Source organism: Pezoporus flaviventris, unplaced genomic scaffold (genome assembly GCF_033815535.1).
Source record: "Pezoporus flaviventris isolate CSIRO_AGI_PZ_B2104156 unplaced genomic scaffold, CSIRO_AGI_Pfla_v1 ptg000136l, whole genome shotgun sequence".
NCBI lineage: Eukaryota > Metazoa > Chordata > Aves > Psittaciformes > Psittacidae > Pezoporus > Pezoporus flaviventris.
This window is the reverse complement of record NW_026892684.1, coordinates 136356-280534: the sequence shown is the minus strand read 5'-3', so window position 1 is coordinate 280534 and position 144179 is coordinate 136356. Positions and strand designations below refer to the sequence as shown.

General features: G+C 42.9%; 1 protein-coding gene and 1 pseudogene across 7 annotated transcripts; one reads left to right on the top strand and one right to left on the bottom strand.

The window, feature by feature from the left end:
• Nucleotides 1-21110: 21110 nt before the first annotated feature.
• LOC133282710 (probable ATP-dependent RNA helicase DDX28) lies at nucleotides 21111-22350 on the top strand (annotated as a pseudogene).
• Nucleotides 22351-69782: 47432 nt separating this feature from the next.
• LOC133282712 (phagosome assembly factor 1-like) lies at nucleotides 69783-130812 on the bottom strand. Of its 7 annotated transcripts, none has more exons than XR_009747700.1 (18): nucleotides 130639-130729; nucleotides 130249-130386; nucleotides 123320-123402; nucleotides 114587-114670; nucleotides 94211-94254; nucleotides 93838-93917; nucleotides 89434-89528; nucleotides 86645-86742; nucleotides 84675-84787; nucleotides 82541-82674; nucleotides 81803-81886; nucleotides 81048-81130; nucleotides 80226-80269; nucleotides 76748-76791; nucleotides 75387-75445; nucleotides 73858-73930; nucleotides 73004-73461; nucleotides 69783-70726 (listed from the first exon to the last, which is right to left on the bottom strand). XR_009747700.1 is itself a non-coding variant. In XM_061478900.1 (17 exons), exons 2-17 carry the CDS (start codon nucleotides 130310-130312, stop codon nucleotides 73372-73374), a joined length of 1272 nt encoding a protein of 423 aa, XP_061334884.1. In that variant the 5' UTR covers nucleotides 130313-130386; nucleotides 130740-130812; the 3' UTR covers nucleotides 71432-73371. The 7 variants fall into 7 exon arrangements, 5 of the variants coding, with proteins under 5 accessions (XP_061334884.1, XP_061334887.1, XP_061334883.1 ...); XR_009747699.1 differs by lacking the exon at nucleotides 69783-70726 and adding an exon at nucleotides 71432-71688; XM_061478900.1 differs by lacking the exons at nucleotides 69783-70726; nucleotides 130639-130729 and adding an exon at nucleotides 130740-130812 and having other exon boundaries at nucleotides 71432-73461.
• Nucleotides 130813-144179: the final 13367 nt, after the last annotated feature.

Below are 144179 nucleotides of genomic sequence, written 5' to 3'. Positions count from 1 at the left end.
ACTGAGAACACAGTTTCATTTGGGAGCTAAGTGAACACCACAAAAGTATATTTCTTTAAGCCTCCTCATAAAAAACACTGAGGTTAATGCTCCTTTGAGTAAGGATGACTGGACTAGACTCTCTCTGGAGCTCATCAATTATTAAATGACCTAAGCAACTGATGTTTGACAATACACGAGGCACACCCTCCTCACCAAAGGCTTTGTGTCTCGCAATGTTTTTCATCAGCTTTGTCACCAGAAACTCTGAATAAAAGCTTCAAACACCAGCCTCCTGCGCTGTACTACTGACAGAAACTTAAGACTTACAAGCCATCTCATCAACATAGCTTCCTGATTACTCTGTTGTTTTGTTTTGGGTTTTTTTGTTTGACTTTAAACATTGTTTCCCAATATCACAGGCTGAACAACATCTCTCCAGCTTAGCTTTCAGTTTTTCCCTGTCCTTTTCCAAAGCCAAAATTAAGGGATCTGGTGGAGCTATATTAATTTTGCATTCTGTCTGTCACTCTGGGTGGTTAAGCAAAGTGAAAAACGTATCTGCATACATTACTTCATCCCATTTTCCTTATCACCTTAAGAACAACATCAATTGTAACAATGTTCAGAGTTCCATTTTTAGGCCGTTTTCCCTGATCCTCCAAAGTATACAAAAGCCACCACTGGTTACAATATTTTATCAACGTTTTCTTATTTACTGAGCCCCCAGGAAACCCTCCCAGTTCTTTCCAATGTGCCAAAATGCACCCTAAAGGACTCTTCTTCAAGATCTCTCCACTCTGCTGATTTTCCATTATCAATCTCACATTCACACACACACACACGGGATCCCACAGACACACTCCACACTGTTACAACACTTGAGACAGAGACTAAAATTCAATCAAACAAAAATTAATAACACAGTTATAACATCCTGTTACCAAGACCAAAATCACAAGACCAAAATCATTACTGTAACAAACCACAAAATAAGTCGAATACCAATATGATCCAAAGCCATTTCCACAAGACACCCCTGAGTCTTGTAGGAACCAAACCACAAAATGCCCCTTGCTTCTTGTGTGTGTATACCAAACAGATGCTCGCAGCCAGGTATACGCCTTTACCTATGAGATTTCCTATCTCAATTTAGGGATGGCTTCATAACCTTGCATACGCTTACCAAACCAATTTAGTCTTTATGTAAGATTCCCCTTGTGAAACATGAAATCAGACTCTACAACTCAGAGAGAGTTATAAAGCAGGTATTTTTATTATGGCGTCGGGTGCAAGGGGGATCACTCCTCCTAACTTGCACGCCAAGGGGTTAAGCAAGCAGATATTTATTACACACAAACATGCATATTCATTAGGTTCCTGAGAGTTCAGCAGGGATATTACAATTAGTTTAGGTACTCATTATCATAAGTCTCCTCCCTTTTGGTGCTTGCGCACTGCCCCTGGTTGTGGGCAGAGGTCTTCAAGATGAAGTAAGTAGTCTTCCTCATGTGGGCAGGGGTCTTCAAGATGAAGTAAGCAGTCTTCCTCAGGGTGCACTTTTTACCTTTGGCACAGTTGGATGCCTCAGTAATCACAAATTAGCTAAAACCAACCGTACCTGCAAGTTTCTGATAGCTGGCAAAGATGTAGAACAGTGTGACCTTTGTACAAAATTTATTGCCTCCCAAGCTAGCAGATGTTTGGGAGTCACTGTCTACAAACTAACCAATAATTAGAAAGATGGTAAGAAATACTTCACTCATTAGAAGGATGTAAGGAAACTATTCACTCTTGTTAGTAAGACTACTAAATTCTGTTATCACACCACAGACTTAAAACAAAAACATTGTTCTCCATCTTAGACCTAAGTTAAAAGTATTTTAACCCTATGTTTTCCAGGCACTTACTTTCCTTATATCATCTGCACCTTACAGACTATATAAGAGAATACCTTACAGACTATATAAGATGGTCCTTGTCTGCTCCTGCAGTGATCCAAAAGAGTCAAAGGTCCCTCCGGGAAAAATTCCCAAGGGCCCTAGGGAGCCATGTCCTCAGTGCGTCCTTCAGCCGAGCAGAGTAGGTCCCGTCTGGGGTGTCAAATTGATTTGGAGAAATCTCCAGGAACTCGCCAACAAAGTTTAAGTTGACAAGCAGGTATTCTTTATTGCGGTGCCAGGAGACACAGGGAATAGCTCCTCCTAGCGTGTCTCCCCAAATTGCTAAACAAGCCGTCCTCATATAGTCACTAAGCATACATATTCATTATGTACATACATGCATATTCATGAGGTTACTTATGTATTACAACATTCTTCTAGAATTTTCCCTCATGAGTAAAAAAATGTGGTGGCGGTCTTTGGGGGCTGTTTACTTCTTCCAACAATCTTCATCACTTCTGTCAGTTTTTGAAGCATGCGCAGTAGATAATGCTTAGACCAGCTTAACTGGTTCGGTAACACTGCAGACATAATCATCTTGTCCTTCTACTTATCAGTTAGCTTAGCTGTAGTTCATCCTGGACATCTGCTAGTTTCAGATATCCTTACCTACATGTTCTGTTTTTCTATCCTGTTTTATTACACTTACTTTTGTACTAAGGTCATAAGGACCTAAAACTACGTCAACTGCAACATTTTATCTTATACAAGGATTCTTATTATGTTCTCTAACTGCACTCTGACTATATATTTTTTCGTCTGCGAAACATGTACCTCAGTTATTTTCCATTGCTACTGTGTCCTGGGTTCAGCAGTAGCAGTCATGTTTCTCCTTCGTGGTAGCTGATGCAGTGCTTTGACTTCCAGCCTGGGAACAGTGTTGGTGAAACCGATGTTTTCGGTTGTTGCTAAGTGATGCTTACCCTGACCAAGGACTTTGTGAGGCTCATGCTCTGCCAGGGAGGAGGGGAAGCCGTGAGGAAGCAGAGACGGGGCGCCTGGCCCAGGCTAGCCAAAGAGGTATTCCATACCACAGCACGTCAGGCCCGGGGTGGGGGGTAACTGAGAGTTACCCGGAAGGACACGGGCTTCCGGGTGGGACTCGTTTCTTGGCCGGTGGTATTGTATTCTTCCCTTGTTATTTTCTCTTATCATTGCTGTTGTTGGTGGTAGCGGTGGTGATTTGTGTTGTACATTGGTTGCTGCACTCTTTCGATCCTCCTCCCCGTTCCTCTGGGAGCGGGGAAGGGGAGGGCACGGGGAGGGGGGTGGTGCTTTGATTGCTGTCAGCCTGGCACCACTCACTGGGGGCGAGTGAACAAGTTGCCTGACTGGGTTTAAACCACGACATACTGTTACAAAGCCATCAAACTTAATGTTATTTGGAATTGATACGACCTATTTACAAGGGTTTTTATTTCATTTTGCGCCCCCTTCTCTCAGACTTTACCTGAACCAGGAATAACCAAGACTGTCTTCCCTAGCAAATTCTTCATGTGCACCACAGGAACTTTATCCCCACCTACAGTATGTAAAAGTTCTGACTGGGCTGGGCCAGCCCTGTTGGCAGATCCTCTGGTGTTGACCAACCAGATGGCCTTCAGTAAATGTGTATCTCAGTGTTTTAAAGTCCTACCACCCATTGCTCTCAGTGTAGTTTTTAACAGCCCATTGTACCGTTTGATTTTCCCAGAGGCTGGTGCATGGTAGGGGATGCGATATACCCACTCAATGCCATGCTTTTTGGCATAAGTGTCTATAAAGTTGTTCCAGAAATGAGTCCCATTGTCTGATTCAATTCTCGCTCAGGTGCCGTGTCACGACAAAATTTTCTCAAGGCCCAGGACAGTGTTCCGGGCAGTGGTGTGGAGCACAGCGTATGTTTCCAGCCATCTGGTGGTTGCTTAAACCACGGTAAGCACATGGCACTTCCTTTGGTGGGAGTTTGATACAGTCAACCTGCCAGGTCTCCCCATATTTGTACTTCAGCCATCGTCCTCCATACCAAAGGGCTTTAACTGCTTGGCTTGCTTAATTACAGTGCATGTTTCACAGTCATGTATAACCTGGGCAATAGTGTCCATTGTTAAGACCACCCCTCGATCACAGGCCCATCTATATGTTGCATCTCTGCCCTGATGTGCATTCTCCAGAACACCACAACATCTAAGAAAGCTTGTGTTTCTTTCTTATTAGTTGGTGGAGACATTCCTGTTATCTTATTGATTACACCTATGGGGACCTGGCGATGTCCATCTTGCCATTTTATTCCCAAAAATTGAATCGAGCAGGTCCCTGTGGAGACAGTGCTCTCACGGGAGAATGGATAATTGGTACATAAACTCTGAATAATCCTGAAAGATACAGATAGGCCATGAGAGGCCCAAGGAAGCTTAAGCAAGCAAGATAAGAAGCAGCTAGAATTCACTGAGGTAATGAGAACTGTGGACTGTTGGCAAGCTTTGGAGGTCAAGTTCCCACACCTGTGCTTAACCAATTATATGCTAGTTGCAAAGGGTCTTCAAGACATGTATCCAATCATCATATGCCAAATCACTGTAAGTGCATGTAAGAAATAGTATTTAAGGGGTTAAGGCTTTGTAATAAATGGCTTTTGTCTGATCATATTGATCTCTGACTGAGTCCATATATTTTCTGTGGCAAATGATGCCCGAACAGGGCCCCCCCATATTTTTTATATTGAAGCTGAAAGAATTAAAGCGCGTGGCACCGAAGAAAGTGGAAAAGGTGGAGCCGCAGGGATGTCGGCGGGGTTCGATCCGGCAGGACCAGGATCGGGAGGTAGTCACCTCGGAACGGAGCCTAGTGAGCCCGGAAGACACTGCACAGTGCAAATAAGGTAACAGCCAACGGGGTCTGGAAGAGGGTTAGGATGTGGAATCAATTAAGTAAAGAAAAAATGGTCATCCTTAAGCTCCTCCAGCATATCCTCTCAGTGAGAAGGATAGAATATGACGATAATCTGTTAAAAAGATTGTTGCTCTGGAGTAAAGAAAAAGAGCTGATCCAGGAGGTTAATGAAGCTTTTGATCTTGGGATTTGGAAAAAAATTGGGGCACGCCTGTGGGATCAAGTTACTTGTGGGTTTAAAGAGGCAAAGTCTCTTGCTGCCCCCTGGTTACTACTAAAAGGGACTCTAGCCGCAATGAAGGCTGAGAAACAGGCGGCAAAATCCGTTTTTACAGCTCTCTCTGACTCGCCTTCACAACAGCAGGGCTTGGCACATACATTAGATTCAGCACCCGGTGCTACAGTACGAAAGCTTGAGGACCCTGCGCCTTTCCCCTATCCTGTGTCAACAATGCCTTTATCAGCGGTAGCTCCAGCTGATACTCGGGAGCCAGTAGCGGCTACTGAGCAACCGAAACAAACTGATGTTAACCCTTTTCATGCTGCTACTGCCCCTAAACTTATTCTCCAAGAATTTTTGCTGGGGGGGGGAGTCTCCTAAGGAGGAGAGTGTAACTCTGAATAAATACCCACCTATGCCACATACACCACCGCTTGCATCGCTCCCACTGGAGCTGTAAAATGAGTGGAACTGGGGGCAATGGACAAAATCCTTAGATAAGGAATTGCAGGACTTGCGGGACCGTCTGGACAAGTTGGGGGAGGAGAGGGAGCAAGCCCCAGAAAAACCGCAAAAAACAGATAAGATCAGTCCGTGTGATGTGCCGTTACCACTGACTCCTACATCTAATAAAGCTAATCCAAGTGCCATGAGATGGCAAGGCTGCATTCAGGATGCAATTATAGACAGTACTATTTTACCGACAGATGTTCCCGCTGCATTCCCTGTCATTATAAATTCTCAGGGACAGCCTGTCTGGACTCCTATGGACTGGAAAGCTATGAAAGAAATTAAGAGAGCAATTACTCAGTATGGGTTGTCTTCCTCATATACACAGCAAATGTTATCTGCTTTCTTTTCTAGTAATGTTCTAACTCCAAATGATTGTCTCAGAGTGGCTGCAATTTTATTAACTCCTTCACAGCTCCTACATTTTAAAAGTGGGTTTGAGGAGCTTGCTGCAAGGGCTGCAGATGAGAATTCAGAGTGTAATCCTCATCACCCTTTGCACGGTGTTTCATCTGAAATGTTATTGGGAAAGGCACAATTTCACCCTGATGGAGTACAAGCTCGTATGAAAATTGAAGTTTACAGCAAGCACAGCAATTGGCTTTAGCTGCTCTGAAAGCTGTGCCGGAAGCGGGAAAGCCTAATCCTTCATATACATCAGTAAAGCAGGGACCTACTGAGCCATATATGCAATTTATTGACAGATTGACAGAGGCTATCGAAAAGAATATTGATCTGGCATCTAATGCTAAAGAATCGATGCTTATGTCTCTGGCTATGGAAAATGCTAACCCAGCTTGTAAGCGTATTTTGCAGGTTTTGCCAAAATCTGCTGGTCTTCAAGAAATGATGGATGCATGTTCTAAAGTGGGCACAGCAGAGGAAAAGGCTGGATACATGGCTACTGCCTTTGCCGCTGCTGTTAAACCCCTTCTACAACAAAGTCAGGGTGATTGTGGGGGTACTAAAGGTACGAGATGTTATAATTCTGGATGGATGGGACATTTTAAAAAGCAGTGTACTGTAAAGAAAATTAGTTCAGCAACCCACCCCCCTCACTGTGGTGTTACTGATTTTGCAGACAAATGTTACCCTCTTTTGGGAAACTGAAATATGTCCATGTTACTATTGACACTATTCTCCTACAGAACAAGCTATTATTGAACGAACACATCAAACTTTGAAACAACTGTTGGAAAAACAAAAAACAGGGGAAGAAGGACTTACACCGGTAGCAAGGATACAGAAAGCTGTATATGTTATGAATTTTTTGTGATTGACAGGAGACTTTAATGATCCCCCGCCATAATACATGGTCAAGCATTAGGTTCAGGTTATATGACTAAAACTCCGGGTATTCTGGTCCAGTATAAGGATTTGGAAACATCCTGCTGAAGTAAAACTAACTGGTCAAGGTTATATGTGTATAATTACAGATTCCGGTCTGCGGTGGGTGAAACCCTGGAAAGAGCCCACACCACCCCAGGACAACTCCCTTTTCAGTGATTGAATTAATTGACATTTCAGCTTAGGACTTCTGTTTTATGGCTGTTTTCAGTCCTTCTTAAAGTGAAGGGAGCAATCGTTTTTACGTTAAAGTAAAAATTAAAATAAAACAAAAACAAAAAAAAAACCACCATCCACCACCCCCCACCCACCCCCGCCGAACCTACAGCGAGACAAACACGGGGTACAGGCGTATTGTGTGCGTTTTCAGTGGTGGGAAGGTCTTTCATATGTTCTTATCAGGGGTTTTGGGCATACTGTGACTCATTTAATACAGTCTCTCTGTGATACTCATGAACTAGAAGTTGGTAAAAATAAGTATGTCCAGGTTTCTATCAACCTTTGGAGACCTTTGTAGATATTGCTGGCCACTTCTTCCAGCACAGGCTGGCCACCTGTGTTGGAATGAGTGTGCATTTTGGTCAGTATAAAAGCCCAAGCCTCATGCGCTGTGGGGGAGGCAGAGCCTCTGCGGGGACGCCCGCTAAGGTTGAGCCTGCCACCTCGCACTGCAATGATGCTTCTCGGAGCTGTTTTTCTGTTAGTCTCCACAGGGTCCTTGTGCCACGTTCTGTACATGGGACTGTGTAGTGGGAGTAATAATTGTCTTTTTCTTTTTCAAATATTGTACTTGTGTGGAGTGTGCTTGTGGGATCCCACACGTGTGTGTGTGTTGAGGGCAATGGGTGTTTTGTGTATTGTTGCGTTCATGTAAAAGTTTTTCAGGGGTAGCTGTTTAACATTTCGGGCATGAAAGAGTTAATGCACAAGTGCGGCTGCCGGCAGGTATTTATAGTTGCTGCTGAAGCAGGCAGGCAGCTGTAGCTGCTGCTGAGCAGGCCGGCTTTTGCAGGGATCAAAAAAAAACAAAAAAAAAAACAAACAAAAAAAAAACCTCAAAAACCAAAAAACAAAAGGGGAAAAGAGCAATGATGCTGCAAATATGCAGTTTAACCTGTCTACTTCTCAAGAACTGGTAACCTGGAGGAGGGGCTATATTTGTGTCCTCCTGCCTACAGGTCCATGGCGACTGCCTGCAAAGTTTGTCAAGCCTTGCCATGAGCTGGACAGATGAATGGAAAAACCTGATGCCTCAGATACAGGAACTGACCGTGAATACCCAAAGCAGAATGAGATAGAGGAAGAGAAAAACTAATGATTGCAAAACATCACTTGGGGGCAACTGAAAAGTAACATCCTGAATATGTGTGCTTGTAAAGTAGATATTATTAGAGGCTGTGATTTTGTGTATAAAACCACCTGTATTTACTAGCTAGTTGCTAATAAGAAACTACACCTTGTATTATATAGATTTGTCACTTGTAAAAGAGATTTTAGAGTATGGAAATTTGCAGTAGCTGCTAGAAAATGCTAAGGCAAAAGCTAGAAAGATTTTAAGACAATGGTAGTGTTATAAAGCAGGTGATGGAACAAATTAAGAGGGTGGGAGAATTCCACTGGTAAGAAATTTCTTTGGCTAGTCCCTTGCTACCACCAGCATCTTCAACATGCTGCTGCACCCTGTAATAGTTACTCTGCTAATGTAAATCTGTGTGTGCCTTGCTGCAGTAGCGACTTGTCACTGGATGAAGCAGGTGAAACTCTGCATTGACAACAAGGTGCAAGGACTGAGGCTGACAAAATGCCTGCTACCACAGTCAAGGGCAAGACTGGGTTGGCCTCTGTGTTTGCCACCAAGAAGAACCTTTAGCCCTGCTGTTGGCTGCAACCCAGCAGGCATGGAGTGGTGGGGACACATGCCATGCCAGACCTTGATGTGAAGGATGGCCTCCCCTGTTGTCAGAGATTCATACAGGAGAAAAAAGGGGCAGGCCCAGCAGCCTGTAGTTGGCATATGTTGGAGATACGAACTAGCCCAAATCCCCTGCTCAAGTAGGGTCACCCAAAACGTATATAAAACAAAAAGGGGGAGATGTGGAGGCAGTGTTCTCATAAGAGAATGGATAATTGGTACATAAACTCTGAATAATCCTGAAAGATACAGCAAGGCCGTGAGAGGCCCAAGGAAGCTTAAGCAAGCAAGATAAGAAGCAGCTAGAATTCACTGAGGTAATGAGAACTGTGGACTGTTGGCAAGCTTTCGAGGTCAAGTTCCCACACCTGTGCTTAACCAATTATATGTTAGTTGCAAAGGGTCTTCAAGACATGTATCCGAGGATGCATGGAGCCTCTGGACCAATCACAATGGGGTGCTTTTGCCATTCCCTCCCAGTCAGGCTGATTTCAGCCTCCAGCAAAGTCAACTCTTGGGATCCTCCTGTCACTCCAGAAATACAGATGAGTTCCACCCCTTGACAGCTTGATGGCATCAGGGTGCACTGTGCACTGGTATCTACTAGAGCCTTATACTTCTGTGGGATTGATGTGCCAGGCCATCTGATCCACACAGTCCAGTAAATCCAATTGTTCCCTACCTCCACCTGGCTGGAGGCAGGCCCCCTCTAATAGTCATCACAACGTTGGATACTTAAGTTGTGTTAAAAGGGATTATTCTTCATTATCACAGCAGCTTGAGTAAAATCAGCTCTTCCACTCCATCTGGGAAAGTGCTCACCAGAGACTGAAGCCATAGCTCTCATGGGACGATCAGTCTTGGCCCTTGCTCCCCTCTTCGATTCACGCACCTGTTCCTCCAAAGCTGAAGTAGGTTTTCCATCCCACTTTGTCATGTCTTCTCTGTGATCCTGCAGGTAAAACCATAGGGTGGCCTGTGGCATATACCTCCTGTATCTCCTCTCTCGAACAATAGGACGCCTTTTGTTAATAGCTGAGACGTGTGTTGGTACACATGAGCATCTGGATAAATCAGATAGATCGTCCCTCAACTGTTTGAGATCCTGGAACAGTTTTTCCACAGCTGAGATGATGGAAGGGGTGAGATTGTCTTCGAACTCTCGGAGTTTATGAACCATTTCATCTACTGTTAGTGGTACTATGTCATTCCAGGTCACTGTTGCCAATGAATGGGCATATGATGACGGTGCATTCCGTGTAAGTTTTCGCCACATGGGTCGTGTACATTCGACTTCATCTGGGTCTATGGTTATATTCCCCGTTATTCGGCTTGATGTGATAGATCATCTCTACGATGGCTGATTCCCTCAGAGACTGGATGCCTTTGTCTATAGTAGTCCACTTGGCCAAATGACTTGTAAAGCAAAAGGATAAATCAGAAAATGAAATTTTACCATGCAAAGTTAAAAAAAATGTAGTTATCCATGCTTTTCTGTCACCAACCAACTGCAGTATAATTGCCTAAACCGATTATTTTATACTGCCTTGTCAACTTTTAAGAAAACCTACAGAGCATAGCTTTTTGTGATAAAATCTAGCAATATGGGGGGGGCGGGGGGCGGGGAAGACAATGTAGGAGACCTTAGTTTTGAGGTGAGATGAGAAAAACTATTACAGCGTTTTGGCCACAGGAATAACTTTCACACTACAGGTTTTGTTACAGACTACAACTTAAGTAAGTTTGAGGGATCTATTCTTTTAAGGTAATGTTTCTCTGGAATTGTGGCAAGAAGTGTGTGTGAAGGATAATCTGCTTTAGCTATACAATTTACTACATTAAACAACTTCTCATACCCTGTGACTTCTGCAGTAAGCAAAGCAATACCTTTGTGTGTGGTTTGTTGTGGTTTTGGGTTGTGAGGTGTTTTGTTTTATTTAAATTGATTTAAATTGACAATTTCTATGTTACTGTCTTCCACTAATTTCTTATAGTCTTGTCCCATCACATCTGTGGTTACTGAAATCCAGTAACTGCTCAGTAACAAGGTTCTTTGCTACTACTAAGTGTAAGAGATAATGGAAAGTACCATGGCTGTCTGAAGCCTGACTTGTTTTTAGTGTCTGAGACATCTAGATTCTGTAACTCTGCTTGTGATTTCGCTATACATGATCTACAGTTAGCCTCCCAGAGAATAAAAAAAAAATTATTTATTCTCATTTAATCCCATGTAAAGCAGAAAGGTCATAATTCATAAACTGTGAAAATGTTAACTATTCTGTGTCAAAGAAGAAAAACATCTTATTACTCCCAATTTTATATCAAACAGCAGTAACTATTCTACTGAATTTTGAGAGTTCCTCTGAATCATCCAGTGATAACTATTTCACATGGAGTTGATCCAACTAATTAAATATCACTTGTAATTCTATAAGCGAGAGACAAAGGTGAGCTGTGGCCAAGATTAAAAACAGCATATTGTCTGTATCAGAACAAATCTTTCCCTTCTACCCCAAAGAGGGGAGTGAGTTAACTAACGAGAAAACAGCTGTGGAATATTGGCGAACACTGTAAATGATTGATTCTGACAGTTTCAGTCTGTTTTATTGGTACAGATCTAATATTCACAATGAACGCCAGTATTTAAGCCATGCTTACATTATGTTTCACTCTTTACTATCTTTTCTTTGAATCTCAACTGAGTCATGTGAGTTGTACTGGTTCCTACATTTGAGAAGAGCTAATAATCATGCTGAAGGGGAAAACAGGAATACTGATGCACTGCAACAACAAGGATAATGAAGACTAAGTACCTTTAGTTAAAGAGCAGTCCTACCAATAATATCTGCAACAAACTAGAGTTTCAACTTCAGCCAGCTTTAAAAAAAGTGGTTAAACAAGCAGGACAGCAGTGCTATGAGGGGTATATATATATATGGATGCTAAATGTTATGTTATAAAAACCTAGCCTATCTATTTTAATTGATTTTTATTATAATTAATATCGAGAGACAATAAGCAAGCAGCGCTGGGTGCGCCGGGGAGTCTCCGCTCAAGATGCACATGGGGAACTTCTGGGGATAGTCTCTTATACATTTTGGTTTCCCGGGCTTCTTGGGTTTCAGCCAATCCTATTGTTTTCTTTTTCCAGGCTTCTTCAGCCAATCCCGTTGTCTTCTTTTCCAGGGGTTCTTCAGCCAATCCTGTTGTTGGGGTCTTGTCTCCGGGTGAAGAAATATTATGTCTATCACAAGTCTGACCACCATCTTAGCCCCCATAAATTCCACTCCTTATGTGTTTATTTGTTCAACGCACAGATTTCACAACATTCTGTAACAGGACATATCTCTAAGTTACCTACCCCCCCCTTTTCTAAGAACATTCATGCTATTTAAACAATGAACAAAACATTTCTTTGCACAACACTGCGGTTGACCCAGGGGAATCATTCCCTTGTTTCTTCTTCCTCCTCACTGTGGTATTGATAGGGACACTTATCAAACCCTTTGCACAAAGCACAATGATCACAAGGGATTCCATCTCCACACAAAGTGCAACGATCACTAGGACCCCTGAGTTGCTGACACGAATCACACTGATGTAACTCACAGGTTAGCACAGCAGAACCTACCAGGTGAGACAGTAGGTTAGTCTAAAGTGTTAGGACCCAAATCACAAAAAAAAAATCAAACCCCAACAATAACCAAAACACTTTGGAATGTGAAGAAATAATAGTGTTTTGTTTTAAATGAACTGAAATTATTTAACAGTTGTAAAATATGGGTTTGTCATAACTTGAGGACTACTCAAAGGGAAATACCTTAAGCCAGAGATCCTACTTTCCTCATTTTTCTAATGAAAAATCTGTGTAAGAGTTCTACAATAAACCAAATCTATTGGTACTTTTCTGTACAATTGTTATCAGATAGACACCCTTGTCTACTTATCCTTTGATGTGCGGATTGACTCCACAACTCGTTAAAAGTTGTAAAGTAGGTATGCTTTTTATTCAGCGCTGAGACGCACGGGGATAATTCCTCAAAGTCATGCGTACCTCAGTGTTGTTTCCCTGTACATTTATTCTCTAAAGTTATATATATTCATAAGGTTGCACAATACTCCTATACATATTCATGTCCTATCCCCGCTTCGTATTATAATGAGCCAGAAGGTCCTCTGCGCCTGCGCAGTGCCCCCTCTGGTCATGGGCAGGGGTCTCAAGATGAAGTAAATGAGTCTTCCTCCTCTGGGTAGGGGTCTTCAAGATGAAGTAAATGAGTCTTCCTCTTCTTGCACTTTTCACCTTTTTAGTCTTTATGTGTGGCCTTAGAGTTTGGTCAGCGTCCCAGCCGTAAATCCTCTACTTCTCCCCTTTATCAGTAGGGTTTGATCAGTGTCCCAGCCGTAAATCCTCTGCTTCTCCCCTTTATCAGTAGATTCAGGCGTCTGCTTATTAACAGGACCGGAGGTCTCTGTTCTGCTTAGCAGGCATTTACAACAAATAGTCCTTTTGTTTAAACAAATTCCTCTAACCCCCTTGTACAACCCCCCTGTACAACCCCCTTGTACAACCCCCCTGTACAATGGTCAACCCTCTGTATCAATCCCCTCTTTTTCTTTTAAAGTTAGTAAATTCTTTTACTATATTATTCATGACAGAGCTATCCATGTTCCTTCTATCGATTTTATACAAGGTACAATCATAAAAGGCCTTGTTTCAGTATGTCCCTGAACCATCCAGTAACTCCTAGGTTATTTAACCACTCATCCAATCTGCCTCCAACAATTCTAAGCTCTTGCATATTTTCCTGCAATTTTCGCAGCTTAGCATGAATTGATTCAGAATGATCAGATAAGTTCATGCAGCACATGTCTTTGAAATCCTCACAACCATGTCCATGGGCCAATAATAAAAAGTCAGTTGCTGCTTGGTTTTGTAAAGATGCATGTCTTAAGTTATATTTAATTGCTTAGCCGCCCAACATGCCAAATGATGTATATCTGCCAATGCTTTCCCCGCATCTACATTTGGTACAAATAATGCCACCAAAAATCTTGCTGTGTGATTCCAGATTAAAGTGGAATCGCAATTCGGGCCTAATTGCCCAATGGATCGTTTGTTTCTGTGGAAGCTGTCCTTCATGTCCTGGACTAAACGCCTTTTGGAGGCTGCAAACAGGGACAATTTACCTAGATAACATGATCCTCCAAAGGGTTTGGTAGGAATCCCTGGCCATGCACAGTCTCCACATGTCAAGAAATATCCTGGGGGTAGAGCTTTAGGTATTGTACCGTACCATGTCTTCCCACTAGTTACCTTGGTCTTAGGGACTTTGCTTGACCATGTATTAAGTTACACAGCTCTGATTAGTCTTGTCAGATCCCAAGAGTTGGAGTAATTTAAGTTTCTTCCATTTGCACTGATGCAACTGTCCAGTCGGTTCCATGAGCTCTCTGGACCATTTTGATCACTGTGCTAGGATTTAGAATCGAGTCATTCCTAACCCATCCCCGAAAATCAAAGGGGTTCAAGTATGGTATACCAATTAGGCACGTTTGAAAGGGATTTTCCACCTGTGACCAAGGTCAGACAAAAATCAGTAATCCCAGTCTTGTTTGCCCATGTGAGCCAGACATTCGTATTTGAACCCAGTATTGAAGTTTCTTTTTCTATGGCTTGGACCATGGTACAGGTATAGGGGATCAATATCAATAATCGCTCCGTTTTAACTATTCTACTTAACTATATATGTTGATTACAATTGCAACATCGTATTGACACACATGAATCACTCTATTTTTTTTTTAAATTGTTTTCCCAGATTGACCAGAAATTTTAGGAGATAAACTTCTCCCACTTCCAGAAGACTTTCTCCTTTAAACTGGGACCGATATGGTCTTCCACATAAAATTTTTACATAGAATAGCCTCTGGTACTCCAAAACCTACAAGGGAATGCTTCTGGCCACCCTAAAAAAGTATTCGTTAACACCCTTCAATTTGTTCATATGTATAAAGACTTGCTATCTCAATGAGTTTTATTATGTTCCTCCTGAACTACCATCCAGAGTTGGTTATAGGGGATTATAATTCACCCATCAGGTATCTGAACCCAATCTTCTTTGTTTTCCTCTCCTCCTCTGAGATCTTCAATACATTTTCTATCCTCCTTTGATTTTCTAGGTTTAGATTTCTCAATTGTTAGTTTGCCATCAGGGATTAAGGGAATGAGTTTAGATTGTTAAAATCAGCCAAATTTCATCTTGTTGATATCCTTGACAACACATAATAGCTACTTCCTCAGGTAGCTGAACAGCTCTCAGTAGTCATAGCATGTTTATTCTGTTTCTCCTGTGTGTTCAAAGGTCCTCGTTCTTTCCAGATGGCACCATGTGCATGGACCACACCAAATGCATATTTAGAATCAGTCTTTCAAATCTGGTCTTTCTGTTCCAGGAATGCTGATACAACACAGGACACTAGTACAGTAATTTTTGTCCCAAGGTAAATAAGCGGGCCTCTTCAACATTCATGACAACTGCTGTCACAGCTCATAAGCATCCGGGCCATCCTTTGCTCACTTCATTCAGCTGTTTTGAAAAATACACCACTGTTCTCTTACAGGGTCCTAGTTTCTGAGTAAGGACCACCAAAGCTATTCCCTGTTCTTCATAGGAATATAGCCAAAAGGGTTTAGTCACATCCAGAAGTCAGAGCTGCAGCTCTCATTAGCTCTGCTTTTAAATTTCTAAAGCCCTCCTCTGCTGAATCAGTCCATTCCAAAGAGAGAGGGGTTTCTTTTAACAGTTCACATAGGGGTCTTACCAGAACACCATAATCATGCATCCAAAGTCTGCATCATCCAGTTATTCCCAGGAACGTCTGGAACTCCTTGATGGTTGTCAGTCGTGGAGTTTGACAAATGGCTTCTTTTTTAGCAGTTCCAAGTTTTCTCTGTCATCCTAGGTAGGAAACTCAGGTTTGGATTAGTTGGGCCTTTTGTCTGGTTACCCAATAACCATTCAGTCCCAGAAAATTCAATAACTCCACCATTCACTGGACACATTTTTCCTTTGTTTCTGTGGCAATAGGTCATCCACATATTGTAACAGAGTCCCTGTCTGAGTGGGTGGTTTCATGATCCTAATTCCAGTGTTAACTGATTTGAGATAATGCTGTCCACGTTAATTGGGTTTTCCTTACTGTGTCAGGATGTTCCCATTCGGAAGCAAATAAATTCTGAATGGTAAACAAAAGAAAGAGTCCTTTAAATCCAAGACGGCAAACCATTTCTGATTCGATTTAGTCAATACAGATTAGTTATTACTGAATATCCTCTACAAATTTGTTGATTTCTGAGATCTTGAACCAATCTGCAACTTTTCTTTACTGGCAAGATAGGAGTATTATATTCCAATTCACATTCATGATTTTTTTTTTTTTAATTCCCTTTCCTGCAATTTTAGGGGCTATTGTTTTATTCTAATTGGGCAGGCCCCCCTTTTTATTTCTACTTTAACAGGCAAAGCATTTTTCGCTTTACCTGGAACTTCAGATGTCCATAGTCCCAGATATACCTGGATTAAGGATTTCTTCTATTTCAGGGAGGTCCTCCTGTTTGCTTTTTCTGTTGAATTAAAGATAAAAATAAATTAATTGCAGTTTTGAGTTTAACTCTTTAATTCCGTTTTGCCTTCTTTAAATGTTGCTTTTTTCCAATTTGTGCCTCTTTTTGCCTTTTTTTTTTTCTTCTTTTCCTTGATGGCCAGTAGCTCCCACATCTGTAACAAATTCTTTTCCCTCTGAATTAACGCCGAATAAGTTGCTCCTGTATCCACTAAAATTCCACTTTATTTCCTCTGGTCTCTAGTTTTAATTTAATCAGTGGATCTACTAGGGCAGATTCCCCAGGTCCTTTGTCAGTCTAGTTTCAATTCAGCCACCGGAGTCACTCCATGGCATTCTTCCCCCCAGGGCAAAAACTGTCCACAGCACACACACACCGATCCGGTCCCATAGGAGAAAAACCCACTTTCCCCACCTTTGCCCGACATTCCTCCTCCACCAGTTTCAAAACATTCAACAACCCCTCAGTCCCGTCTATCAACATGTCTGTTCCCACTTGTTTGCCTGCCCCAGCACCCATCCCGTGCTCAAACACAGGAGCTGCTCGAGCTCCCCTCCTTTCCCCTTTGGTTTTCCCTTTTTTTTTGTGTTTTTTTTTTTTTTTTCTTCTCACAGCTGCTCACCCTGCTCTGCAGGGGTTACAGATGCCTGCCTCTGCAACAGCACTTCTGGTTTTGTTGCTTGTTGCCAGTGACAAAATCTCCTCCTCCTTATCAATATCTGATAGGACAGGTATAGAGGATGCTCCTCTCAGAGGTATCTGTGATATATATAATTTTTCTATTATTTATTTTCCTGATTCAACTTTTAAACATCATTCTCCCAATATCACAGGCTGAACAACATCTCTTCAGCTTAGCTTTCTGGTTTTCTCTGTCCTTTTCCAAAGCCAAACTTAGTTTTTTCACTTTAAGAAACCACCCGGAGTGGCAGACAGGATGCGAAATTAGCTCTGCCAGATCCCTATCTGTATATAGTACTTCATCCCATTTTCCTGGCCACCTCAAAACCAACATTAATTGTAGCAATGTATTATAATTTAAAGTTCCATTTTTAGGCCATTTCTCCTGATCACAGAATTGTAGAATTAACCGGGTTGGAAAAGACCTTTAAGATCATAAAGTCCAACAATTACCCCAGGACTGCCAAAACCACCACTAAGCCATGCCATTAAAGGCCTCATCTCAATGTTTGTTTTTTTTTTGAACGCTTCCAGGGACACATATTCCACCACTTCCCTGGGCCACCTGTTCCAATGCTTGATCACATTTTGGTGAAGAAATTTTTCCTAATACCCAGACTAAGCCTCCCCATACCCAGCTTGAGACATGAGATTAAAATGTGATTTTTTTTTTTTAATCTCTCTCCTATAATTCAACCATTTTCATTGCTTTATATAATTAAATTCACTAAGATTTACCAAACAGACAATGGGAGCTGTAGCCCCATTTTCTGATCTGATAAATTTAAAATAAATAAATTATACATGTACACACTGCCAGAGGATCCTCTGCCTTAGGCATCAACCATCCTTAAAGAACTGCTATCAAACCCTAACACACGACAGACAGAAGGAGGAATCCAAGTCAGGGAAAATTCCATATCAAATTGGAAAAATGCTTAGCAGTCTCCAGAGCAATCCAAGTCTGGAAAGGCAAATCAAACACATATAGATGATGACCATGGGAAAGAGTCATTTCATTGACACACTGTTCTCTTTCCATATCATTCCTGAATGTCTTATGGGTTTTTTACAGATAAGCATATAATAAATAGGGGGCTAATACTTGTCCTCTGGTACTCAACTTCAGAGACTTCACACCAAAATCCCAATTAATACTTTCCCAATCTCATAAACAATCACAAGCTTGGCAATGAATTTTTCAAAAGTAAGCTTTTTACACTCACAATATTTTTACAGATAGGAACATCACAGTCTTCATAAAATTATATACCTGCACACAAGACCTGATATTCCATACGTATGCATCAAGTACTCAATTTTATCCAGAGAAGTTTCCTATCAAATTTTACAAGTTAAAAATAACAGGGGTGTACATCATGCAAAATTAAAGGAATGGAGAATTTTACTATATTTTATCAACGTTTTCTTGTTTACCGAACCCCCCGAAGACCCTCCCAGTTCTTTCCAATGTGCCAAAATGTAACCCAATGGGCTTTTCTTCAGAATTCCCTTATTTCGACCGGCTCCCATTTCAAACAATCTTTTACAAATCTATAGCTTCTCTTTCCTAGTGCTCTGCAAATGCACTTAAAAATATGAGAGCACCTACACACAAGTTTTATGATATTCTCAGGGGTTCAGTAAAATAATATCTCTGGGTTCTGCAGATCAGTTCCCCTGTTGTTAGATCATAGTTTCGGTTCCAGCAAAATTTACACTAGTATCCACAGCAGGTTCCACTGTTCAGAAGTTACTATGCACCCATATGTGAGGCTACAAGCCTCTGGTACTGAGTGTAAAGTCCAGATCTCAAGAATAGGACTACAGATATTAGAGGTTATACTTTTCTTATACAGCCACTGGGGCGCAGAGAGGGAACTCTTCTTAAACCCCCATTAGCCACAGTTTACTTTTGTCTACTCCTCCCCCACCGCTTAAACACTAATCTTTAACACTAACGACAGACATATGCACACACAAAGCACTTAGGCACAACACAAAACAAAGACGCTTCGTCCGTCTCCGGCCGCTCTCCTCGCGGAGAACACAGAACCGCGGATCAGGACTCCACACTCGCTTCGTAGCTGTGCTACGTCTCAGTCACACAGAAACACAAACACACATGGGATCCCACACACTCACACTATGGTTCCGCCTTACCCTTCTCCTGCTTCCTATGGTAGCAGGTCTGTAATTTGAGATGCAGCGGAGACCTGGTGGGTTCGCCTACCGGTTCATCTGCTTCCACTACGGTCATTAGCAGATCCTTCCTGGCTCCCAAAACTTGGGATGCAGCGAAAACCCGAACTCACCCGATCCACCCTCAGGTTCGCTAGCGGCCGCTCTACCGGTCGGCGAGTCCCCTGCTTGCAAGCCCTACCTGCCTAGGGGAACTACGCTGTGCGCCAGACGTCTCTGCGCGCCTTACCAACAGCCCCGGGCCACGCGTACACCTTACAGGCCCCCTAAGTTTCAAGCATACCGTTTCTCCGCAGCCGGCACAGGTTGTTGTCTGTCCTCGCAGTGAGCGGACGACGAGCGGAGCTCCTCCAGGCAAGCGGCCTGGGGCGCCTAGGATGCCCGCCCCTCAGCCGATCCTGCAGCCGAACAGAGACCTCCTGCCTGGCTCGCCAAATTGATGCGCGGATTGACTCCACAACTCGTTAAAAGTTGTAAAGTAGGTATACTTTTTATTCAGCGCTGAGACGCATGGGGATAATTCCTCAAAGTCATGCGTACCTCAGTGTTGTTTCCCTGTACATTTATTCTCTAAAGTTATATATATTCACAAGGTTGCACAATATCCCTATACATATTCATGTCCTATCCCCGCTTCGTATTATAATGAGCCAGAAGGTCCTCTGCGCCTGCGCAGTGCCCCCTCTGGTCATGGGCAGGGGTCTCAAGATGAAGTAAATGAGTTTTCCTCCTCTGGGTAGGGGTCTTCAAGATGAAGTAAATGAGTCTTCCTCTTCTTGTACTTTTCACCTTTTTAGTCTTTATGTGTGGCCTTAGAGTTTGGTCAGCGTCCCAGCCGTAAATCCTCTACTTCTCCCCTTTATCAGTAGAGTTTGATCAGTGTCCCAGCCGTAAATCCTGTTTCTCCCCTTTATCAGTAGATTCAGGCGTCTGCTTATTAACAGGACCGGAGGTCTCTGTTCTGCTTAGCAGGCATTTACAACAGATAGTCCTTTTGTTTAAACAAATTCCTCTAACCCCCTTGTACAACCCCCCTGTACAATGGTCAACCCTCTGTATCACCTTCATACCTCACAGTACATATCAGCACCATAGTCCATAGCAAGAAGACACATTAGCAATATTCCCACTCGCACCATTAGAGCCAAGCTCTTCTTTCCTCTAAAAGACAGAAATGCGTTCACCATCATTCCCTTTGCAATACCTGAGAGAGAAAATAGCCTAGGAGAGCTTGTAAGCATCCAGAACTTTCCTTTGATGGGGTGGGGGCTCCCCTAGCAGCGGACGAGAAAGCGAGCAAGCAGACAGGCAGACAAGCCGTTCCTCCGCTGCGTGGAGCCAGGAGAGAGTCCAACAGGCCCTGAGGTGTCGGAACAGCTCAGACGACTCCATCCCGGAAGGCCAGGACATCTCTACCGAAACCCCTCACAACCGTGCTTATTCCCACGAGGATCAGCTCTTACCCGTCAGATGAAAAGGCAAACGTGACGGGGCTGCTGCCACCGCCACCTGAAATGCGGCTGCGCATACACGCGCCCCCTTCCCGTGGCACTCACTGTCCTCGCGTAAGCGTTCCCACGTCTCCGAGGGGCGGGAGGAAGTGGGAGGAGAGTTGACTCGCGGTATCATCGGGCAACGCCGCTACCACATCGCTGAAACAGTAGTTGTCCACTTGGGGTGGGGGGTGTGCGTGTCTTTTGGATCTTGTGGTTGCAGGGGGATGCGCAGCACTATCAGCAGAAGCAAAGGAGACGGCGACGGTACCGTACCCCGGGTAGCTACTGCTATGGAGCTGAGCTGAAGCAGTTCCTCTAGCAAATGGTGGGGCGCTGGGAACAGCTGCAGCTGGTGTCGGTAGGATAGAAGCACAGGAAGTCTACTTCCAGCTGGAGACCTTGCAGGAGGTGGCTCCCGCCCTGTAGGCGTCGCTGCCTGACGCGGGGCAGGGCCTGTCCTTCAGGGATATAGGGTTACAGCCAGTGCTACTGGCCGGCTTATGGGTCTTTCTATCAACCACCCCACGGTGGTGTAGCACTTCACCATCCCCGCGCTGTGCCGCCGAGACTGGCAGCGGGCTGGTGGTGCTGCTGTCGTGGAAGCTGGCGGTATAGGTAGGTGCAGTGGCGGCGGTGCTGCGCCGGCCGGTGGGGTTGCATGTGCGCGGGCTGCCGGGGTAGCTGCGGGCCACGCCGCCGGACCCCGCCATGCTACTGGCTACCCCTTGGGCGCTCTGGTGGCGCTGGATGGTGCTGGACGAGACGGACGCCCTGATGGATGACTTTCGCAGGGCTGCTGGAAGAGATTCTGGCACACGTGCCCCTGGCTGCCTACTCACCCGGGCCAGCTGGCCCCAGGAAGGAGAGGACCCAGGTGGTGGTGATGGTGGTGGTCAGAGCAACCTTGCCCGTGGGATTGAGCCTGACACTAGGGAAGTTCATCAATGTGGGCCAGTTTGTTTCTCTCGCCACTCAGAACCTGCACCATGTGCCACCCCACACCTAGCAGAAGTTTGTTCATATCAAAGGCTGCAGGACAAGCTGCCTGAACTGCTGCAGCTCCTCAAGGAGCACCAAGCATCAGGTGGTGTTACCTTCTGCAAAAGTGCCAGCACTGTCAACTGGCTGGCCTATATCCTATATATATATATATGCACCTGAGTTTGCAGTGACAGCTGTCAGCAGCTGCTCAAACCAGCATCTTTGCCTCCTTCCAGAAGGGTGACATGTCTGTCCTTGTCTGCACTGACGTTGCCTCTCGGGCTGGACACCATCAGTATGCAGCTAGTGGTCAACTATGACTTCCCAGGCACCCTACAGGACTAACTGCTCTGCATGGGGCAAGTTGGATGGGTTGGAAGCAAGACACCTGGAGCTGTGGGTAGTTTTGTCACCCATTGGTCAGATGTGGACCTGGTGTGGAAAACAGACTGCAGCCTGGAAAAGGACAAGTCTCCCAGGCATGGACTCCTCTGTTAGTAAGTCTCCACCTAACAAGGGTTGATTCAGGTTGCAGAGCAGTAATACATGGCCTAAGTGGAAAATCATTAAGGCAGAGTAAATGAGCTGTGTGTAAGCTATACTGGAAGAATAGAGGATTGAGTTCATAGAATCATAGAATAGTTAGGGTTGGAAAGGACCTTAAGATCATCTAGTTCCAACCCCCCTGCCATGGGCAGGGACACCTCACACTAAACCACATCACCCAAGGCCTCATCCAACCTGGTCTTGAACACTGACAGGGATGGAGCATTCACGACCTCCCTGGGCAACCCATTCCAGTACCTCACCACCCTAACAGGAAAGAATTTCCTCCTTATATCCAATCTAAACTTCCCCTGTTTAAGTTTTAACCCGTTACCCCTTGTCCTGTCACTACAGTCCCTAAATGAAGAGTCCCTCCCCAGCATCCCTGTAGGCCCCCCTCAGATACCAGAAGGCTGCTATGAGGTCTCCATGCAGCCTTCTCTTCTCCAGGCTGAACAGCCCCAACTTTCTCAGCCTGTCTTCATACAGGAGTTGCAGAACTTTTTGCACTGTTCTGGAAACTGCAAGTCATTTCCAGAGGCATTGCAGCTCACAGCTTTCCAAAAAGAAGCTAGTGAGTAAACAGTACATTTGGAGAAGTCTGAAGAATGATCTCATCAGTTGATTTCATTTATTTTTGTTTAGACTTCCAACTTAAATCCAAATCAGAATGAAAGCATGCTTGTATGATGTGCAGCTTTTGCATTTCATTGCTTCCCACCTCCAGCAGCTAAACATTCATTATTAAAGCTTGTCGTGGTTTAAACCCAGTCAGGTAACTCGTTCACTCACTCCCCCCCTTCTTTCCCTCCCCCTGCTCCCGGAGGGACGGAGAGGAGAATCGAAAAGAATGCAACTCCCACGGGTTGAGATAAGAACAGTTTAGTAACTAAGGTATAACACAAATCACTACTGCTACCACCAATGATAATAATGATAAAGGAAATCACAAGGGAAGAGAATACAAGACCTCAGCACCAGCAGACCGATAACTTGCCCCCCCTCAGCCTGACCAAGCACCGACCAATACCTCCTCCAACCCTGCAGTCTCCCAGCCCTTCCGGCTAACTCCCAGTTACATCCTGGGCATGACATGCTGTGGTATGGAATACCTCTTTGGTCAGTTTGGGTCAGGTGTCCTGTCTCTGCTTCCTCCCAGCTTCCCCTCCCCCCTGGCAGAGCATGAGGCTCACAAAGTCCTTGGCCAAACCAAAACATCGCTATCAGCTCTGTTCCCGAGCTGAAAGTCAAAACACTGCACTGCACCAGCTACCAAGGAGGAGAAAAATGACTGCTACTGCTGAACCCAGGACAAAGCTTTAAAATTAATACTGTGGCAGGAAAGAAAGAAAATATTTTCCTAACTTTGATACAACTTTAACCAATTACAGATACAATTTGTCCTTTAGTCTTTCTACATGTATCTGATTTTCTTGTCATGTACCAGTTCATTTGGAGAATTCTAGACCAGATACCTCTAAAGTTTGGCAGGAATGAGAAGGCACAATAAAGCTTGAGGCTTTTTCAAGATCTTAATGTCATTTTAATGTCCCAACCCCCCCCAAGTCTGTCTCTGAAAGGGGTTCCACCTGCTGTTTTCTGCTAGCTGGCTAGCGAGGATCTTCAGCTTTTGTATTTATGCATGTATTGAGCTGGAGTGGTCACTTAAATTCAGGCAACATAACTCGTCAAAGTCTTCACACCCATGCTTATGTACTAAAAGCAAAAAAATCAATCACTGTCCTGTTTTGTTTTGCAGGATCAACGTGGGGAGCACTTTGGCTTTGGTTCTTCGCAAATTGGTAGCAAGTCTCTAGATGATATGGAGGAAAAGCAAAGCAAAGCAGTGATGTCCAGGCTCAAAAACAAGGTTTCACCAATGCGTTGGTTAGATATACTGGGAGTCTTGGGAACCTGGAGATAGATGCTGTTACTTCCAAAGACACAGTCCTTGGCTTTCTTTATCCCCTTCACTGCTTAAGGAATCTTAAATCACACAAGAGCAGCTTCTTAACATTAGCCTTTCAGAATAGAAGATTCAAATATGATATTTATTATATTATTAGTACTTATAATAGTTACTTATGCTAATGATGAAACCTGGTTTAGATGATCCTGCTTGAGCAGGGGATTTGGGCTAGATCAACTCTCGTGCCAACCACAGGCGGCTTGGCTTGCCCTGCCCTTCCCTTCTGGATGGCCCTCTTATAACAGAGGAGGCCATCCCTCACATCAAGGTCTGGCATGGCATGCGTCCCCACCGCTCCACGCCTGCTGGGTTGCAGCCCACAGTGGAGCTAAAGGTTCTTTCTGGTGGCAAACACAGAGGCCAACCCACTCTTGCCCTTGACTGTGGTAGCAGGCATTTGGCCAGCCTCAGTCCTTGCACCTCATTGTCAGTGCAGAGTTTCACCTGCCTCATCCAGGAACCAAGTCGCTATCATAGCAAAGCACACACAGATTTACAGTGTAACTACTACAGAGTGGAGCATCGCTTTGAAGATGCTGGTGGCAGTGGGGGACCAGCCAAAGAAAATTTCCCACCAATGATGTTCTCCTACCCTCTTAATTTGTTCCATTACCTGCTTTATAACACTACCATCATATTAGAATCTTTCTAGCTTCTTCCTTACCATTTTCTAGCAGCTGCGTGCTCTAACATCTCTTTTTGCAAGTGACAAATCCATACAATACAAGGTGTAGTTTCTTATTAGCAACTGGCTAGTAAATACAGGTGGTTTTTACACAGAATCACAGCTTCTAATAATAGCTACATTGCAAGCACACATATTCAAGTCATTACTTTTCAGTTGCCCCCAAGTGATGTTTTGCAATCATTCGTTTTTCTCTTCCTCTGTCTCATTCTGCTCAGGGTCTTCAAGGTCAGCTCCTGCATCTGACACATCAGGTTCTTCAACTTGTCTGTCCAGCTCATTGTATGGCTTGACAAACTTTGCAGGTGGCCACCTGTAGGTAGGAGGACACAAACCTTCCCCCTTCCCCAGGTTATCAGTTCCACTGGCTCTTCCCATTTCTGGGGGCTCAAAGGATCACAGTACCACATTTGCCTTTAAGCCACAAGGATTTACACCCATGGCAAATGAGGACTGAGCTGTTGACTGACAGTCAGGGCAAGAGCTGACAAAATCTGCTTTGCTTGAGAAGAAGACAGGTTAAACTGTCTCCTTAAAGCAGAGGCATTCTGATGAAAAAAAGGAATGTGAAGCAGCTGCAGAAGTAAACTGCACAGCGTTAACAGTCAAGGAGTCAGCTATTTCATTACCCACATTACCCAGGCAGGTTGGAATGCGACCTAATATGACCAATAAAAACAGAATAATTAGTGCAGCAGCCAATACAGAAGCCCTATGAGCCTCTGCGCCGACATCCTGACATGTCCCAACCAACTCAGCAATGTCTGTAAATTTTCCCCTGACTGGGGCTAACACAGTCCCACAATCCCCACCTGCACCCTCATATGCTAGCCGAAATAAAAGTGCAGAAGCAGCCCTGTGACCATCAATCTGCCTTTGTATAGCATTGTCCAATCAGTCTATAAAAGACACATAGGGATCCTGAGACCACCCTCCCCAGCGAACACCCACAAAAGTAGTAGTCTCCCCCTGATCCAGGCACTCGCCTCCAGGCCTGAACAGCCACACAGGTGGCCTGCTGGAATAACAGAGGGTTTAGATCTGAACTATGAAGCCAAACAGAAACCACATCAACCACAGTGACTGTCTTCAGTCACTATAAATTCCATTCTATAAACAATTACTCCTCAGGCTGTTTCCCAGCCCAACCTTGCACCCCTGCACACAAACACTCCTTGGCCTGCTCCAGATCCAGGTGCACTATCATCAATTCTCCTTCTTCTTTTTCTGTAATTATCCACATAGTGGGAACAGGATGGCTTGCAGTTCCTACATCTCCCCCTTTCCTACTATCCCCTGGTCCTGAGCTGCTTTCCAATCCCAGTCCTGGTAAATCCCCTAACTGGATTAGCTTTTCAATCACTTGTTCAATGAGGTTTCCTTGTTCTGATACTAGTATGGGGTTGTTGTGGGTTTTTTTTTCTCTTCCATCCAACCCATCTAGCAATACAGGATCTGCTCCTTCCTCCATGAGGCAAACTGGCCAGCTCTGGTGTTTCTCCCCTGGCCTCTACGTGTATTTATCCAATAAGTTACTTATCTCCTCAGGACTATAGTCTGTCAATTTGTCTGTTCTTACTTGTCTGTTTGCCGTGGTAGTCATCTTACATTAAACATAGGAGCTGCGCGGGCTCCTTCCTTTTTCACGTCTGCCTCATCTCCAGTATTTGATTCTGACTCACTAGTACCCCAGATATCTCCATTCCCTGTCTCTGGGTCCCAATCTAAGTCAGACACAAGGGCATGGACTCGTGGGCTCACTGCATTTGTATCCTTTTTATTATTCCGTTTTTTGGTTTGTTTTTTTTTTCTTCTAAGTCTCTCACCCTGCTCTGCAGTGGCTACAAATGCCTGCCTATGCAACAGCACTCCTGCTTTAACCCTTTCTAGCTCAGAATGTAAATCTGCTACTTGTTGCTTCAACTCTATGTTCTTATCTACTATGCCTTTGTAGGCAGGCAGCAGTCTGCCATGCATCCAGTATGGCTTAATCTCTCCTTCAAGTGGGTATGGGGGGTTTCTACAAACTCACCCCAATACTTTAACACTCCCATGGGGTCCTTAGCTCCCCACGGTTCAGGTTCTACATTAGTGAAAGTCTCTATTTTATCCCACAACATGCTCCATGGTTCCTGCATCCACCCCGGACACCCCACAGGAGGAGCCACGGCCCAAGGCTCTTTCCATATCTTTCTCCCTTTCGTTTCCATCCTCCCACTATCCAATGTACTCCAGATGTCTCCATCCCATGTTTTGGGATCCCAGTCTGGTTGGGTTACTACTGCCCGTTCCCACAGTCCAGTTTCCACACCGGGCTTTGGACATCGCCGCCGCCAGGCAGTCTGCATGGCATACCATGTTGCTAATTTCTCTAGGTTTTTTTTTACTGCCACCCTGGTGCTGCTTGGGTGGCGACTAATAAAGCTTGTTGTTGCACTACCCCTCTCGCTTTTTCAGTTAACAGTTCTTGTTTCAACTAATCTACCTGTTCCTCCAAGTCCCCATGTTATTTTAAACACACTAATCAGGGCTCCTTTCATGCGCCCAGCTTATTGCAGGCGCTCTTTGGGCTTTGTTTTTGGTATCTCCACAAACTGCCCCCAATACTTCAACAGATCGAAAGGGTATTGTTCACTCCATGGCTCCGGCCCCACTTGAGTACAAGTTTCCCACCTGTCCCACAACGTACTCCACTGCTCAGGGGTCCATCCTGGCCATTCTACTGGCAGAGCACCAGGAGCTGAATTGGAGGGCGGCTTCCTCTTGAACATGGTTACACAACTCTATCACAACTAAAATGTGGCACAATCCAATAGCTGTGCAACCCCACTACACTGCCCCACTGAAGCATGGTGTGATCTGGTAGCTGTGCAACCCCACTACACGGCCCCACTCACAACCCTATCACAACTAAAACATGGCGCAATCCAGTAGCTGCGCAACCCCACTACACAGCCCCACTACACACTAATACGTAATATGTGGCGCAACCCAGTAGCTGTGCACTCTGCTACCCGGCCCCACTAATTCTTGTTATACCCAAATATTTCTCTCACGCTCTCTCTGACCCAGAATCCCATCCTTGTCGCCAGTTATGTTCCAGAGTTCAAGGCTTCTGGTTTGAGAGAAACGTAACACAACAAAGAATCACAACTAGTTTATTAATACAGGGAAAATATAGAGATAACAAAAGATACAGTAAAGGATATCTCTGATGTTTGGTTATCTTACCAACCCCAAGGACCATGTAATGACGATCAGGAAACCAGCTCTGAGAAACATCATAGCAGAGCGAGGTGGCAGGCTCCATCTTAGCGGGCGTCCCCGTGGAGGCAATGTTGACCTGGGTGGTATGAGGTTCTGCCTCCCTGCATTGCCTGAGGCTTGGGCTTTTATGCTAGAAAAAATGCACACTCATGTAGGGGGCCAGCCTACATCGGAAGAAGTGGCCAGCTATATCCTGAAAGGTCTCCCAGGGTTGGGACTTTTCTGGGGATGAGCCAAAGCGGGACTTCTCAGGGAGGAGCCACCATGTGTTTCACCATGGACCATTATCTAGTGTCACTGACACACTACCCAGTAGGTAAATACTATAGCAAAGCCTTCAAGAATATTTAGAGACCCTATCAGAGCTAGCGAACTGAAAATGTAGCTCACATATGGTCAAACCCGTTTAAGGAACAAAGACATATTCAAAGACTTTTTAGTTTGACTTTTCCTAAACTATTTTTTCTGTGCTTTCTAAACATCACATCACTTACTGTTCACATCCTAATGACTGTCTATATGCATAATTAACTGTTCTTTTCTATCTGTCCTTTTTTCACTTTCTTTGTAACGCTTATTTTAGACTTTATGGGCATAACTACAACTGCATATGAGTTCTATCTTATGGGCACTACAAGGACATTCAAATACTTCTGTTGCACCTAGCAAGGTGCCTTAGTGTCAAGTGTCCTAACAGCCATGTGGAAAAAATGCCTTCTACCACTCTGGTAATCTGACAAAATCCACATCTTTGCAGGTTGCACCACTCCCTGAAATGCACTTGTATACCTGTTGTCCCCAGACAGCACTCTTTCCTCTCCTCTTACTCCTGAAATGTATTTGTGAGCCCAATTTACATGTTAGTGGTTGAGTGTGTGGTAGAGAAGTTCTCCATACATATTCTGACCAGTTTCTCTGGGAGAACCAGCTGCAGAAAGAACTTGCAGAAGACTTGCTGGCAGGCCTTGCAGAAGTTTTCTGAGAGGAAAGCATAAATGATGGGGTTGATGCAAGAGTTCCTGTAGGCTAAGCAGTGAGAGATGATGTGGAAGGTGAAGGAGATGTTCAAGGGAAACTGTCCAAACTCTGCCCACATCGTGATGATGTGGTGTGGCAGCCAGGAGAGAGGGAACACAGCAACCACAAGCATCACCATCTGCACTGTCTGGAAAAGACAAGGTCACAAACTAAATGGTTTCAGTGATCAGGTGAGTCTGTAGGATGAGTGAGTTTGCCTTGCTCTGTCAGTAGTGAAGGCAGCACAGGCAACACTAATGACTGCCAGGTGGGCAAATTATGATATTATGAAAAAGGATGCTAAAACTCAATCCTCCTCCCTGGAAAACAAGGATTGCCTGGTTTTGGCTCAAGCAAATAACTCTACAGGCAATGGAGATAGTGCCCATAAAACCAACCTTGAGTTGAGGTTTGAGTTGCAGAAGCTGCAACTATGTTACATGGAAGAGTAGAAATAATATTCCATAGGATTTGGAGGCTGAGGAACATTAAGGCTATTGAAAATAACTGCAGGGGAAAACAGTCTGGCTGCAAGAAAACATGCCACTGAGAGAAGTAAAAGAGACTGACCTGAGGAGAAAGATTTCTTCAGTAGCTTCCATCTTACAGAAGAAACCAAGAAAAACCATGCATAGAGGTTTTTTATTTTTAATATGCAGTGCTCTTTGGTTACAAATATTCCTATCTATCTAGATGATTTCCTGAGGGAGGTTCACTGTGCCTATTGGATCCCAGTCTGTGTACTGGCTGGGTTAGAGGTGTGCCTTTGCAATGCTTGCTCTCCAGTTAGGCTGGCCAGCCACCCATGCAAACTGTCATTTGTGAGCCACAAAGCTTGACCCGAGGTAAAATTTTCTTGAAAACAGTGTTCTTTGAAGTTACCATTCAAAATGAAGGTTAACATGAGGTGAGCTGCTGACTGCAGCTGTGGTAGCTCTACAGCTGTGGCTGAGGAAGAGGAATGAAGGCTGAGGAGCATGGTGAAGCAGCATGAGGGAGTGGTTGTGTGCTGCCAGGGTGGAAAGGGTGCAGGGAGAGGCAGCCTTGACCAAAAGTAGGTGGTATAAGCTGCTTGAGCTATTTTGGTGTGAATTTTAGTAGGCTTTTTCTTTGCGGTTTGTTCCTTTTGTTGAGAGGAAATGGTATCTTGGGAAGAGAGGCTCAGGCTGTGAGGAAGCTGGGTGGGGAGAGGACTGAAGGCAAAGACTGAGGTGCCTGCGTGTGAAATTAATGTTCTGGGGACCTGCAGTATGCATACCAAGAAATAACTAAATAACTCAGTCTTTATTGAAAAGGTCATTTTTTATCCCCCCCCTCCCCCCCCGAAGCCTTTGAAGAGGATGAAGAATGACTTTTATTTACTGTAAGCTACATAGTTAAGTGATAAATCATTCCAACTTCCTTTTTGTAAGATCCAAGGCCTGTGTGAGCAGGATCTCACTCTAAGTTTAAGAAGGCTGAGCGTGTTGCTTTTCTCTCTTTCTGCTTCTAGTACACTCAGTAACTACCTCGCAAAACTCAGAGGTTACTGACTTGGGGCCCCTGAGAGCCTTTCCTAGTGATTTTACAGGGCTAATTCCACGTAACTTTAGGAGTTTTCAAAAATACTAGTGGTAATGGAAGGTGAGCATTTTTTTACATATTTGGTCCCTCTATTTTGGGGTACTGTAGCAGTGCACAGCAGATGACTTTCATCCTCTCCTTTCACTTGATTCTCAGCAAAATATGTGCTTTATAACTTTCGTGTTTCTCATTTGTATTTTGTCATTTTTTGTCTCAACCAACAAAAAAGGAGGAAGAGGACAATTAAAAGCAAGGGGCTTCCTCCTAAATCTGGTGTCCCCACCCAGAACTGCTTTGCTGTTCTGTAGGGGGCTAATGAGGAAACACACTAGCAACCTGAACAAGCAGCTGATGCACTGGTAAAGAAGATCACTACTGGTGCTGCCAGGAAAAAGCAGCGGGTCATAGTAGTAGGGGACTCTACTTCAAAAGCAACAGAGGAACTCATCTGTTGGCCTGACCCAGTCTCAAGGGAGGTGTGTTGCCTACCAGGGTCTCGGATCAAGGATGTTGCAGAGAGGCTGCCTGGTCTAGTAAGTCCCAGTGACTATTACCCACTTCTAGTAAACAGAGAGTTTGTGGATCAGGGTTAAAGGGAGAACAGCGATGGGAGACATTACTGTGGGGATCTGTTACAGATCGCCTGATCAAAAGGACTCTGTGGATGAAGAACTCTATAGTCAAATAGGAACAGCCTCATGCTCACAGGCCCTTGTCCTCATGGGGGACTTCAACCACCCTGATATCTGTTGGAGTGACGGTACGGCCCGGCACAAGCAATCCAGGAGGTTCCTCGATTGTGTGGAAGACAACTTCCTTCTGCAAGTAATAGAGGAGCCAACAAGGAGAGGTGCCATGCTTGACATCATGCTCACCAACAGGGAAGGGCTGATAGGAAATGTGGTGCTTCAGGGCAGCTGTGGTTGCAGTGATCATGAGATGGTTGAGTTTGAGATCTTCAGGACAGTGAGAAGAGCGTGCAGCAAGCTCACTGCCCTGGACTTCAAGAGAGCAGGCTTTGGCCTCTTCAGGAACCTGCTTAGTAAGGTTCCATGGGAAATTGCCTTAGAGGGCAGGGGGGCCCAAGACTGTTGGTTGATATTCAAGAATCACCTGCTACGAGCTCAGGAGTGTTGTGTCCCAACTAGAAAGAAGTGCAGCTGGAGGGTCAGGAGACCTCCTTGGAGGTTGGGACCAGTCTTGTTCAACATCTTTGTCAGTGACATGGACAGTGAGATTGAGTGCGCCATCAGCAAGTTTGCCAATGACACCAAGCTGTGTGGTTCGGTTGATACGCTGGAGGGAAGGAATGCCATACAGAGGGACCTCGACACGCTTGTGAGGTGGGCTGATGCCAACCTTAAGAACTTTAACCATGCCAAGTGCAAGGTCCTACACCTGGGTCGGAGCAATCCCAGGCACAGCTACAGGTTGGGCAGAGAAGAGATTCAGAGCAGACCTGTTGAGAAGGACTGGGGGGTGTTGGTCAATGAGAAAATGAACATGAGCCAACCGTGTGCGCTCACAGCCCAGAAAGCCAACCATATCCTGGGCTGCATCAAAAGGAGCGTGACCAGCAGGTCAAAGGAGGTGATCTTGCCCCTCTACTCTGCTCTCATGAGACCTTACTTGGAGTACTGTGTGCAGTTCTGGTGTCCTCAGCCTAAAAATGACATGGAACTGTTGGAACAAGTCCAGAGGAGGGCCATGAGGATGATCAGGGGATTGGAGCACCTCCAATATGAAGACAGGTTGAGAAAGTTGGGGCTGTTCAACCTGGAGAAGAGAAGGCTGTGTGGAGAGCTCATAGAAGCCTTCCAGTATCTGAAGGGGGAAATAAGGATTTTGGGGATGGACTATTCAATAGGTACTGTAGTGATAGGACAAGGGGTAAGAGGTTAAAACTTAAACAGGGGAAGTTTAGATTGGATGTAAGGAGGAAGTTCTTTACTGTAAGGGTGATAAGGCACTGGAATGGGTTGCCCAAGGAAGTTGTGAATGCTCCATCCCTGGCTGTGTTCAAGTCTAGGTTGGACAGATCCTTGGGTGACATGGTTTAATGTGAGGTGTCCCTTCCCATGGCAGGGGGGTTGGAACTAGATGATCTTAATGTCCTTTCCAACCCTAACTATTCTATGATTCTATGATTTAATAAATATAACAATTTGCAAATATGCAGATGATATCTTTCCCTTAAGGAGAATTGTTGTAGAAATAGCAGAAAAGAAATGTAGGAAAAGTTAAAACACTGGCTTCACATCAGGTTAAGGTTTACAGCCTTACTAGTCTAGATCAATGCTTCTGTCAGTAATACCCTTGAATGATTTCAAGTTAATAGTGTGTAATTGCTTTACTAAAAGAATGATGCTTTCTGTAAAGAGGATTACCGTCCACTAGACTTCCCTGCCACAGGCTGGGACACCTTCCACTAGACCAGATTGCTCAAATCCCCATCTAACCTGGCCTTGAACACCAGGGAATGGGGGATGGGGCAGCCACAGCTTCTTTGGGCAACCTGTGCCAGTGCTTCCCCAACCTCACAGGGAAGAACTTCTTCCTAATGTCTTATCTAAATCTACCCTATTTGAGTTTAAAACTATTCCCCCTTGTCCTATCGCTACATGCCCTTCTAAAAAGTTCCTCTCCAGATTTCCTGTAGGCCCCCTTTAGGTATCAGAGAGATCTAGTGAAGAAAAACTAATTTAATCAGTGGTTATAATGGCTACACTAGTAGTCGTTTTGTCTACTAGAAAAGACCTGCAGGATTTTGTATCATCTCATTTTAAAGCACTATATCACTATACCTGTTATGCTAAAATGTATAAGTAGAAGTTATAAAGACTCAGGCTTACATATATCGAACCCCAAAACACCAAAACTGGAATGATCTTTTCGGAGAAGGGAAATATTTTTCTCAGGCTACCCAAAATACAGCAAATACAACAGCTGCTGCAAAACCTCTGTATGTTCTCTAACCTTTCTGCAGCACTGTACACTTGGCATGACTTGCCAAATTAAGCATGTCTTCCCAGACAGTAGCTCAGTGGTGACTTGGGTGGCTGGGTAGAGCTGGGCTCAGGAAGGAGATTTTTCAGTTTCTCGTCGACCAATTCATCTATAATCTACTTTTGTGATGCCTTTTTCTGTCTTCCTGTTATCAGTGAGTTAGGTATCATGTTCATGATACTGGCTAACAGAAGCTTTCTGTATTGCAGACTAACAACCAACATCATGTTCCGGAGATGATGGCAGCATGGAGAAATGACAGCATGCTCCAAGGAAGAGCGCAGTTACGTTACTGCATAGCAGAAAGAATATAAGGTGATTAGATCTTGGTGCATGACTTCTGGAATTGTTAACAACTGATTGAAGTCACATACATGAGAACAGTGGGAGACACTGCTAAAATAATTATAAAGAAGTCATATGTTTATAACCTGGCTTATTTAAAGGAGTTGGAGATACAGGGTGAAACTGCAGGAAATCTGTCTTCCAGGTTCTTCTGTTTCACTTCAGTAACTGCCCTATAATGCATTTGAAGTTTCCTGAAATTATTTAGAACTTTAAAAACCTTTTATTTTGATTTTTTTTTTTAATGTCAAAATACTTAAAAAGTCGCTTGCAGCTTTAAGAAGCTGCTACACTTACTGTGTTCAGATATAGTTCTTTATTAAATATCTGGTTAGGGCTTACTTTATCTAGACAACTGGAATTGGATCAGGACCTTCATATTATGCTGACCTTCCTATGTAACAGTATTAAAACCTGCAGAACATGAGGTCATGCTAGAATTCTAATTATTGTTTATAACATACATGTAATTTGGTCTTATACCTGAGTGAATCCCACTGAAATGTTTAAAGTATATTCTGATTGCTAGGGCAGTAGTAATGTGAGGGAAGGCTAAAAGGTGTTTTACATGGCAACTGCTTTTTCTTCTACTTGTTTAACCTGGGAGAAAATCATCTGCATGATGAAGAGGATGTCAGACAGGCACATCTGTGCTCTAAAAAGCCAATTAAATGTGTTAACCTGTCTAGGAAGATGTTACTGCATTAGACTTAGAATTCAGTGCAGATAAGAGAAAACATTAGCCTACAATACAAGTTAAAAAAAAAGGGGGGGGGGGATTTCTGTCAAATAGGTCTCAAGTAAGTTTGCATTAATTTTGAAAAGCAATAAATTGTAGGTTAGTCCTGTACCTGTGTCGTGGTTTACGCTCAGCCGTAAATCACGCAGTTGCTCTCTCACTCCCACACTTCTCTTCCCTTCTCCCTCCCCCCCCCCCCCCTCCCCGGGGGCTCCCAGAGGGATGGGGAGGACAATTGAAAGAATGTAAATCCCACGGGTTGAGATAAAAACAGTCCAGTAACTAAGGTATAACACAAATCACTACTGCTACCACCAATAATAATAATGAGAAGAGAAAAAAAAAGGGAAGAGAATACAATACCACCTGCCGAAAAGAGCCCGACCGAGCAGTAAGTGCCCTTCTGGGTAACTCCCATTTAAATCCCAGGCATAACGTGCTGTGGTATGGAATACCTCTTTGGCAGAGCATGAGACTCACAAAGTCCTTGGCCAGACCAAACATTTAAGCAGTAACTAAAAACATCAGTGTTATCAGTGCTGTTCCGAGGCCAAAAGTCAACAACACAGCGCTGCACCAGCAACTAAGAAAGAGAAAAAAAATGACTGCTACTACTAAACCCAGGACAGTATCCACCCCTTATTCCATACCATTCAAGTCATGCTCTGTTGCAGAATGGCTCTAAGAGCAAGGCCATGGAGCCTTAGAGGCCTGTGCGAGCAAGGCAAGGGGTAGGCCCCACAGGTAACCGGAAACCGGAGGTGGGAGGAGAATGTGGAGGAAGCTGTGTGGGTCTAACCAATACTGTTGTGCCTAGGAGGCGTGGCTAAATACCACGCCTATATAAGTGAACTGTGTCACAAATAAAGTAGAAGTTTGCTTATCACCCATATTGGGTTGGCTTGTCTGCTTCTCCTCGCCGCTTACAATGCTCAGATCCCACATTTTCAGTATACCATCGCTATTACATATATATATCCACACAGAGAGAGAAAGAGATCATTTCTTAGTGAATGGACCAATCCCTATAAGGCTGCTGAGTCCATTCAGTCCATGATGTCAGGTTCCATCTCTTGTAACAGTCTTTCCGAGCAGGAGAGGCTGTGTGCAGTGGTGGATCGTTGCCTGCTGATGCTGATCGTTCCTTTACTGCAGAACTCATCTGGTTCTATAAAAGTTCATTCTCTGTTTTGATGATGGTTGGAGGGAAGTCAGGGCCAGTTGCTGGTGACGTGAAGACATCTAGTTGATGGGCTATAAAAGTATTATGTAGCAGGCAACAGCATACAATTAAGTTCATTGTCTGTTTTCCCCTAAAATCAAATTCCCTTGAGATATACATCGGACTCCCCCAACTTCCCTCATTAACCACCAAGTATATCCAGGTCCCTGAGAAAAGCAATCCCACGAGTGGGTTTGCCTTTACCTGAAGCAGGAATAACCCAGACTGTATTTCCCAGCAAATTCTTCATGTGCACCACGGGAACTTTGTCCCCCTCTACAATATGTAAAAGTTCTGACTGGGCTGGGCCAGCCCTGTTGGCAGATCGTCTAATACTGACCAACCAGGTGGCCTTTGGTAAGTGTGTATCCCAATGCTTGAAAGTTCCCCCACCCATTGCTCTCAGTGTAGTTTTTAACAGCCCATTGTACCGTTTGATTTTCCCAGAGGCTGGTTGTGGGGATGTGATATACCCACTCAATGCCATGTACTTTCGCCCAAGTGTCTATAAGGTTATTCCGGAAATGAGTCCCATTGTCTGATTCAATTCTGTCAGGGGTGCCGTGTCCCCACAAAATCTGTTTCTCAAGGCCCAGGATAGTGTTCCGGGCAGTGGCGTGGAGCACATCGTATGTTTCCAGCCACCCGGCGGTTGCTTCCATCAAAGTAAAGACATGGCACTTGCCTTGGTGGGTTGGAGAGAGTGTGATATAATCAATCGGCCAAGCCTCCCCGTACTTATGCTTCAGCCATCGTCCTCCATAACAAACCATTTGGCTTGTTTAATTGCAGCACATGTTTCACACTCATGAATAACCTGGGCAATAGCATCCATTGTTATGTCACCCCCCTCTCACCCTGAATCTCTGCCCAGATGGCCTGAAGTGTCATGGGCCCACCGGGCCAAAAATAGTTCACCCTTATGTTGCCAATCTAAGTCCATCTGAGCCACTTCAATTTTAGCAGATTTATCCACTTGTTGGTTGTTCTGGTGTTCCTCAGTGGCCCGACTCTTGGGTACATGGGCATCTACATGGTTTACCTTCACCACCAAAAAAAAGGGGGGGGGGGAGAGACAGTAATGATGCTGCATTTAACCTGTCTAACCTGTCTACTTCTCAAGAACTGATAACCTGGGGGAGGGGGTATATTTGTGTCCTCCTGCCTGCAGGTCCATGGTGACTGCCTGCAAAGTTTGTCAAGCCTTGCCATGAGCTGGACAGATGAATGGAAAAACCTGATGCCTCAGATACAGGAACTGACCATGAATACCCAAAGCAGAATGAGATAGCAGAAGAGAAAGAACAAATAACTGCAAAACATCACTTGGGGGCAACTGAAAAGTAACATCCTGAATAAGTGTGCTTGTAAAGTAGCTATTATTAGAGGCTGTGATTTTGTGTATAAAACCACCTGTATTTACTAGCTAGTTGCTAATAAGAAACTACACCTTGTATTGTATAGATTTGTCACTTGTAAAAGAGATGTTAGAGTATGGAAATTTGCAGTAGCTGCTAGAAAAATGCTAAGGCAAAAGCTAGAAAGATTTTAATACAATGATAGTGTTATAAAGCAGGTAATGGAACAAATTAAGAGTGTGGGAGAATTCCACTGGTAAGAAATTTCTTTGGCTAGTCCCTCGCTACCACCAGCATCTTCAACATGCTGCTGCACCCTATAATAGTTACTCTGCTAATGTAAATGTGTGTATGCCTTGCTGTAGTAGCGACTTGTTACTGGATATAAAACAAAAGGGGGGAAATGTGGAGACAGTGTTCTCATGGGAGAATGCATAATTGGTACATAAACTTTGAATAGTCCTGAAAGATACAGCAAGGCCATGAGAGGCCCCAAGAAGCTTAAGCAAGCAAGATAAGAGGCTGGAATTCACCAAGTTAATGAGAACTGTGGACTGTTGGCAAGCTTTCAAGGTTGAGTTCTCACACCTGTGTTTAACCAATTATATGCTAGTCATTAAGGGTCTTCAAGGCATGTATCCAATCATAATATGCCAAATCACTGTAAGTGCTTCAGCTGGGGCCTTGGCTCAGCTAAACAGACTGAGTTGCTGACTTGCTAAGCAGACAAATGCTACATCGAAGGCAATTTCTGATTTGTTGTTTGATGTTGACTCTGTAAGACATGCAACACTGTAGAACCTTTTGTTGTTGGAACAGGGACATGGATGTGAAGAGTTTGATGGAATGTGTTGCATGAATCTTTCTGGTCATTCTAATTCAATACATGCACAGCTGAAATCCCTGGCTCAGCTTACCCAGCAATTGCAAGTGAGCAATGACCTAGGGATAACTAAATGGTTGTCTTCATGGGGCATTACAGGTTGACTTAAAACACTGCTATTTGAAGGACTGCGCTTATGTATCATTGTTATTTCAATCATTGTAGTTGTTAGACTTGCTTATAGTTGCATGGTGAAAACAAGAGAACAGAATGACCCACAATGTTTTGCTCGCACAAAAGAAAAAGGGGGGAATTGTTGCAGAATGGCTCCAAGAGCAAGACCATGGATCCTTAGAGGCCTTGTGCGAGCAAAGCAAGGTGTAGGCCTCACAGTTAAACGGATACCGGATGTGGGAGGAGAATGCGAAGGAAGCTGTGTAGAACTAACCAATACTGTTCTGACTAGTAGGCATGGCTAAACACCACGTGGATATAAGCGAAGTGTGCCACAAATAAAGTAGAAGTTTGCTTATTACCCATATTGGGTTGGCGTGTCTTGCTTCTCCTCACCGCTTACAGCCTTCCATCTCCGATGCTTTCCCACAATATGGCAGGACCTATCAGTAAACAAAGCATACTGTTTCTCACTTTCTGACTGTTTATTATATGGTGGGGCCTCTTCAGCACGCACAACGTCCTCCTCTGGTGATATTCAAAATCTTTGCCCACTGGCCAGTCCATGATGACTTCTAGAATGCCTGGATGACTGAGATTTCCTATTCGAGTTCGTTGTGTAATTAGTGCAGCCCATTTACTTCATGTAGCATCAGCTGCATGATGTGTAGAGGAGACCCTGCCTTTGAACATCCAGCCCAGCACAGGAAACCAGGGTGCCAGGAGAAGCTGTGCTTCAGTGCCAAATACTTCTGAAACAGCTCGAACCCTTTCATAGGCTGCCAGTATCTCTTTCTCAGTTGCGTTATAGTTGGCCTCAGATCCTTTGTATCCCCGACTCCAAAAGCCGAGGGTCGACCTCGAATCTGCCAGAAGAATCATGGAGGACCATTTCCCCGGCTGTGGTGTAGAGTACATTTTTTACATCTGGCCCGGTCTGCACAGGTCCAATGGCTACTGCATGAACTATCTCACGTTTAATTTCTCAAAGGCTGGTTGTTGCTCAGGGCCCCATTTAAAATCATTCTTCTTCTGGGTCACACAATAGAGAGGGATTACAATCAAACTGTAATTTGGGATGTGCATTCTCCAGAACCCCACTGCACCCAAGAAAGCTTGCGTTTCTTTCTTATTAGTTGGTGGAGACATTGCTGTTATCTTGTTGATCACATCTGTGGGGATCTGGCGACGTCCATCTTGCCATTTTATTCCCAAAAATTCAATCTCCTGTGCAGGTCCCTTGACCACACTCCGTTTTATGGCAAAACCGGCTTTCAGCAGGATTTGGATTATTTTCCTCCCTTTCTCAAAGACTTCTTCCGCTGTATCGCCCCACACAATAATGTCATCAATGTATTGCAGGTATTCTGGAGCTTGCCCCTGTTCCAGTGCGGACTGGATCAGTCCATGGCAAATGGTAGGGCTGTGTTTCCACCCCTGGGGCAGTCGGATCCAAGTGAACTGGACACCCCTCCAAGTAAAAGCAAACTGTGGCCTGCACTCTGCTGCCAAAGGAATTGAGAAAAATGCATTGGCAATATCAATCGTGGCATACCACTTGGCTGTCTTTGACTCTAGTTCATACTGAAGTTCTAGCATGCCCGGTATGGCAGCACTCAATGGTGGTGTGACTTCATTCAGGCCACGATAGTCTACTGTTAGTCTCCATTCTCCATTAGACTTTCGCACTGGCCATATGGGGCTATTAAAGGGCAAACGGGTCCTGCTGATCACTCCCTGACTCTCCAGTCTACGGATCAGCTGATGGATGGGAATCAGGGAGTCTCGGTTGGTGCAATATTGCCGCCGGTGCACTGTTGTGGTCGCAATTGGCACTTGTTGTTCTTTGACTTTCAGTAACCCCATAGCAGAGGGATCTTCTGAGAGACCAGGCAAGGTGGACAGCTGCTCAATTTCCTCAGTCTCCAAAGCAGCAATACCAAAAGCCTACCGGTACCCTTTTGGGTCTTTGAAGTACCCTCTCTTGAGGTAGTCTATGCCGAGGATGCATGGAGCCTTTGGACCAATCACAATGGGGTGCTTTTGCCATTTCCTCCCAGTCAGGCTGTTTTCAGCCTTCAGCACAGTCAACTCTGGGGGTACTCCTGTCACTCCAGTAATATAGATGGGTTCCACCCCTTGACAGCTTGATGGCATCAGGGTACACTGTGCACCGGTATCTACTAGAGCCTTATACTCCTGCGGGACTGATGTGCCAGGCCATCTGATCCACACAGTCCAGTAAATCTGATTGTCCCCTACCTCCTCCTGGCTGGAGGCAGGGCCCCTCTAATGGTCATCACAGTGTTGGACACTTAAGTTGGGGTAAAAGGGATTATTCTTCGTTATCACAGGAGCTGGAGTAAAATCAGCTCTTCCACTCCATCTGGGAAAGTGCTCACCAGAGACTGAAGCCATAGCTCTCATGGGACGATCAGTCTTGGCCCTTGCTCCCCTCTTCAGTTCACTCACCCGTTCCTCCAAAGCTGAAGTAGGTTTTCCATCCCACTTTGTCATGTCTTCTCCGTGATCCCGCAGGTAAAACCATAGGGTACCCTGTGGCATATACCTCCTGTATCTTCTCTCTTGAACAATAGGACGCCTTTTGTTAATAGCTGAGACGTGTGCTGGTACACGTGAGGAGCTGGATAAATCAGATAGATCGTCCCTCAATTGTTTGAGGTCCTGGGACAGTTTTTCCACAGCTGAGATGATGGAAGGGGTGAGATTGTCTTCGAACTCTCGGAGTTTATGAACCATTTCATCCACTGTTAGTGGTACTATGTCATTCCAGGTTACTGTTGCCAATGAATGGGCATATGATGACGGTGCATTCCGTGTAAGTTTTCGCCACATGAGTCGTGTACATTCAACTTCATCTGTATCTATGGGTGTATCCCCGTTATTCGGCTTGATGTGATAGATCATCTGAACGATGGCCGATTCCCTCCGAGACTGGATGCCTTTGTCTATAGTAGTCCACTTGGCCGAACGACTCCTAACATCGTCCTTGTATGGAAACCTTTCTTTCACAGCTGCCAAGAGCCGCCTCCAAAGGCTGAGGGACTTTTTTTCTCTTGTAATTGCTTTGTCATTTCCCCCTTCTCTAGCAAGTGATCCCAGCTGCTTGGCTTCTGTACCTTCTAGTTCGTGACCATCGGCCCCATTGTCCCAGCATCGGAGTAACCAGGTGATGATGTGCTCCCCTGGTTGATGGGTAAAATCTTTTCGCATATTCCGTAGCTCGGTTGGGGTCCGAGGTCGAGAAGTTACCTCTTCTTCTTCTTCTTCGTCATGTGATGATGACTCCTGATCAGATTCTGGACCGGGTGGTGAATTCATTGTTTCTTCATCTCGCTTCACCCTTCTTGCCTCTTTTTTGCTTGTTCTCTTGCGTACAGGGGCAACCGATATTGGTACGAATTGGTCCTCTGGTTTGGCTGCAGCGATTATCACTGTGGTTGGAGTAGCAACTGTACTTGTTGCTGGGGGTGGTGCATCTGCTGTGCTTGGAGCTGGGGTAACCACGCTGTCTGTTGCAGTCAAAGTTTGAGCAGCTGCTGTACTTGCCACTGGGGTAGCTGCGCTGATCATTGCAGCCAAAGTTTGAGTAGCGGCTGTACTTGTCGCTGGGGGTGGTGAAGCTGCTGTGCCTGGAGCTGGAGTAGCTGCGCTGACTGTTGCTTTGCCCTCAGATCTGCCAACATTCTTTTCCTTTTGAATGTGCTGGATAGTGTTGAACAAGGCCCTGTAAGCATAGGCCAAGCCCCAGCACGTTGCCATGATTTGTCCATCTCTGGTATGGCCAGAATGACCACACACCTCATTTAAGTGTTTTACTAATTCTTCTGGATTTTGCAGTTGTTCGGTAGTGAAATTCCAAAGTACTGGAGGGGCCCACTGACCTAGATACTTGCCCTTACTATCCCACACACCCTGCCACTCATGGCTGTCCAGCCTCAGGGAAAATCTCTTGGTCCTCCTACATCGTCGTTTGACCCCAGACAAGACCCAAACCTGAATCTGCTTAACTCTTGAAATCAGTCACGGGCAAAACACACTCTGTATGCGTGCTAGCATGGTGATTCCCATCACGATCAGCAAACAAGTCTCAACAGCATTAAAAGGCCATTCAGAAACTTCAAAACTCTCAAATGTAAATGGTCTGGGGGGAGGACTCGGAGGGTAAAAGGATGTCTCCTTCACAGGTTGAGCACCTGAGAAGGAGAAAAAAGATGTGTAATTGCTAAGCACTTTTATTATATACCTCCCAAAGTATAAAGGTGGTGACCACACTGGGAACATAAGCCAGATCAGTTTCACGATCAATGATTCTATTGTATTACAAGTCATTACCATAAAGTACAATGAGACAAAAACCTTAGCCCATCACATAGCAACAACCGAAAACATTGGTTTCACAAGCACTGTTCCCAGGCTGGAAGTCAAAACACAGCACTGCACCAGCTACCATGAAGGAGAAACATGACTGCTACTGCTGAACCCAGGACATCCCTTCCTGTTATCTTTCACATCCCTTGCCGGGTTTAATTCTAACTGTGCCTTAGCTTTCCTAACCTGTTCCCTAGCTTCCCGGACAACATCCCTGTATTCTTCCCAGGTGGCCTGACCTCACTTCCTCCTTTTATAAGGTTCTTTTTTCCCTCTAAGTTTTCTTAGCAGCTCCTTATCCATTCAAGGAGGACTCCTGACCCTCCTGCTGCATTTCCTTCAAGTCAAGTGTCATGGATTAAGCCTAGCTGGCAACCAGTAACCACGCAGCCGCTCACTCACTCCCCTCTCCTTTCTCCCCTCGCTCCCGGAGGGATAGGGAGGAGCATAGAAAGAATGTAACTCCCACGGGTTGAGATAAGAGCTGTCCAGTAACTAAGGTATAACACAAACCCACTACTGCTGCCACCAAGAATAATAATGATAAGGGAAATAACAAGGGAAGAGAATAAAAACGCTAACCACCTCAGACAGATACCCAGCCCGACCCGCGCAGTGATCTAGCCCTTCCAGGTAACTGCCCCCAATTCATGTACTCGGCATGACGTGCTGTGGTATGGAATACCTCTTTGGTTAGTTTGGGTCAGGTGTCCTGTCTGTGCTTCCTCACGACTTCCCCTCCTCCCTGGCAGAGTATGAGACTCAGAAAGTCCTTGGTCAGACTAAACATTACTGACCAGTAACTAAAACCACTGGTGTTCTCAGCGTTGTTCCCAGACTGAAAATCAGAAATGCAGCACTGCACCAGCTACTAAGAAGGAGAAAAATGACTACTGCTGAACCCAGGAGAGTATCCACCCCTTATTCCATACCATTCACGTCATGCTCAGATCTCACATTTTTCAATATACCATCACTCTTGTCTCATATAAATCTATATAAGCACACACACACACAAAAAGAGAGATAGCATTCTTTAGTCCATGGACCAATCCCTATAAAGCTGCTGAGTTCATCCAGTACATGATGTCTGGCTCCATCTCTCGTAACAGTCTTCCAGAGCAGGAGAGGCTGTGTGCAGTATTGGATTATTGCCTGCTGATGATACTGCAGAACCTGTCTGGTTTCATCAAAGTTCATTTTTTGTCGGGATTGAAACAAGGGAGGGGCACAAAATCACAAAATGGAATTTATAAACCTTTATAATTAGTCTTAGGTAATGTTAAGTATGATGGCTTTGTAACAGTAGCAATGGAAAATTACTGAGGTGCATGACACATAGAAAAGAAATAGAGTACAGCTAGAGAACATACAGAGAATTCTTGAACAAGTTAAATCACTGTAGTTGACATAGTTTTAAGAAAAACAGTCTAGAAGAATAAGACGCAGGGATAAGGAGTACCTGGGAATGGCAGATGTCCAGGATGGGCTACAGTTAAACTAATTGATAAGTAGGAGGATAGCAGGATTATTATGTCTGTGGTGCTAACAAACCAATTAAGCTGGTATGAGCATCTACTGCGCGTGCTTCAAAGGCTGCCAGAAGTGATGAAGATTGTTGGAAGAAGTAAAAGACCCTCAGAGACCACCACCACAATTTTGTATGCATGCGGGGAACTTTCTGGAAAGTAATGTAATCCATATGTAACCTCATGAATATGTATTTATGCCCAGTGGCTATATAAGGATGGCTTGGGTAGCAATATGTAGGCACACGTTAGGAGGAGCTATTCCCCGTCTCCCGGAACCGCAATAAAGAATATGTGCTTGTCAGTTTGAAAACTTTGTTGGCAAGTTTGTTCCTGGAGTTTTCTCAGAATCAGTTTGGCAACCCAGGCGAGACCCTCTCTGCTAAGCAGCAGGACCCGCTGAGGACAGGGCTCCCTAGGGCTCTTGGGAATTTTTCCCGGAAGGACCCCTCAACTCATTCAGATCGCTGCGGGAGCAGACAAAGACCATCTTCATAAAAGGTATTCTTTACTTTTGTATAGTCTGTAAGGTGCAGGGGGCATCTTGCATAAAGACTAAATAGGTAATTGGATTGATTTGGTAAGCGTACACAAGGTTTGGAAGCCTTCTGTAAATCGAGATAGGAAATCTTGTAGGTAAAGGCATACACGTGGCTACTAGCATCCGTTCGGTATACACCACAAGAAGCAGGGGGCATCTTGTGGTTCAGGTCATGCAAGATGCAGGGGGTGTCTTGTGGAAATGGTTTTGGATCTTGTTGGTATTTGATTTATTTTTGGCTTGTTACGTTAAGGATTTTGGTCCTGTGATTTTGATATCGGTGACAGACTGTTATAACTGTGTTATTGATTGTGGTTTCATTGATAGAATTTTAGTCTGTCTCTGTTTCAAGTGTTGTAGCTGTGTGGAGTGTGTCTGTGGGATCCCGTGTGTCTGTGAATGATTGATAATGGGAAATCAGCAGAGTGAAGAGATCATGAAAAAGAGTCCTTTAGGGTGCATTTTGGCACACTGGAAAGAACTTAGAGGGTCTCCTGGGGGCTCAGTAAATAAGAAAATATTGGTAAAATACTGTAACTGATGATGGCCTTTGTATACTTTGGAAGATCAGGAAAAATGGCCTAAAAATGGAACTCTGAACTATAATACATTGTTACAATTAATGTTGTTTTGAGGGGGCAGGGAAAATGGGATGAAGTAATGTATGCAGATATGTTTTTCACTTTAAGAAACCATGCGGAGTGACAGATTGAATGCAAAATTAATATAGCTCCACCAGATCCCTTAATTTTGGCTTTGGAAAAGGACAGGGGAAAAGCTAATCCAATTCCAAGCACAGCAACTACACCAACCCCAGCAACAAGTACAGCAGCTACCCAAACCCTGACAGCAACAGACAGTGCAGCTGCTGGTGCTACTCAAACCCCAAGCACATTGGCTGCACCACCCCTGACAACAGATACTACAGCCTCTCCAACCACAGTGAGAATCACTCCAGCTATACCAGAGGACCAGTTCATGCCAATATCGGTTGCCCCTGTACACAAGAGCAAAAGAGAAAGAGAGGCACAAATACCAGCCTGTATAGCGAAGAAAGATGAAGAAACAATGTACTTACTGCACAGGACAGCGTCTGATCAGGAGTTAGTATTATGTGAATCAGAGGAAGAAGAAGAAGAGGTGACTTCTGGACCACGGACTTCAACTGAGCTATGGAATATGAGAAAAGATTTTACCCATCAACCAGAGGAGCACATCATCACCTGGTTGCTCCAGTGCTGGGACAATGGAGCCGACAGTCACAAACTAGAAGGTAGGGAAGCCAAGAATCTGGGATCACTTGCTAGGGAAGGGGGAATTGACAAAGTAACTGCAAAAGAGAAACGGTCCCTCAGCCTTTGGAGGTGTCTCTTGGCAGCTGTGAAAGAAAGGTTTCCGTATAAGGACAATGTTATGAGTTGTTCATCCAAGTGGACTCCTCTAGAGAAAGGCATCCAGTCTCTGAGGGAATCAGCCATCGCAGAGATGATCTATCGCAGGCTGGATGCAGGGAAATCCACCCATAGATCTGGATGAAGTCAAATTCCATCTTTGGGAGTAAGTGAATTAGAGAAGGCAATTGTAAATATCTCAGCAACCATAGAGGAAATGGAAAGTAAAAACATTGATATAATCCAGGCAGAACAACAAGAGATAACCAGCCCATCTAAGGTGGTATTACAAAATCGAATGGCTCTAGACACGTTATTGGCTTCACAAGGAGGGGTTTGTTCCATCATCAATAAAAGTTGCTGTTCCTATATAGATCAAAGTGGCAGAATTGAAACATTTCTGGAGGAAATTTGGAAACAAACTAAAATTTTTAAACCCAATGGGGTTTTGAAGAAATATGGAAAAAGTTAACTTCATGGTTACCTAATTTCTCCTGATTGAGGGAACTGGTTGCAGGAATATTGATGTTAATTATTTTAATATTGATTACTTGTGGTATGACACAATGTTCCCTCTGGTGTTTTAAACGATCTATGATAAATTATGAAGATTGGAAAAGGAATGAAATCAAGCACCAAGTAGAAACGGGAAATTATTTCAAAAAGACTTTAGACGGTAATGGTAATATATAAAATGTTGCAAAAGAATTTGCAAAAGGACAGAAAACAGGGGGATTTGAGACAAGGGGGGTGTTGCAGAATGACTCTAAGAGCAGAACCATAGAGTTCTGGAGGACTGTGCGAGCAAGGCAGGGGGTGGCCCCCACAGGTGGCCGGAGACCGGACCTGGGAGGAGAATGTGGAGGAAGCTGTGGGGGCTAACCAATACTGTTATGCCAAGAAGGAGTGGCTGAATACCACTCCTATATATGTGTGAACTGCGTCACAAATAAAGTAGAAGTTGCTTATCACCCATATTGGGTTGGCCTGTCTGCTTCTCCTCGCCGCTTACAAATGGCGCCCGAACAGGGACGCGGACTACAGGGCCCTGGTCGCTGGGGACCCGGATTACAGGGCCCCGACTAGCGGGGACCCGGATTGCGGGAACCCGGGATACAGGGCCCCGGTTAGCGGGGACCCGGATACAGGGCCCCGGTCGACGGGGACCCGGATACAGGGCCCCGACTAGCGGGGACCCGGGATACAGGGCCCCGACTAGCGGGGACCTGGGATACAGGGCCCCGGTCAACGGGGACCCGGGATACAGGGCCCAGACTAGCGGGGACCCGGGATACAGGACTCCGGTTTAACGGGGACCCGGATACAGGGCCCTGGTCGACGGGGACCCGGGATACAGGGCCCCGGTCGACGGGGACCCGGAACGGCGAGTGAGCGGCGCCGGTGGCAGCGGCCGGGAAGCGCGGGCAATGCTGCTGCGGTGGCGTGACGGACCCGGGTGCTTGGACTAACCGAAAAGAATCCGCCGCTGGGGTGAACCAGACACTGCTGCGTCGGGAGGCCGATCCGGAGACCGAGGTTACAGGACGATCCAGGAGAAGACGATCCGGAAAAAGCCGCCATGAAAATGGACCGAGAGGTAGCCCTGGACTTATTACAGTGCTTTTTATAAAAGCGGGGAACTGAGCCCTGAACTTTTTACCGTGCTTTTTATAAAAGCGGGGAATTGAGCCTGAGACTCTAAAGCAGCTAGCAGGTCTGGTGGCTGTAGGGAAGGCTAAGAGATTATTTTTTTTTGCAGATCCTAATACAATATTTGAGAAGAGTGAGTGGCGAAAGTTTGGTGATGAACTATTTGACTCAGTGCTTAATGATTATAAAAAGGCAAAGAAACTCGGTAAACCACGGAGGGAAGTAATGAACTGTATAAAAAGATACAAGGCAGAAAAGAAAACTGCCGCGGTAGCAACGGAGAAACTAGGAACACACGTCCCCGGTCGGTTGAAACCGGGGGAAAATTACAACTCGTTCCCCCCCCCCAACTTGCATGACCACAGGGTTTCCCACCCCCCCCTTCCTTTTCTCCTCCTCCATCAGAAGGTGCCGCGGAGGAGGTGTAACCCCCTGCTCCCCCACCACCCCAGTTCCGAAAGTAGGGACTTTGAAAAGGACAGAGAAAGTATATTAGAAGGTGCTATAAATTGAGACCACAACGGATCATTATCCAATTAAAATTTTTATTAATTATAGCAAGTAGAATATGAGCAAAAACAGCGCTGGACGACAGGGGAGTCTGCACTCCGCCAACTGCCGTACTGAGCAGTTCAAACTGCCCCTTTTATACATCTTTACTTCCGTGTTCATGAAGTAGTGGAGGTACTCTGCGCATGCTTCAGCTGTTGCTAGGGGGTCAACTTCTGTCTCCTGGTGGTCGTTGAGGCTGAAGTAAGAAGTCTTCCTCCTTTGTCCCATAGTTGACCTTCTACTCATATGTCCTTATATGGAGTTGTTTGTCTTATTTCTGCCAGTTCCTGGAACATCTTACAGTTATCTTTATTCAACATGTAAGAAACTAAGGATAAGGGTATTGTTTATTAAGATTTATGTTAAGCCCAATGTAAAGGTTAGGCAACAAAAGATATGAAATCGCTTACGCAAACAGTCACCAGCCACAGCTTGTGCAAGATAAGATAACCACAATCGCTTACACAAACTAAACCAAGTACCGCTTATACAAACATAGCAGATGTTGACTAAAGATAACTTTGGTACAGTGCCCAAAAAGTATCAGCCTTTGTGCAACCGAGCAGTCACTATAGAAAAACACACTATAGGGAAACACAAGAATAAAAATGACAAATGGGCTATCCCGACACCAGGAGCTAAATGGGTTTGTTCAGACATCGGAGTAACGCCTTGCCTATCCCTAAAGGTGTTTAATAAATCTCAGTTTTGCGTACAGGTGATTATTGTTCCTCGTCTGATCTATCACACCTCTGAGGAGGTGTTATGCCATTTTGAAGGAGACCTGAATAGACAAAAACGAGAGCCAATTACAGTGGTAACCTTAGCTACACTGCTGATAGCGGGCGGAGTTGGAGCAGGCACAGGCATAGCCTCCCTTGTAAAAGGTCAGGAATTACAAAGTTTGCAGATGGCTGTAGATGAGGATTTAGCAAAAATAGAACAATCTATCCAAAATTTAGCCACTTCATTAAAGTCTTTATCAGAAGTAGTACTGCAAAATAGAAGAGGATTAGATCTATTGTTCTTAAAGGAGGGAGGGTTATGTGTAGCTCTCAATGAAGAATGTTGTTCTTTTGCTGACCATACGGGAGTAGTCCAGGACACCATGTCTGAACTCCGGAAAAGGTTAGATCAACGTAAGAAAGATCGTGAGGCGGGCAGGTCATGGTATGAAAACTGGTTTAATGTTTCACCTTGGCTAACCACTTTGTTGTCTGCTTTAGCAGGACCGCTTATTATGTTGATCTTGGGACTTATATTTGGGCCTTGTATATTACGCTATATTTTACACTTTATTAGAGAACGGTTTGACATAGCTAAACTGCTTATTTTAACCACGAGGTCTGGAGCAAAATATAAGAGTGTATCTATTAATGAGGATGAAGATAATGAGAATGAAGATTATTGTGAATGTGTTATGCCACGTAAAAACTATGTTTGTAATTGCGAGATATTGCATTGTAAGTGTTATGATAAATGTTGGGAGTGTGGAAAAAGGATTGCTTGCAGTACCGAGAATGAAAGTAGCGTCTAATAAACAATAATAGGATAAAAAGAAAAAGGGGGGATTGTAAGAAACTAAGGATAAGGGTATTGTTTATTAAGATTTATGTTAAGCCCAATGTAAAGGTTAGGCAACAAAAGATATGAAATCGCTTACTCAAACAGTCACCGGCCACAGCTTGTGCAAGATAAGATAACCGCAATCGCTTACACAAACTAAACCAAGTACCACTTATACAAACATAGCAGATGTTGACTAAAGATAACTGTAAGATGTTCCAGGAACTGGCAGAAATAGGACAAAACAACTCCATATAAGGACATATGGGTAAAAGGTCAACTATGGGATAAAGGAGGAAGACTTCTTACTTCAGCCTCAACGACCACCAGGAGACAGAAGTGACCCCCTAGCAACAGCTGAAGCATGCGCAGAGTACCTCCACTACTTCATGAGCACGGAAGTAAAGATGTATAAAAAGGGGCTGTTTGAACTGCTCAGCACGGCAGTTGGCGGAGAGCAGACTCCCCTGTCGTCCAGCGCTGTTTTTGCTCATATCCTACTTGCTATAATTAATAAAATTTTAATTGGATTATGATCTGTTGTGGTCTCAATTTATAACAAACATCTGCAATGTTTGCATAAGCGGTACTTGGTTTACTTTGTGTAAGCGATTGCGGTTATCTTATCTTTGCACAAGCTGTGTCTGGTGATCATTACTGGTAAATTTTCTGCAATGGGCATCTTTGCATATCCTGTGTTTACTACACAGCAGGGGGCTAAAGAGTGGGAAGCTCTTGATCTCAAAATAGTTAAGGAGGCCTGACAAACAGTGACCAAGTATGCATTAAAATCCTCTTATACTCAAGCTGTATATGTTATGATTTTTTCTTGCAATTGACAGGGAGAGCCCATACAGTTTCTCTGTGATACTCATGTACTAGAAGTTGGTAAATATAAGTATGTCCAGGTTTCTATCAACCCTTGGAGACCTCTGTAGATACTGCTGGCCACTTCTTCCAGCACAGGCTGGCCACCTGTGTCGGAATGAGTGTGCATTTTGGTCAGTATAAAAGCCCAAGCCTCATACGATGTGGGGGAGGCAGAGCCTCTGCGGGGATGCCCGCTAAGGTTGAGCCTGCCACCTTGCACTGCAATGATGCTTCTCGGAGCTGGTTTGCTATTAGTCTCCACAGGGTCCTTGTGCCACGTTCTGTACGTGGGACTGTAGTGGGAGTAATGATGGCTTTTGCAGGGACTAAAAAAAAAAAAAAAAGAGGGGGGGAGAGAGAGAGTAATGATGTTACATTTAACTTTAACCTGTCTACTTCTGAAGAACTGATAACCTGGGGGAGGGGGTATATTTGTGCTCTCCTGCCTACAGGTCCATGGCGACTGCCTGCAAAGTTTGTGAAGCCCTGCCATGAGCTGGACAGACGAATGGACAAACCTGATGCCTCAGCTACAGGAGCTGACCGTGATTACCCCAAGCACAATGAGATAGAGGAAGAGAAAGAACAAATAACTGCAAAACATCACTCGGGGACAACTGAAAAGTAACATCCTGAATATGTGTGCTTGTAAAGTAGATATATTAGAGGTTGTGATTTTGTGTATAAAACCACCTGTATTTACTAGCTAGTTGCTAATAGGAAACTGCACCTTGTATTGTATAGATTTGTCACTTGTAAAAGAGATGTTAGAGTATGGAAATTTGCAGTAGCTGCTAGAAAATGCTAAGGCAAAAGCTAGAAAAAATTTAATACAATGGTAGCGTTATAAAGCAGGTGATGGAACAAATTAAGAGGGGGGGAGAATTCCACTGGTAAGAAATTTCTTTGTCTAGTCCTTCACTGCCATCAGCATCTTCAACATGATGCTGCACCCTGTAATAGTTACTCTGCTAATGTAAATGTGTGTGTGCCTTGCTGTAGTAGCGACTTGTTACTGGATAAAACAAAAGGGGGGAGATGTGGAGACAGTGTTCTCACAGGAGAATGCATAATTGGTACATAAACTTTGAATAGTCCTGAAAGATACAGCAAGGCCATGAGAGGCCTGAAGAAGCTTAAGCAAGCAAGATAAGAGGCTGGAATTCACCAAGTTAATGAGAACTGTGGACTGTTGGCAAGCTTTCAAGGTTGAGTTCTCACACCTGTGTTTAACCAATTATATGTTAGTCACTAAGGGTCTTCAAAACATGTATCCAATCATAATATGCCAAATCACTGTATGTGCTTCGGAAATCCCAGAAGTCAACACAGATTCGCCAAAGTCGCCAGAGGAGGAGGTGATGAGTGCTGAAGAGGCCCCACCATATAATAAACTGTCAGAAAGTGAAAAGCAGTATGCCTTGTTTACTGATGTGTCCTGCCATACTGTGGGAAAACATCGGAGGTGGAAGGCAGCTGTATGGAGTTCCCCACAACACGTTGCAGAAACTACTGAAGGAGAGGGTGAATTGAGTCACTTTGCAGAGGTGAAAGCCGTCCAACTGGCCTTGGACATTGATGAATGAGACAAATGGCCAGTGCTTTATCTCTATACTGACTCATGGATGGTGGCAAAAGCCCTGTGGGGGTGGCTGCAACAACGGAAGCAGAGCAACTGGCAACGCAGAGATAAACCCATCAGGGCCGCTGCACTGTGGCAAGATATCACTGCCCAGGTGCAGAACTTGGTGGTGAAGGTACGCCATGTAGATGCTCAGTCGGGCCACTGAGGAACACCAGAACAACCAACAAGTGGATAAAGCGGCTAAGATTGAAGTGGCTCAGATGGACTTAGATTGGCAACATAAGGGTGAATTATTTTTGGCCTGGTGGGCCCATGACACTTCAGGACATCAGGGCAGAGATGCAACATAGAGGTGGGCCCGTGATCGAGGGGTGGACTTAACAATGGACACGATTACCCAGGTTATGCACGAGTGTGGAACATGTGCTGCAATTAAGCAAGCCAAGTGGTTAAAACCTCACTGGCATGGAGGACAGTGGCTGAAGTACAAATATGGGGAGGCCTGGCAGATTGACTATATTACACTCCCACCGACCCACCAAGGCAAGAGCCATGTGCTTACCATGGTAGAAGCAGCCACCAGATGGCTGGAAATATATGCTGTGCCCCACGCTACTGACTGGAACACTATCCTGGGCCTTGAGAAACAAGTCTTGTGGCAACATGGCACCCCAAAGAGAATTGAGCCATTTCCCGATCAACTTTATGGACACTTGGGCCAAAGAGCACAGCATTGAGTGGGTATATCACATCCCCTACCATGCACCAGCTTCTGGGAAAAACTACACTGAGAGCAATGGGTGGTGGGACTTTCAAACACTGGGATACACATTTAGCAAAAGCCATCTGGATGGTCAGCACTAGGGGGTCTGTCAACAGGGCTGGCTCAGCCCAATCAGAACTGCTGTAGAGGGGGATAAAGTTCCTGTTGATGCAAAGGGTTAACCAATGTACAGGGGGGGTTAGGGTGAAGCCACTTACATAACAATGTTACTGCTTGCTCATGCTTATCATACTTGCAATGTACAAGGGGATATGTCAAACCGCTTACTTAACAGTGTTACTGCTTGCTCATGCTTATAGTACTTGCAATGTACAAGGGGGTACGTCAAGATGCTTGCTTAACAATATCATTGCTCATTCATGATTATAATAGGACAAGATATAAGGACATAACTAAGAAGTAGGGACTGTGACTAGATTCCCGTCCTTTGGATACCTAGGCTGGCTGAAATTGGCTTTGCGCTTTGGACAATGACCAAGCCTCTAGGGAGCATGCGTAAGAATTTTTGCTAGGGTGGGAGTCTCCTAAGGAGGAGAGTGTAACTCCAAACAAATACCCACCTCCGCCACATAAACCACCGCTTGCATCGCTCCCACCGGAGCCGCAAAATAAGTGGAACTGGGGACAATGGACAAAATCCTTAGATAAACAATTGCAGGACTTGCGGGACCGCCTGGACAAATTGGGGGAGGAGAGGGAGGAAGCCCCAGAAAAAAAACGGAAAAAAAAGATAAGATCAGTCCTTGTGATGTGCCGCTACCACTGACTCCTACAACTCTTAAAGCTAATCCGAATGCCATGAGATGGGGAGGCTGCATTCAGGATGCAATCATAGACAGTACTACTTTACCGACAGATGTTCCCGCTGCATTTCCTGTTATTATAAATTCTCAGGGACAGCCTGTCTGGACTCCTATGGACTGGAAAGCTATGAAAGAAATTAAGAGAGCTATTACTCAGTATGGGTTGTCTTCCCCATATACACAGCAAATGTTATCTGCTTTCTTTTCTAATATTGTTCTCACTCCAAATGATTGTCTCAGAGTGGCTGAAATTTTATTAACACCTTCACAGCTCCTACATTTTAAAAGTGGGTTTGAGGAGCTTGCTGCAAGGGCTGCAGATGAGAATTCAGAATGTAATCCTCATCACCCTTTGCACGGTGTTTCATCTGAAATGTTATTGGGAAAGGCACAATTTCACCCTGATGGAGTACAAGCTCGTATGAAAATTGAAATTTTACAGCAATTAAAGCACCGCAATTGGCTTTAGCTGCTCTGAAAGCTGTGCCGGAAGCAGGAAAGCCTAATCCTTCGTATACATCAGTAAAGCAGGGACCTACTGAGCCATATATGCAATTTATTGACAGATTGACAGAGGCTATCGAAAAGAATATTGATCTGGCATCTAATGCTAAAGAATCGATGCTTATGTCTCTGGCTATGGAAAATGCTAACCCAGCTTGTAAGCGTATTTTGCAGGTTTTGCCAAAATCTGCTGGTCTTCAGGAAATGATGGATGTATGTTCTAAAGTGGGCACAGCAGAGGAAAAGGCTGGATACATGGCTACTGCCTTCGCCGCTGCTGTTAAACCCCTTCTACAACAAGGTCAGGGTGATCGTGGGGGTACTAAAGGTATGAGATGTTATAATTGTGGATGGATGGGACATTAAAAAAAAAAAAAACAACAAAACCCAAACAAACAACAACAAAAAAAAAACCCACAGTGCACTGTAAAGAAAATTAGTTCAGCAACCCACCCCCCTCAGGGTGGTGTTACTGGTTTTGCAGATAAATGTATTAAATGTGACAAATTTGGCCACAAGACAATTGAATGTCATTGCTTTGCAACCTGGCTTGCCTAGCCCTTCAATGATACCTCAGGGCTGGGATTTAATAATAATTGATTTAAAAGACTGCTTTTTCACAATTCCTCTACACCCAAGCGATTGTGAAAAATTTGCTTTCTCTGTCCCAGCAATTAACAAAGAAGAGCCTGCTAAGAGATATGAATGGGTTGTTTTACCTTAAGGTATGAAAAATTCTCCTGTTATTTGTCAACTGTATGTTGCCTGGGCATTGAAACTGATCCGACAAGAACTGCAAAAATGTGTTATCTATCTATCACTATATGGATGATATCCTAATTGCAGGCAAAGATTTAAACAAGGACCATCTGCTCTGCCTGCTACAATCAGAATTAGCAAAAGCAGGACTGGCAATTGCACCAGACAAGGTGCAACGTGAAGTCCCTTGGAAATATCTGGGGTGGATCATTTCCAGAACTGAAATTAGGCCTCAAAAAGTTAAAATTACCACACAGATAAAAACCTTGTCTGACGTGCACAAATTGATGGGTGATATTCAATAGATCCGCCCTTTGTGTGGAATCACAAATGATGATCTGACCAATCTCATGCCCCTTTTAAAGGGCGAGTCAAAGGCAGAACAAAAAAGAGTTCTATCAAAAGCTCAGTATGAAGCCTTAGATCACATCATAACAAAAATCACTACCTCTTATGCTTCTCAATGGGATCCAGATTTACAGGTTATTCTGTTTATTGTCAACAGTGAGTATCATCCATTTAGTCTACTAGCACAGTGGGATCTTCAAAGGACTGATGCTTTATGCATTTTAGAATGGAATTTCCTGCCTTATCGATTACGTAAAACTGTAACTACTCGGTTAGAAGTATTTGCTCTTTTGATTGTACGAGGTCGTTCACGTTGTCAGGAAATTATGAGCTGTGATCCATCACAAATTTCTTTGCCACTTACCAGGGTATGGTTAGACTGGGCACAACAATCTAGCTCTGCTTTTCAGTTTGCTCTGACAGGTTTTGTTGGTCCTCTTAACATACATTTTCCACCTCATAAGATGTTTACAATGCTAAAGAATAATCAATTTGAAGATGTTACCTTTTATTCTAGTAAACCTGTTGTAGGATTAACTGTCTTTACAGATGCAAGCAAAATCAATTTCACACCCAGATATGTTTGGCAAACAGACGATGGTTGGAAAGAGCAGAAGATACTTGGTCATTTTTCCAATTCACTACAAACACTAGAGCTAAGTGCTTTTATTGCAGTATTTCAGCAATGGCTGACACCCCCCTTGTCAATGATTGAATGAATTGAAATTTGAGCTTAGGACTTCCATTTTATGGATGTTTTCAGTCCTTCTTAAAGTGAAGGGAGCAACCTTTTTCACGTTAAAGTAAAAAAAAAAAAACAAACCAGAAAAAAAAACACCACCCCCGCCCCCTTCCCCGAACCTCCAGGGAAGCGAGACCAGTGTGGGATACAGACGTATTGTGTGCATTTCCGGTGGTTGCAAGGTCTCACATATGCTCTTATCAGGGGTATTGGGCAGACTGTGACGGACCGTGGACTTGGGAGCCCATATAAAACTCAATTGGATACTCAAGCACTAGAAGTTGGTAAATATAAGTATGTCCATGTTTCTATCGACCTTTGCAGACCTTTATAGATATTGCTGGCCACTTCTTTCAACATAGGCTAGCCACCCGTGTCGGAATGAGTGTGCATTTTGGTCAGTACAAAAAGCCCAAGCCTCATGCGATGTCAGGGAGGCAGAGCCTCTGCGGGGACGCCCGCTAAGGTTGAGCCTGCCACCTCGCACTGCAATGATGCTTCTTGGAGCTGATTTCCTGTTAGTCTCCACAGGGTCCTTGTGCCACGTTCTGTACATGGGACTGTGTAGTAAGAGTAATGATTGTCTGGATTTTGTGCTTCAAATATTGTAGTTGTGCGGAGTGTGCTTGTGGGATCCCATACGTGTGTGTGTGTGAGTGCTGAGGGCAGACGGTGTCCCGTGTATTTTTTTGTTGTTGGGTTCATGTAAAAGTTTTTAACGGGTAGCAGTTTAACATTTTGAGCAAGAAAGGGTTAATGGAAAAGTGCAGTTGCTGGCAGGTCTTTATGGTTGCTGCTGAAGCAGGCAGGCGTTTATAACTACTGCCAAGCAGGCTGGCGTTTGTAGCCGTGTAAAGCAGGATGAGTGACTTTGGGAAAAAAAATTTAAAAACAAGAAAGAAAAAAAAAATAATAATAAATAAAAATAATAATAACAACAAACCTCTCGATCTATTGAAGCATTGACGCAGTTTGTAGAGATACCACAAAAAAAGTCTAAAGAGCACCTGAAACAAGCGGCGTGCATGGTAGGAGCCTTGCTCAGTATGTTTAAAGTAACCTGGGGGTGAATCCAAGACTTGGAGGAACAGATAGATCAGTTGAAACAAGAACTGCTAACTGAAAAAGTTAAAGGGTAGTGCAACCACAAGCTTTATGAGCCATCACCCAAGCAGCATCAGGGTGGCAGAGAAAAAAAAAAAAAAAAGGGCAACGATGCAGCAAACTCCTCGACTGTTAACAATGTGCAGTTTAACCTGTCTACTTCTCAAGAACTGATAACCTGGAGGAGGGGTTATATTTGTGTCCTCCTGCCTACAGGTCCATGGCGACTGCCTGCAAAGTTTGTCAAGCCTTGCCATGAGCTCGACAGACGAATGGAGAAACCTGATGCATCAGCTACAGTTGCTGACCGTGAATACCCCAAACAGAATGAGATAGAGGAAAACGAATGATTGCAAAACATGACTAGGTTGGCCTCTGTGTTTGCCACCAAGAAGAACCTTTAGCTCCGATGCTGGCTGCAACCCAGCAGGCGTGGAGCGGTGGGGACACATGCCATGCCAGACCTTCATGTGAAGATGGCCTCCCCTATTATGAGAGAGCCATACAGCAGAAAAAAGGGGCAGGCCCAGCAACCTGTAGTTGGCATATGTTGGAGATATAATATAGCCCAAATCCCCTGCTAAAGTAGGGTCATCCAAAAGATATATAAAACAAAAAGGGGGAGATGTGGGGGCAGTGTTCTCACAGGAGAATAGATAACTGGTACATAAATTCTGAATAATCCTGAAAGATACAGCAAGGCCATGAGAGGCCCGAAGAAGCTTAAGCAAGCAAGATAAGAAGCTGAAATTCACCGAGTTAATGAGAACTGTGGACTGTTGGCAAGCTTTTGAGGTCATGTTCTCACACCTGTGCTTAACCAATTATATGCTAGTCACTAAGGGTCTTCAAGACATGTATCCAATCATGATATGCCAAACCACTGTAAATGCATGTAACAAATAGTATATAAGGAGTTAAAGCTTGGTAATAAACAACTTTTGTCGGATCATACTGATCTCTGACTGGGTCTATATATTTTCTGTGGCACCCCCCTGCCATAGACAGAGACACCTCACACTAAACCACATCACCCAAGGCTCTGTCCAACCTGGCCTTTAACACAGCCAGGGATGGAGAATTCACAACTTCCCTGAGCAACCCATTCCAGGGCCTCACCACACTAACGGGAAAGAACTTACTCCTTATATCCAAACTAAACTTCCCCTGTTTAAGTTTTAACCCGTTACCTCTTGTCATACCACCAGAGTCCCTAATGAAGAGTCACTCCCCAGCATCCTTACAGGCTCGCCCTTCAGATACTGGAAAGCTGCTATGACATCTCCATGCATCCTTCTCTTCTCCAGGCTGAACAGCCCCAACTTTCTCAGCCTATCTTCATACAGGAGGTGATCCAGACACCTTATCATCCTCGTGGCCCTCCTCTGGACTTGTTCCAACAGTTCCATGTCCTTTCTATGTTGAAGACAGCAGAACTGCACACAATACTCGAAGTGGGGTCTCATGAGAGCAGAATAGAGGGGCAGGATCACCTCCTTCGACCTGCTGGTCATGCTCCTTTTGATGCAGTCCAGCAGATATCAGTGTGGTTGAAGTCCCCCATGAGAACAAGTGCCTGCGAGCGTGAGGCTGTTCCTATCTGTCTGTAGAGTGCTTCATCCACAGACTCCTCTTTGTCAGGCGGTTTGTAACAGATCCCCACAATAATGTCCCCCATTGCTGTTCTCCCTTAAACCCTGACCCACAAACTCTCTGTTGAGTTCTGATTCGGAGAAGACTCCAGGAACAAACTTGCCAACAAAGTTTTCAAGCTGACAAGTAGATATTCTTTATTGCAGCGCCGGGAGACACGGGGGATAGCTCCTCCTAACGTGTGTCTCCCCAATTGCCACACAAGCCGTCCTTTTATAGCCACTGGGCATACATACGTATTCATGAGGCTACGTATGAATTACATAATTTTCCAGAAAGCTCCCCGCATGCGCACAGAATTGTGGTGGTGGTCTCTGAGGGTCGTTTACTTCTTCCAACAATCTTCATCACTTCTGGCAGCCTTTGAAGCACGCGCAGTAGATGCTCATATCAGTTTAATTGGTTTCTTAGCACTAGAGACATAATAATCCTCCTATCCTCCTACTTATTAGTTAGTTTACCTGTAGCCCATCCTGGACACCTGCCATTCCCAGTTACTCCCTATCCCTGTGTCCTGTTCTTCTAGACTGTTTTTTTTTAAACTATGTCACAACTATAACGATTTATCTTGTGAGAATTCTCAGTATGTTCTCTAGCTGTACTCTATTTTTTTCTATGTCTCATGCACCTCAGTAATTTTCCATTGCTACTGTTACAAAGCCAAACTTAACATTACTTAAAACTGATTCTAAAAATTTCTATATTCCATTTTCTGATCTTGTGCCCCCTTGTCTCAAATTCCCCCCTTTTTCTGTCCTTTTGCAAATTCTTTTGCAACACTTCATAAACTACCATTGCCGTCTAAAGTGTTTTTGAAGTAATTTCCCATTTCTACTTGATGCTTGATTTCATTTCTCTTCCAATCATCAGAATTTATCACAGACCGTTTACAAAACCAGAGGGAACATTGTATCATACCACAAGTAATCAATATTAAAATAATTAACATCAATATTCCTGCAACCAGTTGCCTCAACCAGGAAAGATTAGGTAACCATGAAGTTAACTTTTTCCATACTTCTTCAAAACCCCACGAGGTGTCATCCATGGCCATTTCATGAAATATCTTAGTTTGTTTCCAAATTTCCTCCAGAAATGTTTCAATTCTGCCACTTTAGTCTGTATAGGAACAATAACTTTCATTGATTATGGAACAAAACCCTCCTTCTGATGCCAATAACATGTCTAGAGCCATTCCGTTTTGTAATATCACTTTAGATAGGCTGGTTATCTCTTCTTGTTCTGCCTGGATTATATCAATGTTTTTACTTTCCATTTCCTCTATGGTTGCTGAGATATTTACAATTGCCTTCTCTAATTCACTTACTCCCAAAGATGGAATTAGCCCTCTTACAAAACTATGAAATGCGGTGTGCCGTTCAATAATAGGGTTAAACCCTCGCTTAATCCGTTTAGCATATCTTCTAATCCAGGTCCCGGAAGGAAACCTGTTGATAATAGTAAAATTGGGTATTACAGCACCTAAAGTGCATGCCCCCTTCCACTTGGGGGGTAGAATCTTATAAGCATTTTCTCCACATGACCACTGCCATCCTTTCCCTTTCGGAACGGGCCACCACTGAACTAAGATACCATCTATATTAATAGTATGATTGCAATTTGAATGGTGACCTACATCTGTGGCATTTAAACAAGCATGATCTACTCTGGATCCTGGTGTAATACATCTTTGTGCACAAGTGTAATATTTATTACCTGGATTAGGATTAACTATTCCAAATTTTAACCTTTCCTTCAAATACAGATTGCTAGTGTTCACCCACAAATTTGTCCATGAGACAGTGTTAGGAATTGGAATTCCAATTAATGGGAGACCCAGGCTTTCTCCTGATTTAGGCAACTGTGCACACACCCAACAGTCACTACAATTAAAACCTTAGTAACATTATGCGCTAATTTCAGGTATAAGTTCTGGTCCCAAGCTTGGGCGCCAGTTACCATTATGAGTCAAAATTATGACCGACGCAATTTCATATGTAAGGGTCCTGAAGGTTCGATCCGCCATGTCTTCTCTGTCTCTGGTGCTTTCTTAATTCTTGAATAATATAGACAACCAGGTTGTTCCTTTATCTTCACCGCTGTAAAGGTGGTCAGTAATATCTGGTACGGTCCGCTCCACTTCTCCTATAGACTATCTCCTGAAAAATTCTTAAGATAAACCCAGTCTCCAGATCTGAAAGGGTGAATCGGATAATCCAAACCTCTTGCTCTTGTCCCTACTATTCTCTTATTTATCTCCTCCAACTGTTTTCCCAGATTGATCATAAACTGTCGAAGACAGCCTTCTCCCACTTCCTGAAGACTTTCTCCTTTAAACTGGGACTGATATGGTCTTCCATACAAAATCTCAAATGTACTGGCCTCTTCTTGCAACCAAAGTTTATTTTGAATTCTTAATAGAGCCAGTGGTAAAGCATGGTACCAGTATAAATTCATTTCCTGACATATTTTACTAGTTTGTTGTTTGATCAGATGGTTCATCTTTTCTGCTTGCCCACTGGCCTGAGGCCTGTATGGAACGTGTAGTTCTAATTTTTTGTTAATTTCTTGTAACAATTTTGCACTAAAGTGTGAACCCCGGTCGGAAGTAATTGCTGCTGGTACTCCAAAACGAGGTATTATTTCATTTAATAATGTTTTAATCACTTGTCTTGCATTATTTATCCTACAAGGGAATGCTTCTGGCCAGCCTAAAAAAGTATCCGTTAACACCAACAGATACCGATAACCCCCTTTTCTTGGCAATTCAGAAAAATCTATATGCCACTGCTGTCCCAGATAACTTCCTCTCACAATTGTCCCAATTTGATTTCTATTTTCAGATTTAGGATTATTCTTAAGACATAACTGACATTGTTTTGTCACTAATTGAACTATAGTATATAGATTTATTCCTACAATTTGTTTAAGTATTCATACAAAGATTTACTACCCCAATGAGTTTTATTATATTTCTCCTGAACTAACTTCCAGACTTGGTTATAGGGGATTACAATTCACCCATCAGGTATCTGAACCCAACCCTCTTTTGAATACCTAGGTTTAGATTTTTAGATTTTTCAATTGTTAGTTTGTGCTCAGGGATTAAGGACATGATTTTAGACTGTTCAGCTGATCGTCTGGCTGCAAAATTGGCCAAATTATTTCCAATTTCCTGATCAGAGTCACCTTGTTGATGTCCTTTACAGTACATAATAGCTACTTCCTCAGGTACCTGAACAGATTCCAGTAGCCACACAATTTCTGTAGCATGTTTAATCTGTTTCCCTTGTGTGTTCAAAAGTCCTTATGCATGTATCAAACCAAATGCATATTTAGAATCAGTCCAAATATTTATCCTTTTATCTTTAGCCAATTCCAGGGCTCTCATTAACGCTACTATTTCTGCCCTCTGGGCAGAGGTGTTGGCAGGTAAAGGTTTAGCTTCTATTACCTTTGAAGTGGTGGTAATGGCATATCCTGCCTTTCGTTCACCATTTTTCATGAAGCTACTATTATCAGTAAACCAAGAATCAGCATCTTCCAGAGGTTTTTCTTTCAAGTCTTGTCGGCTTGAATATACAATCTCTATAGGGGCCTAGTAGACGTGTGTTAGTGGTTCTGTTGATTGTTCCTGCAAAAAGGATGCTGGATTCTCAATGTTAGTGACCACAATTTCTATATCATCTTGTTCCACAAGGGTGGCCTGGTATTTTAAAAAACATGAAGGAGATAACCAGTGGGCTCCTTTCTGCTCCAGGACTGCTGATACCACACAGGACACTAGCACAGTAATTTTTTGTCCCAAGGTGAATTTGCGAGCCTCTTCAATATTCATGACAACTGCCGCTACAGAGCTTAGGCATCTGGGCCATCCTGTGCTTGCTTCATCCAGCAGTTTTGGAAAACACGACACTGCCCTTTTATAGGGTCCTAGTTTTTGAACAAGGACCCCCAAAGCTATTCCCTGTTCTTCATAGGAATATAGCCAAAAGGATTTAGTCACATCTGGAAGTCACAGAGCTGCAGTTCTCATTATCTCTGTTTTTAAATTTCTAAAAACCTCCTCTGCTGGACCAGCCATTCTGAAGAGGGTGGGTTTCCTTTCAACAGTTCATATAGTGGTCTTACCAGAACACCATAATCATGGATCCAAAGTCTGCACCATCCTGTCATTCCCAGGAATGTCCGGAGCTTCTTGAAAGTCAGCAGTTGTGGAGTTTGACAAATGGCTTCTTTTCTAGCAGGTCCAAGTTCTCTCTATCCTCCTGTTATTTCATATCCTAGGTAGGAAACTCAGGTTTGGATTAGTTTTGCTTTTTGTTTGGATACCAGATAACCATTCAGTCCTAGAAAATTTAATAATTCCATTGTCCACTGGATACATTCTTCCTTTGTTTCTGTAGCAATTAATAGGTCATCCACATATTGTAACAGAGTCCCCTTCTGAGTAGGTGGCTTCCATGATTCTAGTTCCAAAAATTGCTGGACTGTTTTTAAACCCTATAGGTAATACCGTTCAAGTTAATTGAGTTTCCCTTCCTGTGTCAGGATTTTCCCATTCGAAAGGAAGCAATTTTTGGCTTTCTTTTGCAATGGTAAGCAAAAGAAAGAGTCCTTTAAATCCAAGACAGCAAGCCATTTCTGATTATTATTCAATTTAGTCAATAAATCCTACGAATTAGCTACTACTGGACAAATATCCTCTGCAATTTCATTGATTGCTCTGAGATCTTGAACCAATCTGCAACTTTTCCCATCATATTTCTTTACTGTCCAGATAGGAATATTATATTCCAATTCATGTTCAATTAATAACCAATGTTTTAAAATTTATCAATGATTTTTTGATTCATTTTCATCTTCTAATTTTAAGTGATATTGTTTTATTCTAATTGGGCAGCCTCGCCCCCCCCCCCCCCCCCCTTTTTATTTCCACATTAACAGGCAAAGCATTTTTCGCCTTACCTGGAATATCAGATGCCCATACTCCCAGATATACCTGATTAAGGATTTCTTCTATTTCAGGGAGGTCCTCCTGTGTTTCTTTTCTGCTGGATTAAAGATAAACTCAAAACTGCAATTAATTGATCATTTTTAACACTTAATCCCATTTTGCCTTCTTTAAATGCTGCTTCTCGCCCTAATAAAGATTTTAGAGAATTCAGCATGCATAAAAATTTATGCATTCCTATTTGTTTTCCCAATTTGTACTTTAAAGGTTTCAGAAAGAATGCCTCTTTTTCTATTTCCCTCTTTTTCTTGGTGGCCAGTAGCTCCCACATCTGTAACAAATTCTTTTCTCTCTGATTTAACACCAAATAAGTTGCTCTTGTATCCACTAAAATTCCACTTTCTTTCCTCTAGTCCCTAGGTTTAATTTAACCAGTGGATCTGCTAGGGTAGATTCCCCCTGTCCCTCTCAGCCTAATTCCAGTTCAGTCACCGCAGCCATCCCATGGCACTCCCCTCCCAGGGCAGTCGCACTTCCCATGTTCAAACTCCCCATAGCACGCACACCGATCCGGTTCCACAGAAGAAGAGCCCACTCCCCCACCTCTGCCCAACATTCCTCCTCCACCAGTTTTGAAGCAACCACCGCAGCCGTGGCTATAGCACGACCCAGCTTTTTCTTTTCTACCTCTCCCCGATTCCTAGACGCTCTCCATGCTTCCTCCTTCACTCCCATCCACATTTATTCAACAACCCCTCAGTCCCGTCTGTCAACATGTCTGCCCCAGCACCCATCCCATGCTCAAACACCCCTTGGTTTTTTTTTTTTCTCTCTCTCACAGCTGCAGCCTGCCCCAGCAACAGCACTTCTGGTTTAACCCTTTCTTAACTCTGAATGTGAATGTGCTGCTTGTTGCCAGTGACAGCAATCTCTTCCTCCTTATCAATATCAGATAGGACAGATGCAGAGGGTGCTCCTCTCAGAGGTACCTGTGATACATGATTTTCCAACCTATCTTCCTGATTACTGTTTTTTTAACTTTAAACATCTTTCCCCGATATCACAAGCTGAACAACATCTCTCCATCTTAACTTTCAGTTTTTCCCCTGTCCTTTTCCAAAGCCAAAATTAAGGGATCTGGTGGAGCTATATTAATTTTGCATTCAATCTGTCACTCCGCATGGTTTCTTAAAGTCAAAAACATATCTGCATACATTACTTCATCCCATTTTCCTTGCCCCCTCAAAACAACATTAATTGTAACAATGTATTATAGTTCAGAGTTCCATTTTTAGGCCATTTTTCCTGATCTTCCAAAGTATACAAAGGCCACCATTGGCTACAATATTTTACCAATGTTTTCTTATTTACCGAGCCTCCAGGAGACCCTCTACGTTCTTCCCAGTGTGCCAAAATGCACCCTAAAGGACTCTTTTTCATGATCTCTTCAGTCTGCTGATTTTCCATTATCAATCTCTAACTCACAGACACACGGGATCCCACAGACACACTCCACACAGCTACAACACTTGAAACAGAGACAGAGACTAAAATTCTATCAAACAAACCACAATTAATAACACAGTTATAACAGTATGTCACCGATACCAAAATCACAAGACCAAAATCCTTAATGTAACAAACCACAAAATAAATGAAATACCAACAAGATCCAAAACCATTTCCACAAGACACCCTCTGCGTCTTGTAAGACTCAAACCTCAAGATGCCCCCTGCTTCTTGTGATTTTACACCAGTAAAATCCAAAACCTTTTCTACAAGACGCCTACTGAGTCTTGCAGGACCCAAACCACAAGAAGCCCCCTGCTTCCTGTGGGTGCATACCAAATGGACGCTAGCAGCCGGGTATAGGCCTTTACCCATGAAATTTTCTATCATCTCGATTTACGGAAGGCTTCCAAACCTTGTGTACGCTTACCAAACCAACCCAATAACCAATTTAGTCTTTATGCAAGATGCCCCCTGCACCTTACAGACTATACAAAAGAAAAGAATGCCTTTTATGAAGATGGTCCTTGTCTGCTCCCACAGCGATGCGAATGAGTCGAGGGGTCCCTCTGGGTAAAACTCCCGAGGGCCCTAGGGAGCCCTGTCCTCAGCTGGTCCTGCAGCAGAGCAGAGTGTCCCACCTGGGGTGCCAAACTGATTCAGAGAAAACTCCGGGAACAAACTCGCCAACAAAGTTTTCAAGCTGACAAGCAGGTATTCTTTATTGCCGCCCTGGGAGACATGGGGGATAGCTCCTCCTAATGTGTGTGCCCCTGTATTGCTACACAAGCCATCCTTATATAGTCCCTGGGCATATAAATATTCATGAGGTGACATATGGATTACATTATTTTCCAGAAAGTTCCCCGCATGCATACAAAATTGTGGTGGTCTCTGAGGGTCGTTTACTTCTTCCAACAATCTTCATCACTTCTGGCAGCCTTTGAAGCATGCGCAGTAGATGCTTAGACCAGCTTAATTGGCTCGTTAGCACCACAGACATAATAATCCTCCTGTCCTCCTACTTATCAGTTAGTTTAACTGTAGCCCATTCTGGACACCTGCCATTCCCAGATACTCCTTATCCGTGCATCCTGTTCTTCTAGACTGTTTTTCTTAAAACTATGTAAACTATAATGATTTCTCTTTTATAAGAATTCTCTGTATGTTCTCTAGCTGTACTCTATTTTTTTCTATGTCTCATGCACCTCAGTAATTTTCCATTGCTACTGTTACAAAGCCATGAAACTTAACATTACTCAGAACTGATTCTAAAGGTTTATATATTCCATTTTGTAATTTTGTGCCTCCTTTGTCTCACCATCGACTGACCCTGATTTCCCTCCAGTCATCACTCCAGCAAAGAATGAACTTGGATGAAACGAGATGAGTTCAGCAGTGTCATCATCAGGCAACAAACCAACACTGTATACCGTCTCTCCTGCCCTGAAAGGTTGTTACAAGAGATGGAGCCTGATAACATGGACTGAATGAATTCAGGAAACTTTATAGTGATGGTCCATTGAACTAATAAATTATATCTCTTTCTTTGTGGGTATATATATATATAAAAGACAAAAGCAATGGTATATTGGAAAAATGTGGTATCTGAGCATAACGTGCATGGTATGGAATAAGAGGTGGATATTTTCCCGGGATCAGCTGTAGCAATCATTTTTCTCCTTCTTAGTAGCTGGTGCAGTGCTGTGTTTTCAACTTTAGCCTGAGAAGAACCCTAATAACAACTAAAACCATTGGTGTGTTAAGTAATGTTTACTCCAGTCAAGGACTTTTCAGTCTCATGCTCTGCCAGGGAGGAGGGGTACAAGAAGCCGGGAGGGAGCAGAGACAGAACACCTGACCCAAACTAGTCAAAGGGGTATTCCATACCACAGCACATCATGCCTAGTATATAAACTGGGGGGAGTTACCTGGAAGGCCAGATCATTGCTTGGGTTGGGCTGGGTATTGGTTGGCAGGTGGTGAGTGGTTGTATTCTCTCCTCTTGTTATTTTCCTTATCATTATTATTATTGGTGGTAGTAGTAGTAGTGGTTTTGTATTATACCTTAGTTACTGGACTGTTCTTATCTCAACCCATAGGGTTTACATTCTTTCACTTCTCCTCCCCCTCCCTCCAGGAGTGCGGGGGGGAGGAAGAATGGGGGGAGTAAGCAAACAGGTGCATGGTTCTGAGTTACCAGCTGGGCTTAAAAACCACTACAACAGGTCTTGTCTCACCTCCTCTCATCCCAGCCCATCCACTGACAATCCCAGTGCTGAGATCAGAGAAAAATAAAACACAGGTCTGCAATGACTGCCATGTCCCCCAGGGGGCTGACTGAGCTGGGCAAGAATAAAGGCACGATATTAAGGCAAACACTCTCTACGGCCACAGAAGCAGTAGAAAAGGGTTACATAATCTTAGTAACATCCATACTTGTGGCTGCAACAGAACTCCCAAGAGAGGACCAGGATAAACTCGGGATTTCAGGAAGTTTGTCTAACAGATACAGAGGTGAAAAGGGAATGCAGTGATTCAGGCTGTTTTGATTACTTACTTGATTAAGTTGCACATTGCATAATCATGCAGGGATTTTTTGGTGACTGGTATTTAAACTAAACATTTCTCTGAAATATATTAATACTGGAATGAAACTTAGGCACTAAGTGGAATATGTAAGCTTAGGTGTGAAACATTAAGGTATGTAAAAAACAGCTTCTGAAATTGTTGCAACGGGCAGTTGTAACCAGTAACATTTAAAGGGGAATTAATTATGGTATGAAAGAGAAAAGGTTATGTTAAATTACTACAGTCTAGTCCAGAACAAGTTACTGCTATAATGGTATCTTACACCCCAGTAATTAGCTACTCTGCAAACTCCAGCTTACTTTTCTTGTTGTTTCAAGCAGTCAGTGCTCCCAGATCATGAAAAGGAATGATTTTGCCTGCTGGAAAAATATACATCCCCACAAACAAGAGCCTTGGATGTAAGGTTTGGCAGATAAAGTCACTGCTTAAATGTCTTATTAGTTACAGCTAAAATTCACATAGGTAGAGAATATGGTGTTTAAGTTTCACCTGATCCCTCCAAGTAACAGATACATTCCCTGCAAAAACAAATCTCTTCTTAGGTGGGGTTTTCACTTGATGAACTGGTTATAACCTGGCCTTGAACAAATCCTCCTGCTTCATTAACTCCTGACCTATTTCAAATGCTCAAGAGTCACATTTTTAATAAGCTCCATTTTTAATTTCCCCTTATTTTGCTTCAACCTTACCTTACCTCTGAAACATCCTGGGCCATGTCTTACATGAAAAGAAATAACTAATTTGTATTTTAACTCTTCAAACACACACAGTGATACATTTATTTGGCTATACGTGAGCATCAGGTTATGTCTGACAGGTTCAGCCAGACAGGAGAGTGCTTTGTGCTGTGGTAATCAAGATAAAGGAGGCCCAATTAAAAACACCTTGGCCCTTGTCTGAATACTCTGAAGGAAGTTAATCACTGTGGCTTGGACATCATATTTCTTTCAAAGAGCCACACAGCTTCACAAATGCATATTTACTCTCATATCCATTTGGAGCTGTCAAACAAACCCTAACAGAAATTCATTCAGCAGGGTTCTTAAGTGACTAAAAGTGACTAACAGGCTCTAACAACATGGAGAAAGTCACTGTGAAGTGGGCACCAACACCTTCAGTTTTCCCTTTGGAAAACACCAGCTGGAACCTTACCTCCAGCCAGCCCCTGGTACTGATGAATCACCATCTTGCTGCAACTGAGCTGTAGGGAAGACTTTGTTTTAAACAGATCTGATGAGATTTCTGGAGTATGAATGATCATGAGTGTATGAATCAGTTCTCACATACCACCTGATTACCATTTCAGAAAAAAAAAAAATCCCAGAAAAAAAAAACAAAAACCAAACCAGAAAAAAAAAGAAAATCAAACCCCACACAACCACAAAAAAACAACCAACCATAAAACTAGTGTTACACAGCAGCACTGATCTGTGCAGCACTGCCTGTAATATTCATAGGACCCCAGGGACTGAATGTAGGCCTAAGGAATACAGGATGAAATGTCAGCTTCACCTCTCCAAGAAAGGCACAACCATCAGTTTTATTTGGTGTAAACAAATGAAACACTGTGGCAAATATGGCAATATTCAAGTTAAGCAGACACACACACACACTCTTAATTTCCACACAAAGGAAAAAGGCACACATCAGAATGTGCCACCAGCCTTGTCCCAGCTTCTCCTTCCTGCTAACACTACTATACTTCCCTTCTTCCCCAGAGCGCCTCTATCCCCTAATTCCTTCCTCTCTTCATTCTGGTGATTCCAAACTACCACAAACCCCCACCCCTCAATCCTAAACTTCTCATGCCAGCAAGTCCTTAAGGCTCCACACCAGATCCCCTAATGCATCAGCACAGGAACAGCTTGGCTTGGTCCAAATAGTGGCAAACAAATCGAAACATCTCAGAGAAATGAGTTAAGAACAGCTGCAATCACAAAGGGTTATGACACCAGGAAGACCTGCTCCCCATTATCTCCCTGGGCCCTTCTTCAGCTCTGCCTCTCCCAAAAGTCAAATGCTTTGTGCTCAGCCCAGCAACAGTGGCCAAGATGCAAAGTTGCTTTTAATTTTTGTCTGTTACAGAGCACCTTGTCATGACGAAGGGACTGACCTAGAGAAGTACCCGTGCTGTTAAGAGAGCACATTTTATTATCTACACTGTTTTAGTCACTTTGACTTGCCAAGAGCATTACAAGCAAAGATGGGAGTCACTGCAGCTGTTAAATACCTTTGGTTAGCTGCTGACATCCTGCCCTAAGTCCCGTGGTGCATGTTATAGCAGCAGTCCTGACCTCACACTTCTGAAGAGTTTCAACTGAACGTGTTCAAGAGCATGATAGTGGTAGCATCTGTGTAGCCATTATTCAAATCATCCCATCAAGAATTTATCTCCTCCTGCAGCTAACCTGGAGCCTTTATTAGAAAAAGAGCAATTACAGGATTAAAATTACCTGACATTATTAGCAGGATTGCTGTCATATTTTAGTAACAAGCATAAGCACACACACCATCTCAATTGAGAGATCATCAAATCCTCCCAGAGCAAACTATGCCAAGCACTATGCGAAGTCATTTTATATTCCAAAACTGAAGAATGCTAAGAGGGAGAGCCAAGTGTTCTACCCTACATTACACAGCCACTGCAGGAGAAATACAAATGGAAGCAGGAATCCCATCTTGTATGCCCTGCATTAACCTCTAATCTATTTCAAAGTAAGCAGACTTCAATGCTTTGCTGTTGAAGTACCTTAGGGCACAAGAAAGCAGTGTGAGAATTCACGTTTGCTTCTTTTACTGCAGGCATGTCTTTCATGCTGTTGTGAAATATTTGAAGTCTTTGAAGCCTGATCAATTTTCATGCTACCCAAAGGCTGACATGAGAATAGTAATTACATTTTTGAACCCAATACAGAAGCCACAGTGTTATTTACCAAAGTTTAAAGACTTTCCTTCTCCACTTCAGGGCATAAAATAATAATACACTAGGAAAGAGACTGCAAGTTATATTGTTTTTTATACTTTTTCTTTGGAGAACATACTGTATGAGCTGCAAAGAAGGAAGATTAGTCAGGTACTTCAAATGTGACATCTCAAAGACAGTAAAATAAAAAGAACTAATTGATAACAAAAGCAAGACCATCCATGATTTTATTATGAAAACACCCAGAAACTGTATTTAACACAAAACCAGTAACTCTTATTTTTCTTTCAGTGTACACACTCATTATTATTCCATTTAATTTACAGAAGAGCTATGTAAAATGAAATTAAAATTAGAGGGGAAACAAAAGGGAAGTTGAGGCATAAAATTTTCTTAGCAAGCAATGATCACAGGAGACAGCAAAGACTGAACAGGGATTCAACAGGAGTGACCCCTAGGGATAAAGGTACACAGTAACTTTTTCCTTACCCATTAGATTTGCCATGGGGTGGTTTTTTTTTTGTTTTTGCAAAACAGTTTAGACTATCACAGTATACAGGAAGACTAAATGGCAAAGAACGTTTCACACACACACAACCACGTTTATCCTTGCTACTGGTCCAGGACCCAAAACTTCGGTTAACATTCGATTTCCTCTCTTTCATTCATTGATAAACTATATAGGATTACACTGTACATGGAATTAAAATTACAAAAATGTCATATTTACAAAATCTGTACACATAGTAAAACTCACAAAATTGTCAACTATGTAGCACAAGTTGCGACACCAAAATATTAAAAATTTGATAAAATTATATATTTCTCTTGTCCATTTTTAAAAAGGGTTCAATATTTCAAAGACAGACCATCTATTTCCCCCAAATAAGACTGGTAAGAGAACTAGAAACCTAAAATATCCTCCTGGGATAAAATGTCACAAGCAGCATCTCCCAACTAGAAAGAAGCCTATATCCTGTCTGCTGGGGTGGGGTGTGCAGTTAGTATATATGTACAGAAATGGTGAAACTACAATAAAGGATGGTTTTGGCTAAACCTTTGGCATAAATTAAAGTCATACATCAAAAGTTACAGAAAAGGTTTTCCTGGTGATGGCAGAGCTCAGGAATTTCTTTCTGAGATACCATTATATACAGCGGTTCTTTCTCTAAGGAAATGGAATAGGAATAAAGTATTTTGGAACAGGCAACACTTTCTTCATTAATTTATTTCCCTAGTATGAAAAATTGTATTAAATCTTTTCATTAAAACATAATTCAATCATAGAAATAACCTCTTCCAGAATTTATTGTTATTGTTTCTGAAACTGCATATGAAAAAGAATTAGTAAACCAGACGTGGGGAAAAAAAATTGTTTCAGCATATCAAGTACATATTAGTGCAGGAAGGTGGATAAATTTGATCCACTGTATAAATAAGCTTTATGCGCAGCGTACATTAAATAACCATCACACCACTTACACCCAGTACACAGATGCTCCTCAGTAAAGATAAAACGATTATCAAGTAATTAAAGTGTATGTAGTGCAAATATTACAACCAAGTATTATGCACATGCTACTTGCTTGGTTTAAAGTTAGACAAAGATGTGGTGCCTGAAATCATGGACATATATACATCCCTGTCACACTTGGTACAATGTCCTAAGCCACAGAAATACCAATGTGTTTATAGATACACACACACACTCTTTTTCTTAAAATGTGACCACCACATCAATACAATAACACAAACATTAAAATCAATACCTGCTTCCAGATGCTCCAAGGCTCAGAAAGTTTGTGCTTTTAACGCTTGCAGTCATTACGTGCCCTTCTTCCATTTCCCCCTTCTGCCAGCTGAGAAGGGGGGACAGTCTCTTTGGGTCTGTGATGCATAGGATGAGGGCAATGGAGAGGAATAAATGATGGCACAGGCACCTAAGCTGCTTTCCTCCATCAACAGTTCCATGCCCGATGAATGGTTGAATTTCCCCTCCATACCATTCCTGGGTAGAAAGGCTTATTGAAATAAACTAAATCATAACATGCTTTCCATATTATAAGAAGTGGCAGCAAATCAAGGCACACTGTACTAATTTCATAGCATCAAGATTAGCTGACTTTGTAGGGGATGCTCACTGGGGAAGGTCTGATGTTCTCAACTGGCTGCTGGGCTGCGCTGGGCCATACAGAGTAACAGAAGCTATGTGATTATTCTGCATCACCTGCAAAAGGACATCAGGGAAAAAGGGAATTTAGAAGAAGAATTACACACCAAACAAACTCTAAAGAGTGAAGATAGTGAATACGGAACTGATTTAAAATCTGTCTGAGGGGAAAAAAAAAGAAAAAAAAAAGAAATCCAAACAATAAAAGAAAGCAACAAGCTCTTGGCTAGTTCCAAAAAATGGTCAAATGGTCTCTAGATCTAAACATGCCCCACCACTCCTCAGAGCAGAGTGCATTCATCTCCTGCTAGAACTAGTTCCAGGTGCCAAACTTGAAGTTCCAGCTTTAACATGCAAATATACAACCTCAGAGAAGAGATTGAGAAGTTGCCTGTCTCTGCCAGTAAACTCAAAAAAAAAAAAAAAAAAAGGGTGGGGTGGGGTTCTCCTAACCTCAAAGATCATTCGTTGCAGTCCAAAGCAAAAGGTTGACCCAAACGGGTTAGTGTTGTTTGGAGACGATGACCTGAACAGAAAAGAGGGAAGTGATATAGGGTAAATTACAGCATCTTTATCATGGCTTTCATCAAAAGAAAATAAATCTAGGTTATGAAACACCACTGCTAGACTCCCAAGTGAGCCAGAGGATACCTCTGCTTCATGTCACAGAGCCATTATTAATACTCGGGGAGAAAGTAATCAACAAGTTAATAATGACCTCAACAGGAATACTCTCTTTCACTTAACATGAACAGGAAGAACCCTGAAAATAAACAGAACCATAGGAAGAGAGAAGCACCATGTAACTTACTATAAATTATTTTTGTGCAAGATCCTTTGCCACTCTTAAATCTACTTTGTCTCAGCCTCTACCATATGTATCTATTATATGCTGTCTATTAATCCACTTGTTTTATCATGTTAATTAAATTACCCTGTAAGATACTGAAATAAAATAATCCAAATGTTATTAAACAGTGTTTTTCAAGATTAATGTATCTTAGACATATATATGACAATGGCAGACTCCATGGATGACTGCAATGGATTTTAGATTATAGCCAAATTCCCCCCCCCCCCCCCGAAATATTTATCTTTTGACCTTTCTTTTAACTGGTCACTTCCTCAGATTGCACGTCTGAGACATCTGAGATGTTCTCAGTAAAACAAACTCTGGTTGAACTGCTCCCTACACCACAGACGAAAAATAGAAAGGCTCTAGGTAATCACTATTTTACCTCAGCTTTACTTCACATAGCTTCTGCTCTAACAATCTCACTGGCATAAAACAAGAATAAAAAGGAACAAAGAGCACAATGATTTAGGAGAATAAAGGGGGGAAAAAACACCCCCAAACCTCAAAGTCATATGAAAGCCTTTTGAAAATACCTTGTTTGCTGTATCTGAAATTGCTGCAGTATTTTCACACTACCCATGACTTACACTTGTCCTGAGATAAATCATAGTTTCATACCATAGAATGGTAACTCTGCAAACAGATAATGCCTATTTAACGCAAGACCCAGCTCAATCTCTGTAGAAACACAGCAAACGTAAGGACTATTCCATCATCAGTCAGCCCAAAGGAACTGTAGAACAACCATGCATGTTCATAAAAGCAAAGCTGCTTCAGACAGACTGCTCTCATATATACTACACACTGCTGCAGGATGTCACATTGTTGAAATGCATGTGACTAGTGTAAAAAATAATAATATAAAATAAATCTATTTATTACACAAAAATATGCTGCTTAGCTCTTCTCCAGATTTTACAGTTCCAGGAATGTTGAAAAATTTTTTCATTCTTCATGTCACTATTTCCTCTGAGAGCAGCTATCTAGTCTTGTTAGTGGCCAAAAGGCCTGAAACTTTAACAGCAAAGCAGCCAAAAAGTAACTAGTGCAATAAACACTCTTCCTCTGCCTAAACTCATCCTCTGTTATTAGCTCAATCCCTGCCAAGCAAAATAGAGATCTTTACCTGTGAAGTACCACTGGCTTTTCTACAGGGTGCCCCAGAAGATCCTGAATACTGTCCCACTGTAAATATATGAAAGACTTTGTGTTAAAATGAGACACAGAAAAAACTCCTTTGATCCAGGAAAAGTGTCATACATGTTTGTCCGTGGCATGCTCATTTGCCAAATAACATAGAGGTTTTATTTACTTAAGTATTTTGCGACTGGAGCCATACTCAGTAGTGGAAACTATCCATTACTAGGAAATCCTCTCAGGGTTTATTCTCTTTTTTTGTCTCAAAACAGTTTTGAATTTGAACCTATGTGTCTTATGGGTAAAATGTAGCTGTAAAGTCTTGTAGCATTTCAGGGACACCTCAGAGAACAAAGCAGCTGTGGGAAACTTCAACAAAATATCCTCTCACATACCTTTGCAGAAGGAAAAACAGCATCACTGCTACCTCTCCCAAAAGTCTTTCCTTGATTTAAGTGACAAGTTTGGAAGAGGAAAGCATTATTTAACAATTGGGAATGTCCAGCAGTTTTCATGACTCTAATCAGACTTAAGAAGCTGCAGTTTCACACACAAGACTGAAATTAAGTCAAAGCACTGAAGGGTGTAAGTACTTCAAATCAAAAAGCAAAGAATGGCAACTTCAAGCTTGCTGACTCCAATTCTTTCTTCCCAGTATGGGACTCAAAATTCACCAAGGAAAGCCTTCATTTGGCACCCTAGCAGCCAGGAGAGGAGCACTGACCCTGGCTGAATGTTAGCTGTAGAGACTCTGTCTAACAGTTCTTGAGAAGTTTTTCAACTTGATGTAGCTCTCAAAGATGCAACAGCAACTGCCCAGTAGGGAGGTTCATTTAGGTGGTAAGGCTGTACAGTCTTCAAGGAGTCCACTGTCATCAGGAGGTGTCACACCTGCAGTGACATTTCTGTAAGGCCTGCTGCTGCCTGAGAAACATCCCATTACTGGCACCCTTCAGAAAAAAGTTGAAGGCACTGGACCCTCTTGTTAAATAATACATGTCTTCTATAACTACATTAAATAGAAAAACTCTGTGAAAATTCTGTTTAGAAATATCTTTTCCAGCTAACATTCACCCAGCACTGCTATTGCTTTCTCATATCATTTATTTTACTGTTTTATTTCTACCTGCAGCTAGCTTAAAATGAAAAGCATGCAATGTAATAATTTAGTTTACTTGAAGTGTGCTATTACAAATGCCTTGAATCCTTAACAAAACTTTTGGCCTTCAACTTTTTTATTTTAAAACAACATGATACAACCACTATTATTTCTTCAAAGTACATTTTAAATTCAGCATAGATCATGTAGATGATTTAAGAAGGAAAGCACTCAGTTTTGCACAGACTTACCTTGCTGTATGCTGTACATGTTTCTGTCTGTGAATCAGCACTATCTATGAAAGAAAAACAGAAAAACCTTTACAGTTTGTGCTTGAAGAGTCTCCTGTATAATCCTTTATTTTGGGAGATTAGTTCAGATAGCAGGAGACATACAAGCATTAGATCACTTCATATACAAATTTACCAGCATTTACTAGCAACCAGAATCGTCAACAACATTGATTAAATGCCAGTTAAGGTGATTATACAAACCTGCTATTTATAACAAGTTCCAAGTTCTAACAATTTATATGTTTAAGATGTAATCTTACATGGAAGAATGCCACTGTAAAAGAAACTGTCACAGAATGGTTTGGGTTGGAAGGGACCTTAAAGCTCATCTAGTTCCAATCCCCTGACACGGGCAGGGACACCTTCCACTAGACCAGGTTGCTCCAAGCCCCATCCAACCTGGCCTTGAACACTGCCAGGAATGAGGCTGCCACAGCTTCTCTAGGGAGCCTGTGCCAGTGTCTCACCACCTTCATAGTGAAGAATTTCTTCCTATTAGGAAATCTCAATCTCCCCTCTTTCAGTTTAAAGCCATTCCCCCTTGTCCTGTCCCTACAGGCCCTTGTCAAAAGTCCCTCCCAGATTTCTTGTTGGTCCCTTTAGGCACTGGAAACTGCTCTAAGGTTTCCTGGAGCCTTCTCCAGGCTGAACAAGACCAGGTCTCTCAGCCTGTCTTCAGAGCAGAGGTGCTCCAGCCCTTAGAGCATCTCCGTGGCCTCCTCAGGACTCACTCCAACAGCTCCACATCCCTCTTTCATTGCCCCAGAGCTGGATGTAGGACTGGGGGGAGTGGGGGGGGGGGGGGGGGGTGTGTCCCCAGAGCACAGTAGAGGGGGAGAATCACCTCTGTTGACCTGCTGCTCACGCTGCTGGGGATGCAGCCCAACACACAGGGGGGTTCTGGGCTGCAAGCGCACACTGACAGGTCATGGGGAGCTTCTCATCAACCAACACCCTCAAGTCCTTCTCAGGGCTGCTCTCAATCTATTCTCTGCCCAGCCTGTAATTGTGCTTGGGATTGCAAACTACATCTCTTTGCACTAAGTTAACATGCCTAGCACAGCCACTCACTGAAACCAAACACTCCACCACGCTTGCAAGGGAAGCTGGCTGAAACTGACAGCTAGAGACTCAGGAGCTGGCAAGGCCTGGAATCAGCTGAAACACCATTCTTGCAAATACATAGTTTACTTACTAAATAATAAAAAAAAATGCTGCAGGCAAGAACAGCATTGCATTTAAGCTTACAGTCTTAAAAAGAAATTGTTTGCTGATGGTTTCAAGTACTGTTTTGTACATACATTTGGGGACTTCTGAATACTGAGAGCAACTTCCTGAAGCAATGGAAATGGACCTAGACACTGAAGTCAACATAGCAAATGGCCTTTAATTTGATTGAAAGCTCCTCTGTATTTTCCACCTGCTAAATAAACATGCTGTCTTTATGCTGAAAGAGTCGAGTGTCTGTGCAACTTGAACTCCAGCTGTCATTTTTTTGTCTGGTTGAACTACATAGAAGGGAGTTAATAAGGCTGCATCAGGCACTGCCACCAGAGGGAAGAAGATGGGTTCTTCATAAATTTTATAACATTTGTTTACAACTTGTTACATGTCCTGAACATAAGGCAGAGACTAAAAAGGTGAGGGGAAAAAAAAAAAAAGTGAAACAGAAAAAACCCAGACACATTCAGAAGAGATTCATGGCACTATTTGAGGTGAATAAAAATAAAAATAATTAAAAAAAGACAGAAATTAGTGCCTTTGAAGTACTGCACAATGACCAAAGGGAAAACAATGTAAAAAGTGAGAACTTTCATGTTTATTCTCTTGGGTGAAGTACAAATCAACTTTCATACAAGCTTGTATATAGAGACATTGCTTTTCCAGGTTTCTTTTTTCTACATGCTCAAACTGCTGTTGACAGACACAGGAGAATTGCACTTTACACAGGGAAGTGCTTTCAGTGAAAACCAGTCAGAATGAGGAGACCATTCCTGGCCAAAACCTACCCAGCGGCCAGTATTCCCTGGATAATCAAAATATTCACTTTTCCAGTACACCAGTTAATTCTACATTAAAAGAAGTCTACTGTGATCACTACAATCTTCAAACAAGGTTCCTCATGCTTTGTTGAGATCACTTACATACAGACAGCTGGGCATATCTTAGTATCTTGTGGAATCAGCACTACTGATTATATATATGCTTTTTCAAGTAAAGATTTTAAAGTGAACACAACAGACACATATTGTCTATAGCACACAGAGCCAATATATTCTGGATGTTTGTTCTCATTCCCAGCTAAACCAGTTTATATTTGTAATGGATGGGAACCTAGCTGAGAGCTGATTCCCTCTTGTGACTGAGAATCATAACAAACTGTTTGCCACAGTGTATTCAGCAGAGTATGCATGTTTATGTTCGCTAAGAATCTTTGTCAGAAAGAGGCAGGAAAGCATAGGTGTGCAGCTATTCTATGACCTTCATACTTGGCTGCACTGGGGCGCCTGGCCAACGCTCTCAGAGTGGACAACAGTGAGATCATGAGAAACTGCACAGTCCCCCAAGTAAACAATCAGAGATCTAGCATAAAGCTGGTCGTTTTCCTAGGGGTATAAAAATGGGACCCTCTTGAGACATGAGAGAAGCCTCACCTACAGGTGGATGCACCGTGTAGGAATTTTCTCAATTACCTGAGACTCCTGGCATTGGCTCCCAGCTGGAAGTGTAGGCCTGGATTATGATTCAGTGGTAACTGGTGATGTATTTCTTCTTAATCTCTGTTCTTTCTATATGGTAATGATTTCATGCATTTCTAACTGTCTCCAGTACTTATATCTGATTTGCTTTATTGTGCTTATTCATTATATTGAGAGAGATTTTTACCTAATTCACATTAGTGTGCTTGCTTTAGAGTGCTTATTGGCTTTAGTGTGCTTATTTCATAAACTCTGCATATTATACAGCTAGTGTGTGGACACTTTGTGGCATACCCTGTCTGTCAGAAGAACAATATTCATTATCATGAATAAGCCTTTCAAGAGCAAGCTCAGCATTAGGAAGTTCATCTGTGGACTGGACCAGATCAAACTAACACTGCCTTACAGTTTTTGAGCCTCCAGGTACAAGGTAACTGATTTTAGCAGAGTGGCAGCATTACAGAAAGTTAGTGACATTGCAGCCAAATATTTGGATGATCCAAGTAAACAAACAAGGTATTGTAAATAAAATCAGAGAACTGCTAGCCTGTCCCCTGAAGTAGCTTTTTCACTTAAATATAAGCCTAACCCCAAAATTTCTCCTGTGTCTCAATGACTTCCACTGTTAGCATCCTCTGATAATTAAGGATGCATTAGAAATGAAAAATGATCACACCTCCCTTTGAGCATGTTGTGGCATGTGCCCCCTGAAGCAGGAAAACAGATGAACTACTCACCTCCCTTAACAACTAGTGGAATCTTGAATTCACAGCGATGGTAACTAGAAAGTGCAAATCGTAAAGCTATTAGAAAACAGAAAAGCCAACATAAACTGCATAGCACAAACTTAGGGCTCTTAATCAGTTTAATGCACAAAAGTCACATGAAGAATAAAATGAAAGTGAGAATCTCAATGCTAACAGATTTAAAAAGTTCTCATTTCTATTTTCTACATCAAAAAAGGCAGCAGCCTGGGAATGTCCTAACAATTTTCTAGACGATACAAAAGGTCCTTCAGCACAAATAACTCTGCTTTTAGACAGAGTGAATAGAGAAATACTCAGCTTAGAAACAATACTATATATTTCTCTGCCACTAACTGCTTAAATCACAGACAATTACTTATTCTTTAACTCATATTCCTCCTCTGAAGTTTACATTTACAAAGTATTAAAAATATGTTCAGAAGCATGAGAGAACTTTAATTTTTTTTTCTAATGACTAGCTGAAATAATGTCAGGAAAAAACAGCAGCTTACCTACCAGTAAATGGACACTCTTGCCAATTCAATGTTTGCCTCTAGCAAGAGAGTTTGCACATTATAGCTGGACCAAGAACTACCTTACCTCATTTACTGCTTTAAGACACACTTGACAATATAAAGGCATTTAAAAGTAAAAATAAAATAAAAAGTGCTAATGAGGGCTGGAACCTCCACGAGTTACCAGATACACTAAAGACACTTGGGAAAAAATACTGGAATTCTATAAAGGGAACATAAAATTTCTTTTATGAGTGCTTTTAAAATACTCTTTAAGAGATCAGTTCTTCACACTCACATGTTAAAGTTGTAATGACCAGGATAATTAGTATGCAGGACAAATTTCTTCACCTTGTGAGTGTTTGCATCAAAGAGAATATCCTGTTGAAGAATAAACAAAGACATGAAACAATTTGGATAGAGGAAGGTGGCTTTTCTCAAACTCACCTGAGATTAGTTACAATAGTACCTGTATACAGTGGTATGTATCTATCTCATTGGAACTGAATGAACAATGAAAAGTAGGTATTTGAAAACAAGACTATTTGTAAATTCAAACACACATCTCCACAGCACTCAATCACAACTGCAGTTTCATTTGCTAATGTTGGCAAATATCCTAGGGAGGTCTTGTTTTTCTGCATGTTCTTTACAGTAATGCAGACTAAAGCAAAACATAAGGAGGGACATGAAGGTTGAACTTCATCCACAGCTCAGCAAACTTTCACAATTGGTGTTATGGCAGACCCATCTCAGTTCTGTGGGGCAGAGGGATGGGTTTCAGAAACAACTAGTATACCTATGCATCAGGCATGGCAGAGGGAAGAAAGCTAAGAGAATGCAAAACGCAAAGAGCTCTCCATCCACATTACTGTTTGAATTTGCAAGTGCTAGAGAAAAGTCAGTGTCAGTTTTCATATCCAGAGATTCCTAAGGCAGTAATCAAGAGCTTTGCAGACTCTCATTTCCCACAGCCTTTAGCCTTCTGAAAGGATTCCTGTGAAACTAAATCAAAACTTTATATGAACGTGCTTAGGGAAGCTTCCCACTCACCACTCCAAGTGTGCAATAATTGAAGAAGTAGTCATTGCACTTTGATGGGACCTGCTTATGGGGCGAGGGTGAATGGATTTTCATCTGCAAGAAACACATTTTTCAGATGCATTTAATACCTCTCAGATATATTTAATAGCTCTCACAAAGATGAATGCCATTAACAACATCCTTACAGTCAAACAAAATGCCATAATCTCGCTTAAAGCCCTTGTTCTAATATGTAAGATATTGTGCTTCATGACAGGTCATCAGCTGCTTGCAGTAGCACAATGACACATTGGCTTTTCTCTTTATATATCTGAAGTAAAAGGGTTGCTCATACTGCTCTGTAAAATCATTAGGAAAGGATCAATGTATATGTTGAAGCTTTTACATAAAATTTAAAAATTAAGCAGTACACACTTGCTAATGCTCATTTGAATTCAAAAGTGCTCCAATTTTTAAACCAGTTAAAATGATGTGTGGTTTGAGTGTTGTTTTTTGTTTGTTTGTGGGGTTTTTAGTTTGGTTGGGGTTTATTTTTTAATTTAAACAGATTTGCATGAAATTAGCTTAAAAAAGCTTTTTAATAAACAAGTTATACAACTGTTCATCCTGGTCTATTATACATCAAGTGAAGCACGCATCATTTGTGCTGCATGGCAGTTTAACTTCACTGGCCTTGCAAAACACAGGCCCTGTGATTAAACTGAGACAGGGCTGAAGAGAGTCCTGCACCTGAACAACTTCCCTCACCTTATCTTCAGACTTGTAGAAGACTTTGTGGGGAGACCCCAAGGTGCTCAGCACATCCTGGCATGAATCACCGAAGTACACACAACGCTCAAATACCCGCATCCTGGCATCAGCTAAAACACCCGGGCCACAGCCTGAGGAATGGAAAACAACTCAAAATTCATCCTTCCTGATCAAAGAATACAGCAGCAAATCAATACCAAAAGCTTAGCATTCCTCTATTTATCAGAAGCCAAACAGCTGCATTCTTTAGAAAACAGTGCCAAGCTACATTTAACCATTTATTTTTCAACAGGTTAAACATTTCTTATCAAAATGATGTATGTGCTGACTGTTGGACAGATCCTCATCTTAAGTTCCAGCTTCAGCGGTACTACATTCCCTTCCTTGCCATTCACATGAAAATCACTCGTTTTCTTAGCCCGTATCAATTTGATCAGCTGGTTATTAGCAGTAAGTGCCAGGAATTATTTCTATCCCTAAAAATATTCTAATTCAGCAGCTAGAGATCTATATCCAGATAAAAAAAAGTAAAGCCCATAAAGCGAAATTCCTCACCCACATAAACTGTATTGGAAAACATACATCCTTTACTCTGGATTCCCATAGCTTACTGAATCAATTGCAAATATGTTCTTATGCAAACAATGTTAAAAAGGGATCTTACTGAATAGCCATTACATAGATGAATTGCTGAATTATGTTACCAGATGTTAAGAAATTGAAAGATTTTAGTTTGTGATCCCATTTACTTTCAGGAATGCAGCATCTTACATTTACAAGAATGCATGTACACATAGGCAGCAGTTACTGCAAAATACAGGATGGGGTCTAAACACACACTTAGCTTTTCACACTATGCATTATTTATGTAGCTAGTTACCCAATGAAATAAATCAGAAAAATCCAGTGAAGTCATCTTTGATTTTTTAAGAGTTACTAAAAATTATCATACTTGCAGAGAAACTTGTTCTTGAACAGGCATATAATATGCTTTACAAAGGAGTTTCAGCAAACTTTAGTAAGACAAGAACATGTCCAGGTGTCCCGGGTTCAGCTGTAAGTTATTTTTCTCCTTCTTAGTAGCACTGGTACAGTGCTGTGTTTTTGACTTCAGTCTAAGAACAATGCTGATAACACACTGATGTTTTTAGCTGTTGCTAAGTAATGCTTACCCCGATCAAGGACTTTTCAGTCTCATGCTCTGCCAGGGAGGAGGGGCACAAGAAACCAGGAGGGAGCAGAGACAGAACACCAGACCCAAACTAGCCAAAGGGGTATTCCATACCACAGCACACCATGCCCAGTATATAAACTGGGGGAAGTTACCCAGAAGGCCCAGATTGCTGCTCAGGTCAGACTGGGTATTGGTCAGAGGGTAGTGAGCAATTGTATTGTGCATCACTTCTGATATTGTTTTTTTTTCCTTTCCCCTTATAGTTTTATATTCTCTCCTGTTGTTATTTCTCTTATCATTATTATTATTAGTGGCAGTAGTAGTGGGTTTGTATTATACTTTAATTATTGGACTGTTCTTATCTCAACCCATGGGATTTACGTTCTTTCGATTTTTAAAAGCCTTCCAGAATTAATCACAAAAACATCAACATCACACAGCTCACTGGAACTTCAGAAAATGCACATGTACATAAGAATCATAAAATAGTTAGGGTTGGAAAGGACCTTAAGATCATCTAGTTCCAACCCTCCTGCCATGGGCAGGGACACCTCACACTAAACCATGTCACCCAAGGCTCTGTCCAACCCGGCCTTGAACACCGCCAGGGATGGAGGTTTCTTGATTTCTCACATTTTTTTTCAGTGATATACTTGCATCTGTTTTATTCTACACATACACCTGGAGACAAATTCTATTTCTGCAAACAGACTCTTACGGACTCAGAACTACTGAGGACAGGGCTACAGTCCTCTGATTTCTCCAGGGCCAGGGAAACACAGCAGCAAGCAAATTCACCTTCACAGGGATTTTATTGGCTTTTGTTTCAGTAGATCAAAATAAGGTATGTAGAACACTTTGAAGTCACCTGTAAAATCATCACAAATAATTTATACAAGTTTATCCCTCTTTTCCTGAGGGAAGCAACCAATTCCATGTTCCAAGTGTCACCAATACCTGCAGTGAGTAGGTGTAGCCGTAAACCTGAGGGTCCAGTTCCATCTCTCAGAACATCAATGTTCTCAGCATACACATTACCAAGGAAACAGCTGAGAGGCATCAAGGGAGCCCTGAAAGCAATCATAATGAACATGCATAGGATTTGCTTAATCTTCAAATTTCCCATTAAGAAGCTGGTACCGGTTCACTGGAACAAAGCATGTTAATTTTGACAAAGCTGCATTTAACTCAGGCTGAAGATTAAAAGATATATCAAACACAAGGGTCAGAAAATCTGGGGGAAAAAGGAAGAGAAACAAGACAGCACTCACATGCAGGACCTTTACTGTAGATGAAACAAACAGCAGGTTTCGAAGACTCCAGGAATTACAGAAACTTTATCCAGGCCTTTGGATATCTCCCTATAAGGGCATGTTATCTCAGAATTCTCTCAGGGAAAATGGAAGTTGTACAGTTTTTAAGGATACCTACTCCTTGAACTAGGCATATCACCCAAGTGCAGCAGAAGAGCCTTCTGTTATGCTCTTGGGGATGTACTCCATAGCCCAAAACATGAAACCAGCTTGTGCAGGTACACTACAAACAATTGTGCTGTTTTACTGGGAAAATTATGTTTTAATTTGATTACAATAATATTCAAGTAATTAATATCAGCCCTGAGATATTTCCAATGGAAGGGATGCTTTTTTGTATATTAGTTTGCATATGCTCTGCAAGTTTCACAGGAAGTAGTAAATGCTCCATCCCTGGCAGTGTTAAAGGCCAGGTTGGACAGAGCCTTGGGCAACATGGTCTAGTGGAAGGTGTCCCTGCCCATGGCAGGGGGGTTGGAACTAGATGCTCTTAAGGTCCTTTCCAACCCAAACCATTCTGTAATTCTATGATTCTTATGTGAATTTCTCCCGTGTCTGAATGACTTGAGCTAAAAGTAAGGGTTTGGGCTCTCATACACACACACCCCAGAGCCCCATGTGACAATTAGTGCTTTCACTGAACCCAACATGCCACAGATAGACAGAGACAACATTTTCCTGAAATAAACTGATTTCTAATTAGGAGACAACATCTGCACAAACAAGATTCCCTCCCTTCTGAGCAGTAATCCAAGCATGTGTTAACCTATTCCTGGCATTAAAACACAACTGTGCCTGCAAAAAATACCACTTTATCAGTTTGGGTATTTATAAGCTGAAAGGAAGAATTTACAGAAGTCCTTTCAATTTTTCCTTGAGTAGGAAAGCCCGGGAACAATGTTTTTAGAAAGAACAAAACATTAGATGTTTTCTACGGCATTGTATTCTGTCTTCTTTTAAGCCATAATTTATTGTACATTAGCCATATTAAAATATAACTATTCCATTAGTAATAAGGCATGAAGATTAGTTTCCTCAGAACAGTAAGTTCAGTCAAGTAACTGAAAATATATTTAATCTGTGGTAGATTAAGCATATGGCTTAAGCCTGAATATAAACTCTCTTGCTATACAAAAATAATAAAATGTGTAAGACCCCTGGTAGGACCCTTCCATGACATAAATAATGCCAATACACTACAAAATTACTGACTGCCTACACCAAGTTTGATTTGTCTAGGGAGAGGCCATTAGCATGCAAACAAAACCTAGAGTAATGGCCTAACCACACCTTTTACAAGACTCACTAGTTTCCTCTTTTACTTAATGAATTCATTCTCAGGTCAATTGGATTAGTCTATGACAGCTGAGTCAAGCTGACTTTATAGCAACATGAATCAAACCGATTCAAACTGAATCTAAGGTTTGAAGACAGTGACTATGGAAGTTTGAAAGAGGTTGGTATCTAAAGGTGCTCTGCACGCTGCCAAATTCATAAAAGACCTAAGCTGAACTAAAAAAAAGTATATGATTGTATTTAATATTCACAAAACCCTAAATAAATGAGGAAGAAAAAGCATATTCTGAATGAAATGGCATGACCAGCTGTACCTACTTGGTATCCTGGAGACTGTTTCCACTGTAGATGTACATGCGTTTCACAGTTGCACCATGTGGAATTTGCAGAGAGGCCAGACCATGGGCAAAGTTAGGCTGTAGATATACAAAATCATTCTTGTTACATGGCATAGTAGACACTTGAGTTCAAATTTATAAAGTACATTAGAAATACAGCATATGTTTAGCAATTCAGCTAAGTCTTTAGCCAAAGAACAAGGGGAGAAAAACAACAATAAAACCCCCTCCTCGATGGTGTTTCTTCACATTGCACCACTCCTGGATTCTGAAGCTGGGGTGAAATGCTATGTTTATCCACCAAAAAGTGGCAGTATTCTGACAATTAGCCATGGTGTGTACTGAGAATTCAAGTTTGCTTCGGTTAGACCACTGGCAACTAGCAATATAAAAATATTTGTATCTATATGCTGCATTTAACTTCTAATAAATTTGCTATCTTAAAGGTAGAACTTCTTTTTGTCTCCCACTGCACTAATTTCAGCCTTTTAACATTTTTTGCTGATTTGTAAAATGCCTTTATCTGATGAACAGAGGCTCATTCATTAAATAGATTTTCTGCTCTCCTTATCACCACATTCTTACATGCACTGTTTTGATAGGGATTTTGAGTCTCATCAAATCAAAAGTGAGCTAAGTCAGTTTTATTCTTCTAGTATATTAAGAGACTATTTCCTTCAACTCTGATGATTACAGGACCTTCTTCAAGACCATCAGCATATTTTGCTGGCATGGGACAGAAAAACTTTGTCACACACAGTCAACAAAACCAAGATGCACAATATGCAAACTATTGTCCTGGTCTACTTTAGCAGGACATCACATAAATTAAACACAAAAAGTTATTCTTAGAAAAAAACAAAAATTAACCCAGAGCAATGACTTTTGCTTGTTTAGGTGTTTAGAAGGGAATCTGCACTATTTCACAAACCTAGAGATGCCCCAAGTTCAATCCTCAAAATACCCCAAAACATAAAAACCTCAAACACAACTTTCTAAAGTGGTCAGATGCAGCATTATTTTTTAACATACTTACGCTCTAGCAACAAAGAAATCTCTAGAGCCATGGGAGCGCCTGGGCCATATATACCTCATTTCTTAACTGAAACAGCGTAAGTAGACTTTCATGTTCTCTTCACCTTCAGTTTGTTACCAGCTATATAAAAAACCCTAAGTTTTCTTCAGAGCTTTTTCATTTCCATAAGCAGAGGTTACGCTGCTTTGCTAGTGAGCTTAGAACTGCTGTATGATCCTCTCTGAACTTACAAGATTTTGACATCTTTGACATTCCTAACATTCCTACCTGAAAGGCTCCACAAATAGTCATTTTCCCTGTGAACCATTCAATACTACTCTTTTCTAAACTATCCTATTTCTACCTATTTCTAATACTGGGGAGAATCTTGCCTTTCACTCTGTGCAAGCAACATTTTACTAACCTCATTTCATCAAGTGGATGAAAGACTTGAAAATGCAATATTATTTTCTCTGCTGTTCTGGCAGCTATGAAGAACTGTATCATCCCCAAGAACCATACTATCTTCCTCTCAAAGCATATTCACACCAAGCATTCTGTAACTATCCTTAATTATTTTCTCAGTTAATTGAACCACACACCAAAACAAGATATTCAGACGCAATGGCTAGAATTGATTCTAGCAGTTTTATTCTAACACCTTTTAGTTTTCAAGTAGTCCTGCAAGGAGCAGAGAGTTAGACTCCATGATCCTTATGAGTCCCTTCCAACTTGAGATATTCTATGATCTTTTCAAATCTTTGGTATAGTGATTGACTTTCTTAGCAGCTCAGCCATTTAATTCATAAATGCCCTGAGAACTCTTGCATGAAAGGCAACTGCTCTTTGTTGAGACATTCTTTGCTTGGCTTATTAGGTTTCTATTTACCTTCCAATATTCCTGAAAGACAACTGACCTTCACTACTGCTAAATAGTAACTTCCCCTGGTTACCTACCCCCTTGCTCTCTCACATGTTAAAATGCAACTACTGAAGTACCAGGCTGTAACATGAAATGTGTCATCATGTTGGTTGATTTCTCCCACTTTGTTTTGGCTCTTTATAGGTGCCTTATTATTTTAATACAATACAGCACGTGTTCTTTTTAACTGATGAGCCTAGATAATACAACTGAGAGCATTTCCATCCTCACGCAAAAGGTATACATACATCTTTGTTAGCATAGCTGGAAATCACAGAAGACCTGTTCTTGTTTCCACTAGACAGTGATTTCCAAAGATTTCAGAGAATGCAGCAATACGTTCAATTATTCAGCAACTCATCTGAACACTTGGTGAATATGCAAACAGGCATTACAAATAAAGCTCATTCATCTGGCTTTCTAAAAGCACTCATGCTGAAGGACATGATGAAAATGTATTTTATGAACTACACCCTATTATAGTTGCACAATCGCTTTGATGAGATTTAAAAACATCTGATAAAGAACAGCCTTCCAGTAGGTTGCTTAATATTTATGTATTTGCATAGACACTCTCATTTTTAGCAGGCTCCTTTCAACAACACAACTGCATGATGCAAGCAAAACATCTAAGCATATGCCTTCTGCTAAAAGGAAGAAAATTTTTAACTTCAAAATGATTACATAGCATGAATAAGAGTACAACTGAGGAGTTAAATGCCTTCTGAATTACTGGCTTCTTTTGCTTGTAGGCGAGACACACAGTAGGTGATACTTTGCATGTACTATAGAGGCAAAAAAGACTATCCATTAACTAAGAAAGATTGCTGACCTCATACTTTGGAATTTCAGTCCAGGAGTCTAACTGAAAAGAAAATGACAGTCCTCTGAAATTCAGGTGAAAGAGCTGCTCAGCTGAATTATACACTAAAAAGGGAAAGAAAATAAGAACAGAGTTACAAAAAAACCTAAGAATTCTCCATATCCAACAGCACCTTCATCACCTCAATGAATTTACTATGTCTCAAAATGCAGGAGGAACACAATTACACATAACAATTAATAGTTTTGCTTTTAATTTCTTGCAGTAGAAACACGGCAATAAGAGGAGAAACCTTACATTCACTAGAGTTGCCTAGGCAAGCCTGTAGGCACAAGCCTATCCCTAATGATACAATTATACAATATGACACAATCAATTACAACTTAATATCCCTAAAGTAGTTTAAACAGCCACTGGAAGTGCAAAACAATTCTGTTCATTGTCATGTGAAACACTTGGACAATATTAACCAGAAAGTCCTTTAGACTGGTGTGCCCAGAGCACTGATAAATTCCATATTTAACACCCCTAGGAAGCAAGTTTCCAAGTGGGAGCTCACATGTACCTCCCTCCCACTCTTCCTGAGAAGCTCCTGCCTGCATACCCCAGTTCAGCTATCCATGATCCCAAGTAACATGGCACACTAAGGACATGTTTCCTACACATGAGTCCTAGGCCATTTACAGTGGTAATTAAACACACTGTCACTAGAAACACCAGCTGATGAGTCAGCTTTTACAAAGAGCAGTAATAAATCAGAACACACAAGAGACTTCCAGCTGTTATCACCTCACGAGACCTCCTGATTTACTGCAATAAACTGCACAACATCAACTATACACAGCAACAAAACTCATGCCAGTATTTACTCTAAAAAGACATACTGTTTTGTGAGACTGTGGAAAGCTTAAAAACAATCCCAGGAGACTGGGAGCTTGGGAACAGTTTGGGGATCGATGCTCCCAAACGTCAACCTATGCCCAGTAGCTGCTGGGGGGAACACACAGAAGCTGGTTCATTTGCTGTTTGAAAACAGCAAAGGCAAAAGAACAATAAAGAAACACTCCAACAAGAGAAGCTGTTTTCTTCCACTTCACCAAAGTAAACTGGTTCAATATTCCCTTTTTCCCTTACAATTTTATATTTAAGATGATATAGCATAGAGAGAAAAATGAATATTAATATAAATTTTTCCCCATCCCAAAGTGCCTTTCAAATGTTCAACTTGAGACACATGCCACAAGATGTTTGAACAATGCCAGACTACCCAGGACAGAAAAATAATTAGTTGAAAAATAAGCATTAAGCTTTCCAAAGTAATTATTTGTCTTTTCTGCAGAATGTGCTGGTTAAGAGCATTTTCCCTGCTTGTCACTCAAAGGAACCTGTATAGAAAATTACACAAATCTCATGTGATAAATTACGCATCTTTTCCAAAGCCCACAGACAGCTGGAGAAGTGCTTTTCCCCTAGTCATGCCTACTGTGATATCTGATTATACAAATCCTATCAGTTCCCATCCCCTGCAATGGTTGTTGATGCTCAGGCTTAAAGGGCAAGGAACGTTTTTATCCTTAAGAAGTTCTCTCATGTCTCCTTCAAGACCATAAGCTGCAACCATGTGACTGAACAAGGTACACTTTTTTTGGATTATTTAATTAATTTTATAATTTATTTATTTAGTACACAGATATCCTGCAGAATAATTAAAAATTACTGATGGAAGCAAAAAGAGTGCTGCATTGCTGCTGCACTATGGGTGAGAGAAAGGGAGAGAGTTTGCCTTCCAGGAAAGCCACCAACACCAGCAAGACTTTTCCAGCACCTCAGGGTAACCTGGGCAACCTCTAAAGTCTCCTAGAGTTAGAGAGGCAGAAGACAGTACACCCCCCACACCCCCCACCCCCCATCCTTGCAAAGCCGCTGTGGCAGGAGAGAAGGATGTTTTTTTCCTCTACCTTATAACTTTAGTTCAATCCTACAGCCCTCATATCCATGCTGAATGGCACTTCGGCAAATATCCACAAGGATTCATGAGAGGATGCGATTTCAGCAGAACCACTGGCAAGAGCAAATGTTTCCCAGCAGGAGGTCAGGTGAGAGAATCGTGGAAATGTGGGATCAAATCTTGGCTTTGATGATGCTATTGACCTCCAAAGTGGTCATATTTCGATCGGCCCCACAACAAAGATACTACAATGGATCAAACTAATATAAGCCAAAAAGTAATGAAGCTGGTTGCAATTTTCCTAATGACTTCTTTAAAAACACTGATTTGGCAAAAACAAAACTGCTCACTGAAGGTCTGTTTCAACACAAAACTGTTGCTAACCTTTTGAAATACATTTTGAAACTACTGTCATATCCTGTTGCAGGAAAGTTCTGCTGCAATCACTTTGGTTTTAAGTGAAAGACAACATTTTGTTTGAAGTTCTAGTGGAGGTTTAAACACAGAGATAAGCAACAAAAGACAAGTTTAAATGAGCTTGCATTGGGGTTTTGGAGGAATATTAGTATGGAGAAGAAAATAAGTGGTTGTGTCATACTCATTCATGAAAACTGGCATTTGGTACTTTAGTCACATTAAGAGGAAGGTTTCTCTTCCCACCTTTCTTTCCCCACCTGTCCTGGGTTCAGAAACCACGACACCACCTAGCTCAAATTTTTATGGAACATGAAAACACCATCGTCATCCCTCCCACATACTGAAAACTATTCTGTTTTCTGCCTTTTCTGTTTCAGAAAACACAATAAGCAAATGCACTAGTGAAATGGTATTAGAGGCAACATTTTAATAAATACATTTTCATATCTACATTCCACTGGATGAAAAGATGATAGTTTTTCATAACATCAGATGAAGCAAGTGTACAAGTTTTCTTAGTTGAATGAGACAGTCACACAAGATCTGGCAAATTGAGCATGAGGATGTGGTGCCAATCTATGTTTTAAGTGATTATATATAATTTTATGTAGTAATAAACCATGCTATTCCTATCATAATCAATATTTACAGCTGAGTAGGTCTTTTTATCATTCATAATATCACAATTTTTCAAGTGCTTAACCACTAAATATTTGCAAATAAGCCATCATCTCTTAGAAACTGTCAAGGATATGCAACAACTTTCACCCTTCCTAAGTTCTACATAGTCTGTTGTTAGATCTATTATGGAACTAGTACGTACTATAGACCTCAGAGTTTCTGCCTAAGAGGGAATGTTAACATCATTACCGAAGTGAAGTTTAAAAATGCCAAGTCTGGTCCTTGGAATATTATGGCTAGAAATCCTCCAAGCTTCATTATCTCCATCTGATATTCATCTACTACAGAAGGCTTTTATGTAATGATATTACTTCAGCCACATGACCCTCCACAGTTAATAAATCCTGTTCTGTAATATGCAAGAGACTGTCTGCAGAGAACAGGAACAAAGACTGGATATACAGCCACCATCAGTCACAAAGAACACTAGCCTATTTGGGATCAGCCTGACTACTGCAAATGGACTGATTTAAGCTAAAAATAGAAAATAGAAAGTGATGCTCTAAAAAAAGGTATCATCTTGCCTATATGGAGTTAGGCTTCTTTCTTGTTATGCCAGTTTGTGGCTCAAATTCTTGAGGGTTCCTGAGCAGTTTAATTATAATTAATTACAATATCCTCTTCAAAGTTTCACCAGTAGCTTATTTTCATCACCTAACAAACTCCTGAAATACACTTTCCATATTCATATATAAACAAGGAGCTTAAAGATAATCTTTTTCCTTCTACAGAGCTGGTGAACAGCCAACTAGCTGTGAAAGAGGCAGAGTGGGTTCAGCCAGGTTAATTAAACTTGTCTTGGTTCTGATCATGCTGCATGTAGGCTGGCTTCACACCTCCCCAGTAATCCCAGTAACAGGAAGGAGGCACAGGGAAAAGCAAACCAGTTATACACAGGCTCAGACTTGATCCTGCCTTAGCCGGGTATAACCACATTCTCAGAGGACAGAGTCCAAGTCCTGGCTGACTGCACAAGAGATCAGCACAAATGTATGTTCATGGTATACTTAATCCCTATGGACACTTTGAGCTGACCATGCATAAGAATGTGTGAAAACAACAGCATCAACAACAAAGCTCACTATTTTCTGGTACTGGCAGTTCAAAACAGATCATTAATGATATCTGAACACACCATTCTGTGCCAGTGACTCTCTGCCTCACTATTGTATTCTGAAACAGTCACAGTTGAATTTACAGTAGATATTACATAATATCTCAGCTATAAAAATACAACCATTCTGGAACACAACTTCAGATCATTCGACAACAGAAGTGTTTACACATTTCTCTAGGCAGACATACAGGAAAGACTTCCTAGAAAGAAGGCTGTCAATCTACGTGAGCTTAGGTGTATTTTGGCTTACCTCCTGGATGTGTTGCTCCAAATGACTGATCAATTTGTTCTATGGTTGGAGCAATTGCCTGAGAGTTAAAATGGACACCACTGAAAAAGAAAACAAAATTAATCTTCCTTAAGAATACTGAATGGATGCTACAAACATTTACTAATGGCAATACCATATTTAAATTGGAAGTCTCCAAAACTGAAGGGAAGAGTAAACTGGTAAATTAACCAAGTGCTGCGTTCATTGTCCTTTTTGACAGTTATTTTGTTTGTTTTGGGTTTGTTTTTTTAAAAAAGAATGACTGGGAAAAAAAAATGAAGCCAGGATTAATAAAAAGAGAAAAACCAGTCACTAATCAAGAAGAAATCATGGGAGGTCTTAGATGACTTACCAATATTTTAACTTCACCTTAGTCAAGTCATAAACTTCAATCACCTGAAACACAGGAAACAAACATTACCATACTTCACATATTTGGAAATCATTAAGGCAAGACTAGCTAGTGCTGCTCACTCCCCTAATTTGCAGCAGGACCTTCAGATCCTGTGTAAATCAGCACTCACCTGCACAAAGTAATCTTTGCACTAATACATCAGCATCTTGATTTCTGCAAAGATTACTCTTAAGCAAGTTCAAAGGAAGGTAATAGCAAAGGTTAGCTAATTAGGGAATCCTCTAACGAATGTCAATCAGTAGGCCATTCCTTGGGTTACTCTTATTACCTTGAAGAATGCCTGGAAAGCGTAGCGAGTCCTAACACTGACTGCACTGTTCTAACTTTCCAACTCCTTCTGAAGTAAAAGATGAACATGGCAAGATTAAGTATTACTCCATTTCAGTACTACATACAGATACCTAGCAATCTCTCCAAGCATTACGGAAGATAATCAGAAGAGCAACCCACAAATAAACAGAGCAAGCATGTGTTCCTGTGTCAGCAGGAAAAGGAAAACATTGTAAATGCTGTAAAGAAAAGGTAAACCACTTTTTATTGCTTTGTATAATCCTCCAACAAATCACTGTCAGATTTAGAAAGGACTCGCTCGTCAGCTAAAATACAAAGAAGTCCATGGGGGACTTGCTAACAAATGTGACTCTAATGCCTAAAAATACCACCGCCTAAAAATACCACCACCTAAAAAGGAAGGCCAGGTGTGGGGAGATGCCCAGCAAGTAACCCTAAATAAAACAACCTGTCATGTTTAAACCTACATATATATACATATATATATCAATAAATAAAAAATAAAATTAAAAAAAAATCAACATTTAACAGTATACTGTTGACTCAAAAATTTGGAAGAGTTCTCTGAAGCACTCCGTTTTCTCAGAAGCCCACACATTTTGGGATATAAGCAACAAGCAAAGCCTTAAGCAAGTAACAAATGAACATTCTGGCAGAACATAGAATCATAGAATAGTTAGGGTTGGAAAGGACCTTAAGATCATCTAGGTCCAATCCCCCTGCCATGGACAGGGACACCTCACACTAAACCATATCACCCAAGGCTCTGTCCAACCTGGCCTTGAAAACTGCCAGGGATGGAGCATTCACAACCTCCCTGGGCAACCCATTCCAGTGCCTCACCACCCTAACAGGAAAGAATTTCTTCCTTATATCCAATCTAAACCTCTCCTGCTTAAGTTTGAACCCGTTACCCATAGTCCTGTCACTAAAGCCCCCCTCCCCCAACACATCTAGTTTAAAGCATCCTTGACGAGTCTGGCAAGTCTCCTACCAAAACCACAGCAGTTCCACCAGCCCCCAGTAGACCTGGCCTACAAACGTGGCTGCCGTGTTCAAGACACATAAACCCCTGACTATGACACCATGCTTTTAACCATTTATTAACCTGGACAATCCTCCTAGCCTTTTTAGAGTCCTCCCCTGTATCCTGGAGAATTGACAAAAAGACTATCTGAGCTCTAGAGCCCCTAACCACCTCTCCCAGGGCTCTATAGTCCTTCTTTATGTTCCTCAGGCTACTACTATCTATATCCCTAGCACCCACATGGATCACTAGAAGTGGGTAATAGTCCATGGGACATACTAGAGCAGGCAGCCTCTCTGCAACACCCCTGATCCGTGCCCTAGGTAGGCAACACACCTCCCTTGAGACCGGGTCAGGCTGCCAGATGAGTGCTTCTGTCCCTTTCAAAAGCTTTTCTGGGTGGGGACAACAGATTTAGGAGGAAGCCCCTTGCTTTTAACTGTCCTCTTCTTCCTTTTTTTGTTGGTTTTTTTTTTGTAACTATTTCCCAGCTTCCTGGGTTAGCGGCCTCCTTCTTTCCTCCATGACCTAGAGAGGAAGCTTGTGGCCCCTGCACAGTTTGGGCCTGGAACAAGCATTCCTGCTTCCTAGCAGCTTCCCTGACATCTTGCAGCCTATTAAGACCATCCCGCAGCTCAGTCACCTGTGAAGAGCAACAAACCAATATTTCTTCTTGGAATCATAGAATCATAAAATAGTTAGGGTTCTAAAAGACCTTAAGATGGTGTAGTTACAACCCCCCCTGTGGAGGCAGTGTTCTCACAGGAGAATAGATAACTGGTACATAAATTCTGAATAATCCTGAAAGATACAGCAAGGCCATGAGAGGCCTGAGGAAGCTTAAGCAAGCAAGATAAGAAGCTGAAATTCACCGAGTTAATGAGAACTGTGGACTGTTGGCAAGCTTTTGAGGTCATGTTCTCACACCTGTGCTTAACCAAATATATGTTAGTCGCTAAGGGTCTTCAAGACATGTGTCCAACCATAATATGCCAAATCACTGTAAGTGCATGTAAGAAATAGTATATAAGGAGTTAAGGCTTGGTAATAAACGGCTTTTGTCTGATCATGTTGACCTCTGACTGGGTCCATAGTTTTTCTGCGGCAAATGCCACCCAGTGTGCTGCCCCCCCCTATTTTTCATATAGAAACTGAAGGAATTAAAGCGCGTGGCACTGAAGAAAGTGGAAAACATGAAGCTGCAGGGATGTCGGCTGAGTTCAATCTGGCAGGACCAGGATCAGGAGGTAGATGCCTCAGAACGGAGCCTTGTAAGCCCGGAAGACACCGCGCGGTGCAAATAAGGTAACAGCCAATGGGGTCTGGAAGAGGGTTAGGATGGGGAATCAATTAAGTAAAGAAGAAATGGTCATCCTTAAGCTCTTCCAGCATATCCTCTCAGTGAGAGGGATAGAATATGACGATAATCTGTTAAAAAGACTATTGCTCTGGAGTAAAGAAAAAGAGCTGATCCAGGGGGTTAATGAAGCTTTTGATCTCAGGACTTGGGAAAAAGTTGGGGCATGCCTGTGGGATGAAGTTACTTGTGGGTCTAAGGAGGTGAAGTCTCTTGCTGCCCCCTGACGACTACTGAAAGAGACACTAGCCGCAATGAAGGCTGAGAAAAAGGTGGCAAAATCCGCTTTTACAGCTCTCTCTGAGCCGCCTTCACAACAGCAGGGGTCGGTACCTACATTAGATTCAGCACCCGGTGCTACAGCCATGGTAGTGTCGTCTTTTTTGGGCATAAAACATTCTGGCAAAAAACTGGCGCGCAGTACAGTACGAAAGTTTGAGGACCCTGCGCCTTTCCCCTATCCTGTCTCGACAACGCCTTTATCGGCGGTAGCTCCAGCTGATACTCGGGAGCCAGTAGCGGCTACTGAGCAACTGAAACAAACTGATGTCAACTCTTTTCGTGCTGCTACTGCCCCTGAACTTAGTCCCCAAGAATTTTTGCTAGGGTGGGAGTCTCCTAAGGAGGAGAGTGTAACTCCAAACAAATACCCACCTCCGCCACATAAACCACCGCTTGCATCGCTCCCACCGGAGCCGCAAAATAAGTGGAACTGGGGACAATGGACAAAATCCTTAGATAAACAATTGCAGGACTTGCGGGACCGCCTGGACAAATTGGGGGAGGAGAGGGAGGAAGCCCCAGAAAAAAAACGGAAAAAAAAGATAAGATCAGTCCTTGTGATGTGCCGCTACCACTGACTCCTACAACTCTTAAAGCTAATCCGAATGCCATGAGATGGGGAGGCTGCATTCAGGATGCAATCATAGACAGTACTACTTTACCGACAGATGTTCCCGCTGCATTTCCTGTTATTATAAATTCTCAGGGACAGCCTGTCTGGACTCCTATGGACTGGAAAGCTATGAAAGAAATTAAGAGAGCTATTACTCAGTATGGGTTGTCTTCCCCATATACACAGCAAATGTTATCTGCTTTCTTTTCTAATATTGTTCTCACTCCAAATGATTGTCTCAGAGTGGCTGAAATTTTATTAACACCTTCACAGCTCCTACATTTTAAAAGTGGGTTTGAGGAGCTTGCTGCAAGGGCTGCAGATGAGAATTCAGAATGTAATCCTCATCACCCTTTGCACGGTGTTTCATCTGAAATGTTATTGGGAAAGGCACAATTTCACCCTGATGGAGTACAAGCTCGTATGAAAATTGAAATTTTACAGCAATTAAAGCACCGCAATTGGCTTTAGCTGCTCTGAAAGCTGTGCCGGAAGCAGGAAAGCCTAATCCTTCGTATACATCAGTAAAGCAGGGACCTACTGAGCCATATATGCAATTTATTGACAGATTGACAGAGGCTATCGAAAAGAATATTGATCTGGCATCTAATGCTAAAGAATCGATGCTTATGTCTCTGGCTATGGAAAATGCTAACCCAGCTTGTAAGCGTATTTTGCAGGTTTTGCCAAAATCTGCTGGTCTTCAGGAAATGATGGATGTATGTTCTAAAGTGGGCACAGCAGAGGAAAAGGCTGGATACATGGCTACTGCCTTCGCCGCTGCTGTTAAACCCCTTCTACAACAAGGTCAGGGTGATCGTGGGGGTACTAAAGGTATGAGATGTTATAATTGTGGATGGATGGGACATTAAAAAAAAAAAAAACAACAAAACCCAAACAAACAACAACAAAAAAAAAACCCACAGTGCACTGTAAAGAAAATTAGTTCAGCAACCCACCCCCCTCAGGGTGGTGTTACTGGTTTTGCAGATAAATGTATTAAATGTGACAAATTTGGCCATAAGACAATTGAATGTCATTGCTTTGCAACCTGGCTTGCCTAGCCCTTCAATGATACCTCAGGGCTGGGATTTAATAATAATTGATTTAAAAGACTGCTTTTTCACAATTCCTCTACACCCAAGCGATTGTGAAAAATTTGCTTTCTCTGTCCCAGCAATTAACAAAGAAGAGCCTGCTAAGAGATATGAATGGGTTGTTTTACCTTAAGGTATGAAAAATTCTCCTGTTATTTGTCAACTGTATGTTGCCTGGGCATTGAAACTGATCCGACAAGAACTGCAAAAATGTGTTATCTATCTATCACTATATGGATGATATCCTAATTGCAGGCAAAGATTTAAACAAGGACCATCTGCTCTGCCTGCTACAATCAGAATTAGCAAAAGCAGGACTGGCAATTGCACCAGACAAGGTGCAACGTGAAGTCCCTTGGAAATATCTGGGGTGGATCATTTCCAGAACTGAAATTAGGCCTCAAAAAGTTAAAATTACCACACAGATAAAAACCTTGTCTGACGTGCACAAATTGATGGGTGATATTCAATAGATCCGCCCTTTGTGTGGAATCACAAATGATGATCTGACCGATCTCATGCCCCTTTTAAAGGGCGAGTCAAAGGCAGAACAAAAAAGAGTTCTATCAAAAGCTCAGTATGAAGCCTTAGATCACATCATAACAAAAATCACTACCTCTTATGCTTCTCAATGGGATCCAGATTTACAGGTTATTCTGTTTATTGTCAACAGTGAGTATCATCCATTTAGTCTACTAGCACAGTGGGATCTTCAAAGGACTGATGCTTTATGCATTTTAGAATGGAATTTCCTGCCTTATCGATTACGTAAAACTGTAACTACTCGGTTAGAAGTATTTGCTCTTTTGATTGTACGAGGTCGTTCACGTTGTCAGGAAATTATGAGCTGTGATCCATCACAAATTTCTTTGCCACTTACCAGGGTATGGTTAGACTGGGCACAACAATCTAGCTCTGCTTTTCAGTTTGCTCTGACAGGTTTTGTTGGTCCTCTTAACATACATTTTCCACCTCATAAGATGTTTACAATGCTAAAGAATAATCAATTTGAAGATGTTACCTTTTATTCTAGTAAACCTGTTGTAGGATTAACTGTCTTTACAGATGCAAGCAAAATCAATTTCACACCCAGATATGTTTGGCAAACAGACGATGGTTGGAAAGAGCAGAAGATACTTGGTCATTTTTCCAATTCACTACAAACACTAGAGCTAAGTGCTTTTATTGCAGTATTTCAGCAATGGCTGACACCCCCCTTGTCAATGATTGAATGAATTGAAATTTGAGCTTAGGACTTCCATTTTATGGATGTTTTCAGTCCTTCTTAAAGTGAAGGGAGCAACCTTTTTCACGTTAAAGTAAAAAAAAAAAAACAAACCAGAAAAAAAAACACCACCCCCGCCCCCTTCCCCGAACCTCCAGGGAAGCGAGACCAGTGTGGGATACAGACGTATTGTGTGCATTTCCGGTGGTTGCAAGGTCTCACATATGCTCTTATCAGGGGTATTGGGCAGACTGTGACGGACCGTGGACTTGGGAGCCCATATAAAACTCAATTGGATACTCAAGCACTAGAAGTTGGTAAATATAAGTATGTCCATGTTTCTATCGACCTTTGCAGACCTTTATAGATATTGCTGGCCACTTCTTTCAACATAGGCTAGCCACCCGTGTCGGAATGAGTGTGCATTTTGGTCAGTACAAAAAGCCCAAGCCTCATGCGATGTCAGGGAGGCAGAGCCTCTGCGGGGACGCCCGCTAAGGTTGAGCCTGCCACCTCGCACTGCAATGATGCTTCTTGGAGCTGATTTCCTGTTAGTCTCCACAGGGTCCTTGTGCCACGTTCTGTACATGGGACTGTGTAGTAAGAGTAATGATTGTCTGGATTTTGTGCTTCAAATATTGTAGTTGTGCGGAGTGTGCTTGTGGGATCCCATACGTGTGTGTGTGTGAGTGCTGAGGGCAGACGGTGTCCCGTGTATTTTTTTGTTGTTGGGTTCATGTAAAAGTTTTTAACGGGTAGCAGTTTAACATTTTGAGCAAGAAAGGGTTAATGGAAAAGTGCAGTTGCTGGCAGGTCTTTATGGTTGCTGCTGAAGCAGGCAGGCGTTTATAACTACTGCCAAGCAGGCTGGCGTTTGTAGCCGTGTAAAGCAGGATGAGTGACTTTGGGAAAAAAAATTTAAAAACAAGAAAGAAAAAAAAAATAATAATAAATAAAAATAATAATAACAACAAACCTCTCGATCTATTGAAGCATTGACGCAGTTTGTAGAGATACCACAAAAAAAGTCTAAAGAGCACCTGAAACAAGCGGCGTGCATGGTAGGAGCCTTGCTCAGTATGTTTAAAGTAACCTGGGGGTGAATCCAAGACTTGGAGGAACAGATAGATCAGTTGAAACAAGAACTGCTAACTGAAAAAGTTAAAGGGTAGTGCAACCACAAGCTTTATGAGCCATCACCCAAGCAGCATCAGGGTGGCAGAGAAAAAAAAAAAAAAAAGGGCAACGATGCAGCAAACTCCTCGACTGTTAACAATGTGCAGTTTAACCTGTCTACTTCTCAAGAACTGATAACCTGGAGGAGGGGTTATATTTGTGTCCTCCTGCCTACAGGTCCATGGCGACTGCCTGCAAAGTTTGTCAAGCCTTGCCATGAGCTCGACAGACGAATGGAGAAACCTGATGCATCAGCTACAGTTGCTGACCGTGAATACCCCAAACAGAATGAGATAGAGGAAAACGAATGATTGCAAAACATGACTAGGTTGGCCTCTGTGTTTGCCACCAAGAAGAACCTTTAGCTCCGATGCTGGCTGCAACCCAGCAGGCGTGGAGCGGTGGGGACACATGCCATGCCAGACCTTCATGTGAAGATGGCCTCCCCTATTATGAGAGAGCCATACAGCAGAAAAAAGGGGCAGGCCCAGCAACCTGTAGTTGGCATATGTTGGAGATATAATATAGCCCAAATCCCCTGCTAAAGTAGGGTCATCCAAAAGATATATAAAACAAAAAGGGGGAGATGTGGGGGCAGTGTTCTCACAGGAGAATAGATAACTGGTACATAAATTCTGAATAATCCTGAAAGATACAGCAAGGCCATGAGAGGCCCGAAGAAGCTTAAGCAAGCAAGATAAGAAGCTGAAATTCACCGAGTTAATGAGAACTGTGGACTGTTGGCAAGCTTTTGAGGTCATGTTCTCACACCTGTGCTTAACCAATTATATGCTAGTCACTAAGGGTCTTCAAGACATGTATCCAATCATGATATGCCAAACCACTGTAAATGCATGTAACAAATAGTATATAAGGAGTTAAAGCTTGGTAATAAACAACTTTTGTCGGATCATACTGATCTCTGACTGGGTCTATATATTTTCTGTGGCACCCCCCTGCCATAGACAGAGACACCTCACACTAAACCACATCACCCAAGGCTCTGTCCAACCTGGCCTTTAACACAGCCAGGGATGGAGAATTCACAACTTCCCTGAGCAACCCATTCCAGGGCCTCACCACACTAACGGGAAAGAACTTACTCCTTATATCCAAACTAAACTTCCCCTGTTTAAGTTTTAACCCGTTACCTCTTGTCATACCACCAGAGTCCCTAATGAAGAGTCACTCCCCAGCATCCTTACAGGCTCGCCCTTCAGATACTGGAAAGCTGCTATGACATCTCCATGCATCCTTCTCTTCTCCAGGCTGAACAGCCCCAACTTTCTCAGCCTATCTTCATACAGGAGGTGATCCAGACACCTTATCATCCTCGTGGCCCTCCTCTGGACTTGTTCCAACAGTTCCATGTCCTTTCTATGTTGAAGACAGCAGAACTGCACACAATACTCGAAGTGGGGTCTCATGAGAGCAGAATAGAGGGGCAGGATCACCTCCTTCGACCTGCTGGTCATGCTCCTTTTGATGCAGTCCAGCAGATATCAGTGTGGTTGAAGTCCCCCATGAGAACAAGTGCCTGCGAGCGTGAGGCTGTTCCTATCTGTCTGTAGAGTGCTTCATCCACAGACTCCTCTTTGTCAGGCGGTTTGTAACAGATCCCCACAATAATGTCCCCCATTGCTGTTCTCCCTTAAACCCTGACCCACAAACTCTCTGTTGAGTTCTGATTCGGAGAAGACTCCAGGAACAAACTTGCCAACAAAGTTTTCAAGCTGACAAGTAGATATTCTTTATTGCAGCGCCGGGAGACACGGGGGATAGCTCCTCCTAACGTGTGTCTCCCCAATTGCCACACAAGCCGTCCTTTTATAGCCACTGGGCATACATACGTATTCATGAGGCTACGTATGAATTACATAATTTTCCAGAAAGCTCCCCGCATGCGCACAGAATTGTGGTGGTGGTCTCTGAGGGTCGTTTACTTCTTCCAACAATCTTCATCACTTCTGGCAGCCTTTGAAGCACGCGCAGTAGATGCTCATATCAGTTTAATTGGTTTCTTAGCACTAGAGACATAATAATCCTCCTACTTATTAGTTAGTTTACCTGTAGCCCATCCTGGACACCTGCCATTCCCAGTTACTCCCTATCCCTGTGTCCTGTTCTTCTAGACTGTTTTTTTTTAAACTATGTCACAACTATAACGATTTATCTTGTGAGAATTCTCAGTATGTTCTCTAGCTGTACTCTATTTTTTTCTATGTCTCATGCACCTCAGTAATTTTCCATTGCTACTGTTACAAAGCCAAACTTAACATTACTTAAAACTGATTCTAAAAATTTCTATATTCCATTTTCTGATCTTGTGCCCCCTTGTCTCAAATTCCCCCCTTTTTCTGTCCTTTTGCAAATTCTTTTGCAACACTTCATAAACTACCATTGCCGTCTAAAGTGTTTTTGAAGTAATTTCCCATTTCTACTTGATGCTTGATTTCATTTCTCTTCCAATCATCAGAATTTATCACAGACCGTTTACAAAACCAGAGGGAACATTGTATCATACCACAAGTAATCAATATTAAAATAATTAACATCAATATTCCTGCAACCAGTTGCCTCAACCAGGAAAGATTAGGTAACCATGAAGTTAACTTTTTCCATACTTCTTCAAAACCCCACGAGGTGTCATCCATGGCCATTTCATGAAATATCTTAGTTTGTTTCCAAATTTCCTCCAGAAATGTTTCAATTCTGCCACTTTAGTCTGTATAGGAACAATAACTTTCATTGATTATGGAACAAAACCCTCCTTCTGATGCCAATAACATGTCTAGAGCCATTCCGTTTTGTAATATCACTTTAGATAGGCTGGTTATCTCTTCTTGTTCTGCCTGGATTATATCAATGTTTTTACTTTCCATTTCCTCTATGGTTGCTGAGATATTTACAATTGCCTTCTCTAATTCACTTACTCCCAAAGATGGAATTAGCCCTCTTACAAAACTATGAAATGCGGTGTGCCGTTCAATAATAGGGTTAAACCCTCGCTTAATCCGTTTAGCATATCTTCTAATCCAGGTCCCGGAAGGAAACCTGTTGATAATAGTAAAATTGGGTATTACAGCACCTAAAGTGCATGCCCCCTTCCACTTGGGGGGTAGAATCTTATAAGCATTTTCTCCACATGACCACTGCCATCCTTTCCCTTTCGGAACGGGCCACCACTGAACTAAGATACCATCTATATTAATAGTATGATTGCAATTTGAATGGTGACCTACATCTGTGGCATTTAAACAAGCATGATCTACTCTGGATCCTGGTGTAATACATCTTTGTGCACAAGTGTAATATTTATTACCTGGATTAGGATTAACTATTCCAAATTTTAACCTTTCCTTCAAATACAGATTGCTAGTGTTCACCCACAAATTTGTCCATGAGACAGTGTTAGGAATTGGAATTCCAATTAATGGGAGACCCAGGCTTTCTCCTGATTTAGGCAACTGTGCACACACCCAACAGTCACTACAATTAAAACCTTAGTAACATTATGCGCTAATTTCAGGTATAAGTTCTGGTCCCAAGCTTGGGCGCCAGTTACCATTATGAGTCAAAATTATGACCGACGCAATTTCATATGTAAGGGTCCTGAAGGTTCGATCCGCCATGTCTTCTCTGTCTCTGGTGCTTTCTTAATTCTTGAATAATATAGACAACCAGGTTGTTCCTTTATCTTCACCGCTGTAAAGGTGGTCAGTAATATCTGGTACGGTCCGCTCCACTTCTCCTATAGACTATCTCCTGAAAAATTCTTAAGATAAACCCAGTCTCCAGATCTGAAAGGGTGAATCGGATAATCCAAACCTCTTGCTCTTGTCCCTACTATTCTCTTATTTATCTCCTCCAACTGTTTTCCCAGATTGATCATAAACTGTCGAAGACAGCCTTCTCCCACTTCCTGAAGACTTTCTCCTTTAAACTGGGACTGATATGGTCTTCCATACAAAATCTCAAATGTACTGGCCTCTTCTTGCAACCAAAGTTTATTTTGAATTCTTAATAGAGCCAGTGGTAAAGCATGGTACCAGTATAAATTCATTTCCTGACATATTTTACTAGTTTGTTGTTTGATCAGATGGTTCATCTTTTCTGCTTGCCCACTGGCCTGAGGCCTGTATGGAACGTGTAGTTCTAATTTTTTGTTAATTTCTTGTAACAATTTTGCACTAAAGTGTGAACCCCGGTCGGAAGTAATTGCTGCTGGTACTCCAAAACGAGGTATTATTTCATTTAATAATGTTTTAATCACTTGTCTTGCATTATTTATCCTACAAGGGAATGCTTCTGGCCAGCCTAAAAAAGTATCCGTTAACACCAACAGATACCGATAACCCCCTTTTCTTGGCAATTCAGAAAAATCTATATGCCACTGCTGTCCCAGATAACTTCCTCTCACAATTGTCCCAATTTGATTTCTATTTTCAGATTTAGGATTATTCTTAAGACATAACTGACATTGTTTTGTCACTAATTGAACTATAGTATATAGATTTATTCCTACAATTTGTTTAAGTATTCATACAAAGATTTACTACCCCAATGAGTTTTATTATATTTCTCCTGAACTAACTTCCAGACTTGGTTATAGGGGATTACAATTCACCCATCAGGTATCTGAACCCAACCCTCTTTTGAATACCTAGGTTTAGATTTTTAGATTTTTCAATTGTTAGTTTGTGCTCAGGGATTAAGGACATGATTTTAGACTGTTCAGCTGATCGTCTGGCTGCAAAATTGGCCAAATTATTTCCAATTTCCTGATCAGAGTCACCTTGTTGATGTCCTTTACAGTACATAATAGCTACTTCCTCAGGTACCTGAACAGATTCCAGTAGCCACACAATTTCTGTAGCATGTTTAATCTGTTTCCCTTGTGTGTTCAAAAGTCCTTATGCATGTATCAAACCAAATGCATATTTAGAATCAGTCCAAATATTTATCCTTTTATCTTTAGCCAATTCCAGGGCTCTCATTAACGCTACTATTTCTGCCCTCTGGGCAGAGGTGTTGGCAGGTAAAGGTTTAGCTTCTATTACCTTTGAAGTGGTGGTAATGGCATATCCTGCCTTTCGTTCACCATTTTTCATGAAGCTACTATTATCAGTAAACCAAGAATCAGCATCTTCCAGAGGTTTTTCTTTCAAGTCTTGTCGGCTTGAATATACAATCTCTATAGGGGCCTAGTAGACGTGTGTTAGTGGTTCTGTTGATTGTTCCTGCAAAAAGGATGCTGGATTCTCAATGTTAGTGACCACAATTTCTATATCATCTTGTTCCACAAGGGTGGCCTGGTATTTTAAAAAACATGAAGGAGATAACCAGTGGGCTCCTTTCTGTTCCAGGACTGCTGATACCACACGGGACACTAGCACAGTAATCTTTTGTCCCAAGGTGAATTTGCGAGCCTCTTCAATATTCATGACGACTGCTGCCACAGCCCTTAGGCATCTGGGCCATCCTTTGCTTGCTTCATCCAGCTGTTTTAAAAAATACACCACTGCCCTTCTGTATGGTCCTAGTTTCTGAGCAAGGACCCCCAAGGCTATTCCTTGTTTTTCATAGGAATATAGCCAAAAGGATTTAGTCACATCCGGAAGTCCCAGAGCTGGAGCTCTCATTAACTCTATCTTTAAATTTCTAAAAGCCTCCTCTGCTTTATCAGTCCAGTCCAAAGAGGGAGGGTTTCCCTTCAACAGTTCATATAGTGGTCTTACCAGAACACCATAATCATGGATCCAAAGTCTGCACCATCCTGTCATTCCCAGGAATGTCTGGAGCTCCTTGACGGTCGACGGCTGTGGAGTCTGGCAAATGGCTTCTTTTCTGGCAGTTCCAAGTTCTCTCTGTCCTCCTGTTATTTCATATCCTAGGTAGGAAACTCAGGTTTGGATTAGTTGGGCCTTTTGTCTGAATACCTGATAACCATTCAGTCCGAGAAAATTCCATAATCCCACTGTCCACTGGATACATTCTTCCTTTGTTTCTGTAGCAATTAACAGGTCATCCACATATTGTAACAGAGTCCTCATCGGAGCAGGAGGCTTTCATGACTGTAGTGCTCGTGATAACTGATATCCAAAAATTGCTGGACTGTTTTTAAACCCCTGTGGTAATATTGTCCAAGTTAATTGAGTTTTTCTTCCTGTGTCAGGATTTTCCTTTTCGAAAGCAAATAATTTTGGCTTTCTTTGGCCAATGGTAAGCAAAAGAAAGTGTCCTTTAAGTCCAGGATGGCAAACCATTTCTAATTATTATTCAATTTAGTCAATAAATCATACGAATTAGCTACTACTGGACAAATATTCTCTGCAATTTTGTTGATTACCCTGAGATCGTGAACCAATCTGAAACTTTTCCCATCATATTTCTTTACTGTCCAGATAGGAGTACTATATTCCAATTCACATTCAATAAATAATCTATATTTTAAAATTTATCTATGATTTTTTGATTCCCTTTGATCTTCTAATTTTAAGGGATACTGTTTTATTCTAATTGGGCAGGCCCACCTTTTTTATTTCCACTTTAACAGGCAAAGCATTTTTCACCTTACCTGGAACTTCAGATGCCTATACTTGCACACATACCTGATTAAGGATTTCTTCTATTTCAGGGAAGTCCTCTGTTTTGCTTTTTGTTTGAATTAAACTCAAAACTGCAAGTAAATTGATTGTTTTTAACTTGAAATTCCATTTTGCCTTCTTTATATGTTGCTTCTCGCCCAACTGTTTTCCCAATTTGTACTTTAAAGTTTTCAGAAAGATTGCTTCCCCCCCCGGTTTTTTCTTGGTGGCCAGTAGCTCCCATGTCTGTAACAAATTCTTTTCCCTCTGATTTAACACAAAATAAGTTGCTCCTGTATCCACTAAAATTCCACTTTCTTTCCTCTAGTCCCTAGGTTTAATTTAACCAGTGGATCTGCTAGGGTAGATTCCCCTGGTCCCTGTCAGTCTAGTTCCAATTCAGTCATCGGAGCTACCCCATGGCACTGCCCACCCCAGGGCAGTCTCACTTCCAACGTCCAAACTCCCCATAGCACGAACACTGATCCGTTTCCACAGAAGAGCAGCCCACTCCCCCACCTCTGCCCGTCATCCTTCCTCCCCTGCTCAAAGACAGGAGCTGTCCCCCCTTTCCCCTTGGTTTTCCCTTTTTTTTTTTCACAGCTGCTCACCCTGCCCTGCAGGGGCTGCAGATGCCTGCCTCTGCAATAGGACTTCTGGTTTAACCCCTTCTTAACTCTGAATGTGAATATACCACTTGTTGCCAGTGACAGCAATCTCTTCCTCCTTATCAATATCAGATAGGACAGATGCAGAGGGTGCTCCTCTCGGAGGTACCTGTGATACACAGTTTTTCAACCTATCTTCCTGATTACTGTTTTTTAACTTAAAAACATCTTTCCCCAATATCACAGGCTGAACATCTCCAGCTTAACTTTCAGTTTTTCCCTGTCCTTTTCCAAAGCCAAAATTAAGGAATCAGGCAGAGCTATATCAATTTTGCATTCAGTCTGTCACTCCGTGTGATTTCTTAAAGTGAAAAACATATCTGCATACATTACTTCATCCCATTTTCCTTGCCCCCTCAAAACAACATTAATTGTAACAATGTATTATAGTTCAGAGTGCCATTTTTAGGCCATTTTTTCCTGATCTTCCGAAGTATACAAAGGCCATCATTGGTTACAATATTTTACCAATATTTTCTTATTTACCGAGTCCCCAGGAGACCCTCCAAGTACTTTCCCGAATGCCAAAATGCACCCAAAAGGACTCTTTTTCAAGATGGCTTCACTCTGCTGATTTTCCATTATCAATCTCGCATTCACACACACACACAAACGGGATCCCACAGACACACTCCACGCAGTTACAACACTTGAGACAAAGACAGAGACTAAAATTCAACCAAACAAACAACAGTTAATAATACAGTTATAACATCCTGTCACCAGTACCAAAATCACAAGACCAAAATCATTGATGTAACAAGCCACAAAATAAGACGAATACCAGTAGAATCAAAAGCAATACTTCCTAACCCCTACGGCTCAGACCATACTGTAACATTAATAGGGGGGTTTCCTTGAACCCTTTAGAGTTGACCAGCCTGTCAGTATCCCAAGAAGTGCGAGACCCTTGTGTCCAACCAGACTGCGTCCCACTGTGGGAACCGTACTGGACAGCCCACTGTGTCGGAGGGTGATTCGACTTAACCTATTCAGGGACCCACGCTGACAGCATCACTGAATCAAACCCCTTATGGGCTGTTGATAGCACACTGGACCCAAAACTGTTTCCACAAGACAGCCCTGCGTCTTGTAGGACCCAAACCACAAGATGTCCCCTGCTTAGTTATAACCGTCTGTCACTGATACCAAAATCACAAGACCAAAATCCTTAATGTAACAAGCCACAAAATGAATCAAATACCAACAAGATCCAAAACCATTTCCACAAGACACCCCCTGTATCTTTCAGGACACAAACCACAAGAATCCCCCTGCTTCTTGTGGCTGTACACCAGTAAAATCCAAAACCTTTTCTTCAAGACACCCACTGCGTCTTGAAGGACCCAAACCACAAGATGCCCCCTGCTTCTTGTGGGTGTATATCAAATGGACGCTAGCAGCCGGGTATACGCCTTTACCTATGAGATTTCCTACCTCGATTTACGGAAGGCTTCCACACCTTGCGTATGCTTACCAAACCAACCCAATTACCAATTTAGTCTTTATGCAAGATGCCCCCTGCACCTTACAGACTATATAAAAGAAAAGAATACATTTTATGAGATGGTCCTTGTCTGCTCCCACAGCGATCCGAATGAGTCAAGGGGTCCCTCTGGGAAAAATTCCCGAGGGCCCTAGGGAGCCCTGTCCTCAGCGGGTCCTGCAGCCGAGCAGAGAGTCCCACCTGGGTTGCCAAACTGATTCGGAGAAAACTCCAGGAACAAACTTGCCAACAAAGTTTTCAAGCTGACAAGCAGGTATTCTTTATTGCGGCACCAGGAGACACGGAGGATAGCACCTCCGAATGTGCATTTCCCCATTGCCACACAAGCCATCCTTTTATAGCCACTGGGCATACATACATATTCATGAGGCTACGTATGAATTACATAATTTTCCAGAAAGCTCCCCGCATGCACACAGAATTAGGGTGGTGGTCTCTGAGGGTCATTTACTTCTTCCAACAATCTTCATCACTTCTGGCAGCCTTTGAAGCACACGCAGTAGATGCTCATATCAGTTTAATTGGTTCGTTAGCACCAGAGACATAATAATCCTCCTGTCCTCCTACTTATCAGTTGGTTTAACTGTAGCCCATCCTGGGCACCTGCAGTTCCCAGATACTCCTTATCCCTGTGTCCTGTTCTTCTAGACTGTTTTTCTTAAACTATGTCAACTATAACGATTTATCTTGTACAAGAATTTTCAGTATGTTCTCTAGCCGTACTCTACTTTTTTTCTGTGTATCATGCAACTCAGTAATTTTCCATTGCTACTGTTACAAAGCCATCAAGCTTAACATTACTTAAAACTGATTCCAAAGGTTTATATATTCCATTTTGTGATTTTGTGCCCCCCTTGTCTCAGTTCCATACTCTCCAGCCTATCCCTAACATAAATAGCAACTCCCCCTCCCTGCCTGCTGGTCCTGTCTTTTCTAAAAAGCCTGTAACCTTCCATTCCAACACTCCAGTCATAGGAGCCATCCCACCATGTTTCGGTGATGCCTATTATATCATACCCCCATAGACGCACACACATCTCTAATTCCTCTTGTTTGTTCCCCATGCTATGGGCATTTGTACAGAGGAATCTGAGCCGAGCTCCAAATGAAGCCAGCTCATTGGCTGGAGCGACTGGAATATCTCTACACTGTGCCAAGCATTTATTATAGGTGCTGTGAACTGACTAGGAATGTTGGGATCGAATGATGCCCCCCTCCCCAAACACATCTAGTTTAAAGCCTCCTTGACCAGTCTGGCAAGCCTCCTACCAAAACCACTCTTCCCCTTCTCAGACCTGCTCCATCAGCCCCCAGTAGACCTGGCCCACTAAACTGAGTCCCATGTTCTAGATACCCAAACCCCTGACTATGGCACCACCCTTCTAACCATTTATTAACCTGGACAATCCTCCTAGCCTTTTTAAGGTCCTCCCCTTTATCCTGGAGAACTGATGAAAAGACAATCTGAGCTCTAGAGCCCCTAACCACCTATCCCAGGGCTCTGTAGTCCTTTATGTTCTCCGGGCTACTGCTATTTATATCACTAGCACCCACATGGATCACTAGAAGTGGGTAATACTCAGTGGGACTTACTAGAGCAGGCCATCCCTGATCCGTGCCCCTGGTAGGCAACACACCTCCCTTGAGACTGGGACAGGCCAACAGATGGGTGCCTCTATTCCTTTCAAAGTAGAGTCCCCTACTACTATGACCTGCTGCTTTTTCCTGTCAGCACTAGTAGTGATCTTCTTCACCAGTGCATAAGCCGGTTCTTCCTGGTGGGAGTGTGTTTCCTCATCAGCCCCATGCAGGACAGCAAAGCGGTTCTGGGTGGGGACAACAGATTTAGAAGGAAGTCCCTTGCTTTTAATTGTCCTCTTCCTCCTTTTTTTGTTGGTTTTTTTTTTTGTTACTGTTTCCCAGCTTTCTGGGTTAACAGCCTCCTTCTTTCCTCCATGAGATACAAATAAATAAATTCTTAATAAATATACCTTGAATTATGCTCCTTGGAAAAAAATGGTTATCCAATATTTTCATTCAAATGGAGTTTGACATGTCCAAGTTTCCTTTATTGCACAGCTTGTTAAAAACAAAGGCTACTTTCATGAAAACCTAGGAATGATTTTATATTTTTATATGACCCTGCAAATTATCTTTCCCTCCAAAAAAAATGTTCCTGTAAATAGAGGCATACTGTACACCACCCCAGCCCCCAAAATTCCTCATCCCTATCCTGGGTATTCTCCTGAAGTGAGAAGTATTTAAGAAACTGCAACAGACCACAGCACTAGGAAAAGATTTATTTTTTGAACAACAGAAGCTACACTGACAAAAGGATTAATGTGATTCTTGCTATGTGCAGAGAAACAAAGCCCGAGAAGACTAAGGATTACTCAGCAATAGGTTTACTACACAGCCAGAAGGCAGGTGGTTTAGATGAGTAAAACCCAATATTTTGTCATACTCGCTGTTTTAATAATTACTACTAAGACTCAAAAACATTCAGGTGACTACTAACCAGTAATAACAGACCAACACTGTGAAATCTGACTCTTTTTCCAGCTCAGAGGGAACATGCTAGGAGACCTTGTTGCTAAAATTCATAGCAATGTTTTCAGAACCTGGTCCTGGATCTACTCCTTCCTGTTAGCTCACATTTCCTTCAGTGCTCTGGCTGCTGGAAGAGAGTAGAGAGACTATATACAAACCTTCCTCCCCTCCCTGAAGAAAGGGCAGAAACTTTTTAGGAATATTGCTATGGCTTTATTCCTGCACCAGCTTCTTTGGGTCTGTCAAGACTTTCCATTTTGTTAGCCTGTATTTCAATCTCTTTTCTGTAACCAAATGCATGTATTAATTAAAAAAAAAAACAAAAACAAAACAAAAAAAAAACAAACCACAAAACCAAAAAGCAAACAAACCAACAAAAAACAAACAAGAAACCCCACACCAAACACCACACAAAAGCAAAGAAAAATAAAAGAGGCATCTTGATTTTTCCAGTGCTGCTGAGCAACATCAAAAACAGTCAAACAAACTTGAAAACAGGCATTACCTATTCTACAGCTACACTACTTTTTAACAGGTCCTGTTGCTCACTTCTGAACTGATCCTATAGATTTTCTTCCATAACACTACCTGAAAACTATAAAGTTTTCATAGCACTGTATGCATTTGCAAAGCTTTACTCTTCATAGTTAAAATACAGGTATCGCTAGACCACTGAACCACAACATACCAGAAAAGATTGGTTAGTTGGTTTGTTTTAAACAAACCTAAAAGCACATACCAGAAGCAGTTGTTTTTCTTCTTTCTTAAAAAAATAAAAATAAAAAAAAAATTAAAAACACTGTGGAGAAAGGTGAGAGGAAAAGCTCTAGCATAGTTCTTGGAATACTGGGTGTTGAAATGACAGACCCTTAAACACTGGAGCTGAAGAGACATGGCATACATTAGTTATAGCACATCAAATACGCTACAAGATTGAGACACTTCAAAACACATCAGTAAGCAAGTCAGGCACTTGAAGTGATTATGCCAGTTTTGAGCTCAGTCTCCTTAAGAATTAAATATATTTTACACAGCAGCTTTCACTTACACTGATAAAGGCTCATCTGACAGAATTTAACATATTCTCTTAAGAACTGTAAATTCACATAAGCAATCCAAATAATTCAGTTCTAAACCCTGATAAAAATAAAAATCCCATTATTACAGGATGACTTCATGAACAGAAATCACCATAAGGCAATTCCAAACTGAAATCTGGCAAAAAAGCATTCACTTGTCCCCCATCTGAACACAATTTGAACTGAATATTGTTCTTCAAAATGTGCATTTTTATAGTTAATATACAATAGATTTTGAAAAAGAAAAATGCAAACATACCATGGTGTTACAGGTTATTACTAGAGAAATAAGTACTTCCAACAACTATTAATTTGGATTGCTATTCAATAATTTTATATATACATTTAAAGCACAGGAAGAGCTCAAGTTTCAGCTGACAGCACACTGCTACACTCATACAGTCATTTGGGGGATAGGATCACAAGAACAAAAACTCATCCAGAACAAACCAAAGTCAATGCAGGAGGCAGTTGCTCACGACAGGCCTGAACGTGGCTTTCTAGGAGAAAGCATGCACTCACACCCACATGAGTACTCTGTGAACTCTGAAAACTAAGAACAGGAGGAAGCAGCTTCTGCTGCATCTTGTCTCAAGACGGACAAGTGAGACCACACTGGACCATTATACTCCTATGGCACTCTTACGGTCCCCAGTACAATGGTAAAGCATCTTAATCCTATAAACAATGATTTAACCCTCAAACTGACAAAATGCAGTTCATTAACACAAGAGAGCACTATAAATAGCAAATTAAATGCCTAAAGGAACCACATACTTATTCTCCGTTAAGCATCAACATATCCTAGGATTTTGGTTTACATTGTGTGGTTTGCAGGAAGGGTGTTTTACTACCTTAAGTCTCTGATTGAAAGCATCAAACAGCAGTTTGATTCCATCCTGAGTCAGGTTAAGGATAAGGTCATGGCTAAGAGGTGACTGTAAAACAAAAGCAAAAACAAAGTTAGACTTTTAATTTCAAGGCTCCTTTGTTAAGATATAGATGATTCTATGATTCTATAAATTGGTTACTTTGGAAAAATAAAGCATCCTTAGAAAACAAACACTGTTCAATGAATGAGCATAACAAAAATACATTCGGCCAAACCTCTCAGCCCCTCAGTTTCCTTATGAAAACAAATTGCCTGCGTAAGATCTACAAGAACTCCCAAAAGGATAGTTGTCCATTGCTTTAACTGGGGGCAGGGGGGATGACACCAAACTCACCTTGAAAATTAGCATTCAAAGTTTAGCATCAGAGACATCATGCAGGAACAGTCTGTTGCATTCTTGGCACACAAAAATAACAGCCCATCTCACCAAGTCTCACAGCAGGACCAAACATACACTTGACAAAAGGATGGTGAGAGGGCTTTCCACTTCAAAAATCAAATACTGTCACAGCCTTTTTCAGGCCTCAAAAGGAAGCCTTTAGACTCTTCTGGTGGGAATTTAGGTTTCCTTAGTTACTGTGAATCATAACAACCAAAGGCTTAATCTGCAGTCTGTTGAGTCAATAGGAGACATTCCACCGGCTTCACTGGTGTCTCTATAGGCTCTGCACCCTCTCAGTCTGCCACGACACTGTGGAAGCTGTTAAATCCTGTACTGGTACAATCCATGTGTACACAATCAGGCCCTAATTCAGCTATTTGATCATGTGCCATCTAAAGCACATTTTCTTTAAAAAGTTCTATCCTCCATGACTGTTGCCTGAGAGGAAAAAAATAAAAAAAATAAAAAAAAAGGAATCACACTTAGCAGTTACCTAGCAAAAGACAGAATGGGGATGAGACATCTGGGGCATATACAGGCTTCTAATGCCAGCAGCCACACCATACAGCCCTTTTCATGAATTAAGCACAAGCCATCTTAAAAACTGTTCTTTCCTCTTTGCTCTTCTGGGAGAAGGTTTTGGCTGTCAGAGGTCTAATTTTCATCCTATGTTCTCTCACCTGTTTATTGTCACATGATCATTGTCTTCTAGCCTCAATACTTTCTGTGCATTCTCACATGTGTCCTACCCAAACCATACATTGAAGTTATCAAATCCTAGACTTCATATTGCTAGGTCAAAACAAACCATGGGCTTTCAATCCTCTGTGATGCAGATTTCCCATTCCCCTTGGTCACCCCAGTAGCTTTTCCTGAAGCAGGTTCAGTTCAAGCTCATCTTTCTTGGAGCACCAGTGATCTGGTGTACAAGCTGTCTTCCAAATGAAATCTTCACAGCCTCTTGCACAGTGGCATCAGCACTTCACTACTGCAGGCAAACCTTTATGATACTGTGTAGAACTGAAGCAGCACTGTAATATAACTGAAATAAAAAGGTCTAATGTTGATCCTGATGGTCTTTTTAAAAAATCCTTTATAAATCTAATTTAGAAAGGCTACAGATAGAGAAAAAAAAAACACTGGTCATATTATATTTAAGTATACCAACAGAGTTCTTCTGATATGGGGTATGCTCTGCATTTCACTGGGTTCTAAGCAGAATGTTCTTAAAGTTATTCCAAAATTAATGAGGGCATTACAAGTACTTTTGAGTGAGTGGGAAGAAAAACCCAACAAAAAACAACATCTGAGGAAAAGCTTGATAATTGCAAATAGCAAATAGCTTCTGATCTATGTTGGCATACTTTCTAATAGAAGAGTTTCAAGGGCACACATTTAGTTTGTGTGACTTAATATACAAAATAGAACCTCAAGTATGAAAGATGATGCTGGGAAGCAACAAGATAGTCCTTCCTCAAGGAAGGAACATAGATATGTGGTTACACTGCTAATCTACATAAAGCTGGAAAAAACAGCTATCACTGAACAATCCTGTCAACACAAATCCAGAGGCTTAGGAAAACATAAAAAAAATAATTAAATAAAAAAAAATTAAATACCCCACTTAAACTGACCAAAAAGGAGACAAAATTCTTTAGTCACAGAAAAGGGTTCATCAAGCTTTTTTGGCACAGTTTGGGTATCCCATATATGTCAAGTTTAAAAGAGAGCAGTGGGCAGATCTAATTGCATTTAATCGTAATATAAATTTTTAAAAGGAAATACTTGCCACTGGAGTTCCAGGATCAGAAATTCAGTGCTTTACATGCAACAACTTTAAATAACATTTGATCACTATGCTCAAAGGTACTTTTTTAGAACGCAAAGAGGAAAGACTTCAAGACTGTTTAAGTATAGTCTAACTACATAAAAGTTGTGCATGGCAAAGTTTAAATAAAGCTTTGAATATTCTAAGGTCTGCAGCAGCAGCTCTTTGTGCTCAGCTGCTAACAAAGTGCATGATGTTCTGCATGCAGGTGAGGATATAGTCAGAAAGTCAACTGCAGTCCTGAGTGGTATGTGGAAAAAATTGCACTGGTATAAGAAACTGAATCAGAATAATATACAGGAAAAAAAAAACATCATCAGCACAACTATTCCACAAAGTTAAGAACAATTATGTTGTTGGACTATGCAGACGCTGAAAACATCAGTTTGCAGAGAAAAACTCTAACACCCCCCTCAAATAGAATAAAAAAAGCAATGTACATGGTCAAGCACAATGCAGCTTTCCAAGAGGCATAAAAAGCCACACAGCAGTATACCTTGCTTTTCAGCACTGGACCACTAATCCTTCTGCGATTCTACAAACCTGAGAGGATCAGGAATCTCATAATTTATCTAAACAAACCTAGAAATAATTCTGGAATGCCCCGTGGTAAGAAAACCTAAAAAACTCCAAAGCATACAAACACCAAGGAATACATTTACTGCCAGACAGATGCTCCCATGCATTAATCATAGAATCAACTAGGCTGATCATCAAGGCCAACCATTACCACAGGACTGCCAAGACCACCACTAAACCATGTCACTGAGGGCCTCATCTACACAGATTTTGAACACTTCCAGGGACGGCGATTCTACCTTCCCTGGTAAGCCTGTTCCAATACATGATCACCCTCTCTGTGAAAAAATTTTTCCTAACATCCAGACTAAACCTCCCCTGGCACATCTTGAGGCTGTTACCTCTTGCCCTATGGCTTGCTACTTGGGAGAAAAGACCAATCCCCACCTCACTACAACCTCCTTTCAGGTAGGTGTACAGAGCAATAAGGTCCCCTGAGCCTTCTCTTCTCCAGACTAAACAGCCCCAGTTCCCTCAGCTGTTCCTCATAAGACTTGTTCTCCAGAGCCTTCACCAGCTTTGTTGCCCTTCTCTGGACCCATTCCAGCACCTCAATGTCTTTCTTGTAGTGAAGGGCCCAGAGCTGAACACAATACTCGAGGTGCAGTCTCACCAGTGACGAGCACAGGGGGATGATCACTTCCCTGGACCAGCTGGCTATGCTATTTCTGATACAGGCCAGGGTGCTGATGGCCTTCCTAGCTACCTGGGCACAAGCTGACTCATGTTCATCTCCATCAATCAGCACCCCCAGGTCCTTTTCCACAGAGCAGCTTTCCAGCCACTCTTCCCCAAGCCTGGAGCGTTGCATGGGGTTGTGGCTCAAATGCAGGACCCAGCACTCTGCCTTGTTGAGCCTCATACCACTGGCCACAGCCCATCGATCCAGCCTGTCCAGATCCCTCTGCAGAGCCTCCCTACACTCCAGCAGATTAACACTCCCAGCCAACTTTGTGTTGTCTGCAAATTTACTGAGGGTGCACTCAATCCCCTCATCCAGATCATCAATGAAGATATTAAACAACACTGGCCCTAACACCGAGCCCTGAGGGACACCACTAGTGACCAGTTGCCAACTAGATGTGATGCCATTTACCACCACTCTTTGGGCTTGGCCATCCAGCCAGTTTCCTACCCAACAAAGAATCCACCTATCCAGGCCATGAGCAAACAATTTGTCCAGGAGAACACTGTGGGAAAGAGTGTCAAATACTTAAGTCCAAATAGACAATGTCCACAGCCTTTTCCTCATCAACCAGGTGGGTCACCTTATCACAGGAAATCAGGTTGGTCAAGCAGGACCTGCCCTTCATGAACTGGGCCTGATCCCTCTGTTTTCCCACACATGCTTTATGATCTTACTTAGGATCAACTGCTCCATGACCTATCCTGTCACTGAGATCAAACTGACAGGCCTGTAGTTCCAGGGTCTTCCTTCCTGCCCTTTTTGTAGAGAGGCATCACACTGGCCAACTTCCAGTCCTCTGGGACCTGCCCACTAGACCAGGACTGCTGATAGATGGTGGAGAGTGGCTTAGCAAGCTCCTCTGCCAGGTCCTTCAGCACTCTTGGGTGTAACCCATCCAGCCCCATAGACTTGTATATGTCTAAGTGGAGCAGGAGGTCTCTAACCATTTCTTCCTGAATTACGGGGACTTCAATCAGCTCCCCATCTCTGCCATCCAACTCAGGGCACCGAGTACCCCAAGGATGGCTGGTGTGACTAGTAAATCTGAAGCAAAAGCAGCATTAAGTACCTCAGCCTTTTCCTCATCCTCAGTCACTAGGTTTCCCCTAGTATCCAGCAGAGAACGGAGGCTCTCCTTGGCCCTCCTTTTATTACTAGTTGTCCTGGGTTCAGCAGTAGCAGTCATTTTTTCTCCTTCTCAGTAGCTGGTACAGTGCTGTGTTTTTGACTTTCAGCCTGGGAACAGAGCTGATAACACCAATGTTTTTAATTGCTGTTTAGTAATGTTTAGTCTGACCAAGGACTTTCTGAGTCTCATGCTCTGACAGGGAGAAGGGGAAGCCAGGAGGAAGCAGAGACAGGACACCTGACTCAAACTAACCAAAGAAGTATTCCACACCACAGAACATCATGCCCAGTATATAAACTGGGGGCAATTACCCAGAAGGGCTAGATCACTGCTCGGTCAGGCTGGGTATTGGTCAGTGGGTGGTGAGCAGTTTTATTCTCTTCCCTTGTTATTTCACTTATCATTATTATTATTGGTGGTAGCAGTAGTGGTTTCTGTTATACCTTAGTTACTGGACTGTTCTTATCTCAACCCGTGGGAGTTACATTCTTTCGATTCTCCTCCCCATCCCTCCAGGAGCGAGGGAAGGAAGGTGGGGGGAGTGAGCGAACAGCTGCGTGGTTTCTGCGTGACAGGCTGGGCTTAAACCACAACAGTTCTTTTTGGTGCCCAACATGGGGCACAAGGGGTAAGATAACAGATCTGAGTGGAGTGTGTCTAATCATATTTGTGATAAGCATTTATTGTTTTGGATTAATAGTCACTCATCACAATGTTGATTTATTGGATCTCAAAGTTGTTGCTCTTGATCTCGAAGTCTCAGCATGTCGTACCTTACTTACAGCCGGTATTTGCTGTGTTTGTGTTTATCAGCTGGGCGCCTTGGGCTAAGGTTCTCGTTTCACTGCACTTTATGGTCATGACTTTTAATACAATGGAATCATTGATCATGAAACTGATCTGGCTTGTGTTCCCAGTGTGGTCACCACCTCTATACCTTGGGAGGTATATAATGGAAGTGTATGGCAATTACACATCTTTTTTCCCCTCCTTGGGTGGTCAGCCTATGAGGGAGACATTCCCACACACCCTAGCGACAAGTAGAGCAGATACTCAAACTACAGATACTACAACAGATAACACAGCAACTCCAAACACAGCAGCTACACCAACCCCAGCAACAAGTACAGCAGGTACTCAAACTCCGACTGCAGGCGACAGCACAGATACTCCAGGTCCAAGCACAGCAGCTACACCAGCCCAAGTGACAAGTACAGTAGCATCATTTGAGTTTTGAATGGACTTTGGGTACCCTTGAGACCTCCCTGCTGATTGTGATGTGGATCACCATGCTGGCACAGATACAGAGTGTGTTTTATCCACGATCATTTTGTCTGATCTCAAAAGTTAAGTGGAGTCATGTTTGGGTCTTGTCTAGGATTAGACGACAATATAGGAGGACAAAGAGATTTTCCCAGAGGCTGGACAGTCACAAGTGGCAGTGTGTGTGGGACAGTATGGGCAAGTATCTAGTCCATTGGGCCCCTTCAGTGCTTTGGAAGCATCAGAGATGGAAGGCAGCTGTATGGAGTCCCCAACGAAAAACTGCTGAAAGTGAGGGTGAACTATTTTGAGCCTGGTGGACTGATGACACCTCAGGCCATCAGGGCAGAGATTCAACATATAGATGGACTGATGATCAAGGGGTGGACTTAGTAATGGACACCATTGCCCAGGTTATTCACGAGTGTGAAACATTCTGCAATTAAGGAAGCCAAGCTATTAAAGGCTCTTTGGTACAGAGGACAATGGCTGAAGTACAGATATGGGGAGGCCTGGAAGACTGACTACATCACAGCCTCTCCGGCTCTGAAAGACTGTTACAAGAGATAGAGCCCAACATCATTGACCGGATGGACTCAGCAGCTTTATAAGGATTGGTCCATGCACTAAGCAATGATCTCTCTCTCTCTCTCTGCGTGGATGTATATATATGTATATCAATGAGATAAGTGACAGTATATTGAAAATGTGGGATCTGAGCATGACATGAATGGTATGGAATAAGGGGTGGATACTGTCCTGGGTTCAGCAATAGCAGTCATTTTTTCTCAGTAGCTGGTGCAGTGCTGTGTTTTTGACTTTCAGCCTGGGAACAGCACTGATAACACTGATGTTTTTAGTTGCTGCTTAGTAATGTTTAGTCTGACCAAGGTCTTTCTGAGACTCATGCACTGAAAGGCGGAGGGAAAGTCGGGAGGAAGCAGAGACAGGACACCTGACCCAAACAAACCAAAGAGGTATACCATACCACAGCACGTCATACCCAGTATATAAACTAGGGGCAGTTACCCGGAAGGGCTAGATCACTACTCGGATCGGGCTGGGTATAGGTTGGCGAGTGGTGAGCAGCTGTATTCTCTTCCCTTGTTATTTCCCTTATCATCATCATTATTATCATTGGTGGTAGCAGTAGTGGTTTGTGTTATACCTTAGTTACGGGACTGTTTTTATCTCAACCTGTGGGAGTTACATTCTTTTGATTTTCCTCCCCATCCCTCTGGTTGCAGGGGGAGGAAGGGGGGGGAGTGAGTGAACAGCTGTGCAGTTTCTGGGTTGCCAGCTGGGCTTAAACCACAACACTAGTAGATTTGAAAAAGTGCTTTATTAAATACAAGGAACTAGTTTTTCAGTTTGCAATTCAGTCATCATAAACCCCATAAATCTACATAATGCAATTGAATTATCCTTTTTTGCTTCACATCAACTATGTACCCAGCATTAAACACCAGAGTCTAGCTTGTTCCTTAGCCACTCGGCATTCACTGCAAACACATGGGCCTCACTCAGTCTTTTGGTACAAGCTGACATTCTAGTACTTTGCCTTTTTCCTGATGCAAAAATCAGTCATCTACAACACATGAATATCTTCTGATTGATATTAATTTCACATAATACACATTCAGAAAGTCACAATCCTCCTTTGTCCCATCTCTTCCACTTCCTTCATTTTATTTCATCTAGCTGAAAAGTTTCACTTCTAGTCCCCTTTCTGATGGAAGTCAAACTTACTAGGAACTTAACGTTTAGTTAAGAAGAACAATTAAAACATCTATAGCTGGTTTAAATTACTGCATTCACTTTCTGCAGATCCAGAAAGTATGGAAGCCTTTTCAGGGGATTCATCACCACTGATGAAAACAGAAAGTAGCAAGTGATTCGGTACTTCAAAAACACTGCAATTCTTGACAACGATAATATCAAAAGACTAGAATTAAATTATCCAGATAACTACAGAACATTTTCCTTCTTAAAGGAAATCAATACTACCCCACCACGGCACATATGTCGTGGTTTAAACCTAGTCAGTCAGCTCATTCATTCACTCCCCCCCCCTTCTTGCCCTCCCCCTGCTCCTGGAGGGACAGAGAGGAGAATCGAAAAGAATGCAACTCCCACAGGTTGAGATAAGAACAGTTTAGTAACTAAGCTATAACACAAATCACTACTGCTCCCACCAATAATAATAATGATAAAGGAAATAACAAGGGAAGAGAATACAACACCTCAGCACCAGCTGACTGATAACTCACCCCACCCCACCCTACAGAGCACCAACCCATACCTCGTCCAACCCCGCAGTCCCCTAGCCCTTCCGGGTAACTCTCCATTACATCCTGGGCATGACGTAGTATGGAATACTTCTTTGGTCAGTTTGAGTCAGGTGTCCTGTCTGCTTCCTCCCGGCTTCCCCTCCTCCCTGGCAGAGCATGAGGCTCAGAAAAGTCCTTGGCCAGACCAAACATTTGAGCGTCAATCAGCTCTGTTCCCAGGCCGAAAGTCAAAAACACAGCTCTGCACCAGCTACTAAGAAGGGGAAAAAATGACTGCTACTGCTGAACCCAGGACAACATACAAGACTTATACCTGTTAAATCACTGCACTGTGGTGAGGATTATTACACTTAACATGGAACTTCTAAAAGCTACACCTCTGATGTGGTAGCAGTAATTGGGTAATTCAATTTCAAATAGCTCCACAATTCATACAATACATATGTTAGCATGACACCATATCAACGTACACCCCAATGCCTTAATTCTGCAACACAAGGAGGTAAGTGACCCAGCCAGACCATGCACTACTCACCTGCTCACTGTAGAGAACCTGGATGTTTTTGATAATGCGACAGTGTTTCTGAAGGATTGCTACAGCCTGAGCCAACGGCATTCCTGTGAATAAAACCAGTTGGATTTTCTCAGTTCCAAGACCAGCTAACAGTTCTTTTTAACAGAAAGGTTACAGATGAGGTAACACCCGCCATCAACAAAGAGGACATTACAACAGAAAGGTATGCAACCAACAAATAAGCCTGCCTGACTCACTCTATCAGCACAGACTTGTTTCTTCAAACAGAAGTATCATTATTTATCTACCAGTTTGTAAAGCATATATAAAAGTATCTCTAGCCACAAAATTAAACAGCAAAGCTCAGGTAGAAAAAGCACAGATTTTTATGCAATCCATGCATGAAGTTTTCTAATTCTGGGGGTCAACAGTCCAGTAACTGGTAAACAAACTGCACTAGAACTGGCTAGAACACTCCATTACACATTCAATAGGCTACCAGACCACATCATATGGCAGACCCTCTAATAAGCTTGATTAAGTACTGAGTAGTCCTAGAGGATAGATACAAATACTAAAGCAGAGTAATGATTCCCGTTAGACCTAACAGGCCACATTACCTGCTGATACAGCTACATTCATGTCAAGGAAGGATCTTTATCTTCTTAGTTTACTAAACAATTTGGTTCAATTTAAGTAATACACTTAAAAGTCATTCACCCTCTAACACAATTTCAAAGGCTATTTTTTGGTAGGTTTTGTTGTTCTGGGTTTTTTTACTTGATTGGATTTTTTTATTTTTTTGGGGGGATTTCCCTTCAGTGTGTATCTTATCTTTACAGCTATAAGTTTTTGAAAGTGGAATAAAACAGCTGATTATGCAGAAAGAATAGCTCCATACCATCTGTCCTGGGTTCAGCTGTAGCAGTCATTTTTCTCCTTCCTAGTAGTGCAGTGCAGTGTTTTTGACTTCAGTCTGAGAACAGTGCTGATAACACAACAGTATTTTTAGTTCTTGCTAAGTAACGTTTACCCCAATCAAGGACTTCTCAGTCTCATGCTCTGCCAGCGAGGAGGGGCACAGGAAGCCAGGAGGAATTAGAGACAGGATACCTGCCCTGAACTACCCAAAGGGGTATTTCATAACACAGCACATCATGCCCCGTATAGAAACTGTGGGGAGTTAACCGGAAGGGGTAGATCGCTGCTTGGGTCAGGCCGAGTACCAGTCAGCAAGTAGTGAGCAATTATATTCTCTCCCCTTGTTAGTTCCCTTATCATTATTATTATTGGGAATAGCAGTAGTTTTGTATTATACTTTAGTTACTGAACTGTTCTTATCTCAACCTGTGGAATTTACATTCTTTCAATTCTCCTCCCCATCCTGCTAGGGCAGGGGGAGTGAGCAAGCAGCTGTGTGGTTCTGAGTTACCAACTAAGCTTAAACCACAATACCATCTCATCCTTTATTGCACTTAAATTCTCTGCTGCTTTTCCAAATGAAACCTGAGTGTGTTCCTGGATTCAAAGCAGGCCTTTATAAAGAGAGGTTATGAGCTCATAATTGTGAAGTTTTATTTCCCTATTAATCATAGAATCATAGAATAGTTAGGGTTGGAAAGGACCTAAAGATCATCTAGTTCCAACCCCCATGCCATGGGCAGGGACACCTCACCATGGCACCCAAGGCTCTGTCCAATCGCTGCAAGTAAATTTAGATTAGTTATCTGACATTTTATTTACATTCCTTGCCCTGCTCTTCTTTATTTCTAGTTTTTAAACATTAAGAAAGATGCCTTGATTAGGTAAAATTTGCCACAAGAACTATACATTTATTGAGGTAACAATTCAAGAATTCAAATTTTTAGTTATCAGCTGCACCTCTCAAACTCAGACTGTACATCATGTTCCAAAGCAGCTTTCAAACATTATCTACAGTACCAAAATGAGAAAGTTCCCTTTGTCTCTCCATATATATACGCCTGTCATACCCATACCTTGCAGCTTTTTTGCAATTATGAAATAAAATCTTAGCAAAACAGGGTTATAGATAAGAGCTACAGTAATTAAATTTGAAAATACTATATACAATTGCTCCTATCAGATTTTTTTCACATTAGCCTAGAAGCAACTTTTTTTTGCAGCTAGAAATTATACACCAGATAATGATAGGCTAAGAATGTTGGGGCTGTTCAGCCTGGAGAAGAGAAGGCTGTGTGGAAACCTCATAGCAACCTTCCAGTGTCTGAAGGGGGTCTATAAGGATGCTGGGGAAGGACTCATCATTAGGCACTGTAGTGATAGAACAAGGGGTAAGGGGTTAAAACTTCAACAGGGGATGTTTAGATTAGATATAAGGAGGAAGTTCTTTACCGTGAGGGTGGTGAGGCACTGGAATGGGTTGCCCAAGGAAGTTGTGAATGCTCCATCCCTGGCAGTGTTCAAGGCCAGGTTGGACAGAGCCTTGGGCGACATGGTTTAGTGTGATGTGTCCCTGCCCACGGCAGGGGGGTTGGAGCTAGATGATCTTAAGGTCCTTTCCAACCCTAACTATTCTACAACTTTATGATTCTATATAATATCAAAAAGAATAGTTACTAGCTTAATAACAGTAATAAAATTTAAATGCACAGAGCCACACAGTAAAGCAGCACTATTTCCTATTACCTAGGAAACAGAAGTTGCCTTGCAGTTTCAGCAGCTGAGTTTTAAAGAGACAGTTATTATGTATTAGATAATATTTTCAAAATGGAACAGAAACACAAACAGCAGGTAGCCAAGATCAAAAATGCTGTTGTGAAAGCTTCACATTTCTTAAACCTATTAAGCGCTATGATAAAAAAAAAAAGTAACAGTAATTTAAAAGCATAAAAACCATTTTCAAAGTCAGTATTTCTAGGAGACTTGCAAGAACATGAGCTCTTTAAAAAAAAAAAAAAGAACTTTGGTTGGTAAGTGTGCAAACAGATGGCTCACGTGACTCTCAGAGCTTTCTCAAGCTGCAAGCAAATGGACATGGACCGATTTTGTTCAGCAACTGAGAATCAAGATTTTGCCACACAGCTGCTTAGCAAAGCTGCAATGAGGAGCTTAAGTTCTCCAAGAAAATTTCACAGAACCTAAAACATGGAGGAGCCGGTATCTTCCCTTTGCCTCCATCAGCAGGGAGCCAGAAGAGTAAAGAAACAGAGTTATTTTTCTCCACCCTTCTCACTCACACACACACACACACCTCACCCCCTTTTCCTCAACATTCATCATCCTCTGCAGTCAAGAAGGAAAACAGAATTTTTTTTCCCCTGCTCACCACCAGGCAGGGGGAACAGGGATGCAGTTTCCAGCACATCAGACAGTCAACCAAACCGAGTCGCAGCAAATAATACCCACAAAAATCAGCTCTAGGACTCTCTCATTGCAGACTTTTCCCTTTTCTAAATGCTGGGGGTGCTACAAGTGGCAAAGACACACCTCTCACATGCACTGGTCATGAACAGCAAGGCTTGAAACATTAGCCTATGCTAAGAGTAAGTGTCTTGAAGGGGAGGGGGGTAGAGGAGTGAATAAAGACTAAAAGAGAAGACAAGAAAAATCTAAAAGAAGATGAATTGTAACATGTTATACAGAAAGTGAAACTTAGTAGGAAAAATATAAAAAGCAAGAAAAATGCAAGCATACCTTAGAAATCATACAAAACTTGAACACTAATACAGCTATAGGCACTATAGAAGCATTTAATTGTTTTCCTTTAAAACAGCAGGAATGTAGCCCAAGAGGTGCAGTGACACAGGTACCTAACTGAACACAAAACTCAGCCTTGCTTGAATTTTTTATGCTCTGATCCCATAGACTCAACACCAGAGCCAGAAACAGAATCCAAAAACTCATGTAAAACAATTTCCTGGCATTTCCCCTCAGTTATCTCCATTGTGGACACAATACTGGAAGCTAGAGTCAGCAGCAGTTCAAGAATACTGCTATTAGCTTTCTTAAGAACAGAACTAAACAAATCACGAGTGGAATACTGCTGGCAGCCACAGCCCAATTTACACCAGCACTTCCAGCCTCGTTACCACCAACACAGCTCAAACAGCTTTATCAACAGGGACAATTTTCATACATCACAAGGCAAAATTAAATATCTTAATACCTAGTCAGCCTCCTGCTCTGTACCAGCAGGACATGCTAATTAGACACATCACATGGTGGCTGTGTTTACTCCAAGAATTACAGCTGAGTTTCCTCCCTCTCACATCTATGAATGCGTGTGCGTGTACACACAGGCAAAGACACAGTGTGTAATTTTAACCATGAGACTGCATTAACAGGCTTTGGGGATTTAAAAAAAAAACAAAAAAACAACAAACAAAAAAAACAAACAAAAAAAACAAAAAACACACACCCCAAGATCATTTTCCCTTGTCCCTTTTATCATTCTTATAAGGAGAATGGGGGAAACCAGTATTTATGAAGATTGCCACAGTATATAATTTGCGATTGCATTTCTTTTCAGGTAACATAGGCACTAAAGGATCATGAAAGGTTTCACAGAACTAAGAGAGCACAATAACATGTTAGCAGTATCAAGAGATCACAGAGATTTCAAAGGGTGGGACCTGAGGTACTATAATTATCTTCCAAAAGCACTTCTAAACTTCCCTATAACCATCAAGTTTTACTTGACTTGGAAGTCACAACAGCATAAACAGCCCTTTGTGTTCAATGGGGTCCATATAAACAACTCCAGACCACATCACACCTTTGGTGCAACACAAGCTTGTGGCAGCAGTGCAACAGTGATTTTAGGGAAGAGTCTATCGCCCTGATGTCACAGGTGACAACAGCATCATAAGTCTTGCCAGACACAGGCAGCTGCCATACAAAACCCTGTTTGCATAAGCCAAGCTACTCCCACCATTAACTGTGATCTAGACAAAGGAACAGCAAAGTCAGAAAATCAGAAGAGTCCAATGCTGGTATCTCAATCACTCACTCTGAAAATGCAACAGCTATGGAAACATGCAACAGCATGGAAAACATGCTGAGGCACATGGAAAACAAGGTGGTTGGTGACAGCCAACATGGCTTCACTAAGGGGAAATCCTGCCTGACCAATTTGGTGGCCTTCTATGATGGGGCTACAGAACTGATGGACGGGGTAGAGCAGTTGACGTTATCTACCTGTACTTGTGCAAAGCGTTCGACACGACCATGCGATGTCCTTGTCTCTAAATTGGAGAGACATCAATTTGATAGGTGGACCACTTGGTGGATAAAGAACTGGCTGGATGGCCACACACAAAGAGTTGTGGTCAATGGCTCAATGTCCAGCTGGAGACCAGTAACAAGTGGTATCCCTCAGGGATCGGTGTTAGGACTGGTCTTGTTTAACATCTTCATCGCTGACATGGACAATGGGATTGAGTGCGCCCTTGGCAAGTTTGCCGATGACACCAAGCTGTTTGGTTTGATTGATATGCTGGAGGGAAAGAATGCCATCCAGAGGGACCTTGACACGCTTGTGAGGTGGGCAGATGCCAACCTTATGAAGTGCAATCAAGCCAAGTGACTGACCCAGTCCTACAGCTGGGTCAAGGCAATCCCAGGCACAGCTACACAGTTTGGGCAGAGAAGAGATTCAAAGCAGACCTGCAGGGAAGGACTTGGGGGTGTTGACTGACCAGGAACTGACCAGGAACTGGCAGTGTGTGCTTGCAGCCCAGAAACTAACCGTATCCTGGGCTGCATCAAAAGAAGCAAGACTAGCAGGTTGAAGGAGGTGATCCTGCCCCTCTGCTCTCACGAGACCTCAACTTGGAGTACTGCGTACATTTCTGGTGTCCTCAACATAAAAAGTACATGAAGCTGTTAGAACAAGTCCAGAGAAGGGCCATGAGGATGATCAGGAGACTGGAGCACCTCCCGTATGAAGACGGGCTGAGAAAGTTAGGGCTCTTCAGCCTGGAGAAGAGAAGGCTGTGTGGAGACATCATAGCTGGGAGCACCTCCCATATGAAGACAGATAGGCTGAGAAAGTTGGGGCTGTTCAGCCTGGAGAAGAGAAGGCTGCATGGAGATGTCATAGAAGTCTTCCAGTATCTGAAGGGGGCCTATAAGGATTCTGGGGAAGAACTCTTCATTAGGGACTGTAGTGATAGGACAAGGGGTAATGGGTTAAAACTTAAACAGGGGAAGTTTAGATTGGATATAACTACCACTATCTACTTAAAAACATGAGTCATCTGAAGAATCCACACAGAGTTTCAACTGCACATTTAAGTGGCCTGGGATGCACACCAGCCAAATTTCCAACAGCTACAGAAGAGTTCTTTCTCATCACAGTAAACAGAGCAATAACTGGTAGAGAAGGGCCTCTCACACACATGAAAAACGCACATTATTTATTGGCGGGGAGAAATACTGTTTATCTAACATAGAGAAAAGCTCTCAAAACATTACCTTCTCCAATGTATTGTCGCAATTCAGCAACAACACAAAGAAATTGTAAAACTCAACTCATTTATGAAGGATTTGTACAGAAAAAGCACAGTATTTCAGTATTAGCACAGCTGAAGATGCTGGGTATCACCTGACATATATTCAGGTGACAATCAATACACATGTGCCTCATCTTTTAGAAGTCATTTAAAAAATTGCTAGTCCAAGATGGCAAGGTAAGACAAAACAAAGAAGAAAAAAAACTAAGAAGAAGAAAACAAAGAAAGCACAGACACTAATGAACAAAGCACAACACGCTGTACAAAACCTGAAGATGAGACTTAAAATTCTTAAAGCTTATAAATTAGTATTTTTAGTGACAGAACAGGCAAGCCTTGACTCTCTTTCACTCTTACAACTCCCTGAAAGCAGTAAGAGAAACCTTACAGGTCATGAGGAGACCCGAACCAACCCCTCATCCCCACGGGGACGGAGGGGGGGGGGGGCATACTTACCCAAGGTGAACTCCCATTGCTCGTTCCCCAGAGACCGCTCGGGCACCACCTCCAGATCTAGCATTGGCTCAGGCAGCGCGGAGGCCGCAGGCTGGCACCGCAGATTACCCAGTCGCTGCGCCGGACCTCTGAGGGAAGCTGGACGGAAGAAAGACCGATAGCAGCCTGCGCCCTGACCCCATAGCGAAACCCCTGATACCGAGTGGAGCAAGGAGCGCGGGCACGGCGGTAGCAGCAACCAGCCCCGCCGCCCCCCCCCCCCCCCCCCCCATCCACGCCGCCTCACGGCCCCTCTCGCTGCGCGCCAGCCCTGCTAGGGCCGGGCACAGAGCGCGGGCAGCCGCTGCTCCTCCCGCCAGGAAAAAAAAACAAAAACAAAACACGCCTCACTGGGGGAAAAGGAACCGCTGCCCCCAAACATACCGGCAGGACCCGGCGGAGAAGAACGCAAGACGCAATCCCTCCCCGCGCACTACGAAACCACAACTCACCTCACTTGCGGCTGCTGAAAAATTGCCTTGCAGCTGCCGTCAGGCGAGCCCTCGCATGGGGCGGGGAGGGGGCGTGGCCAATGGGGAGTACGCCCCGCCCACCAGCCGTGGTTGAAGGGGAAAGGTGTCGGCTTGGGGGAGGGGAGGTAGGGGTTCGAATCCCGCTGAATGAGACTCAGGGTTGTCTTGTAGGTGGTGAGTGCAGCCCCACTGCTACTCCCTGTCTTTGTCACCAGACCCACAACACCAGCCCTGATTACCCTCTGCTACAGCCCACCACGTTACACTAGGACCTTGAGAGCGTGCACAAGCACTGAGATTATTCAGTAAACACAGTGAGGAAGACCACTGGCAAACACCAGAGACCCCCACTCAGCAAGAAAGCACATGCTTAATTAGGATGCAGATATTATAATTAGTTCTTGGAAACTGTGTAAATATGCATGAGTATGCTAAATATATAGCTGCTGCTGGCAAGTAACTGGTGCAGTCACCTTTGCAAAGCTATTTGCATGTGTGCTGAGTGCTGCAATAAAGAATGCTGCTTTCTAAAACTCCAAGTTGAGTCTTAGAAAGTTTCTCCGACTTTTATGGTAACACTACTACCACCAATAGTAATAATGATAAGGGAAATAACAACAGGAGAGAATATAAAACTAAAAGGGGAAAAGGAAACAATAAACACAAGTGATGCACAATACAATTGCTCACCACCCCCTGACCGATATCCAGCCCAACCAGAGCAGCAATCTGGGCCATCAAGGTAACTCCCCCCATTTATATACTGGGCATGACGTGCTGTGGTATGGAATACCCCTTTGGCTAGTTTGGGTCAGGTGTCCTGTTTCTACTTCCTCCCGGCTTCTTGTGCCCCTCCACACTGGCAGAGCATGAGACTGAAAAGTCCTTGATAAGGGTAAGCATTATTTAGCAAGAACTAAAAAGATCAGCGTGTTATCAGCATTGTTCTCAGACTGAAGTAAAAAACACAGCACTGCACCAGCTATTAGGAAGGAGAAAAATAACTGCTACAGCTGAACCCAGAACAGGAGGCCACGAGGATAAGGAAAGCTGGAGCACCTCCCATATGAAAACAAGCTGAGAAAATTGGGGCTGTTCAGCCTAGAGAAGAGAAGCTGTGTGGAGACCTCATGGCAGCCTTCCAGTATCTGAAGGGGGCCTACAGGGATGCAGGAAAGGGACTCTTCATTAGGGACTGTAGCAATAGGACAAGTAGTAATGGGTTTAAATTTAAACAGGGGAGATTTAAGTTAGCTATAAGGAAGAAATTATTTGCTGAGAGAGTGGTGAGGCACTGGAACAGGTTGCCGAAGGAATTTGTGAATGCTCTGTCCCTGGCAGCGTTCATGGCCAGGTTGGATTGCTTGGAGCAACCTGGTCTAGTGGAAGGTGTCCCTGCCCATGGCAGGGGGTTGAAACTAGATGACCCTAAGGCCATTTCCAACTCAAACCATTCTGTGATTCTATCAAAATCCCACCACAGCATCCTGAAGGAGAGCAAGCACAGTCACAGCTGGAGACAGAGCACCTCCTTGCACCCATGCCTACCACCAAGCCCGAGCCCTCTGCTTCCCTAGGTGCAGGAAAATATTCCCCCATGCACCTACAACATCCTCCCTGGACTCTCAGAGGGGCTGGTTCCCTTTCAGATTGCAATTCTCATTCCACCAAGAAAGAGGAAAATAAATAAATTAATTAATTTACGAGTCACTAGAAGGTGGAAAACTCACCCAAGGCTTCATTTGTATAGTGGCTGCAGCACCAAAGACAAGCAGCTTGAAGGTTGCTTTTGAGCCCCTTGCTTTAAATGCAGCAGAAGGATGGTTTACACAGGGGACCATCAGAGGCTGGAAACCTGCTGAAATCACATCTCTCTCTCCTGGCTTTCTCCTCTCCTGGAGAGAACATCCCAGGCAAGATCCAGCTCCTGAGTTGGCTTGGAAGGTTTTCTTGCACAGCTAAGACAGCGGTTATGAAAAAGCCCAGTTCCCCCCATTGCCTACTGTGCTCCAAAGACAGCAAGCTGCCTGGAAGCACTGGCATTGTTTTCCCTTTGGACACCTTTGTGCTGGGGGTTGTGTCCAGGGGCCAGGAACAGCCAGTATCCCTCCCATGCCCCCAAGTGACACCAGGCCAGATGGTGTTTTTCAAGGCAGATGGAGTAAAGCACCATAATTTCAGCAGCCATTTGGCACAGGCAAAAACATTTAAAACAAAAATAAAATAAAATAAAATTATCCTTCTCACTCTCCAGATTACAGAACAATTCTTAGAAAATACCAGATTTTGGTCCCAGGGCTCAGGAAGCAATACACAGCTTTCTGAAGCTTATATTAATTTTAAAGACTGGTTCAGTTGTTAACATCTCATAGCATCACAGACTGGTTTGTGCTGAAATGGACTTTAAAGCTCATCTAGATCCAGCCCCCTGTGCCACAGGCAGGGAAACCTTCCACTGGACCAGGTTGCTCCAAGCCCCATAAAACCTGGCCTTGAACACTGCCAGGGATAGGGCATCCCTGGGATAGCTTTTACTTCACTCTATATGTGTGTTCACATGAAGTGTACAAAGTGACATAATATTCTATTTATGCCATGCAAATAAATGAACAACATAATTATTTCAGACTGAAGAAATGGCAACAGCGTATCCATCCAGGTTCCTGCTACCAAAGGCTTGCAATGGCATCACAGCTTGGGGTAGGATCAGCAGCTGTAGGCAATTACTGGGTTTTGACTTGACTTTCCCAAATTCCACACACCTGTGGGGTTATGTTAGCAGAAAAGAGCCAGGCTTTGTGATCCAGCCAAACAAAAGGGGGGAGGTAAAAAAAAACCAAAACAAAGTAAAAAAAAAACAAAACAAAATAAAAACAAACAAAAAAAAAAACCCAACAAGAAGCAAAAGCAACTAGGAAGGACCAAAACCACACTGAGGCTTGCAGCCATGTGTGGGGAAATATGCCAGTGTCTATGTTTCACAGTAGGTACATTTTCTGCAAAAAAAGCTTCAGGATTGCAGTCTGAAACAGTTCCAGCATTTGCAGCTCTTCTGGCTACAGAGTAAGGGGGCCTTTGCTCATGTGATGGGACTCTATTCAGGGGTTATCCCACTTCTTCAGGGGGGTTTAATCCCACAACCAAGAGCTTTGGGTGCCATGGGTCTCACTGAGGTGGACAGCACCCATAGACCTAGCTGGAGTAGAGATGCCTCCCCATCAGTGCCAGTGTGGGGGTCCCTGGCTGGACAGTGCTGAGCATGGCCCTTCCCATGGGAAACCCCTGGCTCTGGTTTTCTCTGTTCAGCACTTCTTCCCCTTCACCTGCGCAAAGCAGGCACTGCTGGGATATTTCTAATCACCCAGAAACCTGCTAGAGCAGCAGGCAAGGTTAACATGGGAACAATATGCAGCACAATATGGCCAGGCCATGAGGAGATGCCCCCTGTTCTGCCTGTGATACTGCAGCTGAATGACAGCAGGGCAGAAAGGGATTTCTTTGATGGGCTGGTTACCTGCACACATGAAAACTCCAGCATGTTGTGAGCCTTGTCCAGAGACCCTCCATGGGTTGGGGCTTGCATCCTCCTACCCGCTGGCCATGGGGTGTGCTGGGCTCACGGCCATGTAGCACATCAAGAATAAAGACTTCTGAAGTGATTCTGTGCTTGGCCAGGGATAGAATCAGAGACTGGAACTGGATGAGTTTCAAGGTCCCTTCCAACCCAAACCAACCCTCTGCCACAGGCAGGGACACCTTCCACTAGACCAGGTTGCTCCAAGCCCCATCCAACCTGGGCTTGAATGCTGCCAGGGATAAGGCAGCCACAGCTTCCTTAGGGAGCCTGTGCCAGTGCCTCATCACCCTCACAGGTAAGAGCTGCTCCCCAAGATCTCATCTCAATCTCCCTTCTGTCAGGTTAAAACTATTCCCCCTTGTCCTGTCCCTATAGGCCTTTGTGAAAAGCCCCTCTTCATCATTCTTGTGAAGAAACACACTGGCACACTGGAAGCTGCTCTAAGGTCTTCCAGAGCCTTCTCTTCTCCAGGCTGAACAAGCCCAGCTCTCTCAGCCTGTCTCCAGAGCAGAGGCGCTCCAGCCCTTGGAGCATCTTCGTGGCCTCCTCTGGACTTGCTCCAAAACCTCCACATACCTCGTGTTGTTGCCCCAGATCTGGATGCAAGACTAGGGGGGAGGGGGCTCCCCAGAGCACAGTAGAGGGGAAGAATCACCTCCCTTGACCTGCTACTCATGCTGCTGGGGATACAGCCCAGCACATAGGGGCTTTCTGGGCTCAAGCACATACTGAAGCCAGGTCATGGGGAGCTTCTCATCAACCAACACTCCCAAATCATTCTCAGGGCCGCTCCCAATCCATTAGGCATGCAGCCTATATTTTGATTCGGAGAAAACTCCAGGAACAAACTTGCCAACAAAGTTTTCAAGCTGACAAGCAGGTATTCTTTATTGCGGTGCCAGGAGACACGGGGGATAGCTCCTCCTAACGTGCGTCTCCCCAGTTATCACGCAAGCCGTCCTTTTATAGCCACTAGGCATACATAAGTATTCATGAGGCTAAGTATGGATTACATAATTTTCCAGAAAGTTCCCTGCATGCGTACAGAATTGTGGTGGTGGTCTCTGAGGGTTGTTTACTGTTGCAGAATGGCTCCAAGAACAAGGTCATGGATCCTTAGAGGCCTTGTGCGAGCAAAGCAAGGTGTAGGCCTCACAGGTAACCAGATACCGGATGTGGGAGGAGAATGTGAAGGAAGCTGTGTAGAACTAACCAATACTGTTCTGACTAGGAGGCGTGGCTAAACACCACGCAGATATAAGCGAAGTGCGCCACAAATAAAGTAGAAGTTTGCTTATCACCCATATTGGGTTGGCGTGTCTTGCTTCTCCTCGCCGCTTACAAATGGCGCCCGAACAGGGACCATGGACTACAGGGCCCCGGCTACCGGGGACCCGGAATACAGGGCCCTGGTTAACGGGGACCCGGTATAAAGGGCCCTGAGTATCAGGGACCCGGAAGGGCGAGCGAGTGGCGCTGGCGGCAGCGGCCGGGGAGCGTGGGCAATGCTGCTGCAGTGGCGTGATGGACCCGGGTGCTTGGACTAACAGAAAGGAGTCCGCCGCTGGGGCGAACCAGACACTGCTGCGTCGGGAGGCCGATCCAGAGATCGAGGTTACAGGACGATCCAGAAGAATATGATCCAGAAAAGGCCAGCCATGAAAATGGACCGAGAGGTAGCCCTGGACTTATTACAGTGCTTTTCATAAAAGCGGGGAATTGAGCCTGAGACTCTAAAGCACCTAGCAGGTCTAGTGGCTGTAGGGAAGGCTAAGGAATTTTTCTAGATCCTAATACAGTTTTTGAGGAGAGTGAGTGGTGAAAGTTTGGTGATGAACTATTTGACTCAATGCTTAATGATGATAAAACGGCAAAGAAACTCGGTAAACCACGGAGAGAAGTAATAAACTGTATAAAAAGATACAAGGCAGAAAAGAAAACTGCCGCTGTAGCAACGGAGAAACTAGGAACAGACGTCCCCGGTCGGTTGAAACCGGGGGAAGATTACAACTCGTTTCGCCCAACTCGTGGGAGCACAGGGTTTCCCCCCCCCCTTTTCTCCCCCTTCTTCATCAGAAGGTGCAGCGGAGGAGGTGTAACCCCCTGCTCCCCCACCACCCCAGTTCCGAAAGTAGGGACTTTGAAAAGGACAGAGAAAGTACATTAGAAGGGATACGCATGATGAATGTCGAGGAAGCTGAAAGGAACAGGGTGGTGCCTCGGCGCCGGATCGATTGGGGCGCAATTTTGAAGCACGCAGTAGAAAATAGAGATTATGCGCTAGCAGGAGATTTAAAGGAACTGCGAGCCTTTCCAACCCACTGTGCCCTAGAGTGGAAATTTTTAACTCAGTTACGGAGGAGCCAGGTCTGCAGATGGCCACATACCAAATGAGAGACATCTGACAAGAAAGACATAGCAGCGAGCAACGGAGACCCTGAGTTCGGCACAGGATCAGCCCCCGAATCCCCTGAATCTGAGCCAGATTTATATCCTCTGCTTCCAGACTCTGACTCGTCTCCCGGGTCGGTCTGCTCAGACTCACTGGCCCTGGAGACGCTCAGCTGCAACAATGGTTAACCAAGGATGCGATGTTACTGGTGAATTTTCTGCAATGGGCATCTCTGCATATCCTGTGTTTACTACACAGCAGGGGGCTAAAGAGTGGGAAGCTCTTGATCTCAAAATAGTTAAGGAGGCCTGACAAGCAGTGACCACATATGGGTTAAAATCCTCTTATACTCAAGCTGTATATGTTATGATTTTTTCTTGCAATTGACAGGGAGAGCCCATACAGTTTCTCTGTGATACTCATGTACTAGAAGTTGGTAAATATAAGTATGACCAGGTTTCTATCAACCCTTGGAGACCTTTGTAGATACTGCTGGCCACTTCTTCCAGCACAGGCTGGCCACCTGTGTCGGAATGAGTGTGCATTTTGGTCAGTATAAAAGCCCAAGCCTCATACGATGTGGGGGAGGCAGAGCCTCTGCGGGGACGCCCGCTAAGGTTGAGCCTGCCACCTCGCACTGCAATGATGCATCTCGGAGCTGGTTTGCTATTAGTTTCCACAGGGTCCTTGTGCCACGTTCTGTACGTGGAACTGTAGTGGGAGTAATGATTGTCTGGATTTTGTGCTTCAAATATTGTAGTTGTGTGGCGTGTGCTTGTGGGATCCCATACGTGCGTGTGTGTGTGCTGAGGGCAGACGGTGTTCTGTGTATTTTTCTTGTTGGGTTCATGTAAAAGCTTTCAACGGGTATCTGTTTAACATTTCAGGCATGAAAGAGTTAATGTAAAAGTGCGGCTGCCGGCAGGAATTTATAGTTGATGCTGAAGCAGGCAGGTGGCTGTAGCTGCTGCCAAGCAGGCTGGCTTTTGCAGGGGTAAAAAAAAAATACAAAAAAAAGGGGGGGGGAAGAGCAGTGATGCAGCAAACTCCTCGACAGTTAACAATGTGCAGTTTAACCTGTCTGCTTCTCAAGAACTGATAACCTGGGGGAGGGGGTATATTTGTGTCCTCCTGCCTCCAGGTCTATGGTGACTGCCTGCAAAGTTTGTCAAGCCTTACCATGAGCTGGACAGACAAAATGGAAAAACCTGATGACTCAGCTACAGGAGCTGACCGTGATTACCCCAAGCAGAATGAGATAGAGGAAGAGAAAAAATGAATGACTACAAAACATCACTTGGGAGCAAATGAAAAGTAACATCCTGAATATGTGTGCTTGTAAAGTAGCTATTATTAGAGGTTGTGATTTTGTATATGAAACCACCTGTATTTACTAGCTAGTTGCTAATAAGAAACAGCACCTTGTATTGTATAGATTTGTCACTTGTAAAAGAGATGTTAGAGTATGGAAATTTGCAGTAGCTGCTAGAAAATGCTAAGGCAAAAGCTAGAAAGATTTTAATACAATGGTAGTGTTATAAAGCAGGTAATGGAACAAATTAAGAGGGTGAGAGAATTCTACTGGTAAGAAATTTCTTTGGCTAGTCCCTCACTGCCATCAGCATCTTCAACATGCTGCTGCACCCTGTAGTAGTTACTCTGCTAATATAAATGTGTGTGTGCCTTGCTGTAGTAGCGACTTGTTACTGGATAAAACAAAAGGGGGGAGATGTGGAGACAGTGTTCTCACGGGAGAATGCATAATTGGTACATAAACTTTGAACAGTCCTGAAAGATACAGCAAGGCCATGAGAGGCCTGAAGAAGCTTAAGCAAGCAAGATAAGAGGCTGGAATTCACCAAGTTAATGAGAACTGTGGACTGTTGGCAAGCTTTCAAGGTTGAGTTCTCACACCTGTGTTTAACCAATTATATGCTAGTCACTAAGGGTCTTCAAGGCATGTATCCAATCATAATATGCCAAATCACTGTAAGTGCTTCAGCTGGGGCCTTGGCTCAGTTAAACAAGCTAGGCTGCTGGCTTGCTAAGCAGACAAATGCTACATTGAAGGCAGTTTCTGATTTGTTGTTTGAGGTTGACTCTGTAAGACATGCAACACTGCAGAACCTTTTGTTGTTGGAACAGGGACATGGATGTGAAGAGTTTGATGGAATGTGTTGTATGAATCTTTCTGGTCATTCTAATTCGATACATGCACAGCTGAAAACCCTGGCTCAGCTTACCCAGCAATTGCAAGTGAGCAATGACCTAGGGATAACTAAATGGTTGTCCTCATGTGGCATTACAGGTTGATTTAAAACACTGCTATTTGAAGGACTGCGCTTATGTATCATTGTTATTTCAATCATTGTAGTTGTTAGACTTGCGGTGAAAACAAGTGAACAGAACGACCCACAGTGTTTTGCTCACACAAAAGAAAAAGGGGGGAATTGTTGCAGAATGGCTCCAAGAGCAAGGCCATGGATCCTTAGAGGCCTTGTGCGAGCAGAGCAAGGTGTAGGCCTCACAGGTAACCGGATACCGGATGTGGGAGGAGAATGTGAAGGAAGCTGTGTAGAACTAACCAATACTGTTCTGACTAGGAGGCGTGTCTAAACACCACATGGATATAAGCAAAGTGCGCCACAAATAAAATAGAAGTGTGCTTATCACCCATATTGGGTTGGCGTGTCTTGCTTCTCCTCACCGCTTACAGTTTACTTCTTCCAACAATCTTCATCACTTTTTGGCAGCCTTTGAAGCACGCGCAGTAGATGCTCATATCAGTTTAATTGGTTTGTTAGCACCAGAGACATAATAATCCTCCTGTCCTCCTACTTATCATTTAGTTTAACTATAGCCCATCCTGGATACCTGCAGTTCCCAGATACTCCTTATCCCTGTGTCCTGTTCTTCTAGACTGTTTTTCTTAAACTATGTCACAACTATAACAATTTATCTTGTGAGAACTCTCAGTATGTTCTCTAGCTGTACTCTATTTTCTTTTCTCTATGTATCATGCACCTCAGTAATTTTCCATTGCTACTGTTACAAAGCCAAACTTAACATTACTTAAAACTGATTCTAGAAGTTTCTATATTCCATTTTGTGCCCCCTTGTCTCAATTTGTGCTTGAGATCTCTGGCTGCCCCCTTTGTCACTGACTTCTTGTGAACAAGCAGCACAGAAATTACTTGAATCTTACTCACAGGCCGCAACAGATAAAACGAGAGATGCTCAGCCTTGCTCCCAGCCCCCTTCGTAGCCTGATTATTTCACAGTGGGAAATTACTTGGTCCAATATAGCATCACCAGAAATTCCTCCTTGCAGTTGAGCTTCATTAAGTGATATTTTAGAGCAACCTGGTCCCTGCAATGCTGGGTTTTGCTGGGTTTCAGAGAGCAGCACATGAAACTGTGCTCTCTCAGGCCACTATGTTCCTCATAGCCATAGTTATATTTCTATCCCATTCTTTTGTTTTCCATAGTTGTGGGACTGCAGCAAACTGCCCTGCAGCTCATTTGAGAACTGAGGGAAGCATGTGCTGCTGGCACTGTTAGCAGGGACCTCACTGTACAGATCCCCACCAGCAGCCCAGCCTCAGCAAGAAAGAAAGGGTCTTGCACCCAAAAGGATCCGTTTTGCACCCAGCCAACATCTATACTTGCTGCTGCTGTTGTGTGGCATCCAGCTCACACTGCAGTCAGCCAAAGAACACCAAAAAGCTACTTTGGAGGGAGCAGAGCTCACTTCCATGTGCTACAGCCACAGAGCCAAGCCACTGGTCTCCTGTGCAAACCCTCCATCTCTGTTGATGGGTGCATCACCTTCACTAATGGTTTCTTTGGGAGGGGGTGTGGGGTGGTGGGCAGATCCTGTACCATGTGCCAGGGGTTGAACACAGCATGCACCAAGTGGGAAACATCTACCAGTTGTTACTCTGTTAAAATCCCCAGCCTGAGCAATGAGCTACAGTATTAAAATGCAGGGCAAAACATTAAAGGGGTGGCAGATCTTCAATACAGAAGTGAGGACAGCTTTTCAAAGGGCCTGCTGTCTGTCACAATGAAAAGTCTCTTACAAATTCATCATAGCCCAGTTTGCTGACAAGAGAAGAGGTCCTGCTATGGCCATGTGCTGTTCTGAAGAGCCCGATGGCTGACATTCCTCCCTGGGGAGAGGCAACCAGCTGGAGCAAGGTCCTTCCTGCAGACCCTGCTTTTCTACCTTGCTCCTTTTCCTTTTGCAGCCATCCCCTCACACTCCTAGACTACAGGGGCTCATTTTCCAGTTTATTCCCTCTTGTTCTGGTCCCACTTTGCAGCATGGTGTCCCATGGTCCTACCAGCATGCCCTGCCTGGGACACAGAAGCAAAATACAAGACACCAAGAGGGTTTGAAGGAGCCAGTGACAAAGGTACCTTGGTGGGGTTGGTGGTTTCAGTCACACACCCCATGGTCCCACTGACACCAGGTCCCAGCATTTGTATGCCAGATGTGCTCTGCAGCGCAGTACCAGAAAGAGGATTTGTCCTCTCCTCTGTGTGGGAACATCCACAGAGCCACTCTGAGCAGGGGATGTCACTGCCAGGAAGGGGCTTGGGGGCTCTCAGAAGCAGCAGCAACTCTGGCCCAAGCACAAGGCAAGCACAGGGCAGCTAAGAGCAGTCTGTGCATGCAACACTGCCTATCCCTCCCTTTCCTCCTCACCCTGGCCCCTATCCTCAAACACAGCTAGAGCAAATGACCTGGAGCTGGACCACAGGCAGTCCACATGCAGGGCTGAGCATCCCCAAATATCCTCCCCAAATCTGTGGACTACAACAAATCCACTAATTGGTACCCAGAACTGCTGCACTATGTATGAGCCCTCAGTATCGCATGCCCCCTGATCTTCCACTCAAGCCAAGAACCACAATGATTTTTGCCAGCCTAAAGTGAGGGCAGACACAACAGTGCCTGCCAGACTTGAAGGAAAGAGTTGCTGTTGGGAATGCCTGCCCCTGCAGGTCTCCCTTCCCTTTTCCAACCAGATGTGCTCAGGTATCTGCTCACTTATCGAAGGCAAAGCCCAACCACACCTTCACATGGCTTCTTCCATGAACTGCTTACTTCCCCCTGTACAGACCTCAGCTCTTCACATCCCAGCTCTCCCCAGGGAGCACAACCTGAAGAGCCATGATCTGCATCCCTGCTGCAAAGGGCCAAAGCCCTGAAATCCTCCAAAAGTACTCCAGCAGCAGCACTATCACCCGAACTTTGTGCTTCACTAACAATGTACTCATATGAAAGGCTGTTAAGGCCAAGTACAATCAGCAGCCAAAATGTTTTAGTTCTCTTACACTGCTCATTTTTCTACTTTGCTGGATTTTTGCATGGTATAAATAGGAAAAGCTTAAAGGGTTGGGGGTGCAAGTGGGCAAGGCTTGGAGGGACAGTCTCTTTCAGCGAAGCAGGGGAGAAGAGCTGGAAAACACAGGAGCTATTCAGTACAAACTTTTTCCAGCTCTAGAAGGCTTCCTTATTTTCAATCTAATCCTTCCCCTGCTATAGGAAAGACAGAGGACTGAAGAGTGAAAGGTGATAAGGTCACTAGCTCTTGTGAAAAACAGAATTACAGCATGGAGTGAGGCAAAGGAAAAAAACATGTCCCCCAAGACAGTTAATCACCTGAAGAGTTGTGGGGAGCAACAAAGACTTCACAAAAGCCTCACCAGCTGTGGTAAATTGTGGACCAAGCCAAGTAAGCAGCATTCAGCTGAGCAAGAAACATTCCCGTTTCCCACTTCATCCCCTCCTACAGGTACCCAGTCTTCACAGTACTGGCCAAAGCAGCACTCAGCTCTTCCACATTGTCCCCCTCCCCCCCCCCCCCCAGCTTTAAGAAATGAGCCTAAGGCAATTCTGGAAACTCACTTATCTCAACCTGTAATTGAGAAAGCTATTTAATAAAGTTACTTAACCCCCAAGCAGCTCCAAGCTGTGTGGCAGCTGGTGAATATGCATGTCCTGGGATTTCCATGTCGCAGCAGTGTGAGGACAGGATGTCAGGCAAATTAGTTATGAGAAATGTGGCCTAGTCAAACACCTGCTCTGCTCTGACTTCACATTGCAGTTTTCATTCTTGAAGCCATTTTTGTTATTCTCTTATTTGCATAGGAAACATAGTAACAAAAGAACATAGCTTGACAGAAATGAGTCCTGTTCCTATGCACAGAATGGGTTCCTGAGCACAGCTGTAATAAGAGTGGGTCCTGGGCTAAAAGCAGACAAAAAAAACAACCCCCAAAAAAAACAAAACCAAAACTAAACAAACAAAAAAACAACCCCAAAAAAACAGAAGTGCTGCCAAGATCCTGTCAGGCCACACAACTGGAGTACATGCAAACACTCCCAAAGCAGGTGGCAGGTCCCAAGTTATTCACAAAGCAATCGCCTATGTGATTTCAGTACATGACCACCACTGAGGTTCAATATTAGATACTTGAAGTTATACCACCTAAGATTTTTGCAGCTTCACAAGAGGTTTGCAGGTGTAGCACAGACCATTCATATTTTCCCCACAGGACTTCACCATGTTTCCCCATTTCCTGAATTTCAACATGCAAGCTATCCAGTTTTCCTCCTCATTCAAAGCACACAATTAATAAGATTTAATGGCATGTAAAAACATGACCAGAAAAACCACTCTTCTAGAAGCATGCACAACTTGCAACCCAATGAGGTAAAACTTCTTAGGGTCACTTGGAAATCATATCTCCTTCAGTAAGCAGAGTGTATTACTTATAAAAACCCACAAGAGTTGGGTTGGTTTTTTTGTGTGTTTGTTTTTTTTTGGGGGGGGGGGGGAAGAAAAAAAAAAAAACAACAAAAAAACCCATACCCACATTTCCCCCAATATATGCTTTTATATTAAAGATTTTGTGAGCCATGAACAACCTCTGGACAGTCCCCAAACAAGGGAGGTCCTCACCTTAATTCCATGACCACTGGATGTCACTATTGCTTTAACCATGGACACCAAGGCAGACCTGCTTAAGCAGTAGGTTGGAAAAATCACCCCATAAACATCTAACACATGGATACAGACTGGCAAGATGTCAGAAATAAATTTACAGTGACTTGCTTTCACTACACAAGTTTATTATGAAAGTTAAACTTACAATATAAAGTAGCAAAAGCAATCCTGTAGCTTAAGGCAACTCTTACAGAAGATGAATTCAAGAAAGATGATGCAACTTAAGTTTAAATAAAAATTATGAAAAATATAAAATTACATCAATAACTTAAAATGCACTTTAAAAAGTCTGCACTAACCAGCAGAGTGTAAGAGCTTGTGATCTTAATGCCAGCATTAAGATATCAAAAGCAGCAGAATGTTAAATGATGATGGGGGAAGTTCAGTATTTACACAAACATAACATTAATATCTGATAGCATAATTTCCTG

Excerpts from the sequence above, each read along its gene's own strand:
- LOC133282712 (XM_061478899.1), bottom strand. The coding sequence starts at position 130,669 with ATGTTTGGGGGCAGCGGTTCCTTTTCCCCCA. Across the intron at positions 80,270-81,047 it reads GGTCATTACAACTTTAACAT|TTACCATCGCTGTGAATTCA; the intron begins GTGAGTGTGAAG and ends TGCACTTTCTAG. Across the intron at positions 73,931-75,386 it reads AAGCCAGTGGTACTTCACAG|GTCATCGTCTCCAAACAACA; the intron begins GTAAAGATCTCT and ends TTTTCTGTTCAG.